This window comes from Patiria miniata, unplaced genomic scaffold (genome assembly GCF_015706575.1).
Source record: "Patiria miniata isolate m_02_andy unplaced genomic scaffold, ASM1570657v1 HiC_scaffold_10, whole genome shotgun sequence".
Lineage (NCBI taxonomy): Eukaryota > Metazoa > Echinodermata > Asteroidea > Valvatida > Asterinidae > Patiria > Patiria miniata.
The window spans coordinates 156,936-265,059 of NW_024037048.1; the positions used below are offsets into that span (position 1 = coordinate 156,936).

Genomic DNA, 108,124 nt, shown 5'->3' on the forward strand with positions numbered 1-108,124 from the left:
ACAAAATGTGGCTTAGTAGTGAGCCCCTGCAAACTGACCTCCCCCAACGGTGGATTAAAGGGGTGGGGCAACGGTGCCATGTCTCCCCCTTCCCCCCCCCCCCCCCTCTTTGTTTTTAGTTACGTCGCTCAAAAAGGCAGCTATTGCGTACACCGGGCTGCTCTAAAAACGTGTAATTAATGAAATGCATGTATAAACAAATCCATTTTTCTATGGACAGATTGGACATGATCGGGAATGTGGATCATTGCCCCGGGGAGGGAGGATCGTGGGGGGGGGGGGGGGGGGAGGCGGGTTCATGTTCCCCCCCCCCCCCCCCGAAAAAAATTATCACAGTGTGTATATATAGGCCTATTCTTTTAGCAAATGTACATTGTACCTAGATGTGCTATGTAAGTTTTCCCTAAATGGAATTCCCATGACATATTTCCACCCATTTGCACATACTAGATCACAAGTGCGCATATATACTGTTGATAGTCCCAACCCCGCCCCCTGCCCCTCCCCCCCCCCCCCATCCAACCTTTAACCACCTTTTCCTTCGACACCCCATAAATCACCATCACTGCATTTTACAAGCATGTCTGTAAATGGATACTATGGTTAACTTTATGAAAATGACCTAGAAATCCTTTTTTTTTACAGATTTTGCATTTACAAAATGCTGATTCTGCATTTTTTGTGTGACTAAAATCAGTTGATTTTTATTTGTGGGGCAAGGTTTTTGCCAGACCCATTCCTGCTATGATAGTGGAAGGTTTTAAACATTGCCAGGACGTCATTTTTGAATATTATCACTCGGTAAAATCTGGACTTTTATAATAATATTCCTCCCATTCCATGCTGATCCACTCAATATTTGTATGTATTCTACATTACAATGCAGTACAGTTCTTGCAGGTGTAGCCAGGCCTGTCATCAGCTGGCAGGCATTATTAAGTTTTTTTTCAATAAGGTATTGAAAGAAAATTCATTGTTTATGCCTGTTTCGCATCCAAGCTGGTAGAAAAAAGGAAGAAAAACATGTTAGCCTCCAATTTGCACAAGAAAACGCATTACAAATAGTGCTGACTCAGCATGACTCAGCACTTTTAAAATGATGGCTCCCACGGCCGTCAAGGGCCAGATCTGCGATGCTCCAATATCCACATTTGTTGATATGATATTGGTCTATCTCTGTACCAAATTTGGCACTGTTATAAAATGCACGATAGGTTTGCTATGCCACCCATTTATACAGTCGTTTTGAGTGATTTAGGGGTAGGGAAGCAAAAATGGCCATGGCGAGCCCAATTTTCAAGACAGAAAGCTTATCTACCACTTAAATTAAAGCTTGTGGTTCGGGTAGTTTTTAAATTATAAAGAAAGTGTGTATCTTTGGAATAAGTGTGAGTATCAAATGCATTTCTGTCCCCAAACAGGGCAAAGTCACAGGATTTGGGGGATGTCCTCTGGGAACACGAATACAGATAAATTTGGGACCAACCACATGTTTTCTTGTTTTCCCATCCTATCAGGATTGTAGAAAATGCAAACAGGTCACGACGGGACCATTTTTGAGAGAGCAGAGGCCCAAAATATGATTTTAGCCATTTCTCAAAAATTATCTCCCAAAATATCAGTTTTTTGGAGCTGGAAGGCAAAAGTACCGGCTGTGCAACTTACGAGCAACATTTTCGGATGTCCCAAGGTACCCTACAACAGAAAATAATATTAAGATTAATCATAAAATTTTGCGATTAAATGGCTCTACCCTAGGGACTACTACAAAGAGGTCTCAACCCAAGATGTTGTCCCACCAACTCAACAGAAGGGTGGGTTTCGGCTCAAGTGAGTTTATAAATGTGCCTCTGATGAATAGTCCATGAGGGGATCCCTTATTTGTGTATCCTTCTGTGACTCAATTGCAGCCCACTCCCAACACCATTTCTAGGTCTGCATCGTGACTTTGGGTGTGTCCCTTTGTGGTTCATTTGAAACTTTATTATAATAAAAATCTGTATCCTCTTTGAGTGTTTCCTTTTTGCTATTTCCATACTTTGGGCATGATCCCTGGCTGCATGGCATATACCGGTTGATGGCTTTCGAGAAGATCGCGAACGATGGTCTGTGCAATAATAATAGGGGTGTGCAATAAAAATAGAAATATCCCTTTAAAAGTTGTTATTTGTACGCTTTCTTTTTGTTCTAGTCATAATTTAAGCACTTGTTCCATACCAAATGTGCATATTAGTCTAGTATTGAAAGGCAAATTCTAGAAAATAGACTGTATTTGCTTCGTTCTGTCGTGCAGTGAGTCCTGTACGCTGACACGTGGTCAATGCACTTACCATGTATTATACAACCTTCAATGACGCCCCTATAATTCCTGCTTAAAAACGATCTTTTTTGTTTATTTCCAAAAAAAGATCATCGAAGGTCTAATCTTTACTCTGTAGACGTTTAAAGGAAATTCCTCAGTTCAATATGACAATTTTTTGACCAAATTTATGAACATGACGAAAGTGAAAATGGTTCATCTCAAACGGTATTTTCGATGTGTGGCATGATGACTGTGTGTGGGTGAGTGCACGGCCGTTGGGTGCTTGCAATGTACATGTAGTTCAGACAGCGTTGTGTACAATTACAATGGGTTTGCTTGCCAGTGATGTGTGCGCACTGCTGTCTTGGAAAGAAATGAGACACGTTCCTTCGCTGTGGGCGCCCAACCGGCATGGACCGTTCCGCCCTCCCCCCCCCCCCCCCCCCCGACTCATGGCCAGTGTTCCATAATTTCATGAATCCATCAAATAGAATGAAGCTATATAGTGAGATGGTTAATTTCTCTCTCATTTTTAAGACCAGTGAGAAAAATTCACCCTACATGTGCTTTGACTTAATGATACTGAATAACTGCACAGAGTTGACAGAAGACCCCCATTGCCCAGATAAGTAGGTTCAACTCTAATTTGTTGGCAACTGTGTATGCATGTAGGGTGTTATGTAAAAATTGAAGTGACGTCATGATGGCATCATCAAGTGCAGGAGCGGATCCAGGAGGGGGGGGGGGGGTAAAAAAAAACAGCTGTCAATTTTTTTGTGTCCATAGAAATTCATTAAAAAAATCCAAACACCCCCCCTCCCCCAAAAAATGTTTACTTGTAATAATATCCGCCTTTGTACAAAATACGGACTGAGCAAGTGTATCTGTACACTATTGTGAGATATAGTGTTAATAAAGTTCAGATTTGAACAGCGCCCCCATTGAAAGTATGGTACGAGCCCCGCCCCCCTCCCTATTGATGTTCAGAGGTCAAGTGTCCGGAGAAAAAACCTGTCTACATTTCAGATTTTTTTGTTGATGAAACTCCACCCCTGAGTGTTATGTGACATCCTAGCTTTGTATCTAAAAACAAGTTTTATGTGGTGAAAACTGAACGCATTGGAGCACGTGATAACAGGCACTGGCTGTTTTTAACACAGGCACGGTTGATGAGTTAAAACGTCAAGATTGCCTTGACTCAACTCCGGGTGACGTCTAAACACTCTAATCCCTCGTGTCTTTTGTACCCACACAAAGTCTGTGAGGGACAATTTTCGTACAAATATTGCTGAAATTACGCTTGCGAATCAGTATTTTGTAGTGTTTGGCTGTAAATATAAGTTGGCTGGAAAGTTTTGCCTTTTGCAAAAACCGACTTTTTTGGCAAACTAATCTGGCGCAAACAGAGGCATATCCAGAAGGGGGGGGGCACAGAAGGGGCACTGTGTGCGTGTACAAACACTGCCTTATGGGGTACCGGAACAATGGGAGGTACCCCACAAGGAATGCCCACTGACTTGCGGGGTACCGTTTTGGTACCCCACAAGTTTTTCAAGAAATAGATATATGGATTTTATTCAAAAACTAGGAATTTCCAAGTTGGGTTGATCCGTCGCAAATGGAAGAGTTTTAGAAAAGGGATATTAAGTCCGAATTTCAGTCCAGGAAATTAATTCTGGTTAAAATAAGAGCATTTTGACATTAGTGTGCGACATTGCAAAATTGTAGTACACGAGAACAAAGGAAGTACCCCACTTCTATGCGTGTACAAACACTGCCTTGTGGGGTACCGGAACAATGGGAGGTACCCCACAAGGAATGCCCACCGACTTGCGGGGTACCGTTTTGGTACCCAAATAGATATACGGATTTTACTCAAAAACTAGAAATTTCCAAGGTGGGTTGATCCGTCGCAGATGGAAGAGTTTTAGAAAAGGGATATTAAGTCTGAATTTCAGCCCAGGAAATTAACTATGGTTAAAATAAGGGCATTTTGACATATTAAAGTGTGCGACGTTGCAAAATTTTAGTACACAAGAACAAAGGAAGCACCCCACTTCTATGCCTATGTAAGCGTGAGTTTGTGTTACATACCCTATGTGGACTTGTGAACAAAAGAGGTCCACATAATGCAGGTTGTGTTAACCTTATGTGGACTAAGCCGTGTCCACATAACGTTTTGCCCTTTCTGGAAAACAGGTTTAGAGGCATTTTTGGGTTAGGTTTATCCGTAGCAGAATGAAGAGAAACACTATAGGGAATCATAGAAAAAAAATTGGGTTAAAAGAGTTTTCACAGTTTAAGTAAAGTTATTTTTTGTACCGAGTTTTCTTAACTACACGAAAACAAAGCAATGTCCACACTAGGTATGTAATGTAAGTCTGGGTGTGTGTGTGTGTGTAAGGGTGAGTATGTAAACACCGGCAATCGTGGACGTAGGACAACAGAATTGGGGCGCAAACAATACGTCCACGATTGACCGAACGTCCACGATCTCAAATCATGTACAAAACCAATGAGAGCTGTCGCTAAAAAGTTAGAGTACAAACAAAGGAAAGAGGATTAGGGACATTGGGGCGTCCACGATTGCCGGCATTTACACACGTGGGTGGGTGGGTGTGTCCGGATAAATCTTGTCAGCGCGATAACTTGAGAAATACTTAACATATGAACTTCAAATTTGGTTTGTGTATTCTTGGTAATCCTAAGAAGCCTATTGCATTTGGGGCCGAAATGTCGAGGGTCAAGGTCACAGTGGCTAAAACAATAGAAATTTTGTCAGCGTGATTACTTAAGAAATACTTTACATGTGAACTTCAAATTTGGTTTGTGGATTGTCCTTGGCAATCCTAAGAAGCCTATTGCATTTGGGGCCGAAAGGTCAAGGGTTAATGTCACAGTGGCTAAAGCAAAAGAAATTTTGTCAGCGCGATAACTTGAGAAATACTTTACATGTGAACTTCAAATTTGGTTTGTGGATTGTTCTTGGTAATCTGAAGAAGCCTATTGCATTGGGAGTTGAAAGGTCAAGGGTCAAGGTCACAGTGGCTAAAACAATAGAAATCTTGTATTTATTCTGAGATCATAGGGATTAATTCATATAAAACCTACAGAAAACACTAATGCTGTCAATGAACGTTCCATGTGACCAAGGTACACATGTACATATGTAAGTTGATGTTAAAAGAGTGGTGTTATGTCATGGGAACTGTTACGGTTGCGGGGCATTTGTGTTTGTAAACACACCTGACTTGTTTTTTTTAAGAATTGACATAAATTTATACAAGTTTATACCCAGAAAATGCAACCCTAAAACATTTGTCAAGGTCACTTTTGCTAAAACAATAGAAATCTTCCATTCTGGTTAGGGACACTGAGAAGTATCCATACTAACTGACTGTATAAAAACTGCCAGCATGCTAGGGGGGTCGCACAAGTATCACTTGCAGTATTTTTAAATTCTTGTAAAACCATGTTACAAACCAAATCAACAAAACTATTAAAACATTGTATATATGTTTGATTTTGTCTGCTTTCATTTGTGTGTCTTTGAACAGTGGAAAAACCATCAGTTGTCGGAAAGACTAAAAGGAATGTTGGCCATCTTGAAAATACAAAGCCCTCCTTCCTTTTTTTTGAAAAACCCAGATGCTAAACATGTTTTTTTTTTTGTGTTTTGTTTTTGAGTGGTCGGGCACAACCCGACCACTCTTTGGATTTGTTGCGATTAATCTTTGAGTGGTCGGGCACAACCCGACCACTGTCTAGAATTGTTCCGATTAATCTTTCTTTCTTTCTTTTTTTTTCTTCTTTTTTCCGGACAATACTTCTTCGCGGGTTTACTCCTAAACCGTTCAAGATATAAACTTGTAACTTCGAACACATATCGACCCTGATCCCGAGTAGTGCATATTGTCATGATGACGTCATCAGGTATCAAATTACAAGCAATTTAGTGTTTCTAATTTTTAATCATTACAAATCGATATAAAATCAACCGTGAGAGACCGGAACTTGTTTTTAACGGCAGTCAATAGAATAATACTGGGTCTTCAATTTACTTCATGGGTGTCAAATCATATGACCCTTACTTCCGGTCGAAACCGGTCGAACCCAGAAGTGCCTTGTAATTTAAAAATGGTAAAAGATATGAACGTGCTTTCAATGATGTTAGTCTTTGGCAAGAAAGTACTTTTTGAAACTGAAACCGATGACATCATGAAATATTAGAGCGCCCTCTAGCGGCAGGTTGGAAAATGTCCAAAATGCATTTTGAATAGATGTCTGTGGCGAAGTTTGCTGTAATCTTTTGAAAATTGGTATATATGATGACCTTCATGCAAACAACACATGTCTGAAGTTTGAAGCCGATGACGTCATCAGACCGGAAGTTACAACGAAAAGACTTTTTATTCTTCAAAAATCACTAAAAAATCAATCGTGAGAGACATAATCTTAAATTGTCCATTAAATGATAGATTAAACATTGGCGTCAATTGTGCCAGGTGCATGGCTTGTCAAATTGTTCACACACGTGACCCGCCGCTGACAAAAATACCCTAACGGTAGTCCGTCGCTCAAAAATTCAATGAAAGCGTAGAGCTGGGTGTGCGTGAGTACACTGCATGTACAGGACATTGTACATGTACATGTACATGCATTCAGTGCAGATCCATTATTTCAACATCGTCATGCTTGTTGGAATGGGGCCAAACACGTGGCGCGTAGTCTTGTGCTCAAGACGGTTGCCCTTCTATAACAAATCCCATAGACTTTGTGCACGATTTTTCTCGTCAGCATTTGAGTCATAAAGCACACTCATTATGACATTGAAACTTAACATAGTCAAAGAACATATAGCAAAGGTCGTTGGCGAAGATGGACGCAATGATGATGTCATCATGTGATTTATTATGAAATTTTGAATATTTATTTAAGCCCATTGACTTTGTACACAGTTTTTCCACTTTGTGCCCTTCTTTTTCAAGGGACCTTTTTGGCCACTTTTCAATGGGGCATCTTCATCAAAGTAACACCAAGCAAAGACGGAATGCTAAGATTGTGCCAGAACAATGATGGCATGATGACGTCATCAGGTGTCATGTGACAAGCAATTAAACTTTGATATTTTGTTATCTTTAAAAATCTTTATAAAATCAATAATGAGATCTGTCGTCTTGTTGTTTGCGGCAAGTGATAGAGTAAATTAAGGTCTTTATTTTTTAACGTGTACGTAAAATCACATGACCCTTGCTTCTGGTCGAAACCGGAAGTGACTTATTAATGGCTTATTATTTAAAATTGGTAATAGTTATGAACTTGCTTTCAACGGTGTTAGTCTCTGGCCAGACAATATTCTTCAAAACTTGTACCGGTGACGTCATGAAATTCTCGACCGCCCTCTAGCGGCAGGTTTAAGAATGTCCAAAATGCATTTTGAATAGATGTCTGTAGCGAAGTGTTTTGTAATCACCTGAAAAGTAGTATATATAATGACCTTCATGCAAACAACACATGTGTGAAGTTTGAAGTTGATGACGTCATCAGACCGGAAGTTACAACAAAAAGACCTTCTATTCTTCAAAAATAAATCAATCCTGAGAGATATAATCGTGAATTGCTCATTGAATGATAGCTTAAACATTGGCGTCAATTGTGCCAGGTTCGTGGCTTGTCTAATTGTTCACACACGTGACCCGCCGCCGACAAAAATACCCTTATAGTAGTCCGTCGCTCAAAAATTCAATGAAAGCATAGCGCGTCGCCGCCCTGCCACGGCACAGGGCGCGCGCGCCCGCTGAACGTAGCCTGGCTTTTCGTTTGCTTTTCGCGGGCGTACATGTACATGTCCAGTTATTAGTACGTAGACTCTGAGAAAGTCTGAGGAGAAGTGCTGTTGTCACGCGTGTACGACTAAAATAGATCGCTGCGCGCGTCTTCGTCTTGAAAAAAAGGCAAGACAGAAAAGTGCGCATGCGCAGTTAATGTGTCATAACCGGGGTTAAGCTTGTACACTGCATGCACACTGTGATTCGGAAAGTAGAATGTGTGCACTTACGCTGTTCGTGGTGCGGCATGGAAAGGCATCCTCGTACGAACTCTGAGCTGAGATTTGGCGAATATAAATGTTTGTTTCTGTTTATAAATTTACCTTCGGATAGTAAATATTATTTTGGGTTTTTTTCACGCAAATGGTATTGGGAGTTCATGCTGAAAACAGCTTACCATTTAAAATGGCTCCAGTTATGATCGGACACATGAATACATGCAAATCAAAGAACATGCATCCTCTCCGAATAACATAAGTATTCACTGCCCATATTCACTTTTTCTACGTTTAAAAAAAATAAACACATACTGACATTGATCACTACCTAAAAGAAACATTTTTAAACAAAATGATTAATTTTATCAGACAGTTTAAATTTCGTTATCCTTTGTACATGTTTTTACATAAAAAAATATTCATAACTTAACTGGAAAGTGTTTCATAAAATAGTTGTCTACCCGACCACTCTGCGTTTGTAACAACAAACGCGAAGCTCTAGTTCTTTCTTTCTTTCTTTTTATTTCTGCATAGCACGTTTCCGCGGGTTTTCTCCTAAACGGTATATGATATGAACTTGTAACTTTTAACATATATTGACCCTCATTCCGAGTGGTGCATGTTACACTGAGGTCATTATGACGTCATCGGGTGTCAAATTACAAGCGATTTTCGTTGAAAAAATGACGATCTCCTTTCATCTATAACTCTTCAACAAACTGATCAATTATGCTCCAACCTTGTAAGCAGATAGACCATAAATTGATAAACATTTTTTGTCCTGTACGTGAACTTGCTTGACCTTTACTTTAGCTGTTTTTATTAGATACACTTAATTTCCATATTTCCATGCGTTATTTTTACTTAATGATAAACAAGTGTCCTCCCTTCCCTTTTTTGACTGATGACGCCATCAAACCGGAAATAACTTGTACGTGTACCCAACTGTTTACTGAAATTTATCATACCTTAAAAGACGCATTCTTTTTGTACAAAATAATTGGTACTGGAAATGTTGAAGTTCTTGGTCCATTTTTTTCTGACATAAACATATTCATAACTTGACTGCACAATGTCTAATGAAATGGTTGTCTACCCGACCACTCTGCGTTTGTAACAACAAACGCGAACCTCTAGTTTGTTTTTGCTTTTTTGTTTTTTTGCTTGGCCTAACATACATCATTTTTACTTCAGTTAGTTATTCCCCCTTTGTCTTGGTAATATTGTTTAATGAACTGTTTTCATCCAACTTGTAAACAAATGATTTTGTTAAGCAAGCGTGTTTGTGTAAATAGGCTGTCCAACTTGTTTGTTTAGCAAAATGGACTATAAACAAGCTCATGTATCATGGACTTGTATTTTGTTTAATTTTGTATTGTTTTGACATTTTGTGTTATATTATTTTAAAGGTGAGAAGATAACTGAAGTTCAGTGTGAAAGTCCAACATTCACAGTAGCATGGCATCCCAAGAGGCATCTGCTGGCATTTGCGTGCGATGATAAAGATAAGTACAACAGAGACAGAGATGCTGGAACCATCAAATTGTTTGGACTTGCCAATGATTCGTCCTAGTGCTCCTTCCATGCTGAAACTTTTTTACTTGGATAATATGCCAGTGAGATGTCATTTGGATAATTGTATTTTTGTCCAAATAACTGAGTTTTGGGCTAAAACGCCTTGAATATTGGGTACGTTTATGCTAAAAAGAAAACCCAGGGCAAAGCACTCAGAATGTAAAATGATGCAAAGAAGTGTAAGGCTAAAAAAGGCTCCGGTTTCTGGTCTGCGCGCCTGTGCGCCATAGCCATGCGCGTCGGTAAAATTAAAAAAAGTTTTTTTACAATGTAAGATGTCTTAAAACTGCCAAACTCACTGGTGTGACTGAAATCCAGCTGCTGCAGTTTTAATGCATTTTTAGATGGGGTTACGATCGAGTATAAGTTTTATGTGGCCTCTCTGGGCTCCCATATATTTTGCATTAGATTCAGTCAGGCGTCATTTGCAGACAGTGTTGTACGTTTGTAATTGTGCTTCCGGAAGCAAGACTGAGGAAGCGAAGGTCGTGTATTTTGAACCTGTAAACGCTTTTTAATAAGAGCTATATATATTAGGGAGCAGACTAATGACAAGCCTGGCAGCACATGCACGGTGTCAATGTCGGTCTGAAGTTACTGTTTTCTCTGATTTTTGTCTTGACTATCTAAATTATCCGAAGAATCGTCGTGTTGGTCGAGATCGTAAGTGGGTGCAGAATTCTCAAGCCTTATGGTCTTACTGAGGTCACCTCAAACTTCACCCTGAAGGATATTTTTGAGAGTTTTAAGGGGATCGAAGCGTCATCTGCAACATCATTGAAGAAAAAGAATAGGAAAAAAAAACAAGCTGCGTCACGCCACACCTCTTTTGGGGCAAGCTCGATACCAAAAACCAAAGACTTTTTTTGTGGCCTAATGCAAGTTATGGAATCGCCAAATGCATATTCCATGCCTTGTGATATACATATAGTTGTAGGTGCAAAGTGCAGTGTAAAGTCAAACAGCAACAACATAGAAAGTATACACATATGTTTTGGCATTGTCTTCTATCAATCATTGTAACTAGTACTCTTTTCTTGCTCAATAGTTGATTGTTATAGAATATGAACCCAAATATTCCATATGTGCATGTACACTTCAGAGACTCTTTCCCAGGTAAAAAGTTAATTATTATTCCCATGCGAAATACATTTGCAAATGCTGTGATATGATTTAAATGCTCTTGATTGTTCAATTCTTCCAGTTACATGCTACTGGCAAACTCTCTGGTCGAGTGGTTAGATGTCTGCAGTTAGTCCAGGGATTGACCACGGAAGCCCCAATTTGGGTCTGAATAGAATGTTTTTGCATGTTCTTGTCATTCTGACCATCTATCAATATTCTGACAGGTGCCTACCATGGCACACTTGTGCATTATTTAAAAAAACAACCCAATTAATATGCAAATTAGCATAAAATAGACCCTCAAAACAGTTCTACACCTCGTTGGATTTGATTGGACAAATTCCTTCAGAGAAAATAGATATATGGTATAACTTTTTCTGATAAATAGCAAGTGCTAATTTGCATAATACAGTGGAACACTGCTATAACGAATACCACGGGATCCACAGAAATTGTTTGTGATAGCAATCATTCGGTATAGCTAGTTTGAGCCGCCGGTATTGTTTAAATACTGTTTGTTTAAGTAGCTCCCTCTTTTTCCCTGCTTGAAGTAGGTTTATTTAATTCCCCTTTTTCACAGTTTTGATGAAAATTCCATCTTATGAAAAGTTTCATTACGGTAACCGCTGCTACATCAGAATCGAACCAGCCAACCGATCCAACTTTCACTGGGGAGGTTACACACTGAGTATACAGTGTTTATATGAAGGGCAAAACCTAATATTAAATGTACATAACCCTGACGCAAATTCCATCTTTGGTGGTTTCACATTCGGGTTTTAATTTAATAATTAAAAGGGGCCATATCGTAAGTCCGATACCTCGTAAGTCGGAAATTTCAGAATTATGAGGCATCAGATGTATGAGGCATCGGACTTATGTATATGAGCTATGAGGCGTCATAGCTCTGAGGCCTCCTAAGTCTGACACCTTGTAAATCCGACATCGGACAAATGAGGCATCGGACCTGCAAGGCGTCAGAGCTATGAGGCATTGGACCTATTGGACGTCGGACCTATGGGGTGTCAGACCTATGAGGCGTCAGACTTATGGACCTTTATTTGGTTGGGGGATGAGATTTTGTCGGACTTAAGAGGCATCAGACTTATGAGCGGACCCCAATTAAAACTGGCTAAATAATGTTTGATACATGTATAACTGGTAGAGTTTTTAATCTGTTGACTTTTTTGATCAATGAGGTTTGGTACCTTTTGTATACAAAAAACTGGGAGCCAAGGGTGATGTTTGATATACTAAATGTTCGGTAAAGCAGCGTATGCATAAAATACATACAGCATCAGTGTAGAAATGGCTTCCATAAATAAGTTAACCTTAAGAATATGGGTTTAAACACCTCGTTTGATACGATTAGACACATTCTTGCAGAGATAAGTTGGACGAAATCCTATAGAAAATTATATTTTACATTATGGTGGTAGCTAATTTGCATATTAATTGTTTAAAAAAAAACTGCCCATGGGCACCAATCGGAATGTTGATCTACACGGTCTAAATGACAAGAAAACACAAAAACAGTTTGAGCAGACCCTAATGCATGGTCCTCCTCCAAATAGGGGTTTGACACCCGGACTAAATACCAGCAGGTGGTTGTGGGGTCAAATCCTATCGAAGTTGTTTGCGATTTTTTTCTAACAATCATTCAGGACAACACAGAGTATTCAGTGTTTATAACAAAGACGTCGGTGAACTTGTCCATTTTCAACACAGTGTGTCAAATATTCATACAGTCCACACTGTTCTGTTGCTGTTGGCTATGGAAAGCCCTGCTGGATAGAAGGGACATATTTCTGTACACATACATTGTCTTTTTCAAAATGACATCATGCCAGAAGGAATAATTTCACATGCAGTTGAGTGTCATTACTATCTTGAAACCAAGTAAGCCTTTTAACAATAATGTGGTCAGAGACTCGACACTCTACATTTAAGAAGAGTGCATAACAAATGGATAGTTCAAGTTGCAGCTCAGTAGATACTACACCGGGTACATTAAAAAAAAAAAACAATGTAATGTATGCACAATTTTTGAGGTCTAGTAACTGGTTGCTAACACATGTTGAACCACAGACACCAATGGGCAAACTTTCTTAAACCACCTTCGATGATTGTTTACTTCTGAATGATACCATTCAAGGCAGAATTTTCAGTGTATTTTGTACCAGTCCTATCTTCACTTGGAACAAAGATTTTCTCATGAAATCAGAAGATATATTTCTGGGTATTTTTGAATGTTTCTATGTGCCTTAAATGCCAGTGTTTATTAAATTAAATGAAATCAGTCAAATATTCTACATCATCATGTGTTCCTTTGAGGTGGCCATATTAAGTTTTATCGATCAAAATATTCTTTTATCCCACACATAAAATCCAATATTATTATCAGGCTGACTTGATCAGCAAGAAATAAATTTCAGGACACTTTTCTTTATTTCTCAAATTCCCTTGAATATTCTTTGTGTATTTACAACCAAAGTAAATGTCGCGATTCTCGAAGCTGCCATTGTGGTTGTGGACAACAGAGAGCGTATACCCTGCTGCGTGCTCTTTCCAGGTGTGATGCTGCTGAGTGCTACACTCTGTTGACTGGTTGACAACTGTGATTTTCTGTGCTCTTGATTGTGTGGGAACCAGGGAAATTTATTGAAATGATCGGATGAGGACAATATCAAAAATAATATTGTCCTCATCCGGATACTTTTAGTAACATAATATTGCTGTCATTTGGGTACTTGTTACATAAGCATACGATATGCCAATTTATTTTTACCACTGGAATCCTGATATAAATAATTTTCCCTACATGTATATCATAGCAGATATTGCTCTTTGCACATGGCGCCATTTTAACATGTACAATGTAGTAGGATTACCACTAAAAAAAATGATATAATGGATGGCGAAATAAAGGAGAATGGAGAGGAGACTTCTGGCTTCCGACAGAGTTTATGAATGAGTGGATTATTCCGGAGTGTGCATGCGCATACGTACACGCTACCATAAAATAGTTACCATTACTATACCTCATACATATTCATGACTGAGAGCCAAACTTTCACTGGTCAATTCACCATCACGTGCCAGATGTTATTCTTGCCGTTTACCAAACGCGCACAAGGATTTACGCACAGGCTAAATACGCATGCGCAGTAGACTGTCACTACGCATGCGCTTTAAAACCAATCAAGGAACTGTCGCACGGGTGTAGTACGCACACGCGAACATCGTCGAAAAGAGAGATGCTTGGTGGCACGGTTCGCGTAAATTCATGAAATTATATAATTGCCGGACTGAACAAAATTTATGGGACATTAAAGACGTCTCCTGTTCAAGAGAAAGTTGTACACAAACAACTGTATTTACAACTGTAGTTGCTGTATTGCAAATGAATCGAACTAGTGAACTTAACGCAACAATATTGTTTTGGTGAGCTATACAAGTTTCTCCGAAAATTTTGTTTTAGGTGCATGATTAGACATAAAAAAATTGGCAACTGAATATGCATGAGGTATAGTAAAACAAATACAACATGGTTTATTTCGGGTGGACAGTCGATATTAGCTCCCCTCGGTATTGGAAGTTGACAAACTAGTTCCCTCGGCTTCGCCTCGGGAACTATTTTGTCAACTTCCAACACCTCGGGGAGCGAATATCGACTGTCCACCCTCAAACCATGTTATATTTGTATATTACTTCATCTCCCCTTTTTAGAGATGTAATTTACATTATTATGTGATATAAGTATGAAAGCTATGCATAATATTATCCCTCATAACTATAAATGTCCCGTGCTAGACATGACATGCACATTGTCTGAGTAAGCAGCCCTTCTTTTGAAGTAACACTTGGAACAATTTTGACACTCACTGTTTTTTTACACCCTGTTCAACCTTTTTTCCCCCTATACAATACTATAAGAAACCCTAAACACTTTATTGCTACATGTGCATGTGTCGCGCATGGCCTCATGTTTGACGATGACCTGTCTGCCTTTGAATATGACACCGCAGATTTTTTTTGGGGGGGGTTTCATCTTTTTTTTTTGTCCCACGATTTGACTGTGGCAGTATGTACATGTACCTGTATGTTGCCTGTTTTTGAGTGGTATAAAAGGGTTGTAAATAGCGCCACCAATGTCAAAATAGTCCGTCCCTGTCCCTGTCCCCCCCCCAAAAAAAAAAAAAATTGCCAAAAATTTTGGGCAACATTTGTTTGAAAAAATTCAAACTTTAAGAAGTTTGAATTTTTTATATGAAAAAAATGAGTCATTGCAGGCGCGGTGGACCACTTTCTATCGGCTTGTTGCAAATCCAATTAACGCCTTGTGGTCCGTGTACACGATGAAGTTGTTTTGGAACAGGTAGGTGTAGAACCAGGTAATCCCAAATACGAGCGTGAGGATTTCTCACTCAATATTCAAGTAGTTTGCCTGCGCACTAGTTTGAGTGATGTTGGCTCAGCTGCACTGTCATGTTTGTTACCATGATGCTCAGTTCTGGCTTGGAATATTCGATCATCATCAGCAGTCTCCAAATCCAGCTATGAGCCATCCACGTCAACCGATCAGTCGAGATGAGCCACAGGGCAGGGGCTGACAGAGCATGGTCAGCCTCAAGCTGTCGCACCCATTATTTTTTTGCTCGCGACCCGAGCTGTCCCGACTTTTTAGCCTCTAATCTTGCGCATCTTTTGATAAAATGCGGACCACAGGCAGTGAAAAATTTTCGGCGCTATGCGCCATGAAAACTGAATTTCCCAATATACACACATGTAGTGTACACATAGCAGAATTACCTTTCGAGCATATGAATAATTAATTAGCAATAATTCCAAAACCCTGTGACCTATAGTCATGAAATTTCTTGGATACATTCGTGTTAAGTTGTTCTATGCATGTACCGAGTTTCATAATTTTTTCGTCACTCGATGGCTGAGATCATGGAGGGGGGGGGGGGAGGCAGAATCCATGTGAGATGGTCAAAATAGCCTGGCCCTTTTAGGGTAAAAGTCAGATTTTTCCATGTTTTCTTCTGCAAAACTTCTTCAAAGATAAAAATCAATGTTTTAACTATATTGCTCTGACCTCCGTCATCTTAACCCCGTCTTATTGAGCTGGTAATCCCAAAACAAAATCAAGGGAAAAGGGGAGAAAGGAACAAGCTGGTAAGCTCAATAGGTGTTTAACATAAGTTGACATAGCCTGTGTTACATGTGAATTTCAACTTCAGGAGTAAAAAATCAGCCAAAAACTTGTAGTATCGCATTTGAAAACAGCATGGTACAAACATTTTACAAAAACAAACAACTGTAAATGGACATATTAAGAATTAATTACATCAACATCTTGTTTTATTTGCTTCAACACTTACAGATTGACAATGGTGAAGTATTTCAGTACATACACAATTTCATAACAATTTCTAAATATTAAATTGCAACCATTATGTAGAACAACCTGTGACATTGGTCATGCAAATGACACACATCACTAACTTCTTCTTTTTTTCTTCTGTTTTGGATATAGAATTGTTTTTCGCAATGGAAAGACCAAAAGTTCAATCAACATTAACAGTACCACTATCTGACCACCATAGGCAGCAGAAGGAAAGTGGTAGGGTGCTTACTGCACACCCACATGTTTTGAAAATACGTACATGTAGAGCTCAGCTGCCCATCCAGAACAATTAAAACATACAAAAATGCTGAATTTAACAAACGATGTTGGGAGGAACACTTAAACATCAGAACATTACAACTTACTTCATGTGTGGTATTAATTTTGTAAATCTGGCCTTTGCAATATTAGATATTCTAGTGAATCTTGTGAATTAGTCAATCTCAGAATAATTTGTACACTTTTCCTATTTAAATTCTCTGCTCATTGTGTACATGATGTAAACATAAGTCTAAGAATTTCAAAGTACCACTTGTGATGAAATACTATAGTCTCTGTTTGTTTGGGTTTTTTTTTTCAATAAAAAAGAAAACATTTCTTGATCTAAAGAAAAGAATCTCAACTTAAAGCCGTATCGATATTGTGGGTAATTCATTCACCATTGATGAAATCACAATATCCTGGTAAACAATTGTAGTTTGAAAAGGGGTATGATGCTTTGATGACTTTTTGACACAACTGCAGACCACTGTTTAATACTGAGGTTATTCTCTTGTGTATGAAACAAGTTCAGGTGTATGGATTTTTCTTATGTGAGCAAATAGTTGTTTTCATGTGTACATAACATTACTTTTTGATACATTTATCTTCTGTTGATGCCATTTATCCATAGATACATCAATTTGTTTTTACCCCGAACAATTAAGAACATGTTTCAATCAATCAGAACAGATCTTTTTAACAACAAAGTTACATATATGTTGCAATACCTTTCACAGCAAATTTTCAATGGTGACTGCTTTTTGGGAAACTGTTTCATAGGAGGGGTGTGCCACAGAAGTTTGTAGTCCTTGTTCATTAAGCCCAACACAGTGGGGTTTTTTTTTTGGGGGGGGGGGGGAGTTTCATGAATGTGCCAAAATCCAGTACTGTTGCTGTACTAACCAACTAATGACACATTCTAAAAATATAACCATAACTGGTGATTTCCCCTCCCATAACAGTGGCTTAACTGCGCAATTCTGAATTCATCCACTTGATTGCTTATAGTGTTGGGTTTTGGAGGATTTTATTAAGGTCATGGTACCTAATGTCAGTTGTGCTACTATGAGCCACACATCCCCTTTATCGTTCAGCATATGAGGTAATAATTTGAGAATTATCGTGATCATCAATTATCAATTTGAGAATTATCAGATGGCTAATTCAGTAACTAAAATTGTTATATCGTGTGCTTGGACACTGTAATTTCATTGGTCTAGGACGGCCACGTGTTTGGACAATAACAATGCACGTCACACACTAAGGGTGATATCGCACTGCGTTTATCACGCGCATTGCATACGCAAGTGGAACCTGACAGTGTGCTAGCTTCAAGCAATGAGAACTGCAATGTCAAATGCCTGGTCTCATGTCTGGCAGGACATCAAAATCTGCAGTTATCAAAGGTATTTATTTCTCAGACAGTAAGTTACAGCCATTTATCTTTTTGAGTTATTGGCACGATATATCAAAACAATTGTTGACTGCTGTGATATAGAATGTGCCGTTTTAATCCTCTTGGGGCACACAGTACCCTTTGCTTCACCTCAGGTGCCATGCGCCCCTCAGGTGTAAAAAGGTCATATCCCACATGACATCACAGCAGTCAACAATTGTTAAATGTATTCAATTTTACACCGGGAGAAAAAAAGTCCACACTCATTGGAGGGGTCATAATTGGCTTTTTCACAAAATTTGTGAAAAAGCCTTTCTTTTTGTTATAATTTTGTTTTCTTTTTTTCTCTCTCTTTTTGTATGTGGGTAGACTGGGATTTTCACAAAATTTGTGAAAAAGCCTTTCTTTTTGTTATAATTTTGTTTTCTTTTTTTCTCTCTCTTTTTGTATGTGGGTAGACTGGGATGTGCTATAGCACATTTGTGAAAAACATAAGGTGTCATCATGATGACGTCATCGTGCGATTTTATATGAATTTTTGAATTTTTCGATCGTTAAGCCATATCTCACGAACCCAACATGCAAAATTCAAAATTCTTTTTGTACTTGGTTTGTTTGGTAATAAGTACTTGCACAAAATTTTGAAAAATGTGTGACATCATCATGACGTCATCAAAAATGTGATTTTTCAAAACACGTATAATGAAAGATCCATTTATGATTTTTTCAATATTTATAATTTTATTCTGCTTCCAAAATTGCACACTTTCTTTCATCGGATTGACTTTAAATTTGGTTCACACCAAGACCACAATGACAAAATGTGCATAGAGAAAGGTTCTCAAGATGACGTCATCGCAGGGCATGTGACGTCATGTGATAAAATTATATTTTTGGAATTATTCTAAGCATTTTGAACAACCTTTAACTGTATCAAAAGCACTCTAAAAAGTGACTACAAAAGGACCAACATGACATAAACATGAGTAAAATGAGAAAATGCCCTATGTTCTGTTTTCAAACAGACATACATGTAGACCTCTAGTTTGAACCTGATTGTCCTATGATACCGGTATGTTAGCTATATTTTGATACTCCGTTTGCTACCAAAGACTGTAAATCATCAAACACTGACAATGGTTCATGAAAAATGGTACAGCGTGAAAAGTTGCAAATCTAAAGAGTACACGAGTGGAAATTGCTGTGTGACAATGTCACACTGCCTGAAATGAATGGCAGGGAATACGCATCGCAGTGCTTGCATGCATGCAAGCACGCGAATTGAATTACCCACACTTTGTTCGAGCACTGTGCAGTCAATAGGGCCCAATTACGGGCATGTGTGGTTATGCTTAGCGTAATCTTATTAAATTTGCAACTATTCAAACTGCATCATTTTTCATATCTGTTGTCAATCTTTGAAGATTTACAGTACTTGGTAGCAAACAGGGTATCAAAATGAAGCTTACAAAATTCCCCAATAAATGATGTCATCATCAGACGATCACAAAAATTATGACCCCTCCGATGGGTGTGGACTTTCTTTGTTGGCGATGTTTAATAATATATTGTGAAATAAAGCCCCATTACAGGATATTTCATGACACATTTGAAGAAGCTTAATTATGCAGTATTTTCGTATTAAAGAAAAATAGTGTCAGCACCAACAAGAAAATGGAGTGTTGTTTGCACTTACAGAACGTCAGTCATCATCTAAAATAGTTCTCCCCGTTTGATGTAGATATCTCCATATGCAATTGTTTGCCAAATCACAATCAAGTTTGAAGCAGCAAACTCTGTAATCAAAGAAATAAAACTCAACTAATTAATAAGTTGCAATAAGACATTAAAAAACAGCACTGTAATCACAACAGGCGCGGATCCAGAAGGGAAGGGGTCCAAACACTCCCCCCCCCCCAGCCGTCCGCTCTTACACCAACAAAAAAATAACACTTATAGTAATTAGAGCACTTGCGCTTCACAAATTTCAGCGGTGGTCAGTAATGTCACCAGATAATTAGTATTGTGACCAGTACGTGAACATTGACCTTAGTGTGGAAATAGTGTGTATCTGGTAGTTCAGAGATTTTGTCACAATGCATGCATTTTGACAAAATCCTTTATACTTGGCAAACTGTGCTGCTTCTCATGATTCAAGTTAGTTTCTTTTACAAGTTACACTGTCCTGTGTAGTTTATTATGCTATCTCCAACAGCTTTCACAGTTGTTGGCATATTTGCTCTGTCTTTACACTCAATCAGCCCCCCCCCCCCCCCCCCCGGCAATTAAAACACATTGCAAAAGTTGGGATCCTGAGCAGTATCCTAGCACTAATTATTCATAGATAGGACCAATCACAGCCAAGAGATTGGACCAATTGCAGCCAAGAGTTTTGACCAATTACAGCCAGGAGTTTTGACCAATCAGACGAAAGATTGAAGCACTAATAATAAGCAACAGTGGAACAATGCATGCACATGTACTGTGTGGGTCATTCTGTCACAGCTTTTTGAGCAAGCTGGATCAATTTGCCCACCACCACCCCAGCTCCTGCCTTCTCTTGCAGGTTTTATTTTAAAGTGGCATTTTAGCAGAATTCGAAGACAGCCATCTCCTAATACATACATAATTGAACTGTACCATTATTGTTATGGTTATTGTCACAAGTTGATATTGTTACGGATATTGATGTGTGTTATAACACACTGTGATGTGAACTTTGTGAAGCCCGGTTCATACTTGGCACGAAAGCGAAAGCGTACGTGAATTTCTGACGTCACGGCAAGTATTCGCGCTGCAAATTCGTTAAAGTTGAACATATTTCAAATCAGGCGAATTTCGCAGCGAATGTTGCATGACGTCAAATTCGCTTCGCATTCGCTTTCGCATGAAGTATGAACTAATTTGAAATAATTTGGTTCTCGCATGATTATGGGCCTGGGTGCCCATGCATTAGTGATTGGCCTGGGTGCCAAATGGTAATTGATGTATATTTGACCTGGGTGTCCATCGATTGTGTGGTTGATATGTTTGGGCCTGGTAGCCCTTTAGACCTGGGTGTCCATCGATTGTGTGGTTGATATGTTTGGGCCTGGTAGCCCATTGGACCTGCGTGTCCATCGATTGTGTGGTTGATATGTTTGGGCCTGGTAGCTCATTGGACCTGCGTGTCCATTGATTGTGTGGTTGATATGTTTGGGCCTGGTAGCCCATTGGACCTGGGTGTCCATTGATTGTGTTTTTGATATGTTTGAGCCTGGTAGCCCTTTAGACCTGGGTGTCCATCGATTGTGTGGTTGATATGTTTGGGCCTGGTAGCCCATTGGACCTGGGTGTCCATCGATTGTGTGGTTGATATGTTTGGGCCTGGTAGCCATTGGACCTGGGTGTCCATTGATTGTGTGGTTGATATGTTTGGGCCTGGTAGCCATTGGACCTGGGTGTCCATTGATTGTGTGGTTGATATGTTTGGGCCTGGTAGCCCATTGGACCTGCGTGTCCATTGATTGTGTGGTTGATATGTTTGAGCCTGGTAGCTAGCCCATGGGACCTGGGTGTCCATTGATTGTGTGGTTGATATGTTTGGGCCTCGTAGCCCATTGGACCTGGGTATCCATTGATTGTGTGGTTGATATGTTTGGGCCTGGTAGCCCATTGGACCTGCGTGTCCATTGATTGTGTGGTTGATATGTTTGGGCCTGGTAGCCCATTGGACCTGGGTGTCCATTGATTGTGTGGTTGATATGTTTGGGCCTGGTAGCCATTGGACCTGGGTGTCCATTGATTGTGTGGTTGATATGTTTGGGCCTGGTAGCCATTGGACCTGGGTGTCCATTGATTGTGTGGTTGATATGTTTGGGCCTGGTAGCCATTGGACCTGGGTGTCCATTGATTGTGTGGTTGATATGTTTGGGCCTGGTAGCCATTGGACCTGGGTGTCCATTGATTGTGTGGTTGATATGTTTGGGCCTGGTAGCCATTGGACCTGGGTGTCCATTGATTGTGTGGTTGATATGTTTGGGCCTGGTAGCTAGCCCATTGGACCTGGGTGTCCATTGATTGTGTGGTTGATATGTTTGGGCCTGGTAGCTAGCCCATTGGACCTGGGTGTCCATTGATTGTGTGGTTGATATGTTTGGGCCTGGTAGCCCATTGGACCTGGGTGTCCATTGATTGTGTTTTTGATATGTTTGAGCCTGGTAGCCCTTTAGACCTGGGTGTCCATCGATTGTGTGGTTGATATGTTTGGGCCTGGTAGCCCATTGGACCTGGGTGTCCATCGATTGTGTGGTTGATATGTTTGGGCCTGGTAGCCATTGGACCTGGGTGTCCATTGATTGTGTGGTTGATATGTTTGGGCCTGGTAGCCATTGGACCTGGGTGTCCATTGATTGTGTGGTTGATATGTTTGGGCCTGGTAGCCCATTGGACCTGCGTGTCCATTGATTGTGTGGTTGATATGTTTGAGCCTGGTAGCTAGCCCATGGGACCTGGGTGTCCATTGATTGTGTGGTTGATATGTTTGGGCCTCGTAGCCCATTGGACCTGGGTATCCATTGATTGTGTGGTTGATATGTTTGGGCCTGGTAGCCCATTGGACCTGCGTGTCCATTGATTGTGTGGTTGATATGTTTGGGCCTGGTAGCCCATTGGACCTGGGTGTCCATTGATTGTGTGGTTGATATGTTTGGGCCTGGTAGCCATTGGACCTGGGTGTCCATTGATTGTGTGGTTGATATGTTTGGGCCTGGTAGCCATTGGACCTGGGTGTCCATTGATTGTGTGGTTGATATGTTTGGGCCTGGTAGCCATTGGACCTGGGTGTCCATTGATTGTGTGGTTGATATGTTTGGGCCTGGTAGCCATTGGACCTGGGTGTCCATTGATTGTGTGGTTGATATGTTTGGGCCTGGTAGCCATTGGACCTGGGTGTCCATTGATTGTGTGGTTGATATGTTTGGGCCTGGTAGCTAGCCCATTGGACCTGGGTGTCCATTGATTGTGTGGTTGATATGTTTGGGCCTGGTAACCCATTGGACCTGGGTGTCCATTGATTGTGTGGTTGATATGTTTGGGCCTGGTAGCCCATTGGACCTGGGTGTCCATCGATTGTGTGGTTGATATGTTTGGGCCTGGTAGCCCATTGGACTTGGATGTCCCTTGATTGTGTGGTTGATATGTTTGGGCCTGGTAGCCCATTGGACCTGGGTGTCCATCGATTGTGTGGTTGATATGTTTGGGCCTGGTAGCCCATTGGACTTGGATGTCCATTGATTGTGTGGTTGATATGTTTGGGCCTGGTAGCCCATTGGACCTGCATGTCCATTGATTGTGTGGTTGATATGTTTGAGCCTGGTAGCTAGCCCATTGGACCTGGGTGTCCATTGATTGTGTGGTTGATATGTTTGGGCCTGGTAGCCCTTTAGACCTGGGTGTCCATCGATTGTGTGGTTGATATGTTTGGGCCTGGTAGCCCATTGGACCTGCGTGTCCATCGATTGTGTGGTTGATATGTTTGGGCCTGGTAGCTCATTGGACCTGCGTGTCCATTGATTGTGTGGTTGATATGTTTGGGCCTGGTAGCCCATTGGACCTGCGTGTCCATTGATTGTGTTTTTGATATGTTTGAGCCTGGTAGCCATTGGACCTGGGTGTCCATTGATTGTGTGGTTGATATGTTTGGGCCTGGTAGCCCATTGGACCTGGGTGTCCATCGATTGTGTGGTTGATATGTTTGGGCCTGGTAGCCATTGGACCTGGGTGTCCATTGATTGTGTGGTTGATATGTTTCGGCCTGGTAGCTAGCCCATTGGACCTGGGTGTCCATTGAATGTGTGGTTGATATGTTTGGGCCTGGTAGCTAGCCCATTGGACCTGGGTGTCCATTGATTGTGTGGTTGATATGTTTGGGCCTGGTAGCCCATTGGACCTGGGTGTCCATTGATTGTGTGGTTGATATGTTCGGGCCTGGTAGCCCATTGGACCTGGGTGTCCATTGATTGTGTGGTTGATATGTTCGGGCCTGGTAGCCCATTGGACCTGGGTGTCCATTGATTGTGTGGTTGATATGTTTGGGCCTGGTAGCCCATTGGACCTGGGTGTCCATTGATTGTGTGGTTGATATGTTTGGGCCTGGTAGCCCATTGGACCTGGGTGTCCATTGATTGTGTGGTTGATATGTTTGGGCCTGGTAGCCCATTGGACCTGGGTGTCCATCGATTGTGTGGTTGATATGTTTGGGCCTGGTAGCCCATTGGACTTGGATGTCCATTGATTGTGTGGTTGATTTGTTTGGGCCTGGTAGCCCATTGGACCTGCGTGTCCATTGATTGTGTGGTTGATATGTTTGAGCCTGGTAGCTAGCCCATTGGACCTGGGTGTCCATTGATTGTGTGGTTGATATGTTTGGGCCTGGTAGCCCATTGGACCTGGGTATCCATTGATTGTGTGGTTGATATGTTTGGGCCTGGTAGCTAGCCCATTGGACCTGGGTGTCCATTGATTGTGTGGTTGATATGTTTGGGCCTGGTAGCCCATTGGACCTGCGTGTCCATTGATTGTGTGGTTGATATGTTTGGGCCTGGTAGCCCATTGGACTTGGATGTCCATTGATTGTGTGGTTGATATGTTTGGGCCTGGTAGCCCATTGGACCTGCGTGTCCCTTGATTGTGTGGTTGATATGTTTGAGCCTGGTAGCTAGCCCATGGGACCTGGGTGTCCATTGATTGTGTGGTTGATATGTTTGGGCCTGGTAGCCCATTGGACCTGGGTATCCATTGATTGTGTGGTTGATATGTTTGAGCCTGGTAGCCTATTGGACCTGGGTGTCCATTGATTGTGTGGTTGATATGTTTTGGCCTGGTAGCCATTGGACCTGGGTGTCCATTGATTGTGTGGTTGATATGTTTGGGCCTGGTAGCCCATTGGACCAGGGTGTCCATCGATTGTGTGGTTGATATGTTTGGGCCTGGTAGCCCATTGGATCTGCGTGTCCATTGATTGTGTGGTTGATATGTTTGGGCCTGGTAGCCCATAAGCATGTGTGGTATGTTGGACACTTAACCATTATTGCTTCGTCCTTCGGATGGGATGTTAAGCCGTAGGTCCCGTGTGTTGCATAAATGCACGTAAAAGAACCCAGAAACACTTATCGCTAAGAGAATTAAGGGGTTTGCCCCGGTGTTTCTGGCCTCCTGTATAAACTCCCACGTGGAGTATTTAGGAGAAGAAACAACCAAGAACCAAGTCATATGTTGGAATCATTACAACAAACGTGAGAAAAGAGCTATTTTCCTACATTTGTCAGAAAATGACCACTACTGACCACTAAGTGACCTTTGACCCAAAGCTGCCTATATAGGGCTTGGACCAGGAAACTCCTAACCAAATTCGGTTAAAATCGACTGAACAGTGCGGCAGATGTAGCCTCTCTTTGATTTTCACCGAATGATCGCTAGTGACCAATTGGTGACCTTTGGCCAAATTCTGTGTACACTCCCAGTATTCTGTATTCAGTTGTATCCCTGGACCGAGCCCAGGGGTGTGAGTGACCTCTGACAAAAATAGCTGAAAACAGCTGAACAAGGTGTAAAAAAAGCTGAACTTTGGAAATCTCCTATACTTTTGTACACAGCAAGGGAGGGAAAATAGCTGAAATCCAAAACAAAAAAAGCTGAAATCAGCTATAAAGCTGAGATTTCACACCCCTATTTATATCTATTTATAGATAAGGGGCTTGGTCTGGGGATGCCACTGACCTAGTTTGGTTGTCACTGGATGAAGACTGGGCGAATTTGTAAATTTCAATAAAATAACCCCTAGTGACCACAAAGTGACCTTTGGCCTCGATCTGACCACACCCCATGGGTCATTGGTCAAACAAGCTTGGTTGAAATTGGCCAAAGTGTTTGGCAGTTGAACTATTTAAAGCTAACGGTGAGAAAGAAGGAGACGACAACCACGAAGAAGCTTTCAGTGCGCTTCGCACGGCTGATAAAATATAGGTTTTCCCGGCCAATTTCCAAATTTTTCTAATCATTTTCATTATCAGCCATTCAATTTCGGGTGAGATTTGCACCCGATTTGTCTTAGGGACTATAAAATGCGATAGATTGCTTCTTTTTGATTGTTGAATGACGATCTGCGTGATCTTTCAATATCAATCTAAATGGAATGGCGCTAAATTGAATGAAAACTTGGTGAAATTGGCAGGTAAAACCTATAATAAAAAAGATGACATTCTGCAGGGGTTATAATCTGTACCTGATGAGCCTGACCCCCTTCCCCCCCCCCCCCCCCTGCAAAATTCCTGGATCCACTGTGGCACAAAAATGCCTTGTACCTGGATCACCATTGCAATTATCAATCCTTCAGGATCTGGCAATAAAAAGGAAATCAAATTTATTTGTAAAGTAGTATAGGTCTTCCCAGCCAATTTCACCAAGTTTTCATTCAATTTAGCACCTGGCACATTCAATTTAGATTGAAATTGAAATATCACGCAGATCGTCATTCGACAATCAAAAAGAATCATTCTATTTTACTATCAGAACATTCTATTGCCTTAAAGCTTCACTCGAGAACAGTTAAAGTTTAAAGGACTTATTTAAATTTGAAAACAAGTATAGAAAAGATCAACAGTGAAAGAGAAATTCCTTAGCCCTTTTCATTTCATTATTTCGTGTCGTCATCCCTCATATCAGTTGATTTGTTACATAATAAATTTTACAGACATAAAGATTTTGAAAAAAACAAATTGACCTCAGAAGAAAATAGGAAAAATATCCTTTAAAACATTTTACTATAATTTGAATGACCAATCGATGAAAATGACTGCCCATAACGAATAAGAAAAAAACGTGGTCATACTCATATGCCCAGCGACGTCCGCTAATTTGAATGCATTAGCCGTCAAAAGATGTCAAAAACTTAACATACAGAATGCTGCAAATTAAGTTTTGAATGCACCAAAACAAATATAATGCAGCAAAACGAAAATGAACATTAGGAACAAAATCTTGAGTGCCAAAAAATGAAATTCAATGCCCAAACAATGAAAAAGCTGTCTTTTATAAATGTGCAGGCACAGTTGTACAACAGGATAAAATCAAAGATCACAGACAAACAATGCAATTTCTAATTCTAATTGGCAATGAATAAAATCAATCATACAGTTATTTTAAAATAAAAAAAATTACATATGGCAGGCCTTTTTTGTTAATGAGTGTAGAGCAGGTGGGCAAGATGGCTTTACTGGATTGGTGATTTCAGTGGAATTTGATTGCCCAGCAATTCAACATGAAAATCACAGCAGTGTCATGAGTGCCAATGGGGGCCATACAGCCCCCCCCCCAAAAAAACTTTTTTATTTTTTAAGCAACGTCACAATAAAGGCAGGCACTGCATACACCACCATCTTTTCCTAGAAAAAAAAATTTGGTCAAAGTGGTCAGAAATTGCCTCAGATTGCATCAAAGATAATCTAGAACTAAAAAAACATTTCCGGACCCTTAATCTTTTGTGGGGACCCACATTGTTTTGGGTCTCCCCCCCAAAAATTGTGTTATGGATCCGCCCTTGATTTTGAATTCAGTGGCTAATATTAAGAGCCCGCAAAAAGTTGACTGCAGAAACCAACGCAGCAATTAAAAATAACAGAGTTGCTGTTGAAACCCCTCAGCAGTCAAGTTGTCATCCGTAAAACCATTAACCTTTAACTCAACATGGTGACCTTTGACCCCAGAGCCAATCCCAACATGCCTGTACCAATGGGCAACCCCCTACCGAAGTTAGACACCAAATTTCATTTCTAACTCAAGCTGTCATCCGGTAACCATTTACATTTAACTCACCCCGGTGACCTTGATCTTTGACCTTTTGATCCCAAAATTAATCCCAACTTGTCTACTCCTAAAGGCAACCCCTACCGAAGTTACAATTCCAAACAACATTTCTAACTCAAGTTATCATCCGGAAACTAAGCTGCCCGGACATCCCTGCCAGATGGACTTCTGGGGTACCTCCATTGTTGTCCCATTGTTCCTATTTAAGATTTCGTTGCGAGGTACCCTTTTTTCTAAAGATTTTATTTGCGGGGTACCTCGAACAAAGGACGGGTACCCCACAAGTGTTCCGTGGTAAGGGCGGATGGACAGACAGACATATGCACAGACATACGGACAGACGCCGTAGGCAATGACAATACCCCTCAAGCCGCTCAGCTGAGGGGTAAAAAATGCAACGTAAATGCCATATCTTACCAACACAGATGCTGAACACCTTGCTTGCCCGAGCACATGAAGTAGATAATGGCACAAGATCTTTAAATGTTATCGTCTCATCTACGGCAGTGAGCTCAGCAATGTCTCTGTCAATGAAATATAAACATATTAAATGCATAGAAAGATATGTTTTAATATTATTTAAATAAAACACAAGCCCTGTATAATAAAGCCAGTTCGGTTTTCCAATATAGTCTGGTGCACAGCAAGATTCAACAATTTTTTCGGGATAACTGGTGCAGATAAATGCACGCAAGGCTACTGGGGGCGTGGTTACCAAATCTGCATTTTGTGCAATTTTTCGTGCAGTCAAAAAAAGAGATGGATCTTTTGTTGGCACAAACGTTTTGACACACACGACACCTAAAAACACTTCGCTGTCCAAAGGTATTTTGCAAAATGTTATACTTCAGAACACAGTGATCTCTTCAATTCTACTGGTACCCTACTATGCTTTTGCAGGCATACAATGAAATATTTGAGCTTGGGTGCTGGATCATCTTTTCACAGACATCACAACGTACATATACACGCCCGTATAGTTTATGGTGCTTTTTGTTGGATTTTACCGTGATTCCTAAACCAAAGGAAATGTCAACCCATCGCCCTCGGGTTGTTCCACGGCCCCAGCCACCGTCTCGAGGCCCCCAGATGAGCCTCCACCATCTATGGATGTATTAGCCATGGCTACTAGAGATTAGAGACAAGGAAGGACTTAGCGGTCTAGGTGAAGTGTCGTCATGCCCGAAACCAACGACTGACTGCCATGCCTCAGCACCGCTATTTGCTGATGGCCATTCAACAAATTCATCCAAAGATAAGCGATTCTCACGTTACCAAGCAGTGTATAGAGCATCAAGAAACAAGTGGTTTTCGACACCCAATAAGCCAACTTACAAGGGGTTGCTGGTCGACAATCTTACAAGTCGTCTTCAAAACGAGGAAGAGCGGGGAGGCAGTTTAATGCTTCAGACAACACATCCTCAAAAAACTAACTGTGTATGATTTTCCAGTCAGTTCCCCAGCATCTTTTGCAAATCTATTTCTGGCAAGTCATCTTCAATGCTTTAAGCACCATTGGTTACTTGTCACAAATGACACATGGCATACAACATCATCATCTTCAAGACCCATGGATCATTGACACCATTTTAGGCTACCGCTTGAAATTTTTGTCAGAGCCTTTTCAGAGTAAAGTCCCCATTACACAAGCCCAATCTTGCCATCCCACAACTACTTTTTATGTAGAGGTGCAGAACATGCTTGAGAAAGGAGCAATAACTGTTGAACAACCACTCCAAGGTCAGTTTCTGTCTTCCCTTTCACAGTACCCAAGAAAAATGGAGATCTCCGTCCCGTCATCAACCTCTGACAGTTGAACCAGTTCATTCCATACGAAAACTTCAAAATGGAGAACATCACAGCAGTCAAACATTTGATAATTTCAAATGACTGGTTAATGACCATCGATCTCAAGGATGCTTATTTTACAGTGCTGATTCATCAGTCTCACAGAAAATTCCTCTGCTTCTGATGACATTTACCAGTTTTCATGCATGCCCTTTGGCCTGTGCAGTGCACCAAGAACATCTACCAAACTCCTGAAACCAGTTGCATTGGCCATTCCAGGAAAAAGTGATAGGTTGCGTCTTTTATCTGGACGACGGTCAGGGGGTTCGTGCAGACTTCAGATCTAACTATTCAGACAGATTAGATTAGATTAGATTAGATTAGATTGAACTTTATTATCCCTTGCGAGGGAAATTAAAATGGCCTTGACAAAGAACGGGTTATAAAACATACAATCATTAATTAAAAATATGTAAAAAGGCGATATAGTTACCACAAACATATAAATTCAGTAATGTAAAAGACAAACTACTACATATAATCTAATTGCGACAGTAACATTTTGCCTCTAAAGGGGTTCTTTGACATTGAAAATGTCTCCCTAATGACCGATGTCTCCCATTGTGCGAACAAATTACGATAACGTGTCTCCTTAATGGTACCATTATTACCCTGGATTGGACATTTGGGAGACATCTCCATAGACTTGTGCACAAAATTGTTCAAACTTACATGTGCCCTAACCCAATATTCCCTTGTCCTTTTCCCACGAATTTTGGTATGTTTACTAATTAGACAAGTAACAAATATAAACTAATTGCGACGATAAAATTGTGCCTCTAAAGGGGGGCTGTGACATTAGGGAGACATGAAAATGTCTCCCTAATGACTGATGTCTCCCATCGTGCGAAAAAATTATGATAACTCTTCTCCTTATGATAATAATAATAAGAAGAAGAATAATAATAATATTAATAATAACGAACTGTCAATGTATACAGATTGGCAATTTCCTCAGCTAACATCTTTGTAGATGGAGCACCAGTTGGACTACATCACTTAGTTAAACGTTTCTTCAAGGGAATGTGGCAATTGTGTTGACTCATTTCAAGTCTTTATCTGACAGTCAAAGATTATTTATCAGACAATTAACTCACAAATTAACTGTGCTTATTGCACTAGTTACAGCACTATAGTCACTGTTTGTCACTCACAGCAATCGATATCAATCCTATGTCCTATTCAGATAACAATTTTCATTTTTGGTTGATATAACTTTTAAATGTGTGTCAATTAACAAACCCTTCCACCATATGGAAATTGCTCGTTTTCAAGCTACCAGAAACCTTTGCCCAGTGTGCACTTTGCAGGAATACCTAAACAGGACTTCTCATATAGAAGGAATGGGAACTCTAGCACGACTCAGCTTCTGCCATCACACTCCACACCATACCATCTGGTAATGTGACATCCACAGTCTGTAGATGGTTAAAAGCTGTACTCAAAGAAGCTGGCCCTAATACTTCATATTTCAAGGCCCACTCAACCAGGGATGCGTCTAACTCAGCAGCTGCAAGTGTAGGGGTAACAACTCAAGATGATATATCTAGATGACACTTCTTTCATATGAAAACTGGTTTTTCATATCTGCATCTCAAAACAATCTCCCAAAGCTCATCAATTACACCTTCCCAATCGATAATGAGTATGTGTACCCATCCATTTCAGTGAGAAATCTAGGAGAAACATTCGATCCATCCATGACCATGTCCTCTCATGTTACATCCCTCTGTCAGGCAATCAATTTCAATTTATGCAACATCTCCAGAATTCGTCGCTTCATTGACAAGGAAAGCTGTACTCATGCGAAACACGGGGGTGATATCAGCTTTGGACTTTGAGATCGCATCCTGTGAAGAGATTAGTCAAATCATCAGCTCTTTAGCCAATAAATCATGCAGTCTCGACGTTATTCCAACCTGGTTTCTAAAGGCTGACACTGATTCATTTCTTCCGATTATTACCCATATAGTCAACACATCGATTTCTACAGGTACCTTTCCAGATTCGCTGAAACATGCTATTGTCACTCCAATCCTCAAAAAGCCGTCGTTTGACATCAACGAACTTGCCAACTATCGTCCGGTGTCGAACTTATCTTTTCTTTCGAAGGTCATTGAAAAGGTTATCGCTTCTCGCATTACGACAAACATGGATGATCACAATCTATGGGAACCGCAACAATCTGCATATAGATCTGGACACAGCACTGAAACTGCACTGCTCTCAATCAAAAATGATATCATGCTGATGATTGGTGACACCAAAGGCGTGTTTCTTGTCCTTCTCAATTTAAGTGCCGCCTTTGACACTGTGGACCTACAGATCCTTCTACGGATGCTCAGTAATTCCATTGGCCTGACAGGAAAGGCACTATCTTGGTTCCGAAGTTATCTTAGGAACAGATCTTGTAGCGTGTGTATTGACGGCACGTTTTCCCACCAAAAAACACTGGACTATGGGGTACCACAAGGCTCGGTATTAGGTCCGTTGGCATTCACCATCTATATAAAGCCGATTGGAGACATCAATCGTGAACATGGTCTTAGTTTCCATATATATGCGGACGACATTCAAATCTACTGCAGCTTCAACCCCAAGGATCCGGAAATGATCAAATCTGCTCTTACTAGACTGTCAACCTGCATTCAAGACTTGAAAGTATGGATGACACAAAACATGCTCAAATTGAACGATTCAAAGACTGATTTTCTGGTAGGGGCCTCAACACACACACTTCGCAATTTACCTCCCATTACTCTGAAAATAGGGGACAATATCATCACGCCATCGCAATCCGTCCGCAATCTTGGAGTTCATTTTGATTCAACAATGTCAATGTCAACTCACGTTCTCAACCTCAACCGCAATATCCACTTCCAATTTCGCAACATCTCACGAATTCGCCGGTTCCTGGATTTTGAAACTTGTCACCACGTAATCCGTGCATTATTAGTTCTGTCCCGTCTGGATTATGGTAACTCTCTACTATATGGTATCGCTGAGTCAGGTCTGGATAAACTTCAACGACTACAAAACCATGCTGCACGCCTTTTATTTACCACTGGCAGGCGTGAATCGGCTTCTCGACTACTTAACCAACTTCACTGGCTTCCCATCCGGCAAAGAATTGAATTCAAGATAGCCCTTCTCACCTTCAAATGTCTCCATCACACAGCTCCTCAGTACCTTAACCGTCTCATCCAGCTCAACGTATTTGGCCAACCTGGCCTTCGTTCCAGTAACGATGGTACACTATTGTCGATGCAGAGATCCAAGAACACCTCCACTGACCGTGCCTTCGTTATTGCCGGCCCTAAGCTCTGGAATACCATACCCTCAAGCATCAGATCACAGGAGACTATTTCATTACTCAGATAACACTTAAAAGCTCACCTGTTTCCAATTTCATGTTAATATGTCTGTTTCATTATCTTGTGTTGCTTTAGCGCCATGATCTAGATGGAATGGCGCTTTATAAATCCTGTTATTATTATTATTATTATTTATTATAAGACTGCAGCGTCTACAGAACAGGGCTGCTCGTATCATTCATTTTCCAAGTTCCTCGCCGACATCCCTCTACTCCACTATTGCAATCTCTTCACTGGCTTCTGATCGAACTCCCATACCTCTCAAACAGCATTTCATTCTTGAACTAACCTTCACGACCCGGATTGTGCTCTGCCACAGACACAACCCGGCTCGTGGTGCCTAGGGGCCAAAGGATGGTTGTGGAAAGGTCTTTCTCTATCATATATAGAGGGAGGCCTCGTGTCATATTTTCTATGGAGAGCGTTCGCTCCGACCCCCCACCCTGCAAAAAGGAAGCTGGGAAGGGCTGACGAATCAACACTCCGATTGGATAGATTTTGCGTGACCTGTGACCGGCAAGGCGTCACGGCAACGACCCTGCAAGGTTTAAAACGGCCGTTACGACCGAGTCATTTGTACAAAGGTACATGCTTTGTACAAAGGTCATGATAAATTACCCAGAATGCCATCCCCACTTTCTTCACAAGATTCTGTGAAGCTCATCTGCCCTTCCCAGCGCCCTGTTTGCAGGGCGAGGGTACGATCGAATGGGGAGCGCTGATAAAATCCTACAATCGGGCACACTATTAACTAAAAGTGTACACATGCACCCTTCTCATTTAGGGGGAGACCGTTCCCATGTACGTCAAATTCTTACATTTTGCTAGTGCCTTAAATTTGCTTGCCCCCCCCCCCCCCCCATTATACAGTACCCAGTTAAGCTAGGAATATATGTTTGTGTATAACCAGAATCCCGATTTACCAAAGTGCCCCTCTCGGGGACATAAATGTGCCCTCTCAAAGCAAATGTGGCCCCTCGAGATGAAAACAAAACTGGCCCTAAATTTGGGAAATTTTTCTTCAGTAAAATGGTTTTCCCAAAATGGTATAGAGAGTTCTGATATGAACGAGGAATATGAAAACCAAGCCCCCAAACCCTTACAATGCGTAGTTTGCATAATGGGCAGTTTTGAAAAGCCACCGTTGATTTTACGAAGGCCAAGTGTCCGGTGAAATAACGTGTCGGCATTTCAGCATGGGTGTGCCCCCGACCCCCCCCCCCCCAAACCAAAAAAAATGCTGGATATGCTGCTGCACTAACGGAACATGCCTTTTACCTAGCAAGTGCCCCTTTTTGGTGATCCCCCCCCCCCAGTTTAAAAACCATTCCGCCGCTGCTGTTATGCGATGAAAATTTAATAAAACTAGGTCTGTGAAGCCATAGGCAGACAGCAGCATAATTTTCAATACTCACCTGACAACTTTCTGGTGATGAATTTTGATGGGTTGATCTTCCTCTGATGAGCTATTCTCTGGGGATTTATGTGTCTCTGGTATGCCTTCCAATTGCAAAGTAGGTACCGGTATTTCCATCCCCGTCTTGTCAAGTGGTGTAGTTGTCTCTTCTTCTATGCTCTGTCCTGTCAGGTGCCGCTTTTGCCTAAGAGAAGCAATAATAACTAGAGTTTGAAGGGACAAACACACGGTGTTGGGCTACAGGTTTGGCTTTTTCGCATAGTTGATTGTTGATTGTTGTTGTTGATTGTTGGTTGTTGATGTTGATTGTTGACTGAATTTGACGGTGGTTGTTCATGTTGATGTCGATTGTTGATTGTTGATAGTTGATTATTGTTATTAACAATTATTGATGTTGATTGTTGAGGATTGTTGATGTTGATTGTTGATGTTGATGTTGATTTTTGTTGTTGATTGTTGATGTTGATTGTTGATGTTGATTGTTGATGTTGATTATTGATGTTGCATGGTTATTGATGTTGATTGTCATGATTATTGATGTTAAATGTTGATAGTTGATGTTGATTGTTGATGTTGATGTTGATGTTGATTGTTGATTGTTGATGTTGATTGTCGATGTTGATGTCAATGTTTAGGGCGAAAAAAAAAAAAAAAAAAAAAAAAAGAGGCTAATTAAAAAGGGTCAGGTGAGGATCTGCACGTTTATGCTGCTGTAGTGTAAACATATCAGGAAAAATCATTACAAAAACCAATTAAATAGCTCATATTAAAAGTAAAGGTCGCACGCCATTGGCGCAATACAAAATATTGCTGGCCATACACTCTTTACCCCAAGCCCCATGTTTTTAGAAAAAAAGCGCCCAATTTTAAAAAAGCGCCCGATTGGGCAATTTCACCAGCCCATTTTTTGAGTCTCACATGACGTCATCAAATTTCAAAAATATGCTTCTGTTAAGAAGTAATGTAAAAGTGTACAAAATACTGGTAAATACTTAAAATACATTGGTCCATCAAACAGCCGTTACATGTGGCTCAATAGTTAACATAAAACAGTCGTAAAACCAGACACTCAAGAGGCCAGCATGGGAAATTCCCTTTTGTACGCAATCATAGCACACTGTTTTTTTGGATTTCCCTTTTGTACGCAATCATACCCCTTTGCTGTACACACAATGAGCGTGGCATTAAATGAGCGTTTCAAGGCGTAGGCGTGTTCAACTTCAAATTTCAAGGGGGCTGCAGGGCTTCTTCTAATTAACTTATTGTAACGATCCAAACCTTGGGAAGTTTTAGACCTATTATTAAAGTGCCATTTAAAGCACAAAACTTATATTATATCTCTGACGGTTGATTTTTTAGCAATTTTCAAAGGAAAAAAGGTCTTTTCATTGTAAGTTCTGGTCCGATGACATAATCAATTTTTTTTTGCATACCGGTCTTGTCTGTATTAAGGTCATCATGTATATTAATTTTGAAGCGATTACCGCAAATTTCGCCACAGACATCAATTGAAAATGTGTTTTGGACATTTTTTAACCTGCCGCTAGAGGGCGCTCGAACACTTCACCGATCATTTTTTTTTAAAGGTCAACCCACCAACAGAGCTAACATCGTTGAAAGCAAGTTCATATCTTTTTCCACTTTCAAATTATTAGGCACTTCCAGTTTGACCTGATTTGACACGCACAAGATAAATTGAAGGTCATGTCTAATCATGTCGATTCCCGCAAAATTCTGACGGTTGATTTTATATTGATTTTCAAAGATTAAATTTAATAATCTTTCAAGTGACGTCACGTGACCCATGATCACGTCATGATGACCAAATTACAAAAAAAATTCATCTTCAATGAGTTGTGCATTCATGTATTGACAATTGAAGTTCATATCATTTTTCATGTTGACAAACAGTTCTGGAGAAGAATTTGCTGAGAAAAACCAAAATAAAAAAGTGAACTTTTACAATAACAATAAGTGTTGGCCTGAGCCCAACACCTAATTATTGCATAATGTTTAACCTGACGTAAGCTGTCTAAAAAGCCAATCGACAACAAACATGCAAACTCTAAATCCCTGAATCCCCAACCTTCTCTAAACTATAATTCATTTTATTGCATACAGAACAAAATGCATTATTCTCAGTAACCACACAGATGGGCTACCGCCCAAAGGCCTGGGGTCCTTGATTTGCATATGATCTAGGTACTTGCATAATCGGCTGACCAACGGACAGCATCCGCTGACCAATGGACAGCAGGGGGGCATAGCTAAGATTCCTGGTGCAGGACTTTGGGCGGCAAGCCTTCACTTTGGTTCAGCTGACCACAGAGTCAACATTGTTTTTCAGACTCCTTGTGGATTATACACTGGTGGAAATAAAATTCGGAACGGTCACTTGCTTTTTCGGATTGAGGTGGTCAGTGTTTTATACACTGGTGGAAATAAAATTCGGAACGCGCGCGGACACTTGCTTTTTCGGATTGAGGTGGTCAGTGTACTCCTTGTGGATTATACACTAGAGGAAATTACATTCGGAACGGTCACTTGCTTTTTTGGCTTGAGGTTGAAAGTGGTCACGCGACCGGGGCCTGCATATACTGGGAAAGATGCCGTGGCCAAAACGACAAGTGCGTCGCTCGCCCCTTCTTGGATCAACGCACTCCGACAACGGAGGAATTCAGCGGGGCCGGGGAGGTCGGTCTGCTCGGGGTAGGAAATCCCGTGCGGCAATAAGAGCCACCCGAGGCCGGCCTGCCACGGCCGGTGTCAATGTACAGCCTCCCCATCCAGAGTTCGTACAGGCCAGTGTTTGGCCGGCGCAGCAACAGCCAGCTGGTCACCAGGGGGTCGGCCATCACTATCAAGGGAGCGCCATGGGTCCGAGTCAGTTTCAGCCGGGAGACGGATACATTCAAGAGAACGCTCTCCGGGCCGGGGTTCAACGGGTTTCCCCTGCACAGTCCGAAACCATTTTGGGGCAATCTGCCGTGCACGCGCAAGCTGGAGGGCCACAACAAGGGCAGCCGGAGACCGGAGTCGTCGGACAACAACCTCAGGCGTCTGCGAGCGGCAAGGCTGGTGAGTGAAGTACATGTTCCAGTGCTAATTCACCATCTTGCCATGCAAATACGGTACAATTATCTGGTAATAGTAGCACTAAGCAGAATCACCCAAATGTTAGTCAGGATACATGTATACTACAGATACCAACAGTACAGTGTCTGTTACAATGCCCATCATTGGTTCAGTCATGCCAGGTCCGTGTACCGATTTGGCGGCAATTGATAGGCCCACCCCGATACCTTCCCTGCAGTCCGTCCCGCTTCCTAACACAGAACTAGATGGGTTGTCTCTGTTGGTCAAACAGCAGGCTTTTATAATAATGCTATCGATATTACAATGCTGTTATGCATTTTTTACACAACACTCAGGTATTCAAAAACCAAATAAGAAATTGTATAGTCCTACATGAACATTTTAACTAAGATGAAATTTGAGTATACAGTGTATATATATGCCGGTGAAGGACAAACCTAATTTGATAAACATTTTAAATTCTGAAGATATACCCGTTTTGCAACATATATTATATTTTGTGACATGGGATGTCTTTATTTTAAGCATATCTTCCAGTGCATGCTCCAAAGAAACTTTAACCCTGTCTTGATTTGAAGTCAAAAATTTACAAGCATACATATTTGGGAGAAATTTAAAATCTGAAGGCGGCACTGGAGCTTGCGCAGCGACCACTTTCTTTTTTTGGTTTTCATCACCGCCCACCCCGATTTTCACGCCTGCCCTGAGACAAATTTCTCACAAATCCTCGGGTAACTCCATCCCCCCCCCCCCATGAACCTATTTTTTTTTTTTAAGTGACGTTGCAAAAAAGGCAGGTACTGTGTACACCACTATCTTTTCCTTAAAAAATAATGGTCAAAGTGGTCGAAACCCACGCCGTCATTTTTTTTTGACCCCCTTTTTTTGTCTTTTGGATCTGCCCTTAAATGTGGGGAGTAAATGAGGGATTTAGTTGAGAAGACATGCAGTTCAGAAATGCAAAAGATACAACATAATAAAGCTTTGTTGGGAAGTGTAAATACCTGGGAAGATTGGTGTTGGAAGAGTGGCTGGTTTTAAAGATGAAATCTCAAGAAATTAACTATATTTAAAGCAGCCCCCCCCCCCCCAAGAAATAAACTGGAACCACATGAAAATAATCAATATGGGCTAGGGCATGTAGAACAGTCTGTAAATTTGGCCGTTGGTCTGTGAAATTATTTAAGCATTATTTGCGGGAAAATAATGTTGAAATATTTAATTTAATATTTAAGGGTGTCAGGTCAGACAGAAGATCTGCTACTGGTAACCTATAAACCAGTACAACCTGTTTCAGGGTCGGGTCGTCGGCGACTAAACTGTCAACCCCACCAGCTTCCATAGAGCCTGGTGAGGAGGGTGGCTGGACACCCTGGTGGAACTAAAAACAAAATCCACCTTCAAAGGCATCGGCTTAGGAGAGCTAATGATAGCCATCCAGCAAATCTCTCCATCAATATCACTCCTCGCTACTGAACATGTCAGCGTTAGGGCGGAAGAAACCTTGGTGTTCAACGGCCATCATGTTCTGGGTAGGAGGCGAATCATAGGATATTGATGATTATCGGCTGCTAACCAACTGCCTAACAAGCAGATCACTTCACCTATTAGGCCATGTAGGGCCAATCACCCACATGAGTCCTCGAGAATAAGATCATTCTCACCAATCTTGATTACGAAAGTCACAAATGGAAGAATGGAAAATCGTGAGGGTAGACGACGGATGTCTCGGACTAGTTCCGACAGGATGACGAGGCAGGGGGAAACCTACTGGACCACTGTTTCTGATAGAAGCCGCCGAAAGCCCTTCAATGTATCTACTAAAGCATTTAACATCTCAACGTACAATGTGCGTCCTCCACCAAGCAGGCAAATTCCATCAGCTTACTACAGGATGCGAGGAATTCAACATCGGCATAGTAGCTGTCCAAGAACACAGGTGGTTGACTACAGACCCTGTAGCTTACCACTGGAGTGACAATAACAACTGGCTCTTCCTATACTCTTCAGCAAGTGAAAGAAGACAAGGAGGAGTGGGCATGCTGCTTAGGAAAGACATAGCAAAACACTTGCAGCATGCTGAAAAAATCTCAGAAAGACTCATGATGGCACACTTTGAAGGCAACCCAAAAATGACAATCATATCTGCATTTGCACCTACTGAGGATGCCTCCCAAGAGTCAAAGGATGAATTCTATGACACACTACTTGACACAATCCAAACCATACCAGCACACAATGTGGTTCTGGTCGCAGGAGACTTCAATACTAGAAGTGGTCATGACAGCCATTTAACAAATCCTAGGATTGTTGGACAAGCTACTTTCCATGATACACCCAACATAAATGGAGCCCAATTGATTGAGCTGTGTGAGCAATGCAAACTTCGACCAGTGCAGTTTAATTCCCTCAGCCAAAAGGCAGGCAGTGGACATGGGCACATTCCAGCGGTAGCCGTGCCCAACTCAACCACATCCTTGTAAGAGGCAAATGGCTGAACTCAGTCCAAAACTGTCGTGCATACAACACAATGGAGCTGGACTCAGACCATAGGATTGTCACCGCAAAGTTCAAACTCTGAAACTAAAAAATACAAAATATGACTGGAATAAACTACAGCAACCTCAATTGAAAGAATCTTTCAACTTGACTTTGAAGAATCGCTTTGAGGTGCTGATGTCAGAGGAAGACAACCCCAATATTCAAACCACATATGGCTCCTTTGAGACAGCAGTGAATGATGCAGCTCTGAATACTCTGGGAAAAAAGAAATCCTCCTCCTTGCCATCATGTGTGAGCTCCCAGACTGGAGACCTGCGTCGGCGCCGCGATGCTGCAAAGGCCAAGTTCAGAACATCACGCAGTTCAGCTTCTAGAAAGATTTGGCGCGAATTGGCTGAAGATCTGACCAAATCCTATCAACAAGATGAGGCAAAACACCTAGAGAACCAAATGACGGAACTTAGCAACGCTGCCTTAAGAAACGACACCAAGAAAACATGGTCCCTGGTAAATGAATTGGCTGGAAAGAAAAATGCTACAAGAGTCAAGGTGAAAAAGAGAGATGGTTCCCAAGTTAACACCACATCAGAACTGCTTGAAGAATGGAGAAACTATTTCAGGGACCTTCTGAATGCAGATCTAAATACCACAACAGAACCGCCCCCTCCAGCACCTCTTGACTTACCAATAGACACAAGTCCAATCACTCTTGAGGAAGTACAAGAAGCAATCTGCACACTCAAGTGCGGAAAAGCAGCTGGATGTGACAGTGCAATCACAGCGGAAGTCTTAAAGAATGGAGGTGACTACATCCAAACCATTATCCACGATATCTGCAACCAGGTCTACACCGCCGGGGCAGCCCCTTCCCAGTGGAAGACTAACATCATTCTACCACTGCCAAAGAAAGCCGACTTATCACAGATGGGTAACTACAGAGGCATCAGCTTGATGTCAATTGCGGCCAAAGTATACAACAATATATTGCTGAATAGAATACGACCAGTAGTGGACCCACTGCTGAGGGAAAACCAAGCTGGCTTCAGAAAGGGCAGGAGCTGTTCTGAACAGATCCGCATTCTTCGCAGAATCATGGAAGGGGCAGGAGATCAACAGCTTCCACTATTTATTACATTCATCGACTTTCGCAAAGCATTTGATTCCATAGACCGTTCAATGATGTTTACCATTCTTCGTCACTATGGAATCCCACATGAAGACGTCCGAGCAATCAAGGTGCTGTATGACAACTCAAAGAGTGCAGTAAAGGTTGATGGTCTACTCACTCACACTTTTGAAATATCAACTGGAGTACTACAGGGGGATACACTTGCACCCTTTTTGTTTATAGTCATCATTGACTACATCATGAACAATGCTAGCGAGGGATTTGGTTTTGTCACCCATCCAAGAAGATCTTCTAGGGAACCTACCCGCAGACTTAATGATCTAGACTTTACAGATGATATTGCCTTACTGGAAAGTTTGCTGGACAAAGCCCAAGAACAGCTCAAATGTCATACTGATGCTGCAAAGACCGTGGGCCTCCATATAAACACAAGCAAGACAGAAGTTATGTCATTTGATCCTTCTTGCCCAGGAGATCTTATCCTGGATGGTGAAAAAATCAAGAAGGTAGATGACTTCAAGTACCTGGGTTCAATGATGGCATCAACAGAAAATGATGTACGCCGTAGAAGAGCATTATCCTGGGCAGCATTCTGGAAGCTTGAAAAAATCTGAAAATCGCAAACAATTCATCTTGACCTCAAGCTCAAGATCTTCCAAACTTCATGCCTCGCCATCCTGATGTATGCCTGTGAATCGTGGGTAGTGACCAAACGCCTCAAAGCTTACATCAATAGCTTTGCTACAAACTGTTACCGTATCATTTTGAAGATCAGGCGGAAAGACCAGATCAGCAATGAAGAAATCTATGAAATAACAGGACAACAGCCCCTCTCCATCACCATTTACCAGCGCAGCTTAAATGGCTTGGACATGCGCTGAGAAAACCAAAAGACGACCTGGTCAACCTCTACGCCCTCTACCAACCTGTCCACGGGAACCGTAGGAAAGGACGACCTTCCTTGATGTACCCACAGTACATTGCCAGATTACTCTCTAAAGATGTAGCTCTTACACCTAAGGAGATCCGTGAGGCCGCCTAAAATCGAGCCATTTGGAAAAACATTGCGACCGGCTGCTGTGCAGCCGACTAGTAGTAGGAGTAGTAGTAATATTTAATAATGTTGAAATATTTATTTATAGGGGGGGGCGACAGCCCCCCCCCCCCCAGTCGCCCCCCACTGAGTTTTTTAGTTTCTAAAAAAAATTATCATTGATCTACATGACGCCCCCCAATGAAATGTTCCAGCCCCCCCAGCGCCCCCCCACTGAAAAATTCCTAGCTACGCCACTGTGCGTAGCGCCCTCTGAAGTCAAAAAGTGTGGGCTGCACCATGTTGGAATTGTACGAATAAAGTTACGAATAAATGCAAACAAAATGCAGACGAAAATACATGGTTCTCAATTAAGAAGAAACGTACTGTATTTTAAACCAATCAAAAATTTTTTATAATCTTAAGCAATTTGCTCTAATAAATCAGCTGGAAAGGGGCCAGGAATCACCTTAGATTGAGCATTGAGCATCTAGAAATACCCAATTTTCCCGGGGCCCTTAACTTAAACGGGCCCCGGACCCCGAGCCGTATTCGCGTTCCGCGCTTGCAATAGTCGTCTGGGCAGATGCCCCAACGCATCTTTGCAATAGTTCACAAACTAAGTCAATACCATTCCTTTTCAAAAATAAAATGCAAGAAAATATGCAGACGAAAATACATGGTTATCAACTGAAGTACAGAAGAAACTTAACATTAGTTAAAGCAAGAGTATATTTTAAACCAGTGAAAAAAATCCTCATAATTTTGAAACATTTTGCTCAAAATAACGCAGAACTAGGGGAAAGGGGCCACGAATCCCCTCTAGAATCCAACATTTCCCGAGGCCCTTAAGCGGGCCCCGGATCCCACACCGTAAGACATTCGCACTCCGCACTCACATTAGTCCTCGGAGCAAAATTGCCCCAACACATCATTGGAACAGTTTACAAACTAAGTCAATATAATCCTTTTCAAAAACAAAATTCAAGAAAAAATGCAGACGCAAATACATGGTTTTCAACTTTGAAGTAGCGCAGTAACTTAAAATTTGCAAAAGCAAGAGTATAATTTTCACAAAATCCTTATAATCTTAAACATACTCATACAGTTTCCGTATTTTTTTGAGAGGGGAGAATGTTGCATTCACAGTCTATTTGCACAGTACCCTGTGCAGTCGAAAAGTGTGGGCTGTGCCATGTTGGAATTGTACAAATAAAGTGTTACCTCGAATCTGAATTGCTCTCTCTCAGTACTGGATTTATAACCCATTTATACACCTTAAACATAACATGACCAAAGTATAGCCATGGCTGAAAGCGATCCCAGTTGCTGCCAGTTGTCAACTGTTGAACTGAAACAGAAATTAGAGGAAGAATACTTGAGACTTGAGAGCAGGGAAATTGAAGGTCTGTCAAGAAATCTCAGCAGCTACTTTGTCCGAAGCTGCTTAGTGAGTGCAAGGCATGGAGGAATTGCTTCTGTGGCCAGGGGAGCCCAACAACCTTTTTCTCCGAGAGAAACAGCAGCGAAAGTCCGGACCAAGCCGGCAACCAGAGAAAGTCCGGACCAAGCCGGCAACCAGAGAAAACAGCCATTCGGACGTGAAATAACACCGGCATTTATTAAACATCCTACTGCAACCGGAAAGGCAGTGCCACTTGGAGACCAACCGGCCGCTCCAATGGGTGCAGTACCGAGTGGATAAAACCAGCTGCTCCGGTGGTTGCGGTACCGGTGAGAGAACAACCGGGCGCACCGGTGGTTGCAGTACCGGTTGGAGAACAACCGGCCACACTGTTGGTTGCAGTACTGGTTAGAGCACAACGGGCCACTCCAGCAGTTGCAGTACCGGTTGGAGAACAACTGGCCATCCCAGTGATTGTACCGCAAATGGGAAATGAACCAGCCTCGCCAAGAATTACATTACCGCCTGGAGATTCTAATGATGTGTCAAGCAGGCATGTTGTTGCTACGGCTGTACATGCTCCTAGACAGGCTGTTGTCGGCACCCCAGTTCAACCACCAGAAACTACCGGAAATTAAATGGCTCATATGAGTTAGGGGAAACATTCACCTTATCCCCTGTTGCACCAAGGTTGGCGCACAGCATTCAACACCAGAATATATCTACAACCGTAGCGTGCGAGCCAGAAACGGCACTGACAGCAGAAAACTCAAAGGAGTCCACGGGTGCTGATGGTCACCAAACTGACCAACTGAGGACACGAAGGAGAGACCTGTGATTAAACCGGACAGATATGATGGAATAAACCAGTAGACTTCGTACATCATGCACTTTTAGATGTGTGCCAGAATTAATGGCTGGGACAACAGCGGGAAATTGCAGTGCCTAGCAGTTCTGCTGACGGACACAGCACAACAAGTTCTGGGAAGCCTGCCAAAAGAAGCATCTACAGAGAAGAAGAAGAACTACAATAAATTAGTCCAGGCGTTGGAGGTACGGTTTGATCCAGTCAGTAGCAGTGTCACACACACAGCCCTGTTTGACCTCAGTTTCTCGTCCTGAGGTCAAGCATGCATGGCCCAAAAGCGTACGTGAGATTTTACGAGATTTATTCGAGACTACAGAAAAACACAAAAAAGTGCTTAGATACATGCACTGTTTGGCCAAGATGGCTATAAAATAAGTGAATAGTTGAAATCGTGTGCTTTATTTTGATAACAAAAATAACTGCTTTTGACAAATATAAAGTGTTGTTATGGCCTGTCAAACAAAATCATATTTTTTATCAACAAAATCAAGGGCCTATAGTTTTTAGGTGTACATTCGATTCTTAAAAAAGGCCGAAACAAATGGCAAGGCTTAGTAGATAGAGGAAAGTATACACTTCATTTTCATGTAAAAAACGTGTAGGAGACTTCTAATGTTTGGTCCAAATCGCCGGTTGAAAAATGAAGACATTTGCAAGATTTCATGATTTGCAATCACATGTATGCGTGTAAACGAATGTCAGTACGCCAACTAACAAAATGTATGTTGGCCTGAAAACATTGTGAATAGCACGTGCGACGCGCAATGAATGACTTATGAGTATTAAGCATGCCCATACTCGAGCTCGACCAATCAGTAGGCTTATGGGTCACAAGGTCACACCATGTTTGGGTTCCTCGCTCTATGCTTTACAATAGCGACAATCTTTTCACGTTGTGAAAAATGGAAGTTGTTGGGAACATTAGGTGTACATCGAATTCTTAAAATATTAACGAGATCACGTTCACAAGATTTTTTGTAGATGAAGGTTCACTCTTTCATTTGATTACCTGAACATTTGGGAGACTTTTGTAATCCTCGAAAAAACCCGGAAATTTCATGACCGAATTTTTAGTCGATTTGTCCGTGAAATAATATCGTCAAAATGCATTGAAATTCTTTCTTTCTTTTTTTGAGAAAAAAACCTTGATAGATTGAAGTAGGTCTTTAACTACCGTACCTAAAACAACTTTGTTTGTTTGGATCGGTTACGGTTTGCCATGAAAATTGCGAATTTTCTGAAGCCCTTTTTACGGCCATCGTTCGCTGGCCTCGCGTTGCTATCAGTTGTGTGGATGAGAAAATAGAGGAGCTACGCGTGACACGGCAACTGACTGATCCAACCGGAAGGAAGGAGCTGCATAGAGTGCAGTTAAGAAACCAGCACAAAAGTCATTGGAAAGCCTGGTGGAAATGGCCGAAGATATAAGGAGGCTAGTTGACAAGGTGTACGTTGATCTACCAACCGATAGCCGGGATCGCTTGGGAAAAGACCATTTCATAGAAATGACAGTGAATTAAGAACAAGGGTTATTCAAATGCAAACATCAACATTGGACGAAGCCGTGGCCGCTTCAGTTGAACTAGAGGCATTGCTAGGGGTGGAAAAGGAAAGCAGGCTGGCTAATCTGAAACAGGTACGCAACGTTCAAGTCACGCATACAATTGAGGACTTGGCAACAGAGACAAAACAAGGAAGACCCGAAATACAAAATCGGCTTAAGAAAATAGCTGAACAGTTGGAGGTAATGAAGAAACAGATCCAGACATGTGGGACTGGCTCAATGGGTTCCAATCAGAAAAATACATACGGACCCAAGTGTTATGAATGTCAGAAGTATGGCCACATAAAACGACAGTGCCCAAAACTAAAGAACACCGATGCGTCACGGACTGGAGAGATCACATTTGAAACTTTTTATAACTGTTGTTTTGTTATGAGAAAAGTTATCATGTTCATATAAATGTTCAGAAGTTTTGCTTAAGATTTTTGTAACCGTTTGAATTTCTGGTTAAGAAAAGAAACTTGTTAAGTTCAAAATTTTGAAAAGAAAAGCAGATGCGAGGACACATCCCTGTTAAAGCAGGGATAATGTAATGGAATTGAGCGTCGCACTGGAGCTAGCGCAGCGCCCGCAATGTTTGTGGTTATGTTACATTTTGGCGGGAAGCCGAGGAATGCTTTTGGGGCAGACACGTTTTGTGGGAAAGCTGTGAAAACTGCGTTGGTACTGCAAATAACAGGGTGTAACCGGGATCTAGTTCATAATCCTTAAAGAACCCAACTATCTTGTTGACCCCAGACCGCTCGGTGAACATTACAATACTGTAGATTAGGCCCACATCTTTTCCACATGCTAGTGTAAGGTGAGGCTGGTTAAGCATTGCAGTAAGGTAACTTTGTTCAGGGATAAAGTCAATCTTCTCCTTGTCACTTGTGAACTTTGCTGAATGAAATTGTAACATTTCATTTGACCTGGACCCAATCATACTACCAGTACTATACACAGTACGTGTACATCACTGGAGGACAGTTACCTTGCCATACCAAACTAAACAAAAAGACAATGTTGGTTCTTTGCATTTGCACATATTTTGTTGTAAAGAACAAGAGGTTTGATCAAATATTAAGCAGATTAAAAACTTGTTTTACCTTCCTGTGGTGTGTTCTATTTGAAAGCTTGGTTGTGTACTGTCTCTTGATTCAGACAATTGGCTCAAATCTGGAAAAAAAAGAGTTTAAATTAAAACCGTTGACAATGAAACAAGTATCACTTGTACTCAATTTGTGTTCCAAAAACAGGCACACAGGAGTATTTCCTCACTTTCAAGTTCTTTTAAGAACTCTGTTCTGTGTCACACATTGAAGGTTCCCTAATAGTAGTTTGAAGCAGACAACATTTGAAGTGGACACAATTCACAGAGACTGTAACTTCCCCAACAATGTATGGTACATCTGTAACATACGGTGCAAACTCCTTGATAGGATATACCACACAGGGATACCATATCAGCGAGTATAACAACAAACAAATTGAAACTTGGACTAACTTACTGAGAGCCTGCCTCTTCAACTTATCAACATTGATACAAAAAAATGGTTGAAAACAGATTGTGCAGCTGCTGTACCGGTACTGTTTCATGACATTTGCTACATCTCAAGGAAACTCTGCTTGGAGAACATGAGTGGCCAAATGTAGGGAAGGTGCACCCACAATGCCTGCCACCTGAAGGAGAGACATGGGTGGCTCATAAACAAAGTTTCCAAAATGGGAACTTATTTGTCTTGAATATTCCATGTTTTGGTTAGTTAGTGCTCTGCTTTCAGCCTGGAGGATCCCCTTCCTCGGGTGAGCCTTTAACTGAGAAAGTATAGGGTAGGAGAGGAGGTACAGGGTTGGAGGGGAACAAGATTAAGATGGAGCTTGCATGTATTGCATACTATCTTGGGCAGCCTATAAATTGAAAATGATGCTTCTACTAATACTTTTCACGTCGTATTTACAAAAAGATCTTCCCTGCAAGTGTTTAATGAGCAATACCATCAGAATGTGGACATGGCTGAAAAATAACAAAATTTACTAATCTTCAAATTTACAAGCACCATGACCCCATGTGTGGTATCAAATAGACCTTTCTCAGGGTATGCCATCTTGGAAATCAAAACGAGGCATTTAATACCAACAAACATGGCGGCATAAATAGTGTGTGCGATGAACGAGCAACTCTCACAAATTTACAGCAGATTAACACTTCTTATGAACAGGTGGATAGCTTGAATTCCCCGAAACATCAATCCACATTCCAGGTAGGTCATGTCTCATTGACCAAATGATTTCCATAAAATAGTGGCCGCATGAGGTCGCTGTTTGCGCTGTATTTTAATGCATGTATACTGTTATAACAATGCCTTGCACACTGCGTATTGTGTCATGAACTGCACATTCTGCATGTACATGCATCTATGAATAAATCATGTGCAACATGGCGGCCCGCATGGCGAACCCCAAGTGATGAGTCTGTACAATTCTTTATCAATTCTCATCAACCTAAACCCAGTATTATAAAATGGTGGCAGCAGTGGTCGACTCAGAATAGAATAGCCATTAATTTGCATTCCACTTTTTACATCAAAAAGTGACATTAACGATACAACTAATGTCCGAAGACATGAGTTTCACACACAGGAATCCACCAACATGACAGACACCGCGATCGATGGCCCAGTCCCGATCGTTGAGGGCGGTTTCCGCCACTCTGCTCGTCAGCCGTCTGGACACATGTGACCATATTGAAGACATTCGCAACTATACCGAGCATCTAGACCTCCCATCATCCTGACATCATCATCAAGCATCATGACATCCCTGCGGCGAAACAACCGGCAGTTTTGATATTGGTTCCACTGTCTACAAGACTGTAAAAATCCTAGCTAAACCAACTCCAGTGTCACAGAAGAGCTACAAAGAACTATGTGATATGCTGGTGTCTCACTATGGCCCGAAGCGTCTAGTTGTAGCAGAGCAGTTCAAATTTTACAAACGCGATCAACACACCGATGACTCCGTCGCTATGCAGTTGCACTACAAAACTTGGCCATGTCACATGTCCATCATGTTCTCAAAATACTCCAAGGAGCTGGGTTGAGGGTAAACAAGGACACTTGCAAAATTGCACAAGTACAGGTGAATTTCCTCGGCCATCGATCTTGGTAAGGAAGGAATTCATCCTGACCCTGCCAAAGTAGACACGATCCTGCAAATGTTGCCACCTACAACGAAGGAGGAATGTAAACGTCTGATAGGTATGGTCAACTGGCTTTCTCGCTTCATACCCCATTCAGACTCTGTAGCCGCATCGCTAAATGACCTGATGAAAGATGACACAGAGTGGACTTGGGGCCCAGCACAAAGCACTGCGTGGCAACAACTCAAGACTCTACTTACAACAGCCCAAAACGCTTGCATACTACGACCCACAATGGTCAGTGCCCGACGCCAGCATACAGTTACGACATTGGTGGTCACATCCTTAGGAAAACGAGTCCTGCATGGAGGCCAGTAGCATATTGCTCTCGAAGCCTGACACATGCAAAACAATGTTAGGCATGGATCAAAAAGGAGCTACTGGCTGCTGTCTGGTCATGCGAGCATTTCTACAACTATCTCCAGGGTCTACGAGTGATGCTCAACACATCAACCAGAAGGACTTGTGTGATGCCCCCTGCGTTACCAACTACTGATGAGACTGATGAAGTACAACTGCGATGCAGAGTACACCCTTGGCAGTGTTGTAATCGAGTCACCAACGTCGAGTCTGAGCTCGAGTCTTGAGTCACAAGCCTCGAGTCCGAGTCTTGAGTCACAAGCCTCGAGTCCGAGTCTCGAGTCACAAGCCTCGCGTCTGAGTCACGGGTTACTTGTTCTTTATAGTTGTTCACCAAACTAATCAATTTTTAAAAATTATTTTTCAATCATCCATTCTGCCTTTAAAGTAAATCCCAGTGTATACAGTTTATCTTGTGCGTGTACATGCTGTTTAGACCCAAAATGTCAACCAGAAGGACTTGTGTGGTAGCGGGGTAGTATTTATTAAAGATTCTACCTCAGGGTGTGGTCGTCCCTGCCCCTTTAACGTGAGCCTCAGGTCCAACTGGCCCGGTTGGTAGCACCTGACATGGGTCCCTTCCCAGGGTTACGGGCAAAGATGGTGCAGCAACCAGGCGCGGTTCTAGAGCCAATATTTTTGGGGGGCTAGCACGGTGAATCCAGAATTTTTTTTCAGGGAAGCGTGCTGAAATGTTGACCGGTTATTTTTTCCAGACACTTAGGCCTCCGAAAATCAATAGGTGGTGGTGGTGGTGGGGGGGGGGGGGGGGGGGGCTCATGCCATATTTTCAATGGGGAGCACCAATAAAATCCTAAAATCATTCACACTATAGCAAGGGCGGATCCAGAACACAATTTTTTTGTGGGGGCCCAAAAAAAATTTGGTCCCCCCAAAAAGTGGGTCCAAAAAATTACGGCGTGGGGTTCGGGGCCCGCTGAAGGGCCCCGAACAATTTTTGGATTCTAGATGCTCTGTGGTGCGATCTGAGGCAATTTCTGACCACTTTAACCAATTGTTTTTTGAGGAAAAGATGGTGGTGTACTCATTGCCTGCCTTAATTGCGATGTCACATAAAAAAAAAGATAATTGGTTTCGTTTTTTTTGGGGGGGGGGCCATGGCCCCCTTTGCCCCCCCCCCCCCTCCTGGATCCGCCCTTGCACTATATTAACTAATGCACCCTTGTCACGGCTATTTCTTCTTTAGGGGGAGACCGTTCACATGTACATCACATGCAATCCTTCTTTTTGCTAAGGCAATTTTTTTTTTAAGGAATTTATTTTGGGGGGGCTAGACACAATTTTGGGGGGCTACAGCCCTCCCCTTACCTGAGAATATCATCACCAGGATTGATTGCCCTATTGGCAATTCTGACCACTCCTCTTTGTATGTAACATTCAACAATCTTGCTGTCTATAGACAAAAGCCGATCAAAAAAAACATCTGGATGTACAAGCATGCTGACTGGGATCTCTTCCGTGAGCAAATGTCCACTGCTGAATGGTCCAATTACCTGCACCTAGTCAGTATTGATGAATGCTGGTCACACTTTGAAAATGAAATCAAAGAAGCTATGGACCTCTGCATACCAAAACGTATCATTTCAACTAGAGCCGACACACGTACTTGGTTTGATAAGAGCTGTAAGGATGCCTTAAATGAGAAGGTTAATCTTTGGAATAAATGGCACAAATCCCACGATAGAAACACCTGGAATGAGTACAAACACGCAAGAAACCACTGCCAGTACACATACAGACGGGCTCAAAAGAGGTCTAGCGAGAAACTGAGAGCCTCGCTTGATGATGGGAATAAATCTTCCAAGCAGTGGTGGAGCACGCTGAAATCATCACTTAACTTAAATCATTCATCCAGTGTACCGACTCTCTTTGTGAACAATCGGCCAATAACTGATGATAAAGCTTAAGCTGAATTGCTTAATTAAACTTGTATAGGTAAACAGCTCAACCCAGTAAATGAAACGACTCCTAGCTTGCACTCTTCAACAAACGTTGAACTCAACAACATCACTTTCTCAACTAAGGTCATACTAAAGGAACTCTGTAACCTTGACACAAATAAGGCTAGCGGTCTGGACAACATCCCTCCAATTGTGCTCAAGTTTGCAGCTCCCGAACTAGCTGTTTCCCTGACTCGTTTGTTTTGCAAATCTCTTGACAGTGGCACTGTTCCATCAGCCTGGTAGTTTGCAAATGTAACGTCTGTTCCCAAAGCTGGCTCATCAAGTGACCCTAAAAACTATAGGCCGATAGCACTCCTTCCAGTTGTCTCCAAAGTCATGGAAAGAGTCTTAAATCATGCTCTTCTCACACACTGTTGTGCAAACAACCTATGACCCAATCTGCAGTTTGGCTTTCTCCCCAAAAGATCTACAAATGACGCTCTTCTTCTTATCACGCAACAAATTCTGAATAACCTCGATAAAGGGTATGAGTCTCGCCTCATCGCACTTGATTTGCCTGCAGCATTTGATCGGGTGTGGCACACAGGACTTCTTGCTAAATTAAAGAACTGTGGCATCACTGGCAACCTGCTCTGCTGGTTCAAGTCATACCTAAGCAACAGATTTCAGCAGGTAACAGTTGGAGGTCAAACTTCACGCAAATCACCCATTACGTCTGGAGTACCCCAGGGCAGTGTGCTGGGTCCTACTCTTTTCCTCATCTTCACCATTGACATCACTGAAAACCTTGAAAACACCATGTTTAGCTATGCAGATGACTGCACACTATTCTCCACAATCACATCTCCAGGGCAGAGAACACAATGTGCAGCATCACTTCAACGAGATCTGAACAAGCTAGCACCATGGGCAGAGAACTGGAAACTTAAGTTCAATGCATCTAAAACCCAGTCGATCATCATTTCACGATCAAGATCTACAGACCCACAGCATCCTCAACTAAATTTTCTTGGGCAGCCACTACACAACGTGGACTCAATCAAAATTTTGGGAGTGACATTGAATGCTAAACTCTCCTGAACTCAACATATTAGCAACCTGGCCCTAGCCTCTAGTAGAAAACTAGGGATGATGCGGAAAGCAAAATGGAATAACCTGGACAGCAAAACTACTGCTACCATCTACAAATCCTTCATTAGACCTAAATTGGAATATTGCAGTCCAATCTGGGGTACGGCAGCTAAATCAAAACTGGGGATCCTTGACAGACTTCAAAAGAAAGCCATAGCTTCCATTCCACCAACTCTTCATGCAGAACTAGGTATTCAGCCTCTAAGTCATCGTAGGCAAGTTGCTGGTCTAACAGTCTTCAGGAAAATGCAGTGCTCTCCTCTGCCTCATCCTCTTGACAGACTCAAACTACCTCCACTCACAGCACGCTGTTCTACCAGGCAGTCATCTGCATCCCATCAATATACAGTCGTCATTCCAAAATCACGTACCTCACAACATCTGAGGTCATTTACAGCATCCTATGCAAGGCTTTGGAACTCACTACCCGCTTCTGCTGTGTTAGCTCCATCTAGCCAATCTTTTAAATTAACTGTCCATAATTTGCTCTTTTAACATGCCCCCTGCTCATAATTTATTAACTTTAGCTGTGGTTTTTCTACTAGCTTCATGTTCTCTTGAGGAGGGCCTAAATTTAAAAAAAAAAAAAAAAAAATGTGTTTTCCTTTTAATTCCCATCCCTAAAAAAACCTCTTCCATCCCTTCCCTCCATGTTTTATCATCCAAACATTATTCCTCAATGATTCTTTCCCATCCCTACTTTATGTTTTTTCTTTTGATGAAATATGTGACTCGAGTCACGGGTCATCATGGTCGAATTCGAGTCCAAGTCATATTCCAATGTGACTCGAGTCGAGTCCGAGTCACGAAAAATGTGACTCAAGTCCGACTGGAGTCCGAGTCCTGGACTCGAGTCCTACAATACTGATCTGTCGAGAGCTCCTCTCCATCGCAACAACACGGCAGAGTCCAAGGAATATTTGGAAGACAGCCCATGTACACCTGATCACATCCCAGTGGCCCGCATCTGATGTGAAGCTGGTTGAAATAGCCGCAGAAACCAGCTATGACCTACGCCGAGTGCAGTACACCCCAGGTAAGAACCTATTTGTGGCCGACACACTCTCAAGAGCCCCTCTCCATCGCAACAACACGGCAGAGTCCAAGGAAGATTTGGAAGAGGAGATCGAAGCCCACCTGATCACATCCTAGTGGCCCGCATCTGATGTGAAGCTGGTTGAAATGACCGTACCCTGGGTGGAGTCATCTCTTTCGACAAAGATAAATGGCCAGAGTACCAGAAAGATGTTGACCCACAGTTTATACGGTTCTAGGATGACCTGGACAAGATCAGCCTAGTAGGTGGTATTCTCACATATGGGTGACCTCACTGTGATACCTCTGAGCCTGCGACAACAACTGTTGCACAACTACTTGTAGAGTGGAACCGGTCGAGTGCTGGAATCGGCTCTGATGGACCCAGGTACAAAATTCCCAGCTCCAATCCGAACGAGACACGGACATTCTAGATCTATTGAGCTTTAATAAGTTGCAAGAACATGAGTATTATTATTATCTAGCAGCCCACCACATGACATTGCCCTGTATCCAAAAATCACGATAAAGGTATATTTCAACAATCACGATAAAGGTATATTTCAACAACATGCTAAAGTTCATGTATTATCATCAGAGGCCATTTCCACCAATCTTTTAACTAACCTGGTTGAAAAGTAAATGTCTACATACCATTTTCAAAACAGAAGAACCCAGTTATACAAGATGCAATGACAAAACCATAATAATGGTCATTAACATGTTGTCATAGTTTTCTCATATTATTCCTTTTGTTTGTGGGTTGCCTTTTTGGGAGACACCCTGTATTGTAGCTCTTTCATATTTTTGCAAAACTCCTTATATGATTCAACAAACAATTGTAACTGACTGCAAAGTTTCCACCTTAATATGGTATGTCAAATGCTTATTGTTCTATATGAGCAGTCTTTCTTTGGTGCAAAAAATATACTTGATAGCATTTCTCCACGCTCATAAGTCCCATGTTGGCATTATCCATAAAAAAATCATTGTGTTGATTGCCAATTGCACTTCGTCCTTGGTAAGACAATTTGTTGGTTAACTGAAGTAAAGGTAAGAACCTATTTGTGGCCGACACACTCTCAAGAGCCCCTCTCCATTGCAACAACATGGCAGAGTCCAAGGAAGATTTGGAAGACGAGATCAAGACGAAGACAATTTGTTGGTTAACTGAAGTAAAGGTACGAATGCTGAAATGACCACTTTTGAACTTGAATGAACTTGAGACTACGGGTACGTGTTTCTGGTTTCAGTAGTGCCCATAAACCTGTTTTAACTTTTTCCTCTTTTTTGGCCTGCAATATAGCTTTTGTTTATCAGTTTTTCATCTGACAACTTGGTCATGAGAATGTCATCAGTCAATGAAGCAACTTAGTCTTTTGCTTTATATTGCTGCTGAATATCCCCCAAATCTCTTTATCTGCAGTGCTCAACTCACCTTTGAAAATGAGGTGACTAAGTTCTGTTTCTGTGTCATGAGTCTCTGTATGTATGGCAGTATCAGGTAAATACACAACTGATTTGAGCCGTGCCCAGGCAGATTGGTGCTTGAAGGGCCAGGTTTTGAATAAGTGTTGTACGCTTTGTGTTAGTTGTTCTGACCAACAAGGGAATCTCCCTACATGTCAGGGGGTATGCCTAGAACGTCTGATTGCATTCTTTTCTCCTGTAGGCAAGTGAAACCTGGTCAGTAGTTGCTAGTGACATCTAACACCTTACCCGCAACAATAATGCCATAATCAGACTGCTTTGTTCAGCAAAGCTCTCGGACACAAAACCTATGGCTGAGCTAATGTGCCAACTTGGTCTGTCAGCTGTTGATGAGCTGTTTCATCAGGACGCCTTGATTGGTTTGGTCACCTCCAGCATATGAACAAGGACAGCTGGCCAAGGAAGATTTAGATTTTTGACTACCAGATCGCTGGCAACTATCCATGTTGGCATAATGGCAGGATCTGGACATGGCAGTCTTGCCAACTGAAGTGAAAATGCCAGTGGGTAAATGCTCTTGCAATTGTACCTTGCTATCTTTCTCAACGTTCTTTTTTCCTCCCTTTTCTCTGACTGGAATTTGAACCTCTAACTTCAGATATTCAAACACAGCATATTGAGCTCTAGGTGCCTCCTACAGACTCTTTGGACATTTCTTTCAAGTATCCAATGCAGATAATCTCGGTGAAGGTGTTAGATGTGCTGACAAATACAACAAATCTCTTTTCTCCAGTACACTTTTGATAAATGCTTCAGTCATGATTATAACAAAGATCTGTGTGTATTATCAGTAAGTGAAAATAAAGTACTGAACACATGCATTGACCTGTGTACATGTACCTATGTCTGACAGAGTACGGGCATATGTCCGTTCTTAGCCAACTACATGTAGATTGCGTAAAAGCAAACACTAGCATTTATGCATAGGCCCTACAACCCATTGGGTCATCTTAAGGATCAGAATCAGTGTTGTACTGATGAGCGTGCAACTTGATGATTTGGCCTCTTTGTTTAATGTAAACCCCAGCAAATGCTGTGAAGTTTTTGAGCAAAAAACAAAAGCATTTACTATTGAGTAAAAGCATTAGGGAAAAGCAAATACCCAAATGATTATGAATAAATATTTCTTTCATTGTGAAACATTCACTGGCTGGCATAGTAGCAAATATTTCAAACGGTTGAATTCATTTCACAGACGAAAGGTTTCCAACAATATGCTCAAAAACAAAATATGAAATGAAGCTGCACATCAAGAAACTGTGGCTCGGCTAAATCATCCCAACTCCATACTGCAAAACAAGGTGAATGACTGCGGTAGATTCAATAGTAATGTCCATCAATGCAATGGTGCAATAGTGAAAAATCTTGGTCATATTGTTACATTTACACAGATACAATGTATGTGCCTACCTGAAAAGATCGGTGGAGTTTCTTCCATCCTAGACCCTGTAGCAGAATCCACTGATACATCTCTCGGTCGCTCTGGACTTCCCGGCATTATTTCTTGATTAGAACCTTGTACCTACAGTCAAAACAAAAATCACAATACAATGTGAAGAACTTGTGATCTATGAAAAAGGAGCATTTCTGGCAAAGTTATTTAAAAATGTAATAATATGGTACTTCAAACAAATGTGGAATGTGCTGGTTTGGGGTTCTTTAAACATGTTTCAACAAAAAGTGCACACAAATAGCTAGGGCACTAGCAGCTATGATTGCAGGAGCAGATTCAAGATTTTCCAAGGGGGGGCGTGAAATGTAACGAACATGGGTGTCACGAGGGGGGCGGCACTTGCCCCCCCCCCCAGGCAAGCCCCCCCCCCCCCAAAAAAAACTAGAACATTGGTGAAGCCGCCATGGCTCACTGTCAAAGGTGGGAAGGAAGGCTGACGGTAAGGTTGGGGATGGGCATGATGGGGATCAGGATTATGTTTAATGAGTGTGTGTGTTGAGAGAAGCAGTTGTTGTGTTGCTGTCATAAGTATTGTCAGTTTCGCTTTTTCCTTCTCAACAATATTCCTCATCAGTGCCATCTACTCCTCCTTGGTCGGTAGCCGTAGCTGCTTTGCGTTGGCTGTGTTGCGTAGGCGCTTGCTCACCGTATTAAGGTCATTGTCGAGGACAATTGGAAGTGTGGTACAAGGGCGTACTTGCGAACCTTCCATGCCTGCTTCTGTGCTAAAGTACTCCTCGATGAATTTCTGAGCAGGTACATCTCTAGGTAGCCGCAGGACATGGCTGAAGAGTTGCCAGCTTGCTTCAAGGGTCCTGATGCTGGAGTGGACCACACTTGCAGTGTGAGTGGACCACACTTGCAGCGACCATAGAGTGTTTTGTTGGAGATGCCATGTGGCCATCACATACCAATGATCTGTCGTAATTGGCTTCGGTGGAATGAGTCCAGTTGGTTGTTCTGTTTTTGAGTGAGGCACAGGTACCCATTTTGTAGTGAAATACAGGAAGCACGAACTTGTTATTAGAGGCACATACGGAGTTCCTCACTCACGTGGTAGCACCGTAGCCATAGTGTTTTTATCTTTTGGAATGCTACATTGGTTACCTGCTTACGATGGGCGACATCTTCCCCATCTTCCAACATTGAGCCGAATTTCTTTGTCATGCACCACTCCTTTCCCCACAGTCTACCTGACGCTTCATTGTAGTGTGCTCAGTCTTTGTGGGTTGATGATTAGAAACAATTGAAGCAGACTTCCTGGTGTGGTCTGCTCCACTGTGTTGAGAAATTCTCGCGAGTAGCTAACAAAGTCTATGTCATCAGCATATGCTACATCAAGAGGAAGACCACCGTCTCCAGTGCTTTGCGTCTGCAGTTGTCCATGAAGGTCACGAAGAGCTGCTTCTAGGTATACCACAAACAGTACTGAAGACAGGCTGTCTCCCTGAGGTGTGCCGATGGTGGTGTCAAAGGGTTCACAGGTGCCCTTCTGCAGGCGGGGCACTAGTGATGTTTCTGCTAAAAAAAAGTCGAATGATGCGTAATTCCGACTCATCGAGAAATGTATGAAGAACTTGCATTAACCGGTTTCTTCTGATGGTATTGAAGGCGCGACTCATATCAAGCCCAAGAAGCTCTGCACTCTGCTTACATTGTTGTGTCTTGGCGCACAGCAAGCGGTAGCCTAATACTGCGTCCGCTGTTCCACGACCTCGACGGAAGCTGATTTGTCCCGGGACCTATTGCTCTTGCTGGTTCATCTGCAGAGCCAACTTCAACTCCTCCAGTTCTACTCGCAGCTGCCCCACACCATCGGCCTCCATTGCAGCTCTTTAGGTTCTCCTCACCCCACCAGGCTACTACGCCATATTTGACAACCGAGAAAATGGTAACCAACAAGGATAGTGTGCTTAACGATGATAGCCTTGTAAATTAGGAGCTGTTATCGAGGTGGCTCTAACTGGAAACTACTGTATTGTGTGTGCTGTGTTGCTCCTTCAAATACTGAGTGGTGAATGATTCTCAATACAAAGACTATGCTTTACATATGTGGTTACCTTAAGGGTCAGATGAGGATGCTATATATGCAAGGGCTATGTATAAATGGCCTGTCATATATGCAAGATCACGTGTGCTATTTTGTAGTAAGAGGCACCATAGACTAGGTCACTTGTAAGGTCAAATAAAGCATGCTTACATTGCACCACAACCGTGTATAGTTGTCTAGCTCGAATAGCCCAACAAAACCTTCAAGTTATGCACTTGAAATATCACAAATGGTGATGAGGATGTTTCTGAGGAACCCAGCATTGATTCTTTTTTAAGTTGTCATCCGTTTGTAGTCATTTGTTGGAAGTACTGTTATGTATGTTATGTCTAGAAGTACTGTATACATCAAATGAACTATTCCATGAATGTGTGCGTCGTATGTCACGCTGTACTGTACCATCAAAGGCAGTGCACTAATCACCATGGCCACCTCGATAACAGCTCTTGATTTACCAGGCTATCACCGTTAAGCACACCATCGTTGTTGGTTACCATTTTCTCGGTTATCACATATGGCGTCGTAGACAGGATGTTGTGCTAAACACTGCATACCCAACCTGGTGAGGTGAGGAAAACCTAAAGAGCTGCAATGGAGGCCGATGGTGTGGGGCAGCTGCGAGTAGAACTGGAGGAGTTGAAGTTGGCTCTGCAGATGAACCAGCAAGAGCAACAGGTCCCAACCAGTAGCTCTTCTGCCACAACTCAAAACCGTGACCAACTCGGTCCGTAACCAAACAAAGTGCATCCGGGCGAAGGCTTGACTGCTTCGGGGGAAAACCAGAGAAGTCGACCGACCCATCTGTTTTGGAATGGGTCAGTGACATCAAGGGTCAACTGACAGCAAGGCAGCTAGATGGGAGCAACACCACAGCCGCCTTTATCATCAACCACCTGGCCGGTAGAGCAAGGCAGGAGATCTTTGGCAGAGGGCAAGACATCGAAGGAGGGCAGAAAGATATTTTTTGAATTCTGCTGAAGGTGTTTGGAGCAGGGGACACCCTACCACAGCTCCAGCAGAAATTCTTTTCCTACCGTCATGGACAAACCAAGGACCTACTGAGCTGCTTCCTGGAGCTGGTTGAGTTGTTTAACTCAATAGCCTGCCTGCAGCGATGTGTCCCTCAGCACCCGGCCCCCCCCCCCCCCAGCAACTGTTAACTAGGACGGCCTGCCAATGTGAGCCAACGACGGGCTACCAGGTTTTACAAGACAGCGGCTCAATAATTGAGAAGATAGTAGCAACTGCCTGGTTGCAGAGGTGAGTACAACTCGAGTACACACACACACGTACTCAGCCCGTACTCGACTATCAGTACTCAAAAAAAAATTTGGACTTGGTCCGTACTCGATTCTTCGTACCCGAAGAAGAATTGGTACTCCACCTTGGTACTCGGTACTCGACCCCAGTACTTGGGAGTACGCATCAAGTACATTCCTGTTAAATCGATTCCATTGCTCAACCTGGCACACAATGGCGCGCTTACAGTCTGTATTACGACTTAGTCCAGTTCCCGCCTCCCCAATGTTACTTTTACACTGAGGATTCGTGAATCGGGAGCCAGCCAAGCTCAAGCTTCATATGTGACCTGTTCTGTCAAAATCAGACTTTTCTGGGCATAAGGTCGAAAATGATATTTTTACATATTGTTAACATATGTTCTTTTTCCTTTTAATAGGTGGTTTAATTTTTGATACCGGTCATTCCTGGGCAGAGTTATGCTATTTTGAAGTTCATTGTGTTGAAAAGTAGAAAACTGAGAAAATGGCCACGAACGTCACAGAACAGTTATTTCTTTAACTGATATACCTTATCAAAATCATCAAAAATAGTACATGTAAAGTTCAAATTAGGGTTTCAAACTTTTATAATGTATGTTCAGGATTACAAATATGCAAAAATTTGAAAATCGATAAAAATCACCCCCACAGCGTGTTTTGGCCCTATCTCAATTTCAACCTCTGCCCAGAAGCGTCTATTCGCCTTTTGCGGACGTGACAGGAACCACAGTTTTTGTGCATTGGTGCCGTGTGCAGAACACACAACGTGTACATGTACGTGTATGGATTATGTACGGTGCCACGTTTCACTATGCAAGTTTTCACGCAACGATCAACCAATAAGAAAACGACATTTAAGGTCAGCTAAGGCTGTTAATATAATGAGCACCACCCCAAAACCTCACATGGACGATTGAACCAAGGCGCTAGATTGGGTCCAACTGATTTGCATAGAAATGGTGGCCGCGTGAGGTCGCTGTTCGCGCTGTATTTTTAATGCACCGCATGCATAGCGCTAGCGAGGATATCGTTTACCGCGCTACGGCCGGGATGAACAACTAGCGCCTTGACCAAGGCTAACCCGGGGGAAGACATCCTCCGCATTTTTTTACGGACGTAAAGCGATTTTGGCGCCGCGGGAGACCGCTGTCTTGGATACTTTCAGGAGCAAACATCATTGCGGAGGCCGAGTAAATCTTGCTCTTATATATATAGATTTTTACATTGTTTACATTAATAAAAGTTGTTTAGTGTTAAACCAGTTGGTAAAAAAGAGTGGAATGCGTGCTGTGTTTGTTTTTATTTTATTTCATTTCATTTATTTATTTCTTTTTCAAATTTATTTTTGTACTTTTTTGGTATTGTACTCAAGCTTGGACTTGGACTTGGACTTAAGTACTCGGACTCGGCCAAGTACTCGTCCATGAAAGTACTTGGAACACTGGTGCCTTGGGCCTACAAAACACTGAATCTAGGCCTGCAAGCAATGTCTCTACTTGTTGTTGATTGTTCTGTGAAGCCGGCAGCCGGCAACAACGTCTATCAAGCAATGGTGGAGGAGCTTGATGTACACATGAAACATCTTCCAAAAGGTTTGATGATCGCCCCAACTCTTGTAAGAGTTGAAAAGAGTGGCAAAGTCTCCATCCAAGTGGCCAACTTCAATGAAGATGACATGTATATTCAACCCAGGACCCCTGTTGCAATACTTTCCTGTGCATCCCCCGAGTATTGCTTTTCCCAATCCCTTGCATCAGACTGTGAAGTCTCTGCACACCAGAATCCACAGCAGCATCAAGGTATCAGAAAGTTAATCTCTAGATATAGTGAAGTCTTCAGCAAGGATGAGGATGACATTGGCTACTGTAATAAAATAGAGCACCAAATCATCGCCACAGACGACATACCAGTCAAAGTAACTTACAGACGTATTCCCCCACACCTATCACACCATGCATGATTGCCTACGCACACTGCCCCCGGACCAGAAGCACAAATGGCCGTAAAACCTCCCAGAGTTGATCTATGCTTATAATGCCACACCCCACTCCTTAACAGGCTACTTCCCCTACTACCTCATTTTTGGACGGGAAGCAAGGTTACCGGTAGACTATCTTCTTGGGCACAGGAGAGAGGTAGACAACGATCCAGAGATTGACCAGTGGGTAGCAGATTATCAGACGCGAATGGAGCAAGCATTCGAAAGAGCTTAAGGCACAGCGGAAAAGAGGCCCCTCGAAGACAACAAGTCAATGACGACATAATGAGACATTGAGGCAGGAAGATCTCCACGTTGAGGCCAGGGTCTTCCTTCGCAATCATACAATCAGAAATAAGGGCAGAAATAGTGCTGCAGCCGAATGGCCATACCGCACTAAAAATAGTCGAACTTGATACGAAGTGAATAGCAATGAATACTACAACTTAACAATACACCTCTTGTTATTCTTTTATACTTTAACATTAAGACCCAGTCACCATATGCCTCTACTTTTCAATGAAATCAAGAAAAAACAAGATTTGTGTCCCCTAGAACGTTTTAATTGTCCATAGTGAGCGCTCTAATGGACAGGACACATTCCAATGATTCAGTCTAGATTCATTTTAGTTGTTAGCTCCTGCAGCTGACCTCCTTAAGAAGACCACAGCCAAGAAACACTTTATGGACTCCAGTCCTGTTCTATTTTATAATTGGTTATTTCACCAACAAGTTGCATGACACTTTGAACAGTGGCGGATCTAAGTTCATTTAAATACAGGAATACAAAGGGATAGATGGGGCACAGCCCCACTTGTTCCATTGTATTGCTGTATTTTAATGAAGCTGGATGCGCCACTGTTGAAAGTGCAACATGCATTGAAAATCATTAAATTATGGTGAGGACACTTACCTGTGAAGACAGAGACTCTGTTGCACTAGATGTTTCTTTGTCTCGTCTTACTGTTTGATAACTTACAATGCTTTTAGCTGACACATTTGGAACCGCTTTGCTTTTCCATAAAGCCATCAGTTTCTTGCTCATTGTCAAACCTTAATGATGAAGTATAAAGAGATAAATATTTGTTTCAAATTTGTTACAATTTGTTTCACTGAATAAACAACAATGAGAAACTGACTTACTTAATCATTAATATGATCCTATGCCAACTACCCATTGACTTATCTAGCCAAAGTTGGCAGTTTTTGAGTCAAACCAGTTTCACAAATGCCACGCCAAATAGTTGCAAATGCCATGCCAGCTGCCACACTGTTACAAATACAAATCTCAACTCTGTAATCTACTATTTATTAACCACTTCATTTGCATTATTATTAAAGTTATATACTCACTTCTCCTTCCAGGCAACTCTAACAATTGTTTTGCCGTCAGTAATGGCGCTACAGGAAGAATCTGTCCAGAAAAAAAAAAAATATGCCACTTGGTACATGCAGTATTGTAGTTGAGTCACCAACGACGAGTCCCAAGTCAAAGTCCTGGGTCACAACCTCGAGTCCGAGTGGTGAGTCACTTGTTCTTTCATCAAACAAATAATTTTTTTTCAAAATTTTTTTCAAACATCCATTCTGTCTTTCAAGTAAATACCAGTGTATATAGCTTACCTTGTGTGTGTACATGCTGTTTAGACCCAAAATTTGATGGCTGTTTCGGCAACCAGCCAAAACAGCCTTTGTTTTTGGCTTTTTCGCATAGTGTGGAAAAGCCTTTGTTTTTGTTTTTTTTTGTTTTTTGGGGGTTTTTTTTGGCTCTTCCGCATAGTGCGGAAAAGCCTTTGTTTTTGTTCTCATTTTTTTTGGGGGGGGGGGGGCTTTCCGCAAAGTGCGGTAAAGCCTTTTTTTTTGTTAAGATTGTTCTTTCTTCTTCTTCTTCTTGTCGCCTAAATCCCATAGACTTTGTACACGATTTTTCTGCTCACCACTTTTGGCATAAATCTTTGTCATACATCATTCAAAGTTACCACAGGCAAGATTGACATCATGGTGACATCATTGACTAGTTTATTATAGATTTTCCATAGACTTTGTACACAGAAATTTAAAAAAAATTGCCGCTTTTCAAAGGGCATTTTCGACTCTTTGCCAGTAATTCATTTACACCACTCTTTGTCGAAGCGAAGACCCTAATTCAAACAACATTGTGTAATGATGATGTCATGATGACATCATCCGGTGTTTATTTATGGGCAATTAAATGGTGACACTTTTAATATTTAAAAATGCATAAGAAATCAACCGTACGCGTCCACAGCATTCTGTTGCCGGCAAGTGGTAGAGTAGGTTGAGGTCTTTATTTCATTCAGTGTGCGTGAAATCACATGACCCTTGCTTCCGGTCGAAAAAGGCCAAAACAGGAAGTGGCTTATTATTTAAAAGTGGTAATAGATATGAACTTGCTTTCAACGGTGTTAGTCTCTTGGCTGAGAGTATTCTTCAAATCATCTACCAATGACGTCATGTATTTTGAATAGATGTGTGCGGCGAAGTTTGTCGGAATCGCCTAAATATTGGTGTATATGATGACCTTGACCCACTTAAGACGTGTGCGAAGTTTTAGGCATATGGCGTCATCAAACTGGAAGTTCCGTTGAAAAGACCTTTCCTTTTTCAAAAATTGCTAACATATCAATCTGTACAGATATAATCTTGAATTGCCCATTAAATGATAGCGTAAACATTTGCCTCAACAGTGCCAAGTTCCCAGCTTGTCAAATTGTTCACACAGTTGACGCGACGTCGGCAAAAAATACCCTTGCATCAGTAAACTTGTCTCAGTGATTTTTTTTCTGCTTTAGGGGCCGGGGAAGGGCAGACAGACAGATGTCGTTCCTTTATTAGTATACATGTAGATACAAAATCAGAAGCCATGATGATGTCATGATGTGTCCCCGTGCATCATCTTAAAGGTGTACAGTCTGGAAGTCCTAAATCTATATATGTATAACAAAAACAACAACAGCACATAAAATAACAATGCATTCAAAACAGAAAACGTCACCACAATTAAAAAACATAATGCGGAAAAACAAATTTCAAAGCTGTTGCACAAAGTGTTTTTGTTTAACGAAATAACTGCACTAACTTATGTTATTGAAAACTCACACAATCATATTATTTATTCAAATGAGTACGTGCTCAGATGATTAGTCTCATTACACTCCAATCCCCCCCCAAAAGAAACAATCAGTTCAAAAAAATTTGAAGCCAAATTTGACTTATTTTTTGGTAAGTATTTTATTGAAGAACAGGCTTGGTTGACGACTTGTTGGTTGCTACATTGGAAAAGGCAAATATGTAACAATGGCAATTGACCAAAATACCAATAATTCAAATGTCTACATGATAGATGTCACCTTTTTTAGTACATGTACTATCAAAATGTTTGAGAATGAAAATATAGCTAATTTCTTAACACTTCAGAAATGGTGGAAAAGACAAATTTCATCTAAAAGTAAGATAAGTCCTCTTTATCCTTACCATATCTGATATCCTTTGTAATTGTTGAATCTTTTGGAAATGTAAAGGATTACTCACAGTATAAGTAAAGATTGTGTATATTTACTTACTTAACAGTCAGCCTGTCTCTACCAGCATGCATAATGCTCACAACACTCCAACCCACCCCCCCCCCCCCAAAAATAGAAGTCAAATTAAACTTATTCTTTTGTAAAGTATTTTAATTTTGAACATGCTTGGCTGATGGCATGATTTTTTATGATTTTTTTAATATTTACAATTTCATTCCGCTTCCAAAATTTAACACTTCCTTTCAATGGATTGACTTCAATGCAAAAATGTGCATTGGCATGTGTTAGCAAGATGACGCCATCGTAAGGCATGTTAGGTCATCATAAACGTGCATTTTTAAAGTCTTATATTGAGAAAACTATCAGTCCGAATGGGTCAAAATTGCATATAAAGGTAGTGCTATACGTCTGATTTCATATGGATTTATTTCTTTTTGACGATAATATATCTCAGAGACGCTACATACGTGTAATATACTAAAAAATTCTTGTACCGTATTCTTTGAAACATTGGACATGCATCGTCTGGAATGTGTTATTGATAAAAAAAAAAAGCATAATGCGAAAAAGCCCTATGTTCTGTTTTCAAACAGACATGGACATCTAGTTTCTTTCTTCTTTTTGTCGCCTAAACCCCATAGACTTTGTACACAATTTTTCTTCCCACCACTTTTGGCATTAGTCTTTGTCATACATCATTCAAAAGTACCACAGGCATAGTCCCTATAGCAAAGTTGTGTCCGTCAAAGAGTGACGTCATCATGACGTCATCATGGGTCACGTGACGTCATTTTAAATGTGCATATTATGAAGTCCATATCTACAGAACTGTAAGTTCCGATTGGGTTAAACTTGGTATGTAGGTAGACCAGGATGTGTTATAGATGAAAATTGAGGTGACGTCATGATGACATCATCATGGGTCACGTGACGTCATCCTAAAAGTGCATATTGTAAAGTCCTTTATCTACAGAACTGTAAGTCCGATTGGGTTGAAACTTGCTATGTAGGTAGACCGGGATGTGTTATAGATGAAAATTGAGGTGACGTCATGATGACGTCATCAAGGGTCACGTGACGTCATCCTAATTGTGCATATTGTAAAGTCCAATATCTAGAGAACTGTAAGTCTGATTGGGTTGAAACTTGGTATGCGAGTAGACCGGGATGTGTTATAGGTAAAAATTGAGCTGACGTCATCATGATGTCATCGTGTGATTTTATATGATATTTTTGGATTTTTTGGGTTGAAACTTGGTATGTAGGAAGACCGGGATGTGTTATAGATGAAAATTGAGGTGACGTCATGATGACGTCATCATGGGTCACGTGACGTCATCCTAATATAGTGCATATTGTAAAGTCCTATATCTACAGAACTGTAAGTCCGATTGGGTTGAATCTTGGTATGTGGGTAGACCGGGATGTGTTATAGATGAAAATTGAGGTGATGTCATCATGACGTCATCATGGGTCACGTGACGTCATCCTAAATGTGCATATTGTAAATTCCTTTATCTACAGAACTGTATGTCCGATTCCCGGAATCGGACATACAGTTGGGTTGAAACTTGCTATGTAGGTAGACCGGGATGTGTTATAGATGAAAATTGAGGTGACGTCATCAAGGGTCACGTGACGTCATCCTAATTGTGCATATTGTAAAGTCCTATATCTAGAGAACTGTAAGTCTGATTAGGTTAAAACTTGGTATGTGAGTAGACCGGGATGTGTTATACTATAGGTAAGAATTGAAGTGACGTGATCATGACGTCATCATGTGATTTTATATGATTTTTTTTTGGAATTATGGACCTTTAAGCCATATCTCACGAACGCAACATGCACAATTCAAAATTCTTTTCGTATTGAGTTTGTTAGGTAATAGGTATATGCACAACATTTTGAAAAATGTGTGACGTCATCATGACGTCATCAAAAATGCAATTTTTGAAAACACATACAAGGGAAGGTCCCATCATCATGAAACTTGGTGGATAGCCAGATAATGGTACCAGTACACCAGTATACTCGCATACCAAGTTTCAACCCAATCAGACTTACAGTTCTCTAGATATAGGACTTTACAATATGCACAATTAGGATGACGTCACGTGACCCTTGATGACGTCATCATGACGTCATCAAAAATGCAATTTTAGAAAACACATACAAGGGAAGGTCCCATCATCATGAAACATAGTGGATAGCTAGATAATGGTACCAGTATGCAAATTCCGAAAAGACGTCACCATGACGTCAACAGTTAATTTTTTTAATGATTTTTTCATACTTACAATATCATTGCGCTTCCAAAATTCAACACTTTCTTTCATCAGATTGACTTCAACCTTAGTACAAACCAAGACCAAAATGCAAAAATATGCATTGACAAGTGTAATCAAGATGGTGTCATAGTAGGGCATGTGACGTCATCAAATGCCAAATCTGAAGCTCAATAGAACTTTTTATGATATTTGAACCAAAAAATATAATTTACATGACTCCTCATTGGCAAAAAAGCATAAAGTCATGCAAAATAAAATAACCGGAAAAGCCCTATGATCTGTTTTCAAACAGACATAGATCTCTAGTTGTTAAGATTTTTTTTTTTTTTTTTTTTTCTTTCTTTTTCAGTCATTTTGCCCATTGCATTTGTACACTTTTTTGTTTTTTTGTTACCGGCTTTTTGGGCACTAAAATTAATCCGATTTCCTTTATACTCGGCATACACTTAGATCAGCATCTGAAGTTGTGCCCTGAACATTGACGTCATCGTGACATCATCATGAGTCATGTGACGTCACATTATAGGTGCATATTTTAAAGGCCTATATCTCCACAACTAAAAGTCCGATTGGGTTGAAAGTTGGTGTGTACCTAAACCGGGAAGTGTTATAGATGAAAATTGAAGTGACGTCATGATGATGTCATCACGTGACCTGTGACATCATATTAAAAATGCATATTCTGAAGGCGTATATCTACAGAACTAAAGGTCCGATTGGGTTGAAATTTGGTATGTACCTAAATCGGGATATGTTAAAGATGAAATTTGAAGTGACGTCACGATGATGTCATCACGAGTCACGTGACGTCATATTTGTAGTGCATATTTTGAAGGCCTATACTTGAGAACTACAGGTCCAATTCCGTTGAAAGTTGGTATGTACCTAGACCGGGATGTGTTATAGATGAAAATTAAAGTGACATCACGATGACATCATCATGGGTCATGCGACGTCATGTTAAAGATTAATAGATTTAATATGTGAAAATCAATATAAAATCATCCTTGAGAGACCTGAACTTGATGCTTGCGGGAATTGATAGAATAATCCAGGGTCTTCATTTTTGATATTACGTGCAAAATCACGTAACCCTTCCTTCTAGTTGAAACCGGAAGTGCCTTGTAATTTAAAATTAGTAAAAGATGTGAACAGGCTTTCAATGATACATAACATGTATGTCATGACGTGTATGTTAGAGCGCCCTCTAGTGGCAGGTTGTTACAGATGATAATAGATGAAAATTGATATGACGTCATCATGACGTCATCACATGATATGTGACTTCATAATTCAAAGCCCTATGAGAATGTTATCACATATTTATATGCCACCATTTATTATACACAGAATTACACTTCCTTTCTGGATGGAACTTATACTTGAAACTTTACATGTCACATATGACACAAAAAAAGTTACCGAAACAGCCCTGTGTTTGTCCACAAACATAAGTCTAGTTTTCCTTTTAATTCCCATCCCTAAAAATCCTCCATGATCCCGGACACTTTTTAGCATGATACCGGGATTTAGTGCTTGTTGTGCAGGCGTGTGCGCGGCCCCTGGATGTGATTTTCCGCAGCACCATGTTTATGGAGTAAAAAAGAATGCTACATAATGAAAACTATTGGCCCCAAACGTGCAAAAGCTCTACGTGTGCAGTGTCAACATACAGCCATGCACGTATATAAACTGCACGTATACAGTTGACCTGCAATACATGTACATTACATGTACATGCACCATGCACATTCAACGCAGGATTTGGAAACTGGGGGGACTTGGATTGCTCTATTACATATATTAGGGGAGAACAAAGGCTCTCAATGTTTATCAGTGGTTAAACCAAACGAAAATGTTGTTTCGTCAGGAAAAAAAAGAACCTTCTTTAATAATTTTTATATTTAAGGACTCCATTATTTTATATTTTTTACTTTCTACTATGTACTACCGAACATTTAAAACTCCCATTGATCTCATGCTATTTGGTAACTGTTTATTGACAGCTTCGTACCCACTATTCAAGTGGAACTGTCCCAAGCTGAAAACGTGTAGCGCGGCTATATAAGGCTTTTCATGGGTAATTTTTGTAAGAAAAGTGCTTATTGGAAGAAAACTTTGAGAGAAAAATGATCCCTAGGTTTAGAACCAATCACAATGAATTTTACATGAAAGAAAGAGGGACTCTTCCGTTTGAGCTATGTCAAGATAAAGATGATGGGTCATTATATAGCTGTCCGTTTGGGCCATTTTTCCATGCTTCTCCATAGACAAATCTGGCAGAGTGCAAAACTTTGAAGAAAAAATTATCCCTGGTTTTTCCGAAAATGTTTACGAAGCATACATAATCATAAAGCTTAAAATGTATTCTTTCATATTCCGATCACCCCAAATTAATACTGTGGGAGTCTCGTGTCGACGATGCCTTGGATATTGCTCTCTACTGACCCGACGAGCGGCTGTGGGGAAGGCCAGGGGAACAGGTCCGTTTTGGGGCAGTCTACCGCCAGGCGTGAAGGGAATTACCACACTCACTCGCGCTCTCACGCAAACCTCGCGAACATAAATAATTAATAAAACAATCTTAGCATGACTGATGCATCTTAAAAAAAAAAAAATCTGATTTTACATGTGTTTAATGTAGCCGTCTGCAAAAAACTAACTTCTAACACTGTTCAATATCCATGAAAAAAAATAATAATAATAAGAGTAACAATTAAAAATGATGGTGATAAACCGACAATCATCACACAACTGTTCACAGATCAAGTCTCTTTAGTTATTTGACTTGTCGACCCGATCACGTGATAGTAGGAGTGTTCGGAGTGTCTTGCACTTCTGTATTATGAGACGGCGGTGTGTCATCTTTGAATGTGACGTGTTTCTAACCAGGTAAGTTCGCGACCATTGGGTGTCACTATGACATCATTCGAACGTGGTTATTAACAATGCTGTTTTATCTTAGCTGGTGTCCACAACCGAGTTCGTGGATCCTGGACACGAACTAGTTGACCTGGTTGAAGTGGCTTGAGGTCATGTGCTGATCTGTCAGGGAATGCCTTTAGTTGTGTTTGTCTGTCCTGTAGGCGTTGGTATGTCTGGTCCTTGTGTTCCGATGTATTCTTAATCACAACGGGAAGGTTGCTTCAAACCTTTCTACCGCAAATTTAAGCAGTTCTCCAGGGCTTGGAAGTTTGCTGTCCACGGGGGTTGTCCGAAGGCAAAGAAGAGCCTTGCTGATGTTTTGTCCACTGGCCCTTGCTTTGGTCATCGTACACTTGACAGTTTGTATCATTCTTTCGACGAACCCATTTGTGTGTGGGAAATGAGGCAATGATGTCACATGTGTAAATCCCCATTCCTCAGCAAATGCTTTGTATGCGGACCATTATCACTGATAACCCTCTCTGGCACACCTTGCTCGGAAAAGATAACTGCACTACTTGTGCAATTTGCAGGCATTCTGCGAACCAGAGGAAACATAGAGTAATATAGTAAGCTATCATGAGGTACTCATTTCCTTCAAAGTGGAACAGGTCAGTTCCAAGTATTTGCCACGGTCGCGTCGGCAGCTCGTGTGGAGCTTTGTCTCGGTTGCACCTTGATGACCCTCATGCAGCTTGTTCAGCGTGTAGGTATGCATGGCTGTAGGTATGAAAACACAACATCCTTTCATTAGGATGCCATCAGCTATTGTGCGCTCATCACGAAATGACCAATATGGTCGGAGGGGAGCTACAGTCATGTCATGAGACTGTTCCAAGTCTACGAAGACAATTACGTCGTCTGCGATTCTGATCACGCCTTCACACTGTTGGAGTAATTGATCCATCTGATGTTGAAAAATATCCTGACTAACTACCAGGCCAAATGGCATGCGCTTGTAACAATAGTGACTGAAGGGGCTATTGAATGAATTGTCAACAGCAAACTGTCCTCATCGAGATGGATGGACCAGTAACCGTGCTTTGCATCCATTTTGCTGAAGACTTTTGCACCGGCAAGTTTGTGCGTGATCTCTTCGAGACTTGGTGTCTTATGATGACATTGCATGAGTGCCTTGTTAAGGTCTTTAGGATCCAAACAAACGTGTAACTGTTCATTAGCTTTGCGCGAAATTGCGATGTAACTAACCCAATCGGTGGGCTCGGTCACACATCGGATAACACCCTGTGCTTCCATCCTGTCCAACTCGGACTTAAGTTCATCACGGAGATGAATGGAGCACTTATGTTGTGCATATTCGACAGGTTGTGCACCTTTGAGAAGCATGACGTAATATGCACCAGGAAAATCAAACTGTTCAGGGTATGTGGAGATTAGATTCTCAACTGAATGAATCGGTTGGTGCTGTGGCATGATGTTTCGGTCGGACTGAGCATGCAATTCAACCAAATAGTTCAGAGCAACAATGTTCAACTGAAGAGCCGGCCGTGTGAAGACCAATGATAGCCGGACCATCAGTCTCGCGTACATTAATAAACACTTGTTAAGCTGCGCGTGAAAGTTGACACAGGCGCTCAAGGCAACACCTTGCCCCTTTGCAGATAGACTCAATGCCAATGGTTTCCCAAAGCTACAGTTAGTATCCAACCAACGCACCATAATACGTACCTACAATGACACAAAAATCAACCAGTATTGGTCAACATCACAAACAGAGTACGAACAGAGTGGATGGAGCAAGGCGGAATTCTTCATCGTAGAGTCCGAAGGCCCAGCAATACTTGGACTGCCCACATCTAGACAGTTTAAGCTCATGACCGTTTGGGCTTGTGATGAACCAAGATGTGTTCCAGATGCGCATGGACAATTTCTCGAGTCATGCCCAGGCATGATTAGCATCGCAGATGACATTGTGGTTTTCAGTGCAACAGAAGACGAGCACAATTACAATCTTCATCACCTATTGAAGCCAGCCTGCCAATATGGGTTGATGTTGAACAGTACTCTGAACATCAATTTTTTTGGTATGATCTACAACAAACATGGCATGCATCCGACCCTGACAAGGTTGCAGCCATCATACGGATGAGACCCCCTCAAGACAAGACAGCACTCCAAGAATTCCTTGGCATGGTGACCTACCTCAGTCCCTTCATTCCTCACCTGTCCCAACACACAGCTGACCTCAGAGGGCTACTGAAGAAAGACGTTGACTTTGTCTGGTCTCCTTCACACCAGATGGCGTTTGAGAAGGTCAAAGATCTTATCTGTACCGAGACAATCCTAACCAACTTCTACTCCTTGAAAGAAACCACAATACAAGTCAAGCAGAGGCATAGGGGCAGTCCTGACCCAAGATGCTACTTCCTGACACCTTGTCCCGCATCCCGGCACCAGATATCAACCACATCGACCTTGATCTACATGTGACTTTCGTCAGATTTACCCAACCCAGACTGAATACACTGCAACAACACACTGCCTCAGACACAACCCTCACCAAGCTGAAGAATGTCATCATAAGTGGATGGCCAGAACGACAACAAGAATTACCCAAAGTTCTCCATCACTATTGGCCTTCCAAGACGAGTTAGCTGTAGAAGATGGCTTGATCGTTAAAGGTGAATCCATCGTGATCCCTGCTACACAGCAGCACCATGTTCTGTCCCAGCTACATGAAGACCACCAAGGCAGTGAAAAGATGAAACTATGAGCTAAAGATTGCATCTACTGGGTTGGCATCACAAGCGACGTACATCGAATCATTGGTCAAAAACTGTCCAACTTGTCAGCATTTCCAAAGAGCACAATCGCGGGAAACCCTACTTCAACACACTTGTCCCTATCCGTCCATGGCAAGTCGTAGGCACAGACTTGTTCTCCTTCGAGGGTGAGAACTTCCTCATAATAGCTGACTACTATTCAAAGTTCCCATCTATCAGAAAGCTTAATGTACCAGCTCAGCAGTTATCAACGCCATCAAGCAAATATTCACTGAACATGGTATCCCAGAACGAGTCGTCAGTGACAACGCACGAAACTACGATTCTTCAGACTACAAAAACTTCTCTGAAACCTTAAGATTCGACAACATCACTTCCTCGCCCCGCTACCCTCGTTCCAATGGTTTCATCGATGGTGACATGCAGATGGTATTGCTCTGCATCTGTACAACCCCAGTTGATCACAAGATCCCTAGCCCGACACAATTCCTGTCCAACGGAAAACTTTGTGTTAACCTACCCTACCCATGTGAATCAGAAATATCATGAACTCTTGAGATGAAATCCAAGACCATTTCTATCAGCACCAACTGAGCCAGAAACAGTACCACGACAGACGTGCCATCAACCTCCCACATCTCAATACTGGCCAAGCAATCTCCATCCGGGATCTGATTGATGGACACCAGCCACTGTCAAGGAGAAATGTCATGAGTCCCATCATACATAGTAAACTCCCCTAACGGCAGTATTCTACGTCGCAACCATACACACATCCGTGACATAGAGCCAGCCAAGAAGACCGTGACTTTTAACCTTGACCCCCCAAGTCGTCAAGTACCACCATCATCCGACTCACCAACTGCAAGTTCATCAACGACAACACAGACAGCTACCCCCCAGGCGATCCAAAAGCTGCCCTACAAGACTCACCCTGGACGACTTGTGAGAAAGCCAAAAAGACTGTCATTGTGAACATTGATCTCCATCAGATTCTCCATCAAATTCTCCATCAGTGTTCTGGCAAACCATTTTCGGTGTAAAATCACATGATTTTAATTTACACTCTTATTACCAGCAGAAAACAAAAATATTCATCAAAAAGAACAAAAAGGAAAATCCGATTTGCCAGTACCAAGATTCAATTCAGTTTGATTTGAGAAAGCACATTTTTTTTTGTATATTCATTTATTTCCTAATTGGCTTAAAAGCTTTTCTTTTTGTTCTCATTTTTTTTCTTTTTTCTTCTTTTTATTCCCTGGCAAATCCCATAGACATTGTACACGTCTGTTCTGCCCCTCACTTTTGCCATTCATCTTTGTCATACATCATTCAAGTCAGCATAGGCTTAGTCCTTACAGCATAGAAGATGTGTCCCGAAAGAGTGACGTCATGGTGACATCATCATGGGTCATGTGACGTCATCATTCATATGCACAGTGTTGTTGACTCGAGTTGCTGACTCGGACTCGAGTCGGACTCGAGTCGCTATTTTTCCGACTTGAGACTTGACTTGACTTGGAAAAAAAATGACTTGAGACTTGACTTGACTTGACAAAGAAAGACTCGTGACTTGACTTGACTTGACAAAATTGACATTAACAAAATAGTTTTGTCATAGTTCCAAACATTTTTTTGGTGCACCCACTAGTTTATTATCGGGTGATGACTGATTGAAACTTGACTGGAGAGAAGTCCGTAAATCCCACCGCGCACCGAGCTGAGCTCAGACTGACTACTCAACACGGAACCTGGCGCTTTGTGCCTGCCATGCGTGGTTTTGTGCATAGTCTGATCACCCTCCGTTAACATACATGTACATGTATCTTCAACATTGCTTCATATTGTTTAAATGCTGTGTACTTATAACATGTTGCAAAAGGTTTTAACGACTGGAACAATGACTATGATATAGTTTATGAGAGGCAAGAATTCACATCACAAAGCAAAAAATGCTTTAGAAATGGTTTGTTTAACTCCTTCAAAAAATCATTATTTTTTTCAAAAGAATTTAAAAACTGATAATGAATTCTCTAAAGACATTTTGCTCAACAAAAAATGTGTATGGAAAAAGTGCGAAAACCCATTAGCGCCACTGCAAGTATATATGTTACAGATTATGTAATTCGTTATTACGGATTATTAATTCGTTATAACGGATTATTAATTCCTTATCACGGATTATTTAAGTCGTTATTACGGATTATTAATTCGTTATTACGGATTATTAATTCGTTATTACGAATTATTAATTCGTTATAACGGATAACTAATTCGTTATTACGGATTATTAATTCGTTATTACGGATTATTAATTCGTTATTACGGATTATTAATTCGTTATTACGAATTATTAATTCGTTATAACGGATTACTAATTCGTTAATACGGATTATTAATTCGTTATTACGGATTATTTAATTCGTTATTACGGATTATTAATTCGTTATTACGGATTATTTAATTCGTTATTACGGATTATTTAATTCATTATTACGGATTATTAATTCGTTATTACGAATTAAGTCTGATGTTCTCACACGTGACCAGGGGCCTATGTATATAACGCCGCTAGGCGGCGCTATCTTTGCATACAAGGTTTGCACTCCTGTGCCATACTTGCCGAGTAATGACTCAGAACGTATGAGTAATTCGTAATAACGAATTAATAATCCGTAACAACAAATTAAATAATCCGTAATAACGAATTAAATAATCCGTAATAATGAATTAAATAATCCGTTATAACGAATTAATAATCCGTAATAACGAGTTAATAATCCGTAATAACGAATTAATAATCCATTATAATGAGTTTAATCCGTAATAACAAATTAAATAATCCGTTATAACAAATTAATAATCCGTAATAACGAGTTAATAATCCGTAATAACGAATTACATAATCCGTTATAATGAATTAGTAATCCGTGATAACGAATTAAATAATCTGTAATAACGAATTAATAATCCGTTATAACGAATTAATAATCCGTAATAACGAATTAATAATCCGTAATAACGAATTAAATAATCCGTTATAACGGATTAGTAATCCTAATAACGAATTAAATAATCCGTAATAACGAATTAATAATCCGTTATTACGAATTAGTAATCCGTAATAACGAATTAATAATCCGTAATAACGAATTAAATAATCCGCAACATATATACTTGCAGTGGCGCTAATGGGCTTTCGTAAAAAGAATGTTTTATAAGTATGAAAACTGTACTTAAATTCTCCTAACATAATGAACACTTCGGCACTTGCACATGTAAACTGGTTCCCGTACATCTTCCCGCCCTACACCGCATGTTAGCGACTATTCAGATGGGAACCACGCTACCGTTAGAGCAAACTAATGCCTCGAACACACCACATGTACATGTACGTTACCGCTCGGCTAGGCTTCGTGCGTCAACATGTCTGCCCCGACAAGTTCGCGTCCGAAGGTGGTGACCTTTGGTTTCAAAGATTTTGAAATGTCTTCAAAGAAGCGGAATATTTTGCAGAACGATGTCAATAAAGAATAATGGAGAAATGGTACATTGTGTCATTTGAATTCTGATATACGTAACTGTGTAATACATTTGAAATTGACTCGGGACTTGAGTTTTGACATGAAAATTTGGCAAGTTGGTGCTATAATTGAAAAAAAAAAATTGACTTGAAATTTGTAAAAATTTGACTTGAGACTTGACTTGATTTGGAAAAATTTGACTTGAGACTTGACTTGACTTGAAAAAATTTGACTTGTGACTTGGGAAAAAATGACTTGAGACGAGACTTGACTTGGGAAAAAATGACTTGGTTACTTGGTTACAACACTGCATAGGCATACTACAAAGTCCTATATCTACAGAACTGTTGGTCCGATTGGGTTAAAACTTGGTATGTAGGTAGACCGGGATGTGTTATAGATGAAAATTGATGTCATGATGATGTCATCGTGTGATTTTATATTAATTTTTTGAAATTTTGGACCTTTAAGCCATATCTCACGAACGCAACAGGCAAAATTAAAAATTCTTTTGGTATTATGTTTGTTGGGTAATAGGTATATTCTAAAAGTAGTGAAAATTGTGTGACATCATTATGACGTCATCAAAAATGCGATTTTTTAAAACACATACAAGAGAATGTCTGATCGTCATGAATCTTGGTAGGTGGGTAGATAATAGCACTAGTACTCAAAATCTGAAATGATGTCACAACGACGTCATTGGTATATTTTTTATGATTCTTTAAATATTGACAATTTTATTCCGCTTACAAAATTTAAAACTTTCATTCGTCTGATTGGCTTCAAACTTGGTACAGACTAAAAACTACAATTAAATAATATGCACTGCCAAGTGACATCATGATTACGTCATCACAGGGCATGTGACACCATCTTAAATGTGCAAACTTTAAGATCCTATATCTAAAGAACTGTTGTCTACGAAAGCCCATTAGCGCCACTGCAAGTATATATGTTGCGGATTATTTAATTCGTTATTACGGATAATTAATTTGTTATTACGGACTACTAATTCGTTATAATGGATTATTAATTCGTTATTACGGATTTTTTAATTTGTTATTATGGATTACTAATTCGTTATAACGGATTATTTAATTCGTTATTATGGATTATTAATTCGTTATTACGGATTATTAATTCGTTATTACGGATTATTAATTCGTTATAAAGATTAATTAATTCTTTATTACGGATTATTAATTCGTTATTACGGATTATTAATTCGTTATTACGGATTACTAATTCGTTATTACGGATTATTAATTCGTTATTACGGATTATTTAATTCGTTATTACGGATTATTAATTCATTATAACGGATTATTTAATTCGTTATTACGGATTATTAATTCGTTATTACGGATTATTTAATTCGTTATTACGGATTATTAATTCGTTATTACGGATTATTTACTTTGTTATTACGGATTATTAATTCGTTATTACAAATTAAGTCTGATGTTCTCACACGTGGAGAGCACGTGACCAGGGGCCTATGTATATAGCGCCGCTAGGCGGCGCTATCTTTGCATACAATGTTTGCTTTACACCGGCACCAAATAAAACGCTCGCACTCCTCCATACTTGCCGAGTAATGACTCAGAACGTATGAGTAATTCGTAATAACGAATTAATAATCCGTAATAACGAATTAAATAATCCGTAATAACGAATTAATAATCCGTAATAACGAATTAGTAATCCGTTGTAACGAATTAATAATCCGTAATAACGAATTAAATAATCCGTAATAACGAATTAGTAATCCGTTGCAACGAATTAATAATCCGTAATAACGAATTAAATAATCCGTAATAACAAATTAATAATCTGTAATAACGAATTAAATAATCCGTAATAACGAATTAATAATCCGTAATAACGAATTACATAATGTGTAACATATATACTTGCTGTGGCGCTAATGGGCTTTCGTAGTTGTCCAATAGGGTTGAAACTCGGTATGTAGGTAGGCCGGGATGTGTTATGTAAAAATAGCCAGGGACATGTTATTGATTAAAAAAAAAAAGCAAAATGCGGAAAAGCTTTATGTTCTGTTGCAAACAGACATAGATCTCTCGTTTTTATTTCCTCCAGAAAGATCTAAAAGGTTTCTTTATCTAGTAACTCACAAAAACCAAAAAAGAAAAGGACTCTAAGCAAAACAGTCAGTAGATATTTTGTTTTAATCCAGTAATTTTGGAAAACTACTTTAATTTTTTGTTACAATAAGACAAATTCTTTTTCTTTTGCAAGAGTGGATGCAGACTGATCCATTATAATCATTTATTTAATCATCTTGTTTTTCTTTTTTAAAAAGAACTGTTTATGTCAAGTTTGGAAAGATTATTCCTAATATTTTTTTTTTTTTTAAAAGGGGAATGTCACATCTCCACCCATCACGTCACTTGCCCAACATGGCTGATTAAAGAAGTGAAAGTTAAGAAGTAGCTGTGCGTATTCCTAACTAATCTGCATACGACATGCCGTGCGAAAAACTTTTTTTTACTCCTTGCAGTATTTCACAAGCATAATTCCTTGAATTTTTTGTAAGTTTTCTTGGAGAGTAAGCAAGAATGGGTTTATGCTTGTCATCGCTGCAGCCAGCCACACTTTATTGCAAGCTAGCATAACTGTATTTTGCTGCGTTTCGTACATACACACATCGTGTACATGCACAATGTGCTGGTTCATACTTCTCGACAAATTCCCATTGCGCCCCCCCCCCCCCCCCGAAAAACCAATCCAACATTTGCCGCTTGCCAAGGAAGTATCTTTTTGAGTAATTAAACAGAAGAGGAATATAGATGACTTATTTTACTTTCTTTAACCATACGGCTGTATGAAATGTGAATACATGTAAATTGATAAAACACCCTCTAATGCTATGGCCAGGTGTCAGAAGAAAAAAATTTTCTGAAGAAATTTTTTTTACAAAACAAAGGCCATTTCAGAAAGTGTTCAAATACACCCTAACAAATGCTCTTACCTGTTCAGATGTGTAGCACAGTTTGTTGCTCGTAGCCATATTATTTCGAATGTACTGTTTAGACAACTGAGTAAAGTCATCTACTACTACAGAAAATAAACGACGACCTCTGGGCCTGTGTTCAATAGATGGCAGGGTTACAGCAGGTGATGTTGGCAAGGGCAATAGACGCAAGTTGGGTATCTGTGTGAAAGAAAATTTCCTTAGTAATTATAACAATAACAAGGTATTATTGGTCAGTATTGGAACACTTTGTGGGGAATATAATTATATAATATTGGATGGCTTTGAGGTGGATACAGAATTTACTGAATGAGTAATGACAATTGAGAGCTTTTTTATTCACAACTATAGACCAGTGCCTTTGAATGGATTCCAGAGAAAGTGCACGTTTGCAGCAATAGGGCCACAGATTTCCCAAGTGTCCTCTGGATAAGGGCGACATGCCTCATTGGGGTGACAATTTGGTGGCGCCCTATCGTTCAAACAACCCTCAGGACAAGGAATTTTTCTGGCGCAACCCATCCAAAATCGATTCCTTGTGGTCCAACTAGCATAAATACTGAATTTTGTGGAAAAAGGATTAGGTAACTTGGATTAGGTGACAGTTTAGGTGTGTACACAAGTCTACGGTGTGTCACCCTATTATAGCATTAGTTATTATTATTATTATAATTACTATTATTATTTATATCAGGCTTCCAGCGGTAAAAATAAATCAGCGTATTGTATGCTTTCATAAAAAGTTCCCGGATGACTACAATAATAAAGTACCCGGTTGACTGCAATAACATTATTATTGCAGTCATCCGGGCATTTTCACTGGTTCCTGCTTGATCAAGAGCATAGAAAGTCACAGTTGTCAACCACTCAACAGAGCCTAGCGCGCGAGTACCGTTGAACACAGAACACGCCGCTCGCATGCAGCGTGCATGCAGTGCACAGAAGGCCAGCTGTACGCGCACTGTTGTCAACAACTGCAGCTTCAAAACATTTGATGTAAACGAAAAAGATGTACGGTAATGAAGACAGTGTCTTGAATTGCGCTTCTTGCGGATCAAGTCAGCCTAATATAAATAATAATAATAATATTGGATTGCTTGTTTTCGGTGGATACAAGAATAAATTGCCGTCGCTATGACAATATTGCACGAGTCTTCGACTCGTGCAATATTGTCATAGCTCGTGCAATATTTTCTTATATCCACCTTAAAGCCATCCAATATTATATAATTATTATATTGCACCTTCATTTCTCATTTTCTGAAATGGCCTTTTTGTTATATTTTTCTTTTTTTTCTTTTCCAGACTTTTGTCCATAGCATTTATACGCGTTTTTATCGTGCCCGAAACTTTGGGCACTTAAATCAATCCAATTGCCTTTATACTTGGCACACACTTAGACCAGCACCAGTCACTGTGTGCCGAACATTGAGGTCATCATGACGTCATCACGAGTCATGTGATGTCACAATATAGGTGCGAGTCACGATGACGTCATCACATAGCATGTGACGTCATATTAAAAGTGCATATTTTGAAGGCCTATATCTCCAGAATTACAGGTCTGATTTGGTTGAAACCTGGTTTGTACCTAAACCGGGATGTGTTATAGATGAAAATTGAAGTGATGTCACGATGAGTCACATGATGTCACGGTAAAGATTAATAGATGTAATCTTTGATAATGCATAAACAAGAGGTGACGTCATCATGATGTCATCGTGTGATTGTATACATATTTTTTAAATTTTTAGGCCATATCTCATGAAACACCATATCTCATGAACACAACATGCAAAATTCGCAATTCTTTTTGTATTAGGCTTATTAGGTAATAGATATATACACATAATTGTTTAGAATGTGTGTTGTCATGATGACGTCATCAAAAACGTGATTTTTGAAAACACTTAAAAGGGACAGTCCGATCGTCATTAAACTTGGTGGATAGCTAGATAATGGTACTAGTATGCAAAATCCGAAATGACGTCACTATGACGTCATCGGTTGATTTTTTTTAATGATTTTTTAATATTTACAATTTCATTCCGCTTCCAAAATTTCACACTTCCTTTCACTGGATTGACTTCAAACTTAGTACAAACCAAGACCACAATGCAAAAATGTGTATTGACAAGTGTTATCAAGATGACGTCATCGCAGGGCATGTGACGTCATAACATGCCAAATCCGAAGCCACGTCAACATGATAATTAATTATTTATATTTTATATCTATTAGCTATACTAGCTCAATATATTACTTTTTAAGGACTTTGAACCAACAAAAACTGCACATTTGCAAAAAAACATAAAGTCATACAAAAATGATAAGTGGAAAAGCCATTTATTTAGTTTTCAAATAGACATAGACCTCTAGTTTCTTCTTCCTTTTTGCTGCCGCAAAATCCCATAGACATTGTACAAGTCTTTTTCAGCATGCACTTTTACCATTCATCTTTGTCATACATCATTCAAATGCACCATAGGCATAGTCCTTATAGCATAGATGTCCCCCGAAGAGTGGCCTCATGGTGACTTCATCATGGGTCATGTGACGTCATGTTAAAGATTTCTAGATTTAATCTTTGAAATCAATATGAAATCAACCATAGGAGACCTGAGCTTGATTTTTGCTGGAATTGACTGAATAATATGGGATCTTTATTCTATCTCGCAAGAACCAAACCATGTGACCCTTCTTTCCAGTCCAAACCAGATGTGCCTTATAATTTAAAATTGGAAAAAGATGTGAACTTGCTTTCAACGATTTTAGTCTATGGCTAGGTTGTACTTCACAAAATCAAATTACCGGTGACATCATAACATATTAGAGCACCCTCTAGCAGCAGGTCAAAAAATGATAATAATTAGTTGATGTATGTGGTGAAATTTGCTGAAATTACTTTATAATTGATGCATATAATCAGCTTTAAGCTAAAAAAAAGTTAAGGGGGAGAAAGATTTATGACATCAAGTGACCGGAAGTTACAATAAAAAGACCTTTTAACATTGAAAATTGCTAAAAAATCAACCGTGACAGATAATTTTTTTAACCAGGGTTTCCTACGGAGATTTCACCTTATCTTTGCTTTTGGCCAGCAAACTTATGTGCTGAGTTGGAAGATGGGCGCCTCCAGAACCTGTAGTGATCAATATCCTGTTTATAAAAACTTTGTGGGAAACTTGCGTTTTTGTGACACTTTCACTCACAATGTGTTTCACTCACAATGAAAATTGAAGTGATATCATGATGACGATACCACATGACATGTGATGTCACCTTAAAGGAGCAGTTTTCTAAGGCCTATATCTACAGAACTAAATAATGGTGCTGTCGCGAGAGCTACAATCCCTGCCAAAATGGTTGGGACACTTCCTTAGCCTCTCACTGTCACCCACTCCCCTGCTCCTCTGGTCAATGTTGTTCTCTCCAGCTGATGGAGCACGCTCCGCATCATGAGAGAAAACATTGAGTGTGTGCTAGGGGGGTTGGGGGCCCATTGAGATTGTAGACAGGTTTTTCCCATTGCGGGAATTTCACTTTATAAATTTCATTTTTTTCTACCTTTTTAACTGCCCATCTCCGTTTTTTACTTGTGTGTGGACACTTTTAACATCTTCTAGGACCGGTACAGGGACGTATTTTTACATTTTCATACTGTTTTGGGATTTTTGTTACTTGTTTTTAACCTGTTGGAAATAGTGACTGTGGCGTATAGACAGTGTTGTTGACTCGAGTCGCTGACTCGGACTCGAGTTGGACTCGAGTCGCTATTTTTCAGACTTGAGACTTGACTTGACTTGGAAAAAAAATGACTTGAGACTTGGCTTGACTTGACTAAGAAAGACTCGTGACTTGACTTGACTTGACAAAATTGACATTAACAAAATAGTTTTGTCATAGTTTCAAAAAATCATTATGTTTTTCAAAAGAATTTAAAAACTGATAATGAATTCTCTAAAGACATTTTGCTCAACAATAAATGTGTATGGAAAAAGAATGTTTTATAAGTATGAAAACTGTACTTAAATTCTCCTAACATAATGAACACTTCGGCACTTGCACATGTAATCAGGTTCCCATACATCTGCCGCCCTACACTGCATATTAGCGACTATTCAGACGGGAACCATGCTACCGTTAGAGTAAACTAATGCTTCGAACACACATGTACATGTACATGTACGTACATACGTTACTGCGTGGCTAGGCTTCGTGCGTCAACGTAACATGTCTGCCCCGACAAGTTCACATCCGACTGACTCGGGACTTGAGTTTTGACATGAAAATTTGGCAAGTTGGTGGTATAATTGAAAAAAAAATTGACTTGAAACTTGTAAAAATTTGACTTAAGACTTGACTTGACTTGTAAAAATTTGACTTGAGACTTGACTCGACTTGAAAAATTTGACTTGTGACTTGACTTGACTTGGGAAAAAATTATTTCGGTTGTACATCTTGTTGATTGGATTGGGAAATGATTTCAACACAAACCCGGGCCCACCATCTCCTTCATCGACTCTGCTTGATGACCCACCTGTGCCATGTGCCATCTGTGTTGACGAAGTAGGCCATTATCCAGTCAAGGGCATATGGTTTGATGAATGTAAGAAATGGAACCATGCTTCTTGCATTAACATGGGCAATAAAACATACAACTTTCTTGCGAACTCAAGTATTTCATCGATTTTTGCTGAATGTGGACGGCCAAATCGAGTCCAACAACTCCAAATTTCGTCTACTTGACCCTGACCGGTCACTTAGTCATGAACAACCACTGGCATCATCATCACCCAAGAGCCTGAGTGGAGTTTCTACTACAAGATCAACAAATAAACCCAAACCCAACAAAAAGCCTAGTACTAGAGCAAAACAAACTGACAGTCCTTGTTGGAACTGGCGTTCCATATAGTGCGATTAGTGAGCATTAGCCGTCGACAGAGGGCGCGCCTCACACCTTTACTCCCATGCGCCATGTGAGTCGCTATCTTTGTCAGTTTGGACATGTTGAAAATAAAAGGGGTTTTTAAACGGAAAATTGTTGCTATACTTCGTTAAGTTGGCAGTAATATTTCTCAGAATTATATGATAAAGGGTTCAGATCCGGGAGATTCAAAGTTGCAGAATTAAACTGGGTATAATCTGTCCCTTTTATAGAAAGATTTATTGCTCTTCATGGGATTTGCATGTAGGATTGTTATATATACGAGTCTTGCAGTTTATCACCCATCATTCCACCAATATGCTGTTTAAATTCCCAAGTTGCAAATCTGGGCCATAAATTGTTATGTATCCTTTATTACTGATGACTGGTGTTTATAATGTATAACTTTTCAACTGATAAATAAGTGATGCTTGTATATTTACAGTATAAAAAAATCAACAGGGAAAAAGATAACAGGAAACAACGGGAAGGAAGCCGAGAATGAAACTCAACAAACACATATATCCCTCAACTTGTGGACACTCAACAGCTGTTCCATTTTCCAAAAAGTCATGCAGGCCAGTGCCTTGCGTCTTTTGAGGTGGGTCAATGCACTGGATGTTACCATGGACCCGAGATATTTGAAATCAGTCACATGTTTAATTGGACTATTGTGAACTTGAAGGCTCACAATGTAATTTATATGTACTCCGACCGTCTTGGCTGTACATTGATTATGTTTTCAGATCATCAATTCTTAATTATCAATTTGTCTTAATTAGTTTTAGTGAATTATCACACTTTACAATATCAATGTTACTTTCTAACTTTTGATGATCATTCCTGTATAACAATTAATTCTACTGCATGCACTACTCATCTGTTTCCTTGAATACACATACACCCAAAGTGTGCCTATGCAATGTGTGCATGTAGGCCTAGTCCCTATTGTTTTATACAGAGCAAATGACCTTCACTGTCTACACACAGCTGTTAGCCAAAAGTCACTTGTCATTGGCTGTTTCGGCACTTTGTTTTGTTATTTTTTTTTTTTTTTTTTTTTTTTTTGGCTGTTTCGGCACTTTGCCGAAACAGCCTTTGTTTTCGTTAAGATTTTTATTTTTTTATTTTTTTTTTTTGGCTTTTCTGCTGAACAGCGGAAAAGCCTTTGTTTCTGTTCTGATTTTTTTTTTGGCTTTTCCGCAAAAAAGCGGAAAAGCCTTTCTTTTTGTTCTCATTTTTTTTTGGCTTTTCCGCAAAAAAGCGGAAAAGCCTTTCTTTTTGTTCTCATTTTTGGCTTTTCCGCATAGTGCGGAAAAGCCTTTGTTTTTGTTCTCATTTTTTTTGGCTTTTCCGCATTGTTGCGGAAAAGTCTTTCTTTTTGTTCTGATTTTTTTTCTTTCTTCTTCTTCTTCTTGGCTTTTCCGCAAAGTTGCGGAAAAGCCTTTGTTTTTGTTCTCATTTTTTTTTTTTTTTTTGGCTTCTTCTTTTTGTCGCCTAAATCCCATAGACTTTGTGCACGTTTTTTCTCAACGCCACTTTTGGCATTAATCTTTGTCATACATCATTCAAAGTTAGCATAAGCATAGTCCCTATAGCAAAGATGTGTCCCGAAGATTGACGTCATGGTGACGTCATCGACTAATTTATTATAGATTTTTGAATATTTAATTTTTCCCATAGACTTTGTACACAGAAATTAAAAAAAAATTGTCGATTTGCAAAGGGCATTTTTGACTCTTTGCCAGTAATTCATTTACACCAATCTTTGTCTAAGCAAAGACCCTAATTTAAACAACATTGTGTAATGATGACGTCATGATGACGTCATCAGGTGTGTATTTATAGGCAATTAAATTGTGACACTTTTAATATTCAAAAATGCATAAGAAATCAACCGTACACGTCCGCAGCATTTTGTTGCCGGCAAGTGGTAGAGTAGGTTGAGGTCTTCATTTCATTCAGTGTGCGTGAAATCACGTGACCCTTGCTTCCGGTCGAAAAAGGCCCAAACCGGAAGTGGCTTATCATTTGAAAGTGGTAATAGATATAAACTTGCTTTTAACGGTGTTAGTCTCTTGGCCGATAGTATTCTTCAAATCATCTACCGATGACGTCATGCAATCTTCGAGCGCCCTCTAGCGACGGGTTGAAAATTAGCAAAAATGTATTTTGAATAGATATCTGTGGCGAAGTTTGTCGTAATCGCCTAAATATTGGTGTATATGATGACCTTGACCTAATTAAGACGTGTGCGAAGTTTTAGGCAAATGACGTCATCAGACCGGAAGTTACAATAAAAAGACCCTTTTTTATTTGAAAATTCCTGAAAAATCAACCATGGCAGTTTTTATATTTGTTTTTACTTTAATTGTCGATTGAAGGGTAGGTCTAAAACATTTCAAAGTTTCGAGGCGATAAGCAAACTCGAACATACCCTGTGCACGCTTAAAACTTCACGTTGACAATACCTCTGCTTCAAAACATGCACAGGACAGGACGTCCACAATGTACATGTACATGTACATGCACGTACGTTGTACATAGGCACGTACATCGTATGTCAGTCAGCCTGCAGCGCACGTGTTGCTGAGGTCAAATCCTGTCCACAGTGACCGTTTTAGCCGATTTTCGGCTAACTTTGACAGATTTTATGTTCATGCATATTCAGGGAATATTATTGATTAAAAAAAAATCATAATGCGGAAAAGCCCTATGTTCTGTTGCAAACAGACATAGATCTCTAGTTCTTCTTCTTCTTCTTCTTCCTCTTCTTCTTTTTTCCCCAAAACCCCATAGACTTTGTACACGTTTATTCTACACGCCACTTTTGGCATTAATGTTTGTCATACATCATTCAAAGTTAGCATAAGCATAGCCCCTATAGCAAAGATGTGTCCCGAAGATTGACGTCATGGTGACGTCATCGACTAATTTATTATAGATTTTTGAATATTTAATTTTTCCCATAGACTTTGTACACAGAAATTAAAAAAATAATTGTCGATTTTCAAAGGGCATTTTTGACTCTTTGCCAGTAATTCATTAACACCAATCTTTGTCCAAGCAAAGACCCTAATTCAAACAACAGTGTGGAATGATGACGTCATGATGACGTCATCCTGTGTTTATTTATAGGCAATTAAATTGTGACACTTTTAATATTTAAAAATGCATAAGAAATCAACCGTACGCGTCCGCAGCATTCTGTTGCCGGCAAGTGGTAGAGCAGGTTAAGGTCTTCATTTCATTCAGTGTGCGTGCAATAGCGTGACCCTTGCTTCCGGTCGAAAAAGGCCCAAACCGGAAGTGGCTTATTATTTGAAAGTGGTAATAGATATGAACTTGCTTTTAACAGTGTTAGTCTCTTGGCCGATAGAATTCTTCAAATCATCTACCGATGACGTCATGCAATCTTCGAGCGCCCTCTACCGACAGGTTGAAAATTAGCAAAAATGTATTTTCAATAGATGTCTGTGGCGAAGTTTGTCGGAATCGCCTAAATATTGGTGTATATAATGACCTTGACCTACTTAAGACGTGTGGGAAGTTTTAGGCAAATGACGTCATCAGACCAGAAGTTATAATAAAAAGACCCTTTTTCATTTGAAAATTCCTGAAAAATCAACCATGGCAGTTTTTATATTTGTTTTTACTTTAATTGTCGATTGAAGGGTAGGTCTAAAACATTTCAAAGTTTCGAGGCGATAAGCGAACTCGAACATACCCTGCGCACGCCTAAAACTTCACGTTGACAATACCTCTGCTTCAAAAGATGCACAGGACAGGACGTCCACAATGTACATGTACATGTACATGCACGTACGTTGTACATAGGCACATACATCGTATGTCAGTCAGCCTGCAGCGCACGTGTTGCTGAGGTCAAATCCTGTCCACAGTGACCGTTTTAGCCGATTTTCGGCTAACTTTGACAGATTTTCTGAACTTCGGCTGAGAATTACTATGAGAAGGAAAAAGAAATCGTATTTTTTTACGCCTGTCATTTGATTGACAATATTCCCAAGAGTTAGAATAGCAAGTAATATTTTATAAGAATGTTTCAGTTTAAAGGAAAATCACTAATTTAAAGGTGCAGTTTTTCTGCTGTGGGATTTTTAACCTATTAACGTTTTCAAGCCACCATTTTCATAACTTGGCGATCTGGAATCGTCATCAAAGTTACAGCCAAGAAAGACCCTCATACAAAAATTATGCCAAGACTAAGACATCATGATGACGTCATCATCAAATGATTTATTATGGATTCATGAATAATTAATTTTTCTCATAGACTTTGTACACAGCTTTCTCCACAAGTCTTTCCCTATACAACACTGATATATCTTACTGAGTAGTTCTGAACTTCGGCTGAGAATTACTATGAGAAGGAAAAAGAAAATCGTATTTTTTTTCGCCTGTCATTTGATTGAAAATATTCCCAAGAGTCAGCATATCAAGTAATATTTGATAAAAAAGTTTCAGTTTAAAGGCAAATCACGTATATAAAGGTGCAGTTTATCTGCTGTTGGATTTTTAACCCATTGACTTTTATGTGTACACGTTTTCAAGCCACCATTTTTATAACTTGGCGATCTGGAATCGTCATCAAAGTTACAGCCAAGGAAGACCCTCATACAAAAATTCTGCCTAGACTATGACGTCACGATGACGTCATCACCTAATTTTTTTATTGATTTTTGAAAATTTACGTACATATTGTGAAGTCTTATATCTACAGAAATGTAAGTCCGATTGGGTTGAAACTTGGTATGTGGCTATACCAGGATGTGTTATAGATTAAAAATGAGGTGACGTCATGATGTCGTCATCCTGAGATTTTATATGAATATTTATTTGTTTGGACCTTTTAGCCATATCTCCCGAACGCAACATGCAAAATGCAAAATTCTTTTGACAGATTTTATGTTCATGAATATTCAGGGCATATTATTGATTAAAAAAAATCATAATGCGGAAAAGCCCTATGTTCTGTTGCAAACAGACATTGAGCTCTAGTTTTTTTTCCTTCTTCTTTTTGTCGCCAAAACCCCATAGACTTTGTGCACGTTTTTTCTCAGTGCCACTTTTGGCATTAATCTTTGTCAGACATCATTCAAAGTTTGCATAAGCATAGTCCCTATAGCAAAGATGTGTCCCGAAGATTGACGTCAAGGTGACGTCATCGACTATTTTATTATAGATTTTTGAATAGTAAATTTTTCCCATTGACTTTGTACACAGAAATTTAAAAAAAATTGTCGCTTTTCAAAGGACAGTTTCGACTCTTTGCCAGTACTTCATTTACACCACTCTTTGTCCAAGCAAAGACCCTAATTCAAACAACATTGTGTAATGATGACGTCATGATGACGTCATCCTGTGTTGATTGATAGGCAATTAAATTGTGACACTTTTAATATTTAAAAATGCATAAGAAATCAACCATACGCGTCCGCAGCATTCTGTTGCCGGCAAGTGGTAGAGTAGGTTGAGGTCTTTATTTCATTCAGTGTGCGTGAAATCACGTGACCCTTGCTTCCGGTCGAACAAGGCCAAAACCGGAAGTGGCTTATTATTTAAAAATGGTAATAGATATGAACTTGCTTTTAACGGTGTTAGTCTATTGGCCAATAGTATTCTTCAAATCATCTACCGATGACGTCATGCAATCTTCGAGCGCCCTCTAGCGACAGGTTGAAAATTTACAAAAATGTGTTTTGAATAGATGTCTGTGGCGAAGTTTGTCAGAATCGCCTAAATATTGGTGTATAGGATGACCTTGACCCCCTTAAGACGTGTGAGAAGTTTTAGGCGTATGACGTCATCAGACCGGAAGTTATAATGAAAAGACCCTTTTTCCTTTGAAAATTCCTGAAAAATCAACCATGGCAGTTTTTATATTTGTTTTTACTTTAATTGTCGATTTAAGGGTAGGTCTAAAACATTCCAAAGCTTCGAGGCAATAAGCAAACTCGGACATGCCCTGCGCACGCTTAAAACTTCAGGTGGACAATACCTCTGCTTTAAAACATGCACGTACGTCCACAATGTGTACATAGTATGTACATGCACGTACGTTGTACATAGGCACATACATCGTATGTCAGTCAGCCTGCAGCGCACGTGCTGCTGAGGTTAAATCCTGTCCACAGTGACCGTTTTAGCCGATTTTCGGCTAACTTTGACAGATTTTATGTTCATGCATGCGCATAGACTGGGACGTATTATAGCACTTTTGGCATTAATACATGTATCTACAGAAATGTAAGTCCCATTGGGTTGAAACTTGGTATGTTGCTATACCAGGATGTGTTATAGATTAGAAATGAGGTGACGTCATGATAACGTCATCCTGAGATTTTATATGAATATTTGATTTGTTGGACCTTTTAGCCATATCTCCGGAATGCAACATGCAAAATGCAAAATTCTTTTTTGCATTTGGTCTGTTAGGTAATGGGTATTCGCACAAAACTTGAAAAATGTGTGACGTCATTATGACGTCATCAAAATGCGATTTTTCAAAACTCATATAAGGAAAGGTCCAATTGTCATGAAACTTGGTGGGTAGGTAGATAATCGTACTAGTATGCAAAGTCCGAAGTGACGTCACGATGATTTCATCAAAAATTAAAAAAAAAAATTCAATTTTCAAAGTGCATTTTCGACTCTTTGCCAGTAACTTATTTAGATCACTCTTTGTCCAAGCAAAAACCTTGTACACACGCACACACATCGTATTGCCGAGGTCAAATCCTGTCCACAGTGACCGTTTTAGCCGATTTCCGGCTAATTTTGACAGATTTTATGTTCATACATATTCAGGGCATATTATTGATTAAAAAAAATCGTAATGCGGAAAAGCCCTATGTTCTGTTGCAAACAGACATAGACCTCTAGTTTTTCTTTCTTCTTCTTCTTCTTTTTGTCGCCTAAATCCCATAGACTTTGTACACGTTTTTTCTCAGTGCCACTTTTGGTATTAATCTTCGTCTTACATCATTCAAATTAAGCATAGTCATAGTCCTTATAGCAGAGATGTGCCCCGAAGAGTGACGTCATGGTGACGTCATTGACTAATTTATTATAGATTTTTGAATATTTAATTTTTCCCATAGACTTTGTACACAAAAATTAAGAAAAAATTGTCGATTTTCAAAGGGCATTTTCGACTCTTTGCCAGTAATTCATTTACACCACTTTTTGTCCAAGCAAAGACCCTAATTCAAACAATATTGTGGAATGATGACGTCATGATGACGTCATCCTGTGTTTATTTATAGGCAATTAAATTGTGACACTTTTAATATTTAAAAATGCATAAGAAATCAACCATACGCGTCCGCAGCATTCTGTTGCCGGCAAGTGGTAGAGTAGGTTGAGGTCTTCATTTCATTCAGTGTGCGTGCAATCACGTGACCCTTGCTTCCGGTCGAAAAAGGCCCAAACCGGAAGTGGCTTATTATTTGAAAGTGGTAATAGAAATGAACTTGCTTTTAACGGTGTTAGTCTCTTGGCCGATAGTATTCTTAAAATCATCTACCGATGACGTCATGCAATCTTCGAGCGCCCTCTAGCGACAGGTTGAAAATTAGCAAAAATGTATTTTGAATAGATGTCTGTGACGAAGTTTGTCGGAATCGCCTAAATATTGGTGTATATGAGGACCTCGACCCACTTAAGACGTGTGCAAAGTTTCAGGCGAATGACGTCATCAGACCGGAAGTTATAATAAAAAGACTCTTTCTCATTTGAAAATTCCTGAAAAATCAACCATGGCAGTTTTTATATTTGTTTTTACTTTAATTGTCGATTGAAGAGTAGGTCTAAAACATTTCAAAGTTTCGAGGCGATAAGCGAACTCGAACATACCCTGCGCACGCTTAAAACTTCACGTTGACAATACCTCTGCTTCAAAACATGCACAGGACAGGACGTCCACAATGCACGTACGTTGTACATAGGCACGTACATCGTATGTCAGTCAGCCTGCAGCGCACGTGTTGCTGAGGTCAAATCCTGTCCACAGTGACCGTTTTAGCCGATTTTCGGCTAACTTTGACAGATTTTATGTTCATGCATGCGCATAGACAGGGACGTATTATAGCACTCTTGGCATTAATCTTTTTCAGATATCATTGAAAGTTGCCATAAGCATAGTCCCTATAGCCAAGACGTGTCCCGAAGAGTGACGTCATGGTGACGTCATCAAGTGATTTATTATGGAATTATGAATAATTAATTTTTCTCATAGACTTTGTACACAGCTTTCTCCCCAAGTCTTTCCCTATACAACACTGATATATCTTACTGAGTAGTTCTGAACTTCGGCTGAGAATTACTATGAGAAGGAAAAAGAAATCGTATTTTTTTACGCCTTTCATTTGATTGAAAATATTCCCAAGAGTTAGAATAGCAAGTAATATTTTATAAAAATGTTTTAGTTTAAAGGAAAATCACGCATTTAAAGTTGCAGTTTTTCTGCTGTGGGATTTTTAACCTATTGACTTTGTACACGTTTTCAAACCACCAATTTCGTATTTTGGCGATCTGGAATCGTCATCAAAGTGACAGCCAAGAAAGATCCTCATACAAAAATTATGCCAAGACTATGACGTCACGATGACGTCATCACCTAATTCTTTATTGATTTTTGAAACTTTACCTACATATTGTGAACTCTTATATCTACAGAAATGTAAGTCCGATTGGGTTGAAACTTGGTATGTGGCTATTACCAGGATGTGTTATAGATTAAAAATGAGGTGACGTCATGATGACGTCATCCTGAGATTTTATATGAATATTTATTTGTTTGGACCTTTTAGCCATATCTCCCGAACGCAACATGCAAAATGCAAAATTCTTTTTTGGATTTGGTCTGTTATGTAATAGCTATTTGCACAAAACTTGAAAAAAATGTGTGACGTCATCATGACGTCATCAAAATGCGATTTTGCAAAACTCATTTAAGGAAAGGTCCAATTGTTATGAAACTTGGTGGGTAGGTAGTTGATCATACTAGTATGCAAAGTTCGAAGTGACGTCACGATGACGTCATCAACAAATTAAAAAATATTTGTCGATTTTCAAAGTGCGTTTTCGACTCTTTGCCAGTAATTTATTTGATCACTCTTTGTCCAAGCAAAGACCTTGTGCACACGCACATACATCGTATTGCCGAGGTCAAATCCTGTCCACAGTGGCCGTTTTAGCCGATTTTCGGCTAACTTTGACAGATTTTATGTTCATGCATATTCAGGGCATATTATTGATTAAAAAAAATCATAATGCGGAAAAGCCCTATGTTCTGTTGCAAACAGACATAGACCTCTAGTTTTCTTTCTTCTTTTTGTCGCCTAAATCCCATAGACTTTGTACACGTTTTTTCTACAAGCCACTTTTGGCATTAATCTTTGTAAGACATTATTCAAAGCTGGCATAAGCATAGTCCCTATAGCAAAGATGTGTCCCGAAGATTGACGTCATGGTGACGTCATCGACTAATTTATTATAGATTTTTGAATATTTAATTTTTCCCATAGACTTTGTACACAGAAATTTTAAAAAAATTGTCGCTTTTCAAAGGGCATTTTCGACTCTTTGCCAGTTATTCATTTACACCACTCTTTGTCCAAGCAAAGACCCTAATTCAAACAACATTGTGTAATGATGACGTCATGATGACGTCATCCGGTGTTTATTTATTGGCAATTAAATTGTGACACCTGTAATATTTAAAAATGCATAAGAAATCAACCGTACGCGTCCGCAGCATTCTGTTGCCAGCAAGTGGTAGAGTAGGTTGGGGTCTTTATTTCATTCAGTGTGCGTGCAATTACGTGACCCTTGCTTCCGGTCGAAAAAGGCCAAAACCGGAAGTGGCTTATTATTTAAAAGTGGTTATAGATATGAACTTGCTTTCAACGGTGTTAGTCTCTTGGCTGATAGTTTTCTTTAAATCATCTACCTCTGACGTCATGCAATCTTCGAGCGCCCTCTAGCGACAGGTTGAATATTTTCAAAAATGTATTTTGAATAGATGTCTGTGGCAAAGTTTGTCGGAATCGCCTAAATATTGGTGTATATGATGACCTTGACCCACTTACGACGTGTGCGAAGTTTTAGGCGTATGACGTCATCAGACCTGAAGTTCCGTTGAAAAGACCTTTCCTTTTTCAAAAATTGCTAACAAATCAATCCGTACAGATATAATCTTGAATTGCCCATGAAATGATAGTGTAAACATTTGCCTCAACAGTGCCAAGTTTCCAGCTTGTCAAATTGTTCACACAGTTGACGCGGCGTCAGCAAAAAATACCCTTGCGCAAGTTGCGGCAGAGAGCTTTAAAACATGCACAGGACTTCCACATGTATAGCACGTACACGTGGCTTTGAAACGTCGTACAATGTACATTACGTCCCTTCATTCTCGCCAAAAGAGGGCAGTACATAACTTTAACGGTAGTACGAGCACACAGGCATTGACTTTGTGCACGTCTTTTCTGGCCTCCACTTTTGGCATTAATCTTTGTCATACATTATTGAAAGTCAGCATACGCATAGTCCCTATAGCAAAGATGTGTCTCGAAGAGTGACGTCATGGTGACGTCATCAAGTAATTTATTATGAATTTATGAATAATAAATTTTTCCCATAGACTTTGTACACAGCTTTCTCCACAAGTCTTTTTCTGTACAACACTGATATATCTTACTGAGTAGTTCTGAACTTAGGCCGAGAATTACTATGAGAAGGAAAGAGAAATCGTATTTTTTACGCTCTTCCATTTGATTGAAAATATTCCCAAGAGTCAGAATATCAAGTAATATTTTATAAAAATGTTTCAGTTTAAATGCAAATCACGTATTTAAAGGTGCAGTCTTTCTGCAGTGGGATTTTTGCCCATTGACTTTGTACACGTTTTCAAGCCACCATATTTATAACCTGGCGATCTGGAATCGTCATCAAAGTTAGAGCCAAGGAAGACCCTCATACAAAAATTAATTATGCCAAGACTATGACGTCATGATGACGTCATCACCTAATTTTTTTGAAAATTAATTTTTTTCCCATGGGTTTTGTACACGATTTTACAACACTGTGAAACTAGAGCTGAAGCTGCTGAATCAAAAATTTGATTCAAACATTGCACATGCAAAGTCACGGACGTGTTATTGATGAAAACAATCATAATGCGGAAAAGCCCTATGTTCTGTTGCAAACAGACATAGATCTCTAGTTTTTGGCTTTTTTGCAATTCTTGCGAAAAAGCCTTTCTTTTTGTTCTGATTTTTGGCTTTTCCGCAAAGTTGCGGAAAAGCCTTTGTTTTTGTTCTCATTTTTTTTTTTTTTTTTGGCTTCTTCTTTTTGTCGCCTAAATCCCATAGACTTTGTGCACGTTTTTTCTCAACGCCACTTTTGGCATTAATCTTTGTCATACATCATTCAAAGTTAGCATAGTCATAGTCCCTATAGCAAAGATGTGTCCCGAAGATTGACGTCATGGTGACGTCATCGACTAATTTATTATAGATTTTTGAATATTTAATTTTTCCCATAGACTTTGTACACAGAAATTTAAAAAAAATTGTCGATTTGCAAAGGGCATTTTTGACTCTTTGCCAGTAATTCATTTACACCAATCTTTGTCTAAGCAAAGACCCTAATTTAAACAACATTGTGTAATGATGACGTCATGATGACGTCATCAGTTGTGTATTTATAGGCAATTAAATTGTGACACTTTTAATATTCAGAAATGCATAAGAAATCAACCGTACGCGTCCGCAGCATTTTGTTGCCGGCAAATGGTAGAATAGGTTGAGGTCTTTATTTCATTCAGTGTGCGTGAAATCACGTGACCCTTGCTTCCGGTCGAAAAAGGCCCAAACCGGAAGTGGCTTATCATTTAAAAGTGGTAATAGATATAAACTTGCTTTTAACGGTGTTAGTCTCTTGGCCAATAGTATTCTTCAAATCATCTACTGATGACGTCATGCAATCTTCGAGCGCCCTCTAGCGACGGGTTGAAAATTATCAAAAATGTATTTTGAATAGATGTCTGTGGCGAAATTTGTCGTAGTCGCCTAAATATTGGTGTATATGATGACCTTGACCCACTTAAGACGTGTGCGAAGTTTTAGGCAAATGACGTCATCAGACCGGAAGTTACAATAAAAAGACTCTTTTTTATTTGAAAATTCCTGAAAAATCAACCATGGCAGTTTTTATATTTGTTTTTACTTTAATTGTCGATTGAAGGGTAGGTCTAAAACATTTCAAAGTTTCGAGGCGATAAGCAAACTCGAACATACCCTGCGCACGCTTAAAACTTCACGTTGACAATACCTCTGCTTCAAAACATGCTCAGGACAGGACGTCCACAATGTACATGTTCATGCACGTACGTTGTACATAGGCACATACATCGTATGACAGTCAGCCTGCAGCGCACGTGTTGCCGAGGTCAAATCCTGTCCACATTGACCGTTTTAGCCGATTTTCGGCTAACTTTAACAGATTTTATGTTCATGCATGCGCATAGACAGAGACGTATTAAGCCCGGTTCATACTTCACGCGAAAGCGAAAGTGAAGCGAAATTCGTGACGTCAACAATACATTCGAGGTGCGTCCACCATTGTTGACGACACAAATTTCGCTTCGCACATGCTTTCGCGTGAAGTATGAACCGGGCTTAATAGCACTTTTGGCATTAATCTTTGTCAGATATCATTGAAAGTTGGCATAAGCATAGTCCCTATAGCCAAGATGTGTCCCAAGGAGTGTCGTTATGGTGACGTCATCAAGTGATTTATTATGGATTTATGAATAATTAATTTTTCTTATAGACTTTATACACAGCTTTCTCCACGAGTCTTTCCCTATACAACACTGATATATCTTACTGAGTAGTTCTGAACTTTGGCCGAGAATTACTATGAGAAGGAAAAAGAAATCGTATTTTTTTTTACGTTTGCCATTTGATTGAAAATATTCCCAAGAGTCAGAATATCAAGTAATATTCTATAAAAATGTTTCAGTTTAAAGGCAAATCACGTATTTAAAGGTGCAGTTTTTCTGCTGTGGGATTTTTTAACCTATTGACTTTTGTACACGTTTTCAAGCCACCATTTTTATAACTTGGCGATCTGGAATCGTCATCAAAGTAACAGCCAAGGAAGACCCTCATACAAAAATTATGCCAAGACCATGACGTCACGATGACGTCATCACCTATTTTTTGTATGATTTTTGAAAATTTACGTACATATTGTGAAGTCTTATATCTACAGAAATGTCAGTCCGATTGGGTTGAAACTTGATATGTGGCTATACCAGTATGTGTTATAGATTAAAAATGAGGTAACGTCATGATGACGTCATCCTGAGATTTTATATGAATATTATTTTTTTTTTATCTTTTAGCCATATCTCCCGAACGCAACATGCAAAATGCAAAATTCTTTTTTGGATTTGGTCTGTTATGTAATAGCTATTCGCACAAAACTTGAAAAATGTGTGACGTCATCATGACGTCATCAAAATGCGATTTTTCAAAATTCATATAAGGAAAGGTCCAATTGTCATAAAACTTGGTGGGTAGGTAGTTAATCCTACTAGTATGCAAAGTTCGAAGTGACGTCACGATGACGTCATCAAAAATTTAAAAATAATTGTCGATTTTCAAAGTGCGTTTCGACTCTTTGTCAGTTATTTATTTAGATCACTCTTTGTCCAAGCAAAGACCTTGTACACACGCACATACATCGTATTGCCGAGGTCAAATCCTGTCCACATTGACCGTTTTAGCCGATTTTTCGGCTAACGTTGACAGAGTTTATGTTCATGCATATTCAGGGCATATTATTGATTAAAAAAAATCATAATGCGGAAAAGCCCTATGTTCTGTTGCAAACAGACATAGACCTCTAGTTTTTCTTTCTTCCTCTTCCTTTTCTTCTTCTTCCACTTCTTTTTTGCACAAAATCCCATAGACTTTGTACACGTTTTTTCTACACGCCACTTTTGGCCTTAAAACAATTCCGATTTTCTTCAAACCTGGCACATACTTAGAACATCACCTGCAGATGTGTGCCGATTCATTACGTCATGCTGACGTCATCACGCGATTTATTATGGAATTTAGAATATTTAATTTTTCCCATAGACTTTGTACACAGAAATTCAAAAAAAAATGTCGATTTTCAAAGGGCATTTTCGACTCTTTGCCAGTAATTCATTTACACCACTCTTTGTCCAAGCAAAGACCCTAATTCAAACAACATTGTGTAATGATGACGTCATGATGACGTCATCCGGTGTTTATTTATAGGCAATTAAATTTTGACACTTTTAATATTTAAAAATGCATAAGAAATCAACCGTACGCGTCCGCAGCATTCTGTTGCCAGCAAGTGGTAGAGTAGGTTGAGGTCTTTATTTCATTCAGTGTGCGTGCAATCACGTGACCCTTGCTTCCGGTCGAAAAAGGCCCAAACCGGAAGTGGCTTATTATTTGAAAGTGGTAATAGAAATGAACTTGCTTTCAACGGTGTTAGTCTCTTGGCCGATAGTATTCTTCAAATCATCTACCGATGACGTCATGCAATCTTCGAGCGCCCTCTCGCGACAGGTTAAAAATTAGCAAAAATGTATTTTGAATAGATGTCTGTGGCGAAGTTTGTCGGAATCGCCTAAATATTGGTGTATATGATGACCTTGACCCACTTAAGACGTGTGCGAAGTTTTAGGTGAATGACGTCATCAGACCGGAAGTTATAATAAAAAGACCCTTTTTCATTTGAAAATTCCTGAAAAATCAACCATGGCGGTTTTTATATTTGTTTTTACTTTAATTGTTGATTGGAGAGTAGGTCTAAAACATTTCAAAGTTTCAAGCGAACTTGAACATACCCTGCGCACGCTTAAAACTTCACGTTGACAATACCTCTGCTTCAAAACATGCACAGGACAGGACGTCCACAATGTACATGTACTTGCACGTACGTTGTACATAGGCACATACATCGTATGTCAGTCAGCCTGCAGCGCACGTGTTGCTGAGGTCAAATCCTGTCCACAGTGACCGTTTTAGCCGATTTTCGGCTAACTTTGACAGATTTTATGTTCATGCATGCATATAGACAGGGACGTACTATAACACTTTTGGCATTAATCTTTGTCAGATATCATTGAAAGTTGGCATAAGCATAGTCCCTATAGCCAAGATGTGTCCCAAGGAGTGTCGTCATGGTGACGTCATCAAGTGATTTATTATGGATTTATGAATAATTAATTTTTCTCATAGACTTTGTACACAGCTTTCTCCACAAGTCTTTCCCTATACAACACTGATATATCTTACTGAGTAGTTCTGAACTTCGGCTGAGAATTACTATGAGAAGGAAAAAGAAATCGTCTTTCTTTACGCCTGTCATTTGATTGGAAATATTCCCAAGAGTTAGAATAGCAAGTAATATTTTATAAAAATGTTTCAGTTTAAAGGAAAATCACGCATTTAAAGGTGCAGGTTTTCTGCTGTGGGATTTTTAACCTATTGACTTTGTACACGTTTTCAAGCCACCATTTTCATAACTTGGCGATCTGGAATCGTCATCAAAGTTACAGCCAAGGAAGACCCTCATACAAAAATTATGCCAAGACTATGACATCATGATGACGTCATCATCAAGTGATTTATTATGGATTCATGAATAATTAATTTTTCTCATAGACTTTGTACACAGCTTTCTCCACAAGTCTTTTCCTATACAACACTGATATATCTTACTGAGTAGTTCTGAACTTCGGCCGAGAATTACTATGAGAAGGAAAAAGAAATCGTATTTTTTTACGTTTGCCATTTGATTGAAAATATTCCCAAGAGTCAGAATATCAAGTAATATTTTATAAAAATGTTTCAGTTTAAAGGCAAATCACGTATTTAAAGGTGCAGTTTCTCTGCTGTGGGATTTTTAACCCATTGACTTTGTATACGTTTTCAAGCCACCATTTTTATAACTTGGCGATCTGGAATCGTCATCAAAGTTACAGCCAAGGAAGACCCTCATACAAAAATTATGCCAAGACTATGACGTCACGATGACGTCATCACCTAATTTTTTTATTGATTTTTGAATATTTACGTACATATTGTGAAGTCTTAGGCCTATATCTACAGAAATGTTAGTCCGATTGGGTTGAAACTTGGTATGTGGCTATACCAGGATGTGTTATAGATTAAAAATGAGGTGACGTCATGATGACGTCATCCTGAGATTTTATATGAATATTTATTTTTTTGGACCTTTAAGCCATATCTCCCGAACGCAACATGCAAAATGCAAAATTCTTTTTTGCATTTGGTCTGTCATGTAATAGCTATTCGCACAAAACTTGCAAAAAGGTGTGACGTCATCATGACGTCATCAAAATGCGATTTTTCAAAACTCATATAAGGAAAGGTCCAATTGTCGTGGAACTTGGTGGGTAGGTAATCATACTTTTATGCAAAGTTCGAAGTGACGTCACGATGACGTCATCAAAAATTTAAAAATAATTGTCGATTTTCATAGTGCGTTTTCGACTCTTTGCCAGTTATTTATTTAGATCACTCTTTGTCCAAGCAAAGACCTTGTACACACGCATATACATCGTATTGCCGAGGTCAAATCCTGTCCACAGTGACCGTTTTAGCCGATTTTTCGGCTAACTTTGACAGATTTTATGTTCATGCATATTCAGCGCATATTATTGATTAAAAAAAATCATAATGCGGAAAAGCCCTGTGTTCTGTTTCGACAGACATACAGTTCTAGTTCTTTCTTCTTTTTGTCGCCTAAACCCCATAGACTTTGTGCACGTTTTTTCTACACGCCACTTTTGGCAATAATCTTTGTCAGACATCATTCAAAGTTAGCATAAGCATAGTCCCTCTAGCAAAGATGTGTCCCGAAGGTTGACGTCATGGTGACATCATCGACTAATTTATTATAGATTTTTGAATATATAATTTTTCCCATAGACTTTGTACACAGAAAATAAGAAAAAAACGTCAATTTTCAAAGGGCATTTTCAACTCTTTGCCAGTAATTTATTTACACCACTATTTGTCCAAGCAAAGACCCTAATTCACACAACAAAGTGTAGTGATGATGTCATGATGACGTCATCAGGTGTTTATTTATAGGCAATTAAATTGTGACACTTTTAATATTTAAAAATGCATAAGAAATCAACCGTCTCGTCCGCAGCATTCTGTTGCCGGCAAGTGGTAGAGTAGGTTGAGGTCTTGATTTCATTATGTGTGCGTGAAATCACGTGACGCTTGCTTCCGGTCGAAAAAGGCCAAAACCGGAAGTGGCTTATTATTTGAAAATGGTAATAGATATGAATTTGCTTTTAATGGTGTTAGTCTCTTGGCTAAAAGTATTCTTCAAATCATCTACCAATGACGTCATGCAATCTTCGAGCGCCCTCTAGCGACAGGTTGAAAATTTGCAAAAATGTATTTTGAATAGATGTCTGTGGCGAAGTTTGTCGGAATCGCCTAAATATTGGTGTATATGATGACCTTGACCCACTTAAGACGTGTGCGAAGTTTTAGGCGAATGACGTCATCAGACCGGAAGATTTAAGGGTAGGTCTAAAACATTTCAAAGCTTCGAGGCAATAAGCGAACTCGGACATGCCCTGCGCATGCTTAAAACCTCAGGTTGACAATACCTCTGCTCTAAAACTTGCACAGAAAGTCTATATGTACATGTACATACACGTACGTTACGCACATACATCGTATGTCAGTCAGCCTGCAGAGCACGTGTTGCCGAGGTCAAATCCTGTCCACATCACAGTGACCGTTTTAGCCGATTTTCGTTTAACTTTGACAGATTTTATGTTCATGCATGCGCATAGTCAGGGATGTATAATAAATAATCATCATGCCGAAAAGCCCTGTGTTACGTATTTAAAGGTGCAGTTTTTCTGCAGTGGGATTTTCCACAAGTCTTTTCCTATACAACACTGATATCTTACTGAGTAGTTCTGAACTTCAGCCGGGAATTACTATGAGAAGGAAAGAGAAATCGTATTTTTTTTCGCGCTGTCATTCGATTGAACATATTCCTAAGGGTCAGAATATCAAGTAATATGTCATAAAACTGTTTCAGTTCAAAGGCAAATTAAAAATTTAAAGGTGCAATTTTTCTGCAGTGGGATTTTTTTTTAGCCCGTTAACTTTGTACACGTGTTAGCCCATTGACTTTGTACACGTTTTCAAGCCACCATTTCTATAACTTGGCGATCTGGAATCGTCATCAATGTTACAGCCAAGGAAGACCCTTATACAAAAATTATGCCAAGACCATGACGTCATGATGACGTCATCACCTAATTTTTTTTATTGATTTTTGAAAATTTACGTGCATATTATGAAGTCCTATATCTACAGAACTGTAAGTCTGATTGGGTTGAAACTTGGTATGTGGCTAGACCGGATGTGTTATAGGTAAAAAAAAATAAGGTGACGCCATGATGACGTCATCCGGAGATTTTATATGAATATTTTAAGTTTTTGACCTTTTAGCCATATCTCATGAACGTAACATGCAAAATTCAAAATTCTTTGTGTATTTGGTCTGTTAGGTAAAAGGTATTTGCACAAAATTTTGAAAAAAATATCTGACATCATTATGACGTCATAAAAATGCGATTTTCCAAAATACATATAAGGAAAGGTCTGACTGTCATGAAACTTAGTGGGTAGGTAAATAATGGTACTAGTATACAAAGTTTAAGGTGACATCACGATGACGTCATCATTTGGTTTGATAATTTTTAGCTATTTATAATTTTATTCTGCTTCCACAAATTGCACACTTTCTTTCATTCGATTGACATTAAACTTGGTTCAAACCAAAATCACAATGACAAAATGTGCATTGAGAAGGGTCTTAAAGATGACGTCATTGCAGGACAAGTGACATCATTTCATAAAATTATACTTTAGGAATTATTCTAAGCGTTTTGAACAACCTTTAACTGCATGAAGCGCTCTGAAAAGTGACTGCAAAAGGACAAACGAAACAAATATTTGTAAAATGCGAAAAAGCCCTGTGTTCTGTTTGCAAACAGACATACAGCTCTAGTTTTTTTTCTTTTTCAGTCATTTTGCCCATAGCATTTGTACATGTTTTTTTGTTACCGGCACTTTGGGCACTAAAATCAATCCGATTGACTTTATACTTGGCACACACTTAGACCAGCATCTGAAGTTGTGTGCCGAACATTGACATCATCGTGACGTCATCATGAGTTACGTGACGTCACATTATAAGCGATTTTTCTATTGTGACCGTTTTCTAGCAGAATTCGGCTAGATCTGACAGATTTAGCTATATCTCCAGAACAAGCTGGTTTACCCGATCATAGATCGGGTAGGGCGTAGTGTTGGGGATGAAAATGTGGGGAGTTAAATGTAAATGGGGGATATAGTTTGGGAGACATGCAGTTAAAGAATAGCAATTTCTGTGGTGTGATCTGAGGCAATTTCTGATCACTAAAACCAATTTGAGCAAAAGATCATCTGTGAAAGTTTTGAGTTTTGAGTAATTGAATCAGCTACATGTAGGCCTATTCTGAGCAATAGAATCTTTATTGTAGGCTACAATATTTTTATTCGGGGAAGAAAAAGTGGGGGGGGGGGGGAGACCAAACAATGTCCCCCCCTCAAAATGTGTGTGTGTGGGTGTTCCTGCATGGCATTACGCCTGAGGACAGACAACAAAAGGAGCACAAAGGGGCCATTGATCCTCGAAGGAAGGTGCCTATTGTCCTCGAACGCAGGTTTGTGTGCTTAGTCTATGGGAGAGTGTTATATTACAGGGACAAAGGAAAACACAAAGCCAATCCTCGGAAGCATAGCAAAAAACGACTGGGTGTGTGTGTGTGGGGGGGGGGGGGGGTTCCCCCTGTCCCCCATCGATTTACGCACATGATAATTATGTACCATATGGCAACTGTCTGTAAATGTTGCCGTTGGTCTGTTGAATTGGCTTTTTGTGAGGCACTCGCATTTGGAAAACGTAGTGAAAAGGTTACTTTAGTACACAGGCGAAGGCTGGTTGTACAGTTTGACAATAAATCATAATGCAATAAAACGTGAAGGTGTCATTTAAAATGAAAATGTTGAGTGTTACCAACAAATTACAAACGGTCTGAATCATGGAGGAAGGTCATAATTAAGTTTCAGTATTGGACTCTTCAACAAACGTAAGCTTGAACTTCTTACAATTTGCAAGACCGTCTGCGATTCAACTTTTATTCAAGTTGGTTCAACCATCTATATTATCTATATATAAGAGAGAGTTTAACTCGGCCTCCCAGACGATGTTAGTTGCTTCTGAAAGGATCCGAGACCGCGGCTTCACGTCCGTGGAAAAATGTGGGTGTCTTCCGCCGGGTCGGACACTTTTTCGTCAATTTTTTTGTGACTTCGTTTAAGATAGCGATATTTGAAGCAATGCATCGATCCTTCGTTGACCCCAAACAGGCCCCCGAAATTATAACGCGACACTGAATTATACGTGGCGGGCAGCGAACCCTAGGTGGTGGAAGCATGGAGCTGTAAACACATTATGGAAGCAACAGCACTCTATCACGCGACGTCACATGCTTCAGCTTCAAATAGCGAGCACCGTAGACCCAACCTCGTTTGCAGGGTGTGGAGCAGGCTGCCGTACGCGTTGCCATCGACAGTTTTGCATAGCCCGGAAATACTATGCAGTGTAGAATTTCGATTGGTCAGACCGCGCAAGGCATACTAATGCTAGTCCTTTTGAGTATTCGTTGCACTCGGCGCAGGGGCAGCAAGCAAAGCACAGGAAACAATAGGGACACTTGGTGGCCACGCACCATGGAGAAAAAATATTTTGCCAAGGTCACCCCATACTACCATTTGGTGAACACTTCTGCAGAACGGCTGAGTAGAACACGTAAACGAAACCCCTACGTTGACCTCGCTGACCTCGCACAGTCTAGACTAAAGAATAGCAATTTCTGTGGTGTGATCTGAGGCAATTTCTGATCACTAAAACCAATTTGAGCAAAAGATCATCTGTGAAAGTTTTGAGTTTTGAGTAATTGAATCAGCTACATGTATTCTGAGCAATAGAATCATTATTGTAGGCAACAATATTTTTATTCGGGGAAGAAAAAGTGTGTGTGTTGGGGGGGGGGAGACCAAACAATGTCCCCCCTCAAAATGTGTGTGTGTGTGGGGGGGGGGGGGTCCCCTGTCCCCGTCGATTTACGCACATAATAATTATGTACCATGGCAACTGTCTGTAAATGTTGCCGTTGGTCTGTTAAATTGGCTTTTTGTGAGGCAGTCGCATTTGGAAAACGTAGTGAAAAGGTTGCTGTAGTACACAGGCGAAGGCTGGTTGTACAGTTTGACAATAAATCACAATGCAATAAAACGTGAAGGTGTCATTTAAAATGAAAATGTTGAGTGTTACCAAAAAATTACAAATGGTCTGAATCATGGAGGAAGGTCATAATTAAGTTTCAGTATTGGGCTCTTCAACAAACGTAAACTTGAACTTCTTACAATTTGCGAGACCGTCTGCGATTTCAACTTTTATTCAAGTTGGTTGAACCATCTATATATAAGAGCAAGTTTACTCGGCCTCCGAGAAATGTTTGCTTCTGAAAGGATCCGAGACCACGGCTTCACGTCCGTGGAAAAATGTGGGTGTCTTCCGCCGGGTCGGACACTTTTTCGTCGATTTTTTTGTGACTTCGTTTAAGAAAGCGATATTTGAAGCAATGCATCGATCCTTCGTTGACCCCAAACAGGCCCCCGAAATTATAACGCGACACTGAATTATACGTGGTGGGCAGCGAACTCACAACGCTCAGCCTTGGTGGTGGAAGCATGGAGCTGTAAACACATTATGGAAGCAACAGCACTCTATCACGCGACGTCACATGCTTGCGCTTCAAATAGCGAGCACCGTAGACCCAACCTCGTTTGCATGGTGTGGAGCAGGCTGCAGTACGCGTTGCCAGTGACGGTTTTACGCATAGCCGGGAAGTACCACGCAGTGTAGACTTTCGATTGGTTCGAAGCCCGCCTCATCAGGGAGGCTAGGCTGAAACGACAGCAACGAAAATCTCGTCAGCTAAATGCTTTCCCACGACTCCATCCAACAACCCACCCCAGATCTCCACCCCAGATCTAGTGTGTCCACATAGTGACCGCAGCTTCCTGGCTAGAATTGGACTTATTAGCCACAAGCTGATTTACCCGATCATAGATCGGGTATATAGGGCGTAGTGGTGGGGATGAAAATGTGGGCAGTTAAATGTAAATGGGGGATCATTGAGGAGACATGCAGTTATAGAAAAGCAATTTTTGTGGTGTGATCTGAGGCAATTTCTGACCACTGAAACCAATTTGAGCAAAAGATCATCTTTTAACATCATTTTAGAGCTTTGGGGTAATTGAATCAGCTACACGGTATTCAGAGCAATATGAATCATTATAGTAGGCTACAATTTTTATTCGGGGAAGAAAAAGTGGGGGGGGGGGAACAAACAATGTCCCCCGCTTTAAAATGGGGGGGGGGGGTCCCCCTGTGCCCCACCGATTTACGCACATGATAATTATGTACCCTGATAATTGTCTGTAAATGTTCCCGTTGGTCTGTTAAATGGGCATTTTGTGAGGCAGTCGCATTGCCGAGAGAACGTAGTGAAAAGGTTACCGTAGTACACAGGCGAAGGCTGATTGTACAGTTTGACACTAAATCATAATGTAATCAAACGTGAAGGTGTCATTTGCAATGAAAATGTGAGTGTTACCATAAAATTACAAAAGGTGTGAGTGATGGAGGAAGGTCATAATTAAGTTTCAGTATTGGACTTCAACAAACGTAAACTTGAACTTCTTACAATTTGCGAGACCGTCTGCGAGGAAAAAGTCGATTCAACTTTTATTCAAGTTGGTCAACCATCTATATAAGAGCAAGTTTTACTCGGCCTCCGAGAAATGTTCGCTCCTGAAAGGGTTCCGAGACCGCGGTC

General features: G+C 40.4%; 1 protein-coding gene across 2 annotated transcripts; it reads right to left on the reverse strand.

The window, feature by feature from the left end:
- Positions 1-19,395: 19,395 nt before the first annotated feature.
- Positions 19,396-80,282, reverse strand: LOC119734697. 2 transcript variants are annotated; one of them, XM_038208237.1, is made up of 9 exons: positions 80,103-80,282; positions 67,924-67,977; positions 63,435-63,495; positions 62,995-63,134; positions 56,731-56,842; positions 47,286-47,355; positions 34,599-34,784; positions 28,379-28,485; positions 19,396-19,914 (listed from the first exon to the last, which is right to left on the reverse strand). In XM_038208237.1, exons 1-9 carry the CDS (start codon positions 80,139-80,141, stop codon positions 19,832-19,834), a joined length of 852 nt encoding a protein of 283 aa, XP_038064165.1. In that variant the 5' UTR covers positions 80,142-80,282; the 3' UTR covers positions 19,396-19,831. The 2 variants fall into 2 exon arrangements, with proteins under 2 accessions (XP_038064165.1, XP_038064173.1); XM_038208245.1 differs by lacking the exon at positions 67,924-67,977.
- Positions 80,283-108,124: the final 27,842 nt, after the last annotated feature.

Coding starts and splice junctions, on each gene's coding strand:
- LOC119734697 (XM_038208237.1), bottom strand. CDS start 80,141: ATGGCTACGAGCAACAAACTGTGCTACACATCTGAACAG. Junction 63,496..67,923: donor TTTGGAAGCGCAATGATATT/GTAAGTATGAAA, acceptor TTTTCTGGACAG/ATTCTTCCTGTAGCGCCATT. Junction 19,915..28,378: donor GGTGTTCAGCATCTGTGTTG/GTAAGATATGGC, acceptor CTTTGATTACAG/AGTTTGCTGCTTCAAACTTG.